Genomic DNA, 119,976 nt, shown 5'->3' with positions numbered 1-119,976 from the left:
GCCCAGTCTGCCCAGTGCAGACTGGGAGAATCTGGGGCTGCAGCACAGCAGGGGCAGGTGGCACGTGGCAGCAGGGGACAGCGAAGGACAGGAGCCACCAAAGAGACTCCAGGCACAGGTGGGTGTGATTTGGGTTCCAGAGAAATGGGTCGTTCCCGAGCTCTGCTACAGATGTGAAAAATTCAGGTCCAAAACTTAGACCTCACTTGTTTTTTCAGCCTATTTCTGAGTCTTTACTTTTAAACAAAATATTCTATATATTAAGTAGTATAATGTATTAAATGCAGATTAAACATGTAAAGCTATGAAAGTGTGTTATTCATATTAAATACTTGTTTAATAGTTTTCTTATTCCTGCTTTCCATTAAGCAGTTTAATGTGAAATAAGGAATTGATCTCTGACTCTTACTAGGTGCTCTGTTTTTGGGGGGACTCTCACCAAAGCTTTCCTCTTGCAGTCTCTGCAGATTAGGGCGTTTATCATAACAAGGTGAATTTTGGTGACCAGAAGCTCCTACGAAGCCGCTTTTGCCTTCACCAATCGTTGAAGAGGGAAGGGGGAAGGTGAGCGGAGGCTTCAGTGAAGGAAAAGTGAATAAAAGGACAGAGCTGGAAAACCCCGCAGCAGCGGGAGGCGCAGCGAGGCTCCGGAGCCGCCAGAGGGCACCGAGGAACCGCAGCGCCGCAGCTGGGCACAGCTGGATGGGGCGGGCACAGCTGGATGGGGCGGGCACAGCTGGATGGGATGGGCACAGCTGGATTAGGATGGGCACAATGGCAAAGTGGGGGTGATGGCCCTGCCCGGGGGCACAGCTGGAGCCTGAGCACAGCTGCTCTGCCTGTGGCACATCTGGCAGCTGTGGGGCATCTGAGGTCCACACAGGTGAGGGTGCAGCATCCCCAGCACAGCTGCAGCACATCTGGCTGGCAGCAGAGCTGCCCAGTGGCAGCGGGTGCAGCCGTCCCTGTGCACAGCTGGTGTCACACCCAGCGGACTTCTGGTGGCCCAGGGGACCTCCGGGGGCTCCCAAATCTGCTGCAGCTGCCCCAGGCGTGGCTTCTGCTCCTGTGCGGGCACGGGCGGGCTCGGGGCTCTGCCCCTGGGAGCCGGGCAGGAGCCTGAGCCTCCTTAAGGTCCTCCTGGCCTCCCCGACCCCTGCCAGAAGCTGTCGCCCAGCCGGGCAGGCACAGGACAGGGATTCTGTTTGTCTTCGCCATGGTCTTGGACGTGAGGCTCAGTCCTGGCTCCTCACCGGGATCCCTCTGGAGTTTCCCAGTCCCTGTTTCCCAGGAGGGAGCAGCCCCCCTGCAGGAATGACTCCCAGCCTTTGTGTTTTGACAAATGACCTGGGACACTGACCCCAGGGCTGTTTGCTGGGCTGGGCATTAGCTCAGAGTCAGGAGCTGCCTCCCGGGGGGCTCTCCTGGATCCCCTGCCCAGGAGGCCTGGTCTGTAATTGCATTCCAGGGAAAACAGACATCTCCTGATTCATTTAATATGTGCCATGTTGCATTTAGATATGTAACAGAGGCCCCATTACCTTAAAAGTCCTGCTGTTATCAAGTACTGACTTAATTACAGTTTTATCTAAAAATAGATCAAGTTAGCTTGACAGAATCCATTTGTCCTCCTCCCTGCAGCTCCTCTCCATCACGGCCAGCAGCAATCCCCTGGCACAGCCTTGTCCCAGGAGCTGCTGAGATCCCGGAGCACGTTTGCTGTTCTCTTGTCACAAAGTCTTCCAAACTTGCCCAACACAGAATCACAGACTCGTGGAATGGTTTGGAGTGGAAGAAACCTTAAAGCCCAACTGGTTCCAGCCATGGCAGGGACACCTCCCACTGTCCCAGGCTGCCCCAAGCCCTGTCCAGCCTGGCCTTGGGCACTGCCAGGGATGCAGGGGCAGCCCCAGCTGCTCTGGGCACCCTGTGCCACTAACATATAAACACAAATATATAAATATATATACACATTTATAAATACCTAAACACAGAGAGCCCAGCAGGCTGCTCAGGCTCAGGTTATCCAGCTCTGGCTGCTTTTATCCTCTCTGGCCTTGGCAGCTGCTGCCACCCAGGGAATTCCCGTGGGCAGGACGAGGGGCATCGCCCGTGCCCCCTTGCCATCGCTGCTGTCGTTCCCAGCTCCCACCCAGGGTGAGGCCTGCAGCCAGCACCTGCTGCTCAGCATCACCTTCCTCTTTCCTCTGACTGCTGTGTGGCTTCCACAGCTTTTGTAGCTGCCCCACTGCCCTGCAAGCCAAGCCAAGGCAGCTTTGTTCCCAGCTGGGAGCGAAGGGCTCGGGGCCGTGCCTGTCACCAGCCGTGGTGGCTCTGCAGGAAAGGTGGCAAAGTCCTGTCTGTGAACACCCCTCAGGGCTGTCCCAGCTGCTCCCTGTGCTGTGCTGGCTGCTCTCTGGCTCTCGTTTTGTTTCCCAAGTGCTTGGCAGCGGGCACAGACCTTTCTCTGCCCGTTTTGGCCCGAGCAGGATGAGGCAGTTCCCCGGCGGTGCTGCTGCCAGGTCCAGAGCTGGCTGGACCCAGGATGGACGGACCTGGGGGATCCCAGTGCTCCCGGCGAGCCCCTGGGGATGTTCCTTACGTTCCTTTGCCTCAGGAGGTTTTTGCTCCCTCGCTGGGTGGGGAGGGCAGCCCAGGACCCCGGCGTGGGGCTCACTCAGGAATGTCAGCCCGCTCACTGCAGCGCTGGATTTTCTGATCCGAGCCCACGAGAAAAGCAGAACTGGGGTTACTGTGTCTGAGGGCCGCTCCAGGACATACCTCACTGCCCAAAATCTCCAGGAATTCCTGCTTCTGTCTTTGTCAGCGCAGCTACTTGTGCAGGCAGCGTCAAGCCGGGGCTGGGCACACAAAGCGAGGTCGGTATGAGCCGTTCCCCTGGAGCAGAGGCACCGGAGCGGCACAAAGGAATCTCTGTCCGTGCCCTGCCCGGGCATCCCGCAGTTAACCCAGAAACGCAGCTTGGCCGGCTCCTGCCTGGGCTGAGCGCGGGGCTGAGCGTGGGGCTGAGCGGAGGGAAGGTGCCAGGACCCGGCCGTGCCACCACTGGAGGGGCACTGCCCATCCTCATCCCCCTCCTCGGGGGGGATGTCCCACGCCTGAGTGCTGCCGCCCTCACAGCCAGTCTGAGGGCACCGGGGGCTTGCTGGGGCTGTGCCACCCCCGCTGCTCCCGGGGGCTGGCACAGGGACACACGGACAGGCTGGAACAGGGACACACAGACAGGTTGGCACAGGGACACACGGACAGGCTGGCACAGGGACACACGGACAGGCTGGCACAGAGACACACGGACAGGTTGTCACAGGGACACATGGACAGGCTGGCACAGCTCCCGGCTCTTGTTTTTTCTTCCTATAATCATTACCATTAAAAGCACCAATCTGGTTTCTGGTTTCTCCTCCCTTTTCTTGTAAATCAGCCGGGCTCCTGGTCCCCTTCCTGCTCCTCCGGGGATTCCCCCGCTGCTGCCGGCCCCTGGGGACCCCCAGGGCACCTCCACCTGCCACCCTTCCCTGCTCCCTGGCACTCAGAGCAGGGCACAAATGATGGGCAGAGAAGCAGCGTGGGGTGACAGCAGTGACACTGGGGGGATGCAGTGACACTGGGGGGGTGCAGTGACACCAGAGGGGTGCAGTGACACCGGGGTGCTGTGGGGTCAGGCAGGGGAACCAGGACCGGCTCCTTGAGCCCCAGCCCCAGGAACAAACCCTTTGTCCGGGCTTCCGGGCACGGCCGGGATAGTTAGTGGGGATTTCCACAGGAATTTCGAGAAGCTGTTTGAAGATATTTTTAAGCAGGAAAGGCAGCGGCCTTGCCTAATCATCTAATCATGACAATTAAAACAATTTGCGTTGAAGCTAACAGGAGGGAGCTGCTGTAAGGTGGCCCATGTGTAGGGCTGGGCTCCGAGTGCTGGGAGAGGAAAATCTCCATCCAGATCTCGGCAGCAGAGGCAGAAACAGAGGGAGCAGCGAGGGCTGGGCTGCTGAGCAGCACCGGGAGGAAATGATTATTTACACAGGGACAGGCAGCGCTGCATCCCCGTTCGGGTCGTAGCGGGGCTCACGCACAGCACACATCTCTGGAGCCCCTCCAAAAAGGAAACTGGAGTTTGGTTTGGGAACTTCTGGTTCTGATTCCTGGAAACACAGCTTCAGCTCAATTTCACAGTGGTTTGTGACATTTTTCCAGTGGTTATACAAATGCTGGGAAAACATTCCTCTCCTTGGAATTGTCTTGTGATAATATAAGCCCGCTTCGGTGGCTGGAGGTTTCATATGGCTTCACACCCCTCCAGCCTCCATCTGCCTGCAGATCCTGCCTCCTCAGGCACAGGAATCCTCAGGGGTGGCTTGTCCTTGAAACGTTTTACGGTGCAGGTGCTGAGGCCCTGGCACAGGTGCCCAGAGCTGGGGCTGCCCTGGATCTGTGGCAGTGCCCAGGCCAGGCTGGGCACTGGGGCTGGAGCAGCTGGGGCAGTGGAGGTGTCCCTGCCATGGCAGGGGTGGGATGGGATGTCCCTGAACCCCTTTGGGGTCTCTGGGTCCCTCTGCACAGGCGCTGCTGGGACAGGGAGCAGCTCAGGGGGTCAGTGCTGGTGGGACCCAGCGTGGAGTGGGCTACGAACGCTGCTGCTCTGGCCACCCCCAGCTTTTGGGGGGCTTTACAGAGCCCCAGAGCCCTGGTGGCTGCTGGAATCCTCCCTGGAGGAGCTGGGACTTGGCTCCAGCTCCCGCGAGGCCACAGGAGCTGCCATGGGACGTGTGGGTGGCCAAAGCTGTCCTGCCCTGCCTTTGGGCTTGGTGCACCTCTGGGTGCTGCCTGCTGCTGCCCCATCTCCCAGGGACACGGGTGGGTTTTTCTGGAGCAGGATGAGGCTCTCTTACCCCCCCCAGCTCCCTGGGGTCCTGCTCCTCTGCCTGGTGCTCCCTATCCTCCCCACAGCCCCTGGTCACACCTGTGGAATGTTCATCCACACTGCATTTCCAGGCCCAAGCTGCCCTGTAGGACATGGAGAGAAGCTGATTTTTATGTTTGGAGAGGAAATGAGTGGCAGCTGCTTGGCTGGGCCCTAGAGGGGATTCTGTATTTCTCTCAAAAAGGAGAGTAAGAATAGGCAGACTGTTTAGCCTCTCCTGACAATGGAACTTTGTCATCTTTATAATTAACTCTGTTATTTAAATACTTCTTCCATGGATATCATTGACAATTTCATAGCCCCTGGTTCCTTTACTTTTCCATTTCAGCTTCCTGCACTGCAGTGACTCCCAAGGGCGTGACTAATTTCACTTTTCCATTTAATTGAGAGCTTGTTTCTGACTTTGTGTTTAACTGTAGCTTGGCCAGCTGCTCAATGCCTTGTCACTGCCCAAAATGCACCTGTCAGGCCTTTTCTTTTCCTCCCAGGGAATTTAGAGAACATCTATGACCAGCTCTTTCTTCAAAACCATTTCCATCACAGTGAGGTGTTTTGGGTTTCCTGTATTGTGTGCCGTGTGTCCACCTCCCCCCTTAAGGAATTCACCCAAATAATCCTGAGCTTGAAACTCTTGGTACTTACGTGTCACTTCTATTTTGCTGTCACTGAGCATGTCCCTGAGGGCCTGTGGTGATGTTTCCTTTGCCACTTCTCTGGCAGTTACAGGGAGTGGATTCCCTTCTTCCCCTCTTGCTAAATACCCAGCACCCTGCTCTCCTTGTGCCAGCAGTGTCTGGATGGAGAAGGACCTCGTGAAGCTGGTGGGCAGTGAAAATCAGGGATGAAGGCAAAGATGGTGCTGGAAGCACACCCTCCTCTCAGGGTGAGCTGTAACCTGGCCCAGAAGCAAGGGGACAGTGATCTTCAGCACCACTGACCCTGCTTTGCCTGGAAGGTGAGTACAAATACAAATACACACGTGAGAACAGTGGAGTTGTGGCTGTCCCGTCCCTGGAAGTGTTCAAGGCCAGGCTGGACAGGGCTTGGAGCAGCCTGGTCCTGTGGAAGGTTGTCCCTGCCGTGGCTGGAGCTGGGTGATTCAGAAGGTCCCCTCCAACCCACGCTGTTCTATGAAGTTCCTTTGTGTCTGCTCAACCCTTAGCATCCTGTTCAAGGTGCTCAGTGCCTGCAGCCACAGCAGCTCCCTGCCCCAGCAGTGTCCCAGCCCCATCCCTGTGCCTGAGCACCGTCCCCCCTGCAGGAGCTGTGCCCTTGCAGCCTTCCTGGGCTGCAAACCCGCCCGTGGTCACCCAGAGCGGTGCTAATGCAGAGCTCTGTTCGTGCCACACGTGTGCACAGCCCTGGTAACATTTGCAGTGGGAATGCTGCTCCAGGGGACACAGAGAGGGGTCATTGTGGCTCGGGTCCAACGGGATTTGTGCTGCTGGGCAACTGAGCCTCTGCAATCCCCCACTCAGGCACTGCTCTTTAAAAGAACGTTTCTGCTTTGTGACTTGTTCTGTGTCCCATTCCTGGCCAGAACAGGGTGAGCACAGACACCAGCATGGCAATTCTAAAAGCTGCTTCAACAGAAGGCTCTCAGGGTGCCTTTGATCATGGGTCATCAATGCCACCCCTGAATTATGGGGACAAAGCAGACATTGAGGCTGGCAGCCAGGCTCCAGCACCCTGAGGATCATCCTGGAAACAAAAGTCAAACTTGACATCAGGCTGGGAGAAGCCAGAGGGGCTTGTGAGTATCCCTGTGCTCTGAGGAGGACCCTGCTCCGGGGTTCTTTCAGGCAGGGTTGGGGGTGCACATTCGGACAGGAGGAGGGAGGTTTGCAGCTGAACAGGTGTTGGAGCAGAGTTTAAATCTTAATGAAGTAGCAAAAATGTAAATAAGCTGCCCCTGAAATTGGGGAAGACAAGCAGCACTCTGGGGAATTGTGCCAAAAATTGGGCAAAGTGCCACCCACGCAGTGTGACAGGAGCTCACGGGTCAGGGGTACACACACCTGCCCAGGGTCTCAGCTGAAGAGTTTTCTTCTGTTTTTAGCAAGGAACCAAAGGAAATGAAACTTCCCCAGCGGCTAAAAGCACAGATGCCTCTCTCCAGCCCGAGGAGTGCCCCTGCACAGGAGCTGGGTCCTGCTCTACCTGCTCTGGCACCAGGGAGGTGAGAGGGGTGCCTCTCCTCCCCACAGCCAGCTCCCCTCGGGGGCACGGCCTGGGGCTTCACCCTGCACATTCCTGCTCTCCCTGGTGCTCCAGGTGCCCGGGAGGCACATGCCAGGCTGGGCAGAGGTGGCACAGCGAGGACCTGGGCACGTCCAGGCAGGTGAGTGAGGCAGAGCACGAGGTGAAGCCAATTAGCTCAAACAGATGAGAGGCTCAGCTGTGGTTACAGACACGTGCTCCTGCAGGGGAGAGGAACTCATGGCCCAAGGCATGAGCACGGCATTCCCTTCATCCCTGAGCTTTCACTGCCCACCAGCTTCACCAGGGCCTCCAGGCACCGCTGGCACGAGGTTCTGCAGAGCAGGGTGCTGGGTATTTGGCAAGAGAGGGGAAGAAGAGCTGGATGTGGAGATGGCTGTGGCACCGCAGGCTGACTCACAGGAGATGGCACTGATATTTCCATTCAAGGGGAAACCAGTTCCAAAACCAGTTCCAAACCTGTGGTGTCTGGGGAGACTTGGCAGCACAAGTGGTAATGATGAGTACTGCAAAAAATCATGGGAGGTTAATGAGCATGAGCTGGGAGCTGAAGAGGGGTTGGGAGCACAGACCCCAGCCTGGTTTGCTTTTCATTTTGGGGGGATCTGTCCCCCCGCAGAGGCTCAGCTGTGTCACTGCTGTTCCCGTCTCCTGTCTCGTCTTGTCTCGCCCACCCCTGCAAATCCGCCTGAGGGCCAGGAGGAATGACTCCAAGGAGAAAAGTGAGTTGAAAGGAAAAAAAGGAATTGAGTAGGTGGAAATTCATGTGTGACTGTGAGAGGTGCAACGCAGTAAGGAAAAGTACAGCTCCGCTCTGAAATAAATAGATCTGGAATCATGTTCTACGAGAGCTCGTGAGTGCCGGGTGGAGGGAGCACTGTCACGCTGAAGTGGCACCAAGGCTGGTTGCTGCAGTCACATGGAGAGGTTTCAAACAAGAATATACCCCCAGCACTTTTCAGGAGAGCACGGGAGGAGGGGAAGCCCTTGGTGTCTACCCTGGAGTTGTATTCATAGCCAAGGAAAGGTCCAAGGTCAAGGATCAGGTCTCTTGGAGGGCTGTCAGTACAACAGGTCAATGTTGCCCTTTGCTTTACAACGGGGAACTCAAGGGGATTCCTTATGATGCTCTAATGTATTATCTGGAGCAGGGCTGTTTTATTTTTGCCATATACAATGCCTCATCTGTGTCTAGCCCAATAAAAGAGTCCTGGGAGCAAGGAAGACGTGAGTGTGATATACAGCCCCATAATAAATAGACCTTGAACATTGCTGCCCGAGGGCAATTCCAAGAAACCTCTGGAGTAGCTCCTGCATTCTGGCAGTCAGCACGCCTGCTGCTGTCTCCTGGGGTTCAATGAAGTGCATTAGTGCCCAAGCTGTGGGATCTGGAGCAGGGGGTGGCTTTGCACTGTTCCTGCCCCTGTAACGTGGGTTCTGCCTGGTTTTTGCAGGTGGGTGTCACAGTGAGCCCATGGGCACTCTATTTCCCCTTCCCCATTCCCTGTGACTCTGATCAGATCACCCTGGACCCTCCTTCCTGCCCCAACGGGAGAGCCAGGGAAGCCCACCCTGCCCAAAGTCTGTACAGACCCCCGACAATTCCTGTTCGTTCTCTTTTGCCCCGCTCTCCCCTTGGACACCACAGAATAAAGAGAGCTGAACTGACATATATTGGGGTAAGAGCCTCTTTTGGAGATCTTTGCCATCTCCTGATATTCCTCCCCTCCCAGCCTCAGACCTCTGTGCCAGCTGATATTCAGGGGTCGGTGCGAGGGGGGAAGGCCGGGTGGGAGCGCTGCTGGAGCGGGGCAGCAGCCGGGGGACCCCCGGACAGCCAGGGCTGCGGGGCTCAGCTCGGAGCCAGCCCCTCCGCGGGCTCCATCGCCCCGAGCGGCCCAGGCGGAGCCGGGAGCTGCACGGGGCCGGGGCTGCCTCCTCCCCTCCCGCTCCTGCTGTCGCCGCAGCTTTGCCGCTGCCGAGCCCGGCCGCAGGAAGCCTGCCCGGGGCAGAAGGGGCTCCCTGCGCCGCGGTGCCGGTGGCTGTGTCACACGCAGCGACAGCGGCGGCGAGGATGCGCTGCCGGGTGGAGGCGGGAGGATGCTGCGCTCAGATGAGGGAGCTGATCCAGCGGAGAGCTCACTCTGGAAAGAATTGCTGTTTTTCAAACAAACCGGTTGAATCCAGCTGGTTGCGTGACCCACCCAGAGATAACGCTGGGGAGAGCAGCTGGGGCTGGGCTGGTGCAGGCACAGAACCCCACCCTGGTTTGGGCTGGAAAGGGCCTCAAAGATCTCCCAGGTCTCGGTGGGACACCTTCCACTGTCCCAGGTTGCTCCAAGTCCCAGGAGCTCCAAGACCCTGTGCCAGGGCCTCAGCACCCTCGCAGGGAAGGATTTCCTCCCAGTATCCCATCTAAGCCTGCCCTCTGGCCGGCTCTCCCTTCCTTCCACAGCCCCCACCCCTGCACCAGCAGTTAATTGATCCAGGGTCACACAATCTAGGTAGAAACGGCTCTTTTAAAAATGTATTTTAATGCTGGAGTAGTTTTCTGCAGATGTTCCCTGAGTGAGTGAGCTGTGGGATGTGGGCTGGTGGGTGAGGGAGAATGTGCTAATGTGTGGTCAAGGCCGGCTCGGGTGGGAGTGAGGGATTAGGGCAGCCACAGCTTTCCTCTGTGGGGAGGATGAGTGAGCACAGCCCTGCAGAGGCTGGCAGGAGGGTGGCTGTGGCCAGTGGGACGAGCTCTCAGTGGCCAGGCTTGTGTCCAGTGCTGCTGGATCCCCACACGGTGTCCAGCTGACCTGGCTCACTTGGGGGTGAGACAACCCAGCTGCTTGAAACAATAAATCAAAGCAGGCAAATATGGCAGGGATTACAGAGGGATGCAAACTGTTGTCATCCACAGGCAGGATGATGTGGAAGTCTGGGCCGTTTGTTTGCTTATTTTTCCTTTCAGTGATAAACGTTCTCAGGAATGTGGTGGGATTCTTGTGGTGTCCTGTGCAGGGCCATGAGCTGGGCTTGATGATCGCTGTTGGTCCCTTCCAACTCAGGGTATTCTGTGATATTCTTTTGCAGCTTGGATGCACAATCACAGGGAAATGGGGCTGGGAGAGGTCCATGGCTGTTCCTCACCAGTCCTGCTGCTCTGCTCTGCTCTGCTCTCCCAATTGGAGCTCAAACATGAGTGTCTCCTGATGAATGCAGCCAGGAGAAGGGGAGAAGATTCCTCACTGCCTGCCTGAGGCCTCAGTTCCTGTGGTGCTTCATGTGTAGCAGAGCTTTGTAAGGCCTTGATTCTGTCCTCATCAGAAAATGACAGTCTAGGCATCATCATTTTCTGTGATTCTGGAAAAGAGCTGAAAAAAAAATCAATTTCAAGCCCCAGATATTTGCATCCTCTAAGGCAGTGTCCTATAAATCTAGTTACAGGCTCTTCTCTATTAACAGTAAGTGCTGGAACGCTTTTAAATATGAACAATGGTGATGGAGAAGGATAAAACCAAAATAGTGCTCCTGTGGCTTTGTGCAGCGTAGAATTAGGGAGCATAATCCAAATAATAACATCTCATGCTTTTATGGGGCTGTGTGCATATGGCGTAAATGACAGCTCATTAAACTTTATATCCTGCCTACAAGATAAGCATGCAATTAGTATTACATCCTTTTTTATAATTAGGAGGCCTCATCCAAAAAAATGTGGCTCACAGACCATATTTGAAGGCGGTGACTCAGCCTGAATTAGGCTGCGGTGTGAGGATGGAGAGAATCGTGCTTTAGAGGGCTGAAAAAACAGAGACAAAAGGTCGAGCTGGTGTCAGGCTCCTGTGCCCACACCCACGCTCTGCAGAACGCCGGTGGGTGAAGTTTCGGAGGCCGGGCGGGGCTGGAGCCCGCGCTGCAGGCGGAGCTGGGTGCAGGACCGCGCTCCATCCTCCCGCGGCCGGCCGGAGCGCTGGCCCGGGCCCCGGCGGCGCTCACGGCTGAGCTGACAGGAATGTTCGCTGTGCCTTCCCCGGCGGGCCGGCTGGGCGGGCAAACCGGGCAACCGCGGCCCCTCGGGGATCTCCGCCAGCGTGGCCGGTGCTCAAGCCCGGGGCACGGCGGCCACCGCCGGCCCGTCCCTGCGGCCGCCGCGGGGCTCGGGGCGCTTCGCTGCCGGCCGGGCCGGGGCTTCTGCCGTGAAACAACAGCAGGATGCGAACAGAAATAAGCACAGGGAAAAGTGCCAGACGTGGGAGCCGTGCTGCTGTGCTTGTGCCGGGTTTATTGTGTGGGTATGCCCGGCCGGCGGGGCAGGCGCTGCTGGTGTGTCCCGGCGTCCCGGCGGCAGGCGCACCGGTGTGTCCCGGTGTCCCGGCATCAGCCGCACCGGTGCAGCCCGGTGTCCCGGCATCAGGCGCACCGGTGTGTCCCGGTGTCCCGGCATCAGCCGCACCGGTGTGTCCCGGTGTCCCGGCATCAGCCGCACCGGTGTGTCCCGGCATCAGGTGCTGCCGGTGTGTCCCGGTGTCCCGGCATCAGCCGCACCGGTGTGTCCCGGCATCAGGTGCTGCCGGTGTGTCCCGGTGTCCCGCGGAGGAGCGGCTGCTCGGTGCGGCTGCGCTTTGCTCCGGGAGCTCCCGGCCGGGGGAAGGAGGTGACGAGGAAAGGAAGGAGCAGGAATTTGGCTGCTGCGCCCGGGCCAAACCCCCGGCGTGCTCCCGAAGGAAGCGGGCTGTGGGGAGAAGCACCGGGGCTGTGTGCGCGGCGACAGCCATCGTCTGGGGGGACAACTGGTGACGGCCATCATATGTGGAGGGAAGTGTGACAGCCATCGTCCCTGGGATGATGCTTTTGGGGACACGGCGCTGGGCCAGCGCCCCACCGCCCTTCCCTGCTAGGGAATGGAATCAGGAGATTACGGGTTCATTCTCTCAGACCACACCACTAAGCCCGGGCAGTAATCTCCAGCACAGATGTGCGATGGTGGGAGCAGAAACGTGCGAGCCGCCACCCGGCCGGGCCGGAGCGGTGCTCCCGCAGGCCGGGCGCGGATTTCCCCGCAGCGGGGGCGGGCCGGACAGCAGCGGGGCAGGAGCGGGGCAGGGCCGGGCCGGGGCAGGACCGGGGCAGGGCCGGAGCGGGGCAGGGCCGGGGCAGGGCCGGAGCGGGGCAGGGCCGACCCCGCCCCGGGCGGAGGCGGCTCCGCAGCGGCGGCGCCGGCCCAGGTGCGGGAGCGGCGGGCAGGGCACGGCTCCGCCCCGCCCCCGCAGCTGATTGGCCGAGCGGGAAAAGTGGGCGGGGAAAAGCGGTGCCGGAGCGCGCCTATTGGCTGGTGGCGGGGGGGCGTGGCGAGGGCGGGCCCGGCCCGGGCGGGGCCCCAGCGCGGCCGCAGCGGCTCCGCCCCCGCGCGGCTCCGCTCCCGCCGCTCCGCCCGGCCGCGCTCCGGCCGCGCTCCGGCCCCGCTCCCGGCTCGGCTCGGCCCGGCCCGGCCCGGCCCGGCCCGGCACCGCGCTCCCGCCGCCCGCCCGCACCCCCAGCTGCGCGCCTCGCCCTAAAAGCCCTTCCGTTTTGCGTTTCCTCCGGATTTTTGCGTGCTTTCCCCGCCGTGCCGGGCAGCATGGGGCTGCCGGCGCTGGAGTTCAGCGAGTGCTGCCTGGACAGCCCGCAGTTCCGGGAGCGGCTGCGCTCGCACGAGGCCGAGCTGGACAAGACCAACAAGTTCATCAAGGAGCTCATCAAGGACGGGAAGTCGCTCGTCGCCGCCCTCAAGAGTAAGTGCGGGGCTGGGGGCGGCCCTGCGGGACCCCGCGCCCCCCGCCCGCCGAGCCGCGCCCGCCCCGCCACGGGGGCTGCTCCATCCGGGCCCCCCGGTGTGCCGTGCTGTGGCCGGGCCGCGGGGCCGTGCCGGTTCCGGCTCCGGCGGGATGTGCTCCGGGATGTGCCTGGCCGTGCTCCGCGGGGACACGCGCGGTCCCGCTTCTGGACCCCCGGCACACGCGCGGGCCTTGTCCTGCTCCATCCCGGCACGTGTGGCCCGTCAGGGTGGGTCCATCGGGGCGTGCGGGGTTCCGGTCCTGCTCCGTCGGGATGTGCGTGGCCGTGGTCCACTGGGATGTGGGTGGTTCTGGTCCTCGCCCGCCAGGTCCCGGTCCGTGAGCCTCGGGGGTCGCATCCTTTGGCAGCGGTTTTCTGGGGTGGTGGGTTGGTGCCTGCCCACCCCGCTCCCCGCTCCGGTTGTCCTCTGTCCCGGCTCCGCTCGGGGTGGGCGATGCCCGGAGCCCCCCGTGCCTCTGCCCGGGCTGACCCCTCCAGTTTCTTCCTCTCCGTCTCCATGGGGAAGCGGGGGTGGCTGCAAAGCTGCAAGCCAGTGAGGTTTGGGTGGGAGGGGGATGCAGCCATGCAGGCTGTGGCTCCGGGCATGGGGAGACCCTCACCTGTGGCTGGCAGCGTCCCGGTGTTCCGTGATGCCCGGGCTGGGCTGGCTCCTGTCCCCACAGCTGGGCTGGAGACACCTCTGCATGGCTACCTGCTGCCAGTATCTTGGGGAGCTGTGCTGGGTGAGCTGCGCCCCAAGCTTTGGAGATGTTGTTTCTGCTGTTCCCTCACGGGGTCATTGGGGTTTTCTTGTGTTTAAGTTTCTTTGGCCCACACCACAGGGCATTTCCCCATCCAGGGGAGTGCCTGTACCCAGCATGCTGGCAGCACACATGGTCACCAGTCTGTGCCATGGGCTGACAGGGGCACATCACAAACAGGTGCCATGGAGCCCCTGCAGCATCACCTGCTGTGAACCAGCCTGGCCAGGGTCACTGTGGGGGCTGGGGGACAGCGAGGTCTCCCCAGGGTGCACGGCAGGTGATGCTCCATCCATTCCCACCACCCTGTCCATTCCCAGAAGGGCTGATTCCTGCTCCCTCCCCTTCTCACACCGAGCCCCATGGGTGTAGTTCCTCTGTGCTGAAGTAGCAGCTGGTAACATCTGGGTTACAGGGACTCCCATTGTACCAGTTCTTGGCATTTGGGGTCAAAAGAATCTCAAACCCGACAGCTGTGGGTGCATTTATGGCTCTGCAGGTCTGAGCTGTGTCCTGCTGTGGAGCAATTGCTGAAGGCAGCAGTGCCAGGCCCTGCCTGTAGCATTCATTTTACCCCAGAACAAATCCTACAGCGCTGCTCTTCACGGAAAATACATTTTGGGAGTGAGCTGGTGAGTCCTCAGGTGTGTGTGGGCTTGGTCAGTTAGCTTGTGGCAGGTGCTGGCTGAGGTGAGCAGCCAGCCCTGGGCAGGCTGTGTGAGGTGTTTTGGGGTGTGCTGTGAGCCCCTGTGGGCTCAGGGCTGCTGTGCCCCGGCCGTGCCGCACGCCCAGCGCTGGGCAGGAAGAACGCTCGCTGGCCTCTGCAGATAAGGATGTTTTTATGGCTGAATTGTTTTGGAGCTCCTATTGAATGTGTTCCTGGATTAGCCCTTAATTCCTGCACAGGGCTGGGGGGAGTTCAGTGGTGCAGGGACGGGAATAACGCTGATTCTGCTGCAGGGTAAATCGGTGCCCAGGCGCCAGCCCTGCCTGCCCTGCCGCCACCTCCCCGGCACGTGTGGCACCGGGGTGGCCCCAGGGCTCTCTGGGGCAGGGTTTGGGCCATGTGGGGCAGGGCACTGCCCGGCAGGCTGGGCAGGGGTGTCCCCTCCCTGGCTGGGATGCTTGGCCCTCTGTGCATCCTTCTCCTGCTGTACGAGTGACCTCAGGGGCTGTGGGGCTGCTTCAGGCTGTGCTTCCTCTGACTGATCCGGTGCTGGGTGGGATCTGGGCTGGCTCGTCCCACCTGTGTCACCCTCAGTGTGTGACAGGTCTGATGTGCTGTATGAGTCCCTGCAGACCATTCCAGTGTCCAGCAGCAGGGATGGAAATGCTCCAGGGGTGGGGAGCTGCTGTGCTGCCTGTTGCTGGTTGTGTCACAGGGGCTGGGATGTCACCCCCGTGAGCCAGTGCACCTCTGGGGGACATTCCTGACTCACCAGAAGCTTGCTTTTCTTAGCCAGCTTTTATTTTTCAGTGGTGTTTCCATGTGGTTTTGGTTTGTCTCCATGGCTGGGCATGGTGGCCTTATCTCACTGCCATTGTCTCCGTGCTGCTCCTCAGCTGTTGTGACTGTGGAGCTGGGCAGGCCTGGGGGCAGCAGACCCCTGCCCCAGCACATGAGGGGTTCTGGGGGTGCCCTTGGGCAGCGTGACTGCCTGCAGCCAGAGTTCTGTGAAGTCTTGGCAATATCCTCCCTCGTTTTCCTTCCTCTTGCCTTTTCTGCTGAACATTTCACATCCTCTTTGCACGAGGGCAGGCGTGGGGAGAACGTGTAGCTCTGTGCAATTGCTGAGGGGCCGTGGGGCTGGGGAGGAGGGGAGGAAGATGAAGAGGGAGGAAGAGGAAAAGCCCTCTGCAGAGCTGGGCAGGAGCAGCAGCACGGGCACGCAGGGATGGTGAGACTGGAGTAAGGACATGGAACAAAGTCTCTGCCAGGCTTTGCTGAAAAGGCTGCTCTGCCCTGCTTTTGTCCTCAGTGTAGGTACAGAGAGAAATAGGAATGATTCACCGCACTTTCTCCTTCCCTTAGAAGAAAGAATAAATTCAGAAGGTTGAAAATGATCCTCGTTTGCTGAAGGGCTGGTCTTGTTAAATGTCCTCAGATGCCAAGGGCATCTCTGGAGTGTGTGTGTCTGTGTGTACATAAATGCTGTTGGATCTTTTTCCCCCAGTGAGTTTCTGTGCCTGTTTCCATTGTCTCCCTTTGCTGCTTGGCTGGTATTCAGTGACCTGGTTTTCAGCAAAACGTGTCCCTCTTCCTCCCTGATCCACCATCCATAAATTATTCAGAAAGTTTTGCAGATGCAGAGACTTCAAGTGTGACATAAATAATGAACTCAAAGCCTGGATGCCGTGAAACTCGTTCTCCAGCACAGGAGCTGTGGTGACCATCAGGACCAGGGATGCTGAAGGATTTTATCCCTTTGCCTGTCCCTGTGTGAGGGCCAGGCAGGGAGCCAGTGGCTCATCCCTGTGCTGGCATCACCTCCAGCCCCTGTGCTGGCACAGAGGGAGAGCTGGAGCCCAGGGTGGTGATGTGGAGATGCCCACAGTGTGTTTTGGGAAACAAACAGCACACCTAAGGAGAGAGGATGTGGGCGTGCAGGGGCTGCCAGCCATCACCTCCCCCTGCTGTAGCACAGGGCTGAGCCTGGCACCTTCCTCCTCCTCCTCCTCCTCCTCCTCCTCCTCCTCCTCCTCCTCCTCCTCCTCCTCCTCCCTGTGTCCTCCTCCTGTGCTGCCAGGCGCCGTGTCCCATGGCCATGGGGCTGTTGTCCCCTTCAGCCACTGGGTGCAGCCTGGTGCCCTGCCACGTTTCTGCTGCTTTGTTTTCCTTCTTCCAGCTCCCAGGCACTAATTTGAAGCCACCAAACCCGTCCACGCCCCGGCTGCTGCCATGCTCCCACGGCACAAACTGCAATTTGTGTGGTGGGGCTGGGCTGGGCTGGGGGAGGCTCTGGGAGCCCCCTCCCCACGGGGGCACACAGGCTGGGCCCCGCTGGGGCTGTGCCATGGCTGGGCTCCCACGGGAGCGGTGGAGGTGCCCATGCCCAGGAGGCACAGCTGGTTTGGTGTTTTGGATCACTTTTCCTTGTGCTGGTTTCTTGGCCGGGTCACACAGAGCTGCGGCTGGCAGTGAGGAGGGACAGGACCCAGGGGGTGATGCTGGGCTGGACCTGGATCCTGCAGTGCCTGGGAACTCCTCTGGTCATGCCAGCCTTCCGGGGCACACGCTGTGGCACTGTCCCTCATGCCAGCTCTGCCCCCACCGGCGTGTCCCCACTGGCTGTGGGGAGCAGCTGGGGGTTGCCCCTGCTCCCAGCTGAGGTTTGCTGGCACAGAGGGGTGGTCTCCCTTCTGTCTGTGCCTGCAGGGTGTGATTTTAATGAGTTGCCCCCTGGGCTGACCCCTGTGTGCCTGGCCACCATGGGGAATGCCAGCAGGGCTTTTGCTGCAGCTCTGGGGTGTTTCCTGGGACCTGCTCCGAGGCTGCTGGGCAGCTCAGAATGTGAAACGGGCTGGTGGGGTGGCTCCTGGTGGTGCTCCAGGCTCGGGGATGTGCTTGCACATGGGTTCTGCTCCTCAGGTCTGCAGTTTCCTGGTGAAACCAAGCCTTTATGAGACGTCTGTGCCTGTGGCAGTGCCTGTCCTGGCTGGAGCTGCCACTGGATCTGCCACAGACTGGAAGCGAAAGTGAAACTTTTGCGCAGTGTTTACTTAATTCCCTTTTCACACAAGCCAGGCTTGGGCAGGTGATGAAGAAACGCGACGGGGATTGCCCACTTTGCCACTTTGTCATTGCCTGTGCCATCCTGCTCCCCACGGCCCCTGGTTCAGCTCTCTTGGTCCCTGGGAGTGGGTCAGGCCCTGGCTCTGCTGGGCCAAGGGCAGGTAGAGCCCAGGCTGCTGTGCACTCCAGGTGCCCTCGTGTGCCTCTGCAGGGAGAAAACCCTTGGGTGTGCTGGAGCATGATCCAGTCTGGGGCTGCTGTGTAACCTGAGGTGACAGGTCCTTGTGCCACAGGTGTCTGGTGCTGGGGAGAAGGAATCCAAAGCCCATCTTACGTTATTTTCATCCTTCCTGCTCTTCTGATCCCTGAAGAAAGCAGTCACAGCCCAAACCTTCTCCCCAGCTTTGCACAGAGGGATCAAGGATCAGGGGTTTAGGTCTGGCCTTTCCAGGAGCAGCCCCTGTTTGTGCAGGTGGGAACCTGAGTGCTCAGAGCTGTGCCCCTGCCCAGCAGAGCGCTGGGCTTTGCAGGCTCCAGCTGGGAGGAGCAGGAGCGTGGTGCTCGCTGGAGGGTGCAGGAGCAGCCCCTGCCAGGCCGGGTTGCTGTGACCGCTGGCACTGGGCTCTGCTGGCGCTGTGCCCTGGCATGGTGCTGGGCTGGGCTGGGGCAGCCCAGGTGAGGCACACCTGGTGACACACCCGGGTGACACCTGGTGACACGAGGGTGCCATCGCTGCCTTGGTGCAGGGGCGATTTCCTGGAGCACCCGTGCGTTTCCCAAGGAGCTCATTCCATGCTTGGATGGGCAGGGGAGGTCCCTGCCTGCCCCCCCAGCAGGGCTGGGGCACGGCCAGGCCTGCCTGGGCTCTCCCTCTGCCTTGCAAACCACAGGGAAAGCACGTGCCTTGGGGTTTGGCTGGTAAAATGATTTACTTTGGTTTTTTCCTGCTTTGTTCACCCAGCCAAGGTGTAACGTGGCTCTCCTGTGCCAGGGTGCATTTACCCCTCTTCATTCCTGTAGGAAGCAGTTGGTGTAGGGAATACCTGGAGCTGTGGAGGAGGGACGTGGTTATGGCTCAGCCAGGGCTGCACCAGCGGAGCCAGAGGCACCAAGGACTTCTCTTCCTTTGCATGACCTGTGTGGCTTGTGCAGCCACATCTTTAATAACTCGTCTGGGAATTTATTCAAATGAGGGCTAGGACAGGTGAGAGTACCGTGCTTCAGTTTTAGCACAAGTTGATCCTCCTCTTCCTCCCCAGTGGAAATTAGCAGCAGGACTTACTCCTGCTTGGGGGATCTCTTTGTGGTGGTGGCTCTGCACTGTGAGCCCTGGAGGGGCTGTCCTGCCAGCAGGGCTGGCTCGGGGGGCTGCACACACATCCCAGCTGGCTCTGCCCGAGTGCCAGAGGGGCTCACCCCATGTGGGTGCTGCAGTGGCTCCCGTGTGCCCTGCCGTGGCTGTGATCCCTGCAGGACGATCCTCACACCCAGGAATGTTCCAGCAGCCCCAGACAACATTCACCCATCTCCCAGGGGGATCCCACCCCAGCCAGGACCCCACAGTGCCGGCAGGTTTGGGCACTGATGGTGGGGCCAGGCAGGGCGGGGTGGGCTCTGGGAGGCACTGGGTGGGTGCTGTGAGACCCAGGGCTGGGCTGGAGCTGGGTGTGCCTGGGGGCAGCATGGCAGGGAGCCCCGAGAGCACCGGGGTTTGGGTGGGCAGGGGAGCCCGTGCTCATGGTGGCATCTTTTACTCTGCTGACAGAGGCTGGTTAGCAGGGCTGGGAGATGGCTGTCATTGGGAGCATGCCCCAGGGCACCTCTGGGCATGTGTCCTGATATTCTGTCCCCCTGGGATGGGGACAGAACCCTGAGGAGCCACGGGGCCTGTGCTGAACACGTGTCCCATGCCAGGTTAAACCCAGCCTTTTGGGCTGGCAGGGCAGGGCCTGGGATAAAGGGCAGCTCTGAGAGGCAGGGGCTGGCACTGCCCGAGCTGCTGGAGACTGAGGGTGCACAGCTCTGTCCAGGGAGTGGCTCTGGGCAGGGGGCTTGGGGAGGGATGTGGAGGGCCAGATTGGATGTCCCCTCCAGCACTGGCAGTCACCCACAAGCTGTGTCCTGCTCGTGCTTCCAGCATGGAGCAGATTTGCCTGATTTGGGGCAGGAGGCTGTTTTCACAAGGCTGCAGATGTGCTGGCACAGCTTGAATCATCTGTCTCCATTTGTTTCTGCAGTGCTGCCAGACCGAGAGCTGTGTGGCATCATCTTGGAGTGTGTGTGGCATCACCTGAGGTGTGTGTGGCATCATTTTGGAGTGTGTGTGGCATCACCTTGCAGCGTGTGTGGCATCACCTGTGTGCCCCGGCCACGGGCTGGGAGCGGTGGGCTCTTTAGGTTTCCCTGTCAGGTTTCCCGTGTCTTGCCTGGCCTTGCTGTGGCAGCTGGCAGTGACGTCGGGGATCTGTGAGGAAATGCCGTTCCCATGGTTGCTGCGGGAGGGTGGGAGGCGGCGGTGCCCGCGTGTCCCCGTGCTCTCTGCAGGTTGGCACGCCCGGCGCTCCTCCGGCTGATTCAGTACCGGGGATGGCGTGGGGCAAGTCCTCGCTGCCTGCCAGACCCCTCCCCGGCTGGCAGAGGGGGGCCACCAACCCCTTTGCACCCTAAAACCCCGGTGTGCTTCTCCCTGCACGCCAGGAGCCACGCCAGCATCCCTGACAAAGCAGGGCAGGGCTGCTCGGGGCTTGGCATTCCTGCACCACGACAGAGGGGCTTCGGTGCCCATGCCGTGTGCGGGGGCAGCAGCAGTGCCAGCGTGGCCGAGCCAGCCCTGCCCACACTGGGGTTCTGGTTTGGGGTGTTCTGGGCCCCTCCTGCAGCAGGCTGGGGGACGTGGGGGACAGGTTGGGGGACATGGGGAACAGGTTGGGGGACATGGAGGACAGGCTGGGGGACAGTGGGGTCAGGCTGGGGTACAGTGGGGGACATGGAGGACAGGCTGGGGGACATGGGGGGGGATATGGGGGCGACAGGCTGGGGGACATGGGGGACATGGAGGACAGGCTGGGGGACATGGGGGGGATATGGGGGGGACAGGCTGGGGGACAGTGGGGGACAGGCTGGGGGACATGGGGGACAGGCTGGGGGACAGTGGGGTCAGGCTGGGGGACATGGAGGACAGGCTGGGGGACATGGGGGAGATATGGGAGGGACAGGCTGGGGGACAGTGGGGGACATGGCGGGGACAGGCTGGGGGACATGGAGGACAGGCTGGGGGACATGGGGGACAGGCTGGGGGACATGGGGGGGGATATGGGGGGGACAGTGGGGGACAGGCTAGGGGACAGGCTGGGGGACATGGAGGACAGGCTGGGGGACATGGGGGGGGGACAGTGGGGACAAGCTGTGCCAGGCATCCCTCGCTGGGCTCGGGTTCCTTCATCCCCCTTTCCCTGTGATGAGTAGCTGTAGCGTGACCGTGGTGGGTGGGAGGGGAGGCAGAGCGAGGGGGAGCTCTGGAAACCTGCACAGCTTGTTCAGCCCTGCTGTGAATCATCCCCCTCCTCCTCCCCCGGGCACGCCAGCGGCTGTCACTGTCACCCTGTCACCGATGTTTGCCCAGTTTTCCTGGGACAGGGATGTTTTCCTGTGACAGGGGCTTTTTTCCAGTTTTCCTGGGACAGGGATGTTTTCCTGGGACAGAGATGTTTTCCTGGGTCAGGGATTTTTTCCTGGGGCAGGGATGTGTTTTCCCAGTTTTCCTGGAACAGGGATGTTTCCCAGTTTTCCTGGCACGCCCCCCACACCAAAGGTGCTCCCACCCGCTCCGTGTGAGCGCTGGTGGCCCTGGGCCCGTGGGCTCCTGCCCAGGGTGGATCCTTAGGGCATCACCCCGGCTGTTAATGGCAAGGATGTCTCCAGCGAGGCTTGCAGGAGCTGGGCAGGGCTCCTCTGCCCTGGCTCCCCGGGGTGCAGGGTGTGCTGGCACGCCGTGGGCACCGAGGGCAGGGCATGTCTGTGCCGTGATGCCAGGCGGGTTCCCAGCCGGAGCCGTGGGAAGCTCAGCAGCCCCCGGACCATCTGGGCCTGGCACGTGGAGCAGCGGGCACGGCTGGGGGCTGCCTGCTCACCCTTCCCTGCTCTCTGCACCTTGCAGCAGCCTGGCACGGTGGAAGGTGGTCCTGCCCATGGCAGGGATGGAATGAGATGAGCTTTGAGGTCCCTTCCAGCCCAAACCAGTCTGGGATTCCATGATCCACAGCAAGGGAGGTGTGAAGGGCTCTCTGGGCCGAGTGACCTGTAAAAAGAGCTGGTGTTGCCTTTCCTAGCACTGCCTGCTCCGCTGTCCCTGTGCTGGTTTTTTATTCCTTTTCTCGCTGAAGCAGCGCCTGTCCAGAGCGATGCCCTGGTTGAGTGCTGGTTGCTAAGCAATGTTTTACAAAAATCCCAGCCATTGCAGAGCAGAGCTGGGTGTCTCTCCCTCGAATTCTAGGGGAAAGCCCGGGTTCAAGGCACTGATTTCTTCCTGGAAAGGTGGTCAGGTACTGGCACAGGCTAGCCAGGGCAGTGGTGGAGTCACCATCCTGCAGGGGTTTTACAGATGACGACAGTGGTGATTGTTGGCTTTGGCAGTGCAGGGGGAGCAGCAGGATGTGAGAATCTCAGAGGGCTTTTCCCACCTCAGCTGTTCCATGGTTCTGTGCTGCACCTTGGGCTGTGCATCCCTGTCCTCACCCTGCGTGCCTCCCTGTGCTCCGCTGGAGGTTTTAATTTATATTTCTCTTTTCCTGCCGAAGCAGGAAAAATTGACTCACTTGCCACTGATGTTCCTGCAAGCACAGTGGGATTTTTCCTGTTCTTACAGCCGAGGTGGAGGAGCACCGGCGACAAAAGGATTTCCGCAGGCTCCTTGGGAGGAGAAGGAAGGAGGTTGTGCAGGACAGCTTCTGGAGGGGCTGGGAGCTGAGCCCAGCTTGGCTGTGGGCAAGAGCTGCTGCCTCTGGGATGAAGACAGGGCAGGGGGGACAGGGGGCACTGCCCTGTGCCATGGCCTGGCTGGGATGTGCCAGGGAGGCCTCCTGTCCTTCCTGCCTGCAGGGACAGAGCCTTGGTCCCCTCCCCACCTGGGGCATGGGGGTCTCTGGGCCCCCTGGGGACCCCAATGCTTTGGTGCCAGTCCCTTGAGAAATCCAGCGGGCTCCCTGTGGCCCACCTATTAGCTAATTAGGTTTAATAACTAACTAATCCAGAAGCTGGGGCGTGCCTGAGGCAATCTGCTCTGCCTGGCAGGGTCTGGCAGGGATTCTGCCACAGCCCCCCTGCCAGACCTCCTTCTGCTCCACTAATGGGCATTGCCTGGGTCAGGAGCAAATTTCTTCTGGATTAGTGTCCTCTAAATCGATTAGCTGTCTCGGGCAGGGCATTCTGTCCTAATGAAATGTGATTCCCGGCTCCAGTCGATGAAATATTGTGGTAACAAGGGTAAAGTCATCTCCAGCCTTCCTGTGGGTCGTGCCAAGGTTTGGAGAGGAATCACAGAAATACACGATGACTGAGGATGGAAATGACCTCCAAGATTATCAAGTCCAACCTGTGACCCATCACTGTCTTGTCAAGCAGCCCAGAGCACAGAGTGCCACGTCCAGTCCTTCCTTAGACACCTCCAGGCATGGGGGCTCCACCACCTCCCTGGGCAGCCCCTTCCCATGCCTGACCATTCTTCCCAGGAAGAAATTTCTCCTGATGCCCAGCCTGAACCTCTCCTGGCTCTTGGAGGAGAAGCTACAATTAGAGTGGTGTCGTGCTGACAGGGACTGACCTGCACTCCCCAGTGAGGGAACTGGGGCAACGTGGAGCTGTGAGTAACACACTTCCATCCTGCCCTCAGAGGCACTTTACTCACGGGTGTAAGGCTGGAGGCATTTACATGACCTGCCTGGGGCAGTGGCAGTGGGGCAGCGTGCAGGTGGAGGGGAAAGGTGGTATTGTAAATGCTGGTTTTGGGAACAGCAGTCAGGGACTGGGGTGTGAGGGCTGGGCACTCGGTGCAGTGGGACAGCTGTGCTCAGCAGCTCTGACATCTCTCTCCGAGCCAGCACTGTGCCCAAATCCCTGGCCTGCTTGGGCCACAGGGATTTTCACTGCTGCTTCCTCACATTGTGTGCCCATGGAAATGCCAGCTGGGGCAGTAATTTTCCATTTCATTACCACGTTCCTGGTGTTTTCCAGGCACTTAAGCTGTTGCCCGTGTTTGCTGTTTGGATGCATCCCCCCTCAGTGTTGGAGTGGTGGATATTTACGTTTGATTTTATTCGGAGGCCGTGCCTGCTCCCCCTGAGCTCCTGCGACGCCTGGCTCCCTGCCTGGCAGCCTGTGCTGCAGGTTGGGACGGGCCGGGGGGTTTTGCCATAAAACAACACCAGGATGTGAACAAAAATAAGCACAGGGAAAAGTGCCAGACGTGGGAGCTGGGTGGGGAAGTGGAGAAATGCAGTTTTATTTTCTTGTGCTGCTAAGGGCACGAAAGGCTCCGTGTCCAGCGCAGGAGACCAGGGATGGCATCTGGGGGTGCTGCCCTGTGCCGGGGGGCAGGGGGGCTGTGCCCCTCAGGAGCTGCAGGCACTGATGGTCTGGGGGCTCTGGGGTGTTGTGTGTTTGTGCAGAGCCCCCTGGGAGGGGTCACCAAGGGCTCTGCTGATCCCCTGTGCTGGTTCCCTGCACTGTGATGCTCAGCCTGGAAGCTGCCTGCCAGGGTGGTGGTACCTGGCTTCGGGCCCCTTATCTGCCAGGGCCATCCTGGGGTGTGTAGTGGGTGCCAGGGCTGCAGGAGGGCTCTGGCAGGCCTGTGCTTCTCTGAGCCCCACTGCTCCATGCTGGCAGGGAGGACTGGTGTTGGGCTGTGCCTCCCTGCAGCTGCAGACATCTGTCTGCTCAGGCTCTCCAGGAATGGGGAGCCTCTCCGGGGGTGGTTTACATCATTCCTGGGTTTTGTTTCCTGTGAGTCCTGGCTGCAGGCAGGGCAGGCTCTGCTGCCTGGCACCTGTGGCTCCAGCTGCCATCGCTGCCCTTCGTCCCGCCCGGCATCAGCACCTCTGCCCGCTCTGCCCACGGTGGTCTCCGAGTCAGGAGCTGCTGCAGCTCGTTAAAATAACCTGATTAATGCAGAGCAGGGGCAGGGCCAGGCTGTGCTGGGCACAAGACAGAGCGCTTCACTTTGGAGAGGTTCCTGCAGAAAAGTGCTGCTTGGGCAAGTGGAGAGCATCCTCCAGGCTTTCCATGCGGGACAGGTGGGAGTCTCCCAAGCCCTCCTTTCCTGGTGGGGTGGGGAGGTCGTGGCTTGATGGTTCACATGCCCAGTGCTGAAGTCCCTCAGGTGGGAGCCTTGGTGAGGGGCACTTCATTAACTGTGTCAGGGACACTTCATCAGCTGCATCGTTAACCCATCGCTGCTGCCTGGACCAGCTTCTCTCCTGCCAGTGTCACAGCCCTGGTGCCACTCTGAGGGGGGAAAGGCAGAGCTGTTTGCATGAGCTGGGCTCCTGCAGTGTCTCAGCCACTGTGAGACAGAGATCTGACTCACCAAAGTGGCTTTGTTGCAGTTGACTTGATGGGCAAGCAGCTAAGAGAAGCTGAATGGGAAGGATGGAGAGAGGCTGCGAGAGCTTTGCCTCTGTGGCAAAGCAGGCCCAGCACTGGGCTCAGGGCTCCAGAGCCTCAGGAAGTCCAGGGCTGATTCATGCTGGAGAGCTGGGACAGAAGGGCAAGGGTTCCAGCTGACCATCAACTCCCTCAAACCAGGGGAAAACAGGAGAGTGGCTACAGCAGAGGGAGTTGAAGGAAGTGGCTTCTTGCCTTGGTGCTGCTGCAGCCCTGGCCCTGCTGCAGGGTGTCACACTGGCCATGCAGGACTGGCCCTGATGGTCCTTCTGGCTTCATTTCCCTTGGATCTCCAGCACCTTCCATCAGGAATCTGGGGAAGCTTTGCAGAAACGTCCTGGCCTGGCAAAGCTCCCAAGATAACTCCAAGCATTATTGATTTGGGGGAGGCAGGATGACGTGGCCGGGGTGCTGGGCTGGTGGGCAGTGGGGGATAATTTTAGCTGTGCAGCCAGGCAGTCCTTCCAAGGGATAACTTTGTTTTTCACGAAGCGCAGAACCTTTATCTCCTAAACTACGCTGGCAATATTTGAGGTCTTCAGCGTGTTGCTGGGGTCTGATCTGCTGTGTGAGCCTGGTCAATGGTGCCATTCAGCACACAAAGGGTCCTGTGTCCCTGTGGCCAGCGCCGCCGTGCGGAGCCAGGCTGGGTGTGGGGTCGGGCAGACGGGGATGCCTCGGCTGGCAGCAGTGCCCAGCGCTGCCCTGGCTGCTGAGCCAGGCTGGGGCACTCCTGCACCTGCCCTCCTCGGGCATCTCGGGCAGGGCTGCAGGTTTTAGCACATCTGAGCAGTTTTGGGGTTTCTGCTTGAAGCACAACGTGTGTTTGTAAACTTCCCGTGGCAAAAGTGAAGTGCTGGGGTTTGGCCTGGCTGGGTGTGCTGCTGAGACAAGGCTCGGCTGGAGGCTGTGTGTGTGGAAAAGGCACCAAAATGGGGTCTGGGGGCTGTGGGGCCGCGTCAGCGATGCTCTCCGTGCCTTGGGGTCCTGCCTGGGGTGGCTGCAGGGACTGTGCAGTCACCTGTGCCCGTGGCCCTGCTCCTTGGGGCACTTTGCTGTCCCTGGCACCCTCTAACCTCCATCTGCAGCGTGTGCCAAGCCGTGGCAGCCTCTCCACGGGCTGTTGTGCAGAACAGAATGGCAGAAGCTGTGCTGGAGGTGGGGTGGGCTCTGCCCATCTGGTTTTATATACTTGCTTATGATGATTCAGAGGGGGAACCTGCCAGCAGCTGCTGTCCCATCCTAAATCACTGATTAACTCCAACCACCTGGTGGAGAGGCTGTTTAATAAACAAATCAGTGCTAATTCGGTGTGGAAGTGACTCTGGGGCTGGGCCAGGCAGTGTCTCATGGAGCAGGGCTTTGCTGACCTTGCTGGGAAGAGCAGAGAGGGGATTTGAGCCTTCTGGAGCAAATGAAGTGTTTGTGACGCTGCCCTGGAGCTTGGTGTTGACCCCAGAGCTGCCAGGGCTAGGGCTGGGTGGGTGAAGCTCCAGGCTGGCAGCTGCAGGAGCTGCTTTCAGGCATGAGGTTCTTGTTGCTGGGTTCCTGCAGGAGCTGCTTTTGGGCATGAGGTTCTTGTTGCTGGGTTCCTGCAGGAGCTGTGGGGCCAGGATGGACGAGTGTCCTGTGCAGGGCACCCCGTGCACCCATGGGCCAGGCCCAGCTGGCATCCCCAGCTCTGACCTTTCCCAGAGCTCTCCCGGGTGCCCCTGAGCTGCAGGAGTGCTGTGTGAGCCCAGGAGGGTGCTGTGCTGGCTGTGGGGACAGACACCATGCTGCTGCTCCCTTGGCAGGCCGTGATCCCGCTGCTGATGGGAGCAGCTCCTCCCTGGGCTCCCCGTCCTGGCTGGCCCCTGCCCGGGGAGCTGTGGGGCTGTGGAGGTGCTGCCCCAGTGCCCAGGGGCTGTGTCCTGTTCCCTGCAGCCAGGTGAGGGCTGTGGCTGGGTGTGGGGATCCAGAGCTTCCCTCTGGCTGCCCTGGGACCCTGGCAGGGGTCAGGAACCCCCTGGACAGAGCCCCCAGAGACACTGCCTGTGATCTCTGGCCGTGGAAAAGAGTTTTCAATCTTACAGGATGAATTACCAGCTCTGAGGGTTTGAGATCAGTAATAATTAAGTGTGGCACGGGTGCAAAAGTAAAATTTTAAGTTTCTAGATAAGGGGCCCAAAGGGGACAAGATGGAGGAAATTGGGTGTGCCTTGTCCTTTTTCTCCTTCTTCCTGCCCTCCATGTCTCACTGTGGTGTTGGCATTTTTCTGTTGGTTCAGGCTGGGGACACACTGTCCAACGTAGGTGACAGATATTGGCACGTTCTTGTAAATCCAGCCCAGGGAGTTTTTGGTATTTAATGTTTGTCACATCCCACTGAGGGCAGAGCCCCACACGCTGCCCTGCAGGACAGAGCTGGGCAGGGCAGCAGAACATGTGAGAGATAAACAGAATAAACAACCTGGAAACCAGCACAGACCAATTATGGCTTCTGCTTTGGCAGAGGGGCTGACAGACAGAGACTTTTACAATCTCAGGATCATCAATAGCTCAGATTCTGACAGGTGGTGACACCCCAGGCCTGCCCTGCCTGGGGCAGAGGGGCTGGGCGCTGGCACTGTCCTCCTGTCCCTCTGGGGGTTTGCAGGGACAGACAGCCTGTCCTGCTGCTCTGTGCTGCGGGGGAAGGAAGGGGCAGGAGTCTCAGTTCCTGTTGTCCACTTGAACAGTAAATACAGGCTGTTAAGCAGTTTTCTTTGCAGGAAGTGTAGAAATCCTGCTCCGTGTGAGCCCAGAGCCAGGAGCAGCAGCATCCTCTGCTCCCCCTCTGTGGGGATTAACCCTTCACAGCCAGACTCAGCAGCAGGATTGTCTATAACCTGAACCAGCCATCCTGCTGCTTCTGCCCCTGTCCTGGGTCCAGCTGAGCCAGAGCTTTCTGCTCCTCCCAGCCAGTGCAGCAGACTGGCTGCAGAGTCAGCTCTGGGGAGAGCCCCACCTGAGCCAGCAGTGTCACTTTGCCCTGGCTGACCTGATCTTTCCAGCACAGGACCAGGCAGGGGGGGACATTTGTCTTCCTCACATCTCAGTTTGATGTGTTGTGGTTCTCCTCAGTGTCCTACCCGTTGTTTTTGGGGTGCTGATTGCAGACCTGGCTGAGTGGGGTCACCCCACAGTGCCCAGGGTGCTGCACTCAGGGAGGAGGGGTGGGAAATCAGGACACAATCCTCCTAAAAATGGCTTTTTCCAGTACTTCCAAATTCCTTTGGAAGAGGTTTTTAATGTCAGAAGCAACCACTTCAGTCTCCTTATAGTAACAGCAACCACTTCCCAGAAAGATTAAACTCTGAGTAGCTGAGGAGGAGGAGGGGGACACAGGGAGCACGAGGTACTCCCTTGCTGCTGATCCCTTGCAGGATTCCTGGGGCTGGAGCAGGTCCCTTCAGCCAGGTTTGGGGGAGCCCTGGAGCTGGAGGTGTGGGGCTGGGGTGGAATTCAGCCAGAATTGCCCAGCTCCTGGGCTGCAGGGGGAGGGAGGTGGGGTGAGCCCTGGGCTGGCTGTGGGGGAGCAGAGGGGTTGTTGAGGCTGCTTCCAGGAAAAGCTGCTGCCCTCTGACCTGCTGGGAGCTGTCCCCCTTCCTGCTGCTCCTGAGGATGCACTGGATGGGGAGAATGCATCACTTTTAAAAGGGCATTTTTTAACATCCTTGGTGGCTGCAGCTGTGCAGGTGGACTTGGGTCTGCCAGTTTTCTATCAAGGGGACTTTCCTGAAGGGATTATCTCATCCTCACCAGTCCAGATGGGAAGAGGGAGCCATGGGAGGTGAGGATGATGATGATGACCTGCAGCCCCAGCTGGTTGTGTTGCTCAGGCAGAAGCATTTTTTCTGGCTTTTTTTGTGGTGGCTTTCCCTGATGCTGTGGTTGACTGATCAAGCCAGCAGAGAAGTTGGAAGGAAAACCTGCCAGCCCCTGGTGCAGCCCTGGTGCACTCCTGTGCAGTGTCTGGGTGGTTTTGCTCCTGTGTGAGAGGAAGCAGCAGATTCTGTTGAGCCTTTGCAGGATTTGGGGTTTGCTTGTCCACAGCTCTGGGGAAGAAGAACCCTCAGGAGCTGAGGCTCATCCAGGGGCTGCCATGTTCTCCCTGAGCCTTCCTGCTTCCACTGCAGGGGTGTTGTCCCAAAATGTAGTTGAGGGGTCTCAGGAAGAGGGGAAGCTGGGGTGGCAGTGGCTTGGGGAGGACAGTGGGGCCCCACAGGGTGGGCATGGGTGTCCCTCTCTCATTCCCTGGCCAATCCTGCTGCTAATTTTATCCTTTATCACTCCAGGAGTTATCTCCCTCTCCCCCTGCCTCTCCCTTGCCTATTTATAAGCACTGTGGGCCATTGCTGCCAGTGCTGCTCTGGCTCGTGCCTGCTCCCAGAGCCCTGCCCTGCCCCTCGCTCTCAGGTGCAGGAGAGGGTGGCCCTGGAGAGGGTGGCCCTGGCCCAGGCTGGGCAGCTCAGTTCCCCCAGGTGTTCATCCCTGTGCTGCAGCAGCCTCCAGCTCTGGGGTGCAGCGGTGGAGGGCACGAGGGGTGTCACATCAGGCCTGGTTCAGGTGGGGACGTGGCACATGGAAGGTGGCCAAGGGCTCGGGAGGGGGCTGGGGGAGAGGAGATGGCTCCTTAGATCATTAACAGCATCTTTGTGGTTATTCCAGGCCAGGCAGGAGGGACTGGGTGAAGGTCCCCGAGCCCTGGGGCTGCTCCAACAAGCTCTGGTGAGGGAAGGAGGCTGCTCTGCTGCTGACACCAGCATGGGCATGGAAGGGAGCAGGGACAGCTGCACAGCACTGTGCCAGTGCCCTTTGCTCAGCCCTGTGCTGAGCTGGGACAAACCCTCCCACCCTCCCGAGTCCCTCTTCTCAACCCTGCCCAGTAGCACCTGGGAATTTTCCTTAAAATACATTTCTTGCTTCTGTAGGTGCCAGTGGAGACTCCTGGCAGCTGCAGGCATGGGAAGGGTGTAAAAGCCATGCTCGTTCCATCCTCCAGGGAGCAAAGTGCAAATCCTGTTATGTGTGAACCTTCTCCTTGAAGAAGCCCCCTCTGTACTTTTCCACTGGAAAGCTCCCAGGATTTCCCTCTCCCTGCCTTGGCTGGGTGGTTTCCTGTTGCCTTAGGAAGCAGTTGTGTGCAGGCAGCCGGGACTGAACTGGGCAGGATTAACCCCAGGGCTGTCAGCAGCGATACTGGGACAACGGCTCTGATGCTTGGAGAGAGTTGCCAACTCCCTTATCCCACGGGGAAAGCAAAACACTTGGACTCTGGTGTGGTTATCTCTTGGCTCTTGGTGTCTGAGAGGAGGAAACGGCCTTTGCGTGCACACACATTTTCCACCCGTGCTGGGAAAGGGAAAAACCCATGGAATTTTGGGCTTTGAGTGAAGAAAGGCACGGGGAGCGAACACCGAGTTCCTCACACCGGCAGTGCTGCAGCCACGCGGGGCCCGTGGTGGCCTCACGGTGCCCAGCACTGTCTGTGTGTGCCAGGTTAAAAGGCTGCCTGGAAAAGCCAATCCTGGATCCACTCAGGTCACTGCGAGTAAGAACTTAATAGGATCCAGATCTCAGAGGGAATCTGCAGCTCGGGAAGCAATGCAGCTCCCCGCGGGACAGCAGCATGGCAGAGGTGCCATCTCTTGGGGGGCAGTGTCACTGTGGGCCACCATTTGCTGCTGCCCCGTGGCTCTGGGTCTGAGCTCTGGGGTGGCTCTTTTGGTATTTTGGAGTTTCGTCTCCTGCAGGGTATTGTGGGGGTGCTGCCGGGGACCCCACAGAGCCCTGTCCCTGGGGTGGGTGCAGAAGGGCAGCGCTCTGGGGCTTGCCTGGTGGCAGGGGTGCCTCTGTGGGTGTTTCCTGGCTGGGATGTGTCTCTGCCTGCTCCCTGCTGTAGGGACACTTCCCCACGGGTGTTCCCTGCTCCTGCTCTCACAGACCTGTCGGCCGCCAAGCGCAAGTTCGCCGATTCCCTCAACGAGTTCAAATTCCGCTGCATCGGCGACGCCGAGACCGACGACGAGATCTGCATAGGTGAGTGCTGCTGCTCCTGCAGCCACTGCCTGAGCAGGGCAGGCAGGGAAACTCAACCAGGACACCCAGGGAATTTCTCTGCCTTCCTCAGGGAATCACTTGTTGCTTCTTGGCCTAAATCTGTGCTGCCTGCCAGATAGGAAAGAGAGGAGATTGCCCATATCTGAAACCACCTCAGTTAGCTGCATGTTTTGCACTGGAGAGGAGCATCTGGAGGTGCTTGTGGCTGGATAACCTGCAAGGGGCTGTGCTCTGAAGCAGAGGAGCAGCAGTGTCACACAGAATCCTGTGCTTGAGGGAATCAGCGCTGCCGAGCCTGGCAAGGCTCTCTGAACTGAGCCTGGCTCTGCCACAGAGCTTCTCCTGGCACAGGGCAGTGGTTTCAGCCTCTTCCCTCCCTCATGCTGCTCCTGCCCCAGCTGAACTTCTAGAGCTTACTGTGCACATCGTCTGGAGCCAGGAGAGCAAAGAAGCTTTAGCCCTGATTTAACTGTGCTTGTTTATTTGTGCCCAGTCTCTCAGCAGAAATAGCTCCTCATCCAGGTCTCCCTGGTGCTGTGCCCATGCTGGGGAGCTGCCCCTCGTGTGCTGGGCATGGCTGGAGGCCAGTGCTGTGCTCCGGGGCTGGTTGATGACTGGCTGTGGGCAGGGCAGGGTTGAGCTGAGGATGTTGCTGTCTGGAGGAGGAAGCCTGGCCCTGGGGATGCTCTGCTGCCAGCTGTAGGCGTCAGGAACCTTTCTAGGGAGAGAGCAAAGATAATAAAAACCCAAACCTCCCCACGCAAAACACAGGCAGAACCCCTGAGTGCAGCCTCTTTCTGTAAAAACTGGGTGTTCAATGCTGACTGTGTCCTTTCCAGCCAAGTCTCTGCAGGAGTTTGCCACGGTGCTGCGGAACCTGGAAGACGAGCGGATGCGCATGGTACGGCCCCAGCTGTCCTGAGCAGGGGATGGTGGCACCTGGGGCACCGTGGTGACAGCGACTGCCAGCCCCAGTGCTCCTTCCCTCACCTGGCATGAAGCTGCAGGGGAGGGCAGAGGAGGGAGAGGGTGGCTTGGTGGGAAGCACTGAAAAGCATCAGGAACAGAGTGCTGCTGTTGGAGAGTGGGGCAGGGGGCTCACGGGTGTGCAGACATGGAGGGGTGAAGCCTGGGGGGGGTCTGGGGGCTGTTGGGGGTGGTTTCCATGGAAAAGGCTGTGGAGCAGCACAGGTGAGCCATGCCTGTCTTTGCCCCCAGATCGAGAACGCCAGCGAGGTGTTGATCACGCCGCTGGAGAAGTTCCGCAAGGAGCAGATCGGGGCTGCCAAGGTAACCCAGCCACTGCCCCCCGAGCTGGCCAGGAGCTGGCACACTGCAGGATGGGCTCGGGCATGGGAGGGGGCTGTGTGCTGCTGTGGGATGGACACGGGGCGATCCAGCTCCTGGGAAGTGCCTCAGTAGTGTTCCAAGTTCACCCACAGCCGAAGGGCAAAAAGCTGCATGCCAGCTGAAGTGAACTTTTTTCCTTACTCCAAGGAAGAATTAGGATTTTCTTGGAGGGGCTCACATTTTCCTGAGTCCCTGCACTGCCCACACCAAGGCATCGCTGGGGGCTGACAGGAACTCGGGTGCTTCAGGCAGGGCAGGGGAGCGCCGGTGAGGCTGAGGGTGGCTGGGAGACAGCCTGGCCCCCCCTCTTGCTTTCCTGCCTTTGTTCTGAAATGAAAGCCACTGTCTGTGGCTCCTCTGTTGTTATAACAACCTGCTGCTGCCTGCAGGCAGCTCGTGCCAGCGCTGGGCATGGCAGTGGTGCCCAGCCCGGCCCCGTGCAGCTGAAAACAAACCACAGAGAGGAATCCTGCAGCAGGCACCTGCTGGCATGGGTTGGGTCCTGGCATCTTGGGGTGGCCAGGCTGGCACAGGGGTGCAAAGGAAAGTGAAGTTGGCATCCTTAATGCTGCTGCCACAAACAGCTTGAGGTGCTGTGTCCTTGTCCCCCGTGACACGGAGGAGAAGCTGTTGCAAGGGGTAGCAGGGGTGGGATGTGGATTTGTGACCATGTTCTGCTTACAAAGCACTTTCCTTGCTCTGTGGTTTTTGGATCTGGATGTTTTACCAAGCACTGGGCCCCAGGAATAGAGGAGGGGTTCCCTCCAGCCTTGGGTTTTGGCAGCACAAGCTGCCTTCCTGTAGCTGCCTGATGCTGGCAGATAAAAGCAGCCTCACCTGCTTCCAGCTGCTGCCCCCAGGTCCTGTCTCGTGTTGGCTCCCACCTGGGACTGCCATCCTGCCCGCTGCCATGGGGATGCTGTCACAGCTGCTCTGGGACCGTCGTGTTCAGTGTCACACTTTTTGTCCTGTTTTGTAGGATGCCAAAAAGAAATACGACAAGGAGACTGAGAAATACTGTGGTGTCCTAGAAAAACACTTGAACTTGTCTTCCAAGAAGAAAGAATCCCAGCTTCAGGAGGTGAGAGCAAGCTCAGTTTCCATGTCTGGCTGGGAGCATGGAGAGCTTTTTGAATGCCTCACACCGCTTTTAACAATGGTTCTCCTGGCTGTAAACTCATTTTTTCCCCTCACACTGGCTGCGGGTGCTGGGTTTTCCCCTTTTCCTGTAATGAAAGGATATGGAGCCTTCTTGGTGAGTAAATCAGAGAGATCCCAAAATGGATAGCAATCAAAAAGGAGAGAGGTTTATAATTAAAGAGTGTAACAGAAAGAAACTGGTTCTGCTGCAGGCTTCCCATGTGCCAGCACAAATCATGGATGTCTAGTCTCCTGTGCAAGTGGCTGCTCTGCTTTGTGCTCCAGGGGAGAAGGGATCAGGCTTAAACTCTTTAAGAGCCATCAGTGATTCAGGACGTGGTTAGCTATGGTGACAAGTGCTCCTGCTGGATGAGTATGCCGAGTTTTCAATCACTTCTTTCAAGTCTGGAATTCCTTGTGCTGGCTCAGAGCTGGGCTGGTCCTGCAGGATGTGTGTCCATGCCCTTGGGCATGGTGCTGGTGTGCTGCTGATTCCTTACTGGGGGCACTGGTGGGCTCCTGTACCCAGTGGTGGGACTGTGCCCAGCAGAGCTGGGGACTTGAGGGCAGAAATACCTGGGGCACAGGTGATCATCTTCCAGCAAATCAGGGCTGAGGAGGGCTCAGGATCTGGGCAGGTGTGCCTGCAAGCCAGCCTTGTCCTTGGGGTTTGTAAATGACTTCCCATGTGGAAGCACCCACGTGTTCCAGGGAATGGTGGCTTTGAAATTACCTCTGAGCCCTCGGCTTAGTTTGTGTTTGAGGTGCTGATATGGGGCATGGGAGTGGAAGGAATTCTGGCTGTGGAGGGAAGGATCCACTCGTGGCTGTCAGAGGTGTGGTCCTGTGCCCTGGACAGAGCATGGCCTGTGGGGCTGCCTGGAGATGCCCTACGGGGTCCAGGAGGGATGCAGAGTGGGATGTGTGCAGGATCCTGTGTGGGATCCTGTGCAGGATGTGCTTGGGATGCAGTGTGGGATTCTGTACAGGATTCTGCTGGGGATGTGTGTGGGATTCTGTTTGGGATTTGGTTCGGGATGTGTGAGGGATTCTCTTCGGGATTCAGTCCGGGATGTGTTTAGGATGCAGCACGGGATTCTGTTTGAGATTCAGTCCAGGATGTGTGCAGGATTCTGTTTTGGATTCTGTTTGGGATTCTGTTTGGAATTCAGTCAGGGATGTGTGTGGAACGCAGTGTGGGATTCTGTTCAGGATTCAGTTTGGGATGTGTTTGTGATTCAGTCCGGGATTCAGTCGGGATGCAGTCGGGCTGTGTTTGGGATGCAGTCGGGCTGTGTTTGGGATGCAGTCGGGCTGTGTTTGGGATGCAGTCGGGCTGTGTTTGGGATGCAGTCGGGATGTGTTTGGGATGCAGTCGGGATGTGTTTGGGATGCAGTCGGGATGTGTTTGGGATTCAGTCAGGATGTGTTTGGGATGCAATCCGGGAAGCAGTCGGGATGCAGTCGGGATGTGTTCGGGATGCAATCTGGGATGCAGTTGGGATGCAATCTGGGATGCAGTTGGGATGTTTGGGATACAGTCGGGATGCTGGCGCCGCGCAGCTGCACTGGAGCAGCGCTGGAGCTGCACCGGAGCGGCCCTGGAGCAGCGCTGGCTGCTGGTGCCATCTGCCGGCATCGCAGCCGCCCCGCCCCGCCTGCCGCTGCTGCCGTGGGCAGGAGGAGCCCGCAGCCCGCTGGAAGCAGCTCCCAGTTCGGGGCTGGGTCCCGTTCCCACCGAGGGAGGGGTTACCTTAGACAGAGGATTCCGTGTGTGAAATGTGGCTGTGGCATCCCTGGCGAGGGTCAGTGCTTTCCAGAAAAGGGAGAGTTGCCTTTTCTTGTCAAGTTCACCGTGATTTCCATTTTTCTCACCTCTACTGCATGTTTCCTACCCAGCTGTTGGGGAGGTGAGAACATGAGCCAGCACACGCATTTTTCTCAGCGGAAGGAAGAGCTTGCTCAGGTGGATCAGGTTGATGTTTATTGCTGTGCCATCTGTCCAGCTGGGACTGGGGCTGGAGCTGGGTTTGCTCTGCCTGGGGGCGTTCCCATCAGAGCCAGGTGTGCTCTGGTCATTCCTGAGCTCTGTTTCCTCTCCAACCCCTCTGCAGGCAGACAGCCAGGTGGACCTGGTTCGGCAGCACTTCTACGAGGTCTCCCTGGAATATGTCTTCAAGGTGCAGGAGGTGCAGGAGAGGAAGATGTTTGAGTTTGTGGAACCTGTAAGTGAGCTCTCAGCCTGCACAAAACTGGGGTGGTGTGGTGAAACAGAGTCATGGGGAGCCCTGGCAGTGCAGGGGGTCCAGCCTCACCCCACAGCCCCTCTCACAGAGGGCCCACCAGGGAGCCCCTCCACCCTGGGGGGCTGCAGGGCCCCCTCCCCTCAGCTCTGGTGGCTCTGGGTGCAGCTCTGGGTCTCTACTGACCATCTCCATTTGCTTTTTCCCAATGCAGCTGCTGGCCTTTCTGCAGGGGTTGTTCACGTTCTACCACCATGGCTACGAGCTGGCAAAGGACTTCAGTGATTTCAAGACAGAGCTGACAATCAGCATCCAGAATGTGAGTGTGCCCAGAGTGTCCCTGTGCCCTGTGTATTGTAATCACAGAATCCCAGACTGGTTTGGGTTGGAAAGGACCTTAAAACTCATCTCATTCCACCCCTGCCAAGGCAGGGACACCTTCCACTGTCCCAGGCTGCTCCAAGACCTGTCCAACCTGGCCCTGGACACCACCAGGGATCCAGGGGCAGCCACAGCTGCTCTGTGCCAGGGCCTGCCCACCCTCTCAGGGAAGAATCTTTTCCTGATATCCAATCCAAATCTCTCCACTTTTAGTTTAAATCAATTTCCCTTGTCCTATCGCTATTGACCCATGTCAAAAATCACTCTTCCTCTTTTTGTAAGACCCCTTAAAGTTCTGGAAGGTCTTTCCAATTGTTGTAGTATTTTTGCTTTAGCTTAAGTTCAGGCCCAGGAAGCAGACCTGCCCTGTGGCTGCCCCTGGGCTCCCCAGTCCCATTTCCCACAGGGCTGTAGGGACCCAGCCCCACCCCGTGTGCTGCAGAGAAGACATTCCTGTTTTAATTTGCAGACAAGAAATCGCTTTGAAGGAACCAGGTCAGAGGTTGAAGCTTTGATGAAGAAGATGAAGGAGAATCCCCACGAGCACAAAAACATCAGCCCTTACACCATGGAGGGGTATCTCTACGTGCAGGAGAAGCGTAGGTGTTGGGCTGGGGAACGGGGGGTGGCAGCCTGGGGCAGGGGTTTGCCAGGACGGGCACGAAGGCAGATTCAGCAGATGCAGGAAGACAGGGATTGGCCCATGTTCAGTGGGAATGTGGCAGCCAGGGAGAATCACTGCCAGTGCCCCATGAAGGTCTGTTAGGTACAGCAGTCTGGCATGTGAAAGGGTGGTTAAACACAGAGGGTTCTGATGGGAGGGCATTGAAACTGTTCTGGGCATGAACCCTGTGTTTGCTCTGCAGGTCACTTTGGCACTTCCTGGGTGAAGCATTACTGCACCTACCAGAGGGAATCGAAGCGCATCACCATGGTGCCCTTCGACCAGAAGTCGGGGGGAAAAGGGGTGAGTGAGGGCTGGGAGCAGCAAGAAAATGGGTGAATGACTGCTGGGAGCAGGAGGAAAAGGGGTGAGTGAGTGCTGGGAGCAGCAGGGAATGGGGTGAGTGAGTGCTGGCTGGCAGCAGGACTGTGTCCTGCCAGGGAGCACGTGGCACTGCTGGCTGCAGGCTCTCCTGTGGATCAAACTGTGTCACCTTTTTGGCAAGGTGACACAAAGGCAGTGAAGTGGGTCACATGCATTCCAGGTTGAGTGGCTGCCCCACGGGGAATGAACTTGGCACCTGGTTTGAGAAAGAAAAGACAGGAAACCCCCAGAGCCCACAGATCTTTGCCAGCCACGTGCACCCACCACCCTCCAGCTCCATGGGTGCCTGCTCCCCAGTCCCTCGTTCCTGCTCCAAGGCACAGACAAGAGAAGCTGTTCATCATTTTGCTCCATCTCCAATGCCTGTGACTTGTCCAAGGCCAGGTTGGATGGGGCTTGGAGCAGCCTGGTTGAGTGGAAGTGTCCTTGCCCATGGCAGAGTGGAACAAGATGAGCTCTAAGTGCCCTTTGTACCCAAACCACTCTGTGAGTCTCTGATGATCCTATGACTCCAGTGAAGTTGTTTTGTTTTGGACAGGGCCACAGGAGAGCCTGGAGCTCCCCTTGGGGGTGTGAAGAGCAGGGGGAGCAGTGGATGTGGGTGTGGGGAGCCAGCACATGCTGTGCCCCCGTGCTCCCAGGGCTGGCTTTGCTGCTCTGTACAGCAGGAACAATAGAGCCCTCCACAGTTCCCAGCTGGGACAGTTTGCAAACACAACCCCCTTGCTGGGGAGTGCCTGGGGCAGCTGGACAGGCTCCCACACGGCTTCCTGCTGGCATGGGGAGCCAGCTGTGGGCAGGGAAGCTTCTAAAATTAATTTCCTCTTGCCTTGGAGCATCTTCATTATAGCTCAGCATTAACATATCCCAGCCCTGTAATCATCAGTGCCTGTACTGTGTTTTGTCTGCTCCCTTCCCATTTCAGGGCTCTCCCAGCAGCCAGGGCTGTGGGAGCTGCTGGCAGACCTGAGCCCCTCTGCAGGGCCAGGCTGGAGCCCCTCTCCTGTGCTTGCACTTGTGCCTGGCACCACCCTGGCAGGAGATGCTGGGGTGCTGGGGCAGCTCTGGCTGGGCTCCAGGGCTGTCAGTGGTGACCACCATGGACATCTGAGCTTGGAGCAGCCCGGGGACCTGGGGCTGCACTGCTGGGAGCTCTGGGATCTGGCTGCAGCAGGTGCTGAGGAGCTGCATGAGGACACCCATCACTCCTGGGTCACAGGTGGCATCAGCCCAGTGACCTTGGGCTGTGGCCAGAGCTGGGTTTGGAGCAGGGGAATTCCCTGGATTCTGGACAGGGAGCTGGGCAGAGTGGCAGCAGCCTTGTGCTGGCTGGGGGGCACCAGGGGCAGCCCACTGCCAGACCCAGGGACAAGCCCTGCAGGAGCTCTTCTGGGTCTGTGCTGGATCCCTTCGCTGGGACAGGAGAGTTCTTGGTGGGTCAGAAACCACGGGAGCCCATGAGAACAGTCAGGTTAGGCTTTTTTGGGGGCAGGCTCAGAGTCCCAACAGAAGAGCATCTCCAGCAGTGCCTGCAACGTGGGCAATGAGCAGGAGGGGCTGGGAGCCAGAGCGCAGCAGGAAAACTGCTGCCAGCAGCTGGGATGGGTAGGATTGAGTGCTGGGGAGCCTTTTGGTTGTCAGGAGCTGAATGGTGGTGGCAGTGGGGAGGAGTTGATGGATAAGAAGCAGGGAGTCGCCCTCCCTGGGGGGATTTAATGGACGTGTACTTGTGGCACGTGAGGACATGGATTAGTGGTGGGCTTGGCTGTTCTGGGCAACTTTCTGACTCTGTGATCTTTGAGGTCTTTTCCAATCTAAGTGCTTCTAAATATGTTTCCTGGAAAAATGGTGATGTCAGGGAACAGGGTGGTCAGCCAAGGTGTCATCAGGAACAGCACAGAGAGCCCAGAAAAGTGTCTGTCTCCAGGAACTCCTTCAGAATTCATTTTCTCTTAAGTCATCAGTGGAATTTCACAGTTGCAGGGGAAGTGTCTGTGCTGGCAGGGGCTGAGGCAGGATTCCCTCCAGCAGAGGACAGCAGTGCTCACAGATCCTGCTGGATCTCAGGCCTCTGGAAACCCAGTACAGCTTGGATTCAGAGAGGCATTCTCGGGGTGGGAGAATGGTTTTGTCATTGATTTGTTATATAATAAACAATTTTAGACGTGTTTGCTCCTGTTAAGAGTCCTCGTGTGCACAGTGCTGCCAAAAACACAGCGTGGAGTGCAAACTGCCAGCAGGTCTAGGGAGTGTTGTTCAGCAATGGAAAATAAAGCTGATTTTGCCCAAAAGTTGTGCTCCAGCAGTACCTGCCCACATGAAGAATGTGTGGTGCTTTATGCACATATTGAATTGTGGGCATCCTGAAGGGAAGGCTCCTCATGAAAGATTTTGGACTAAATAAGAGTAAAAAAGACAAGTCTCCTGTCAGAGATATAAATAGATGTTTTTAGCAGGGTGATGTTGCCAGATCCCCCCAGGTTTGAACCTGCTCATTGACAGGGCTGTGGCTGTTGGTTGTTCTCAGCCCCAGCTGTGATTTTGTCTCTTCTCAGGGGGAGGACGAAGCTGTCACCCTGAAATCCTGCACGCGGCGGAAAACAGACTCCATTGAGAAGAGGTTCTGCTTTGATGTGGAGGCTGTGGATCGGTGAGTGCTGCAGGAAGCTCCTGGGGCTGTGCTGCCCGTGTGGAGGGAAGGGCAGTGCTCTGCCCTGGGCTTTGGGACAGTTCTGTGCAGTTTTCTCTCCCTTAGTCACACCCCCTGTGAGTGGAAAGCATTAGTCCAGGAATCACACCTTGCCCAGCCAGGTGCTCTCTGTGTCTAGAGTCAGTGCTTTGGCTTACAGGTCTTCCTGACTCAAGTCTCCCTGACTTGAAAGGTGTTTTAGCACTTCTGCAGCCTCTGGCCACACAAGGCTGAGTGGTTGCCAGCCTGGAAAAGGCTCTCTGTGGCTCTTCTGGGAGGGATGTGCTGCCTCTTTCCAGCACTGGCGATGTGTTGAAATAATGTCAGCTTTCTGCTGGACTGGCTGTTGCTGGCTCATCGTGGATGGGTGATAATTGACTCTGGCTCGTGCCTCCAGGCACTTTCACTCCTTTTTCCTGAAGGAGGAAAACACTTCTGCTGTGGCTTATCGCACAGCAGCTGGACCTGAGGTATGTGTGGATTCAATCTCTGGCACCCAGGAGTGAGAGCTGTTACCTATCAGCTAGCATCATGCTTGGCTTACACACACAAACAGGAAAGCCAGGCTGGTGTTGCTATTCCAGGAGGAATTAGTCACCGCCTCGGGTCTCCCTCGCTGCAGAAGTTCACATGGTTCACAAAAGTTCCCTGCAAAGGCACTCAGTGTGTCCTCCCATGTGCAGGAATTCCCTGGAAGTCTCAGAAAAATCCAAGTTCATTAAAATCTGGGTGTTGAATAATGCTGGAATGACCCCTGGTGCCTCTCCCTGTCCAGCTTTCAGTGCCAGCCCGTGGCAGGGAGGGGTGGGGGTGATGGAGCTCTGCCTGTGTTGGCTGAAGGAGGAGATAACCTGGGGGGCTGCCTCCCACTCTCTGGAGCTCTGCTTTTCTCCAGAAAACTGCAGGATTTCTGCTGACACAGGAATTTTTTTTTTTTTTGCTCTGCCCTGAAGATATTTTTTTATAATGTGAAAATCAAACGAAAAAGTTGGAGAAGGAGAATGGAGTCACAATAATTTTCTTCAGTGTGTTCAGAGGCAGCTGAAGCTTCCCTTGATGTTTGGAGCCTGCCAGGCATGGGATCAGGAGCTGCTCCAGAAATCTGCATGCTCCATGTAAATCATGGCAGTGGAGTAGCACAGGAAGGGAAACCTGAGGAATTTCTCCTTTCATGTTCACATTCCTGCTGCAGGGATTTGCCTGAGAGAGCAGGAGAGGAGACACACCTGAAGGAAAAGGCTGTTTTTTCCCAATTCACAGGCAGCTCTGCATTGTCTTGGTATCAGAATTTGTCATTAGATGTCTAAAATACTGGATATTCCCAAGATAAACTTAAGAGGAAGAGGAAACAAGTTTAGCCACAGCTGAAAGAGGCTGTGGTGTGCCCAGCCTGTCTCCCTCTTCCTGGGGGAGAGGTGGGCACCAGCAGGTCCCGCTGTCGGTGGCAGGGTGTGCTGGAGATCAGCTCCACCCTGCCAGCTCCCAGCTCTCAGACAGCCTGGAGGTGGCAGCCTCGGCTGCAGCTTCAGACCCTGCACAGAAACGGGTTTTTGGCAGCCTTGCATTTGGGGAGCTCACACAACACAGGCTGCGGGGCTGCAGCTCAGCAAAGCACCCTAAATAGCACCAGCCCAGAGCTGTTCCTTCTTAGGTGGGAAAAAAAAAAAAAAAAAGATTTTTCCTCCTGTAAAGTGATTCAGCACAACCAAGCTGAAAATCTGGAGCCTGATCTGTTAGTACAGCATTGCCTCCTTGTCACAGAATCCCAGAATAGTTTCTGTTGGACCTTAAAGCTCTCATTCCACCCCCTGCCATGGGCAGGGACACCTTCCACCAGACCAGGTTGCTCCAGCCCCCATCCAACCTGGCCTTGGCATTTACAAATAGCTCTCATGTTCAGTGTAGCAAGTTAGAAGTATTGTATTGTGTTGTTACAGCAGAATTAACCCCAGAATGGTGTTCTAGGGTCTGGCTGAGACACATCCCCTGTGTGATGGATACTGTGTTTTACTGTTAATGCTCTTTTTTCATTAACTAAACTTGTTTGTAGTCTCTGCACATTAAATCAGGTTTGTAAACAAGGAAAACAGGGATGTCAGCCAGTGTCCTATAAAATGTGCCTGAGGAGAAGGAGTATCTCATTTGACTGATGACAACGGCTTTGTCATTTAGGATAATGTAGGTCATTGCTCTGGGCCAGAAGCAAACTGCTTCTGAGTGCCAGCTGGCTTTTAGGGGAGCAGGAGCTTTTCAAAGGCAGGGTTTGGCCTCTTGGTGTGTCACCAGAGCAGTGAGCTCTGCAGGTACCACTGCTGCCCTCGACTCTGCCTGGGTGCCCCGGAGTGACTGGCACCACACCTGGACACAGGGGAATCTCAGAGTCACTGAGGTGGGAAAACACCCCCAACACCATCGAGTCCAAGCTGTGCCTTATCCCCACCTTGGCCCCAGTCCAGAGTCCTTCCTGGGACACCTCCAGGGATGGGCAATCCAAACCTCCCTGGGCAGCCCCTTCCAATGCCCGACCACCCTTTCCATACAGAAATTCTTCCTGAAAGAACCGGTGCAGTGGCTGCGTGGCTGGCATGGGGGTAGCAGGGCTGCCAGGTGCCTGCCAAGTGCTGTCCTGAGCAGATGGTTTTCCCCAGGAGGGCTGCTGGCCTTGCTCTGGGGATGCAGCTGACAGATGCAGGGCTCTGGCAGTGGCAGGAGCTGTGCCCTGCCCCCTGTGCCAGGTGCCCCCAGCCCTGCGCAGTGCAGCCTGTCCCTGTTCCTCTGCCGGTGTCACCTTTCCAGCGACCTTTACAGCAAAGCCTGGGGCTGTCGCAGGGGGGTGAGGGATGGGTTGTCACAGTGAGGGATGAGGCTCCTTCCCCTTGGTGGCCACGGGAGCCACGGAGGCCCCGAGCCTGCGGGATGTGCTGGTGGCTGTTGTGCTGGTGGCTGTTGTACTGGTGGCTGTGCTGGTGGTGGCAGTGCTGGTGGCTGTTGTGCTGGTGGCTGTTGTGCTGGTGGTTGTTGTGCTGGTGGTGGCAGTGCTGGTGGCTGTTGTGCTGGTGGTGGCAGTGCTGGTGGCTGTTGTGCTGCTGGTGGCAGTGCTGGTGGTCGTGCTGCTGGTGGCAGTGCTGGCAGTGCTCTGAGCTCTGCGTGGGCACCCAGACTTTGTGAGTTCAGGGGCAGTTTCCCCCTAATTCCATCTCTGCTCCCCAGCATTCTGGGGCCACGTCTGGCTGCTGGTGCCTGGCCCATGGCCGTGGGGTCCTGCCAGGGCTGCACTGCTCTGCTCAGGACTGGGAAGATCTCTGTGCACTCAGCCCCTGTTATTAATGCACTCTTGTGCCTTTTCATCAGCAGTTTAGATTGTCTCGCTGTGATAAGCTGCTACAGCAGTTGGAAGTTCTTATCTCTTTCTATTGCTTTCCTTATTTGTTTGTTTTCCTGGAAGAAGGAAAAGCTATCGCAGTTTCTCATTTTCTCAGTGTGCTTAGTCACAGCTCCTTAAGGCTAGGCCATTTGTCACAAAAGCTGAGATATTGAGAAAATTCAAATTTCCTGTGTGGTCTCATATGGAAAAATCTTCCATTTTTAGATTATACCATATTGAAAATATTCTTTCTTATTAAGTGCTTGCCATGTTCTGCTCTGGTCTCACCCTCCTACACTCACTCCGTTTAGAAATGGATTTCTTCTGATCCCAAAATATCCCTTCCCCTCCTCATGTCCCAGAAAAAGGCAAAGGGGTTTGGTGCCCGCAGGTGGAAACTTGGAATGCAGCACCTAGGAGTGAATCAGCAGGTCCTGGATCTCCACAACAGCTCAGGTTGCAGGAGGGTGTCCTGCTGCCCTGGTGGCACAGCTGGGGTGGGCTGGCTCCAGGTGCATCCTGCGTGTTGGGAGGAGCTGGGAGCTGCCCCACACCAAAATCTGTGCTTGCTCTGTGTTATCCTTATAAAGAATTATCTGTTTAAGCGACCCCCAGTAGTTGGGGTCATTTGTTGGGTGAGGGGGACAGATGTGTGTTGCTAATCTTTTGGGAAAGGACGTCAGAGCGGGGTTTTTGAGAGGATTCAGAGCAGGGTTTTTGGGAGAACATCAGAGCAGGGTTTTTGGAGAATGTCAGAGTGGGGTTTTTGAGAAGATTCAGAGCAGGGTTTTTGGGAGAACATTAGAGTGGGGTTTTTGAAAGAATTCAGAGCAGGGTTTTTAAAGGATGTCAGAGCAGGGTTTTTGGGAGAACATCAGAGCAGGGTTTTGAAAGGATGTTAGAGCGAGGTTTTTGAAAGGATTCAGAGCAGGGTTTTTAAAGGATGTCAGAGCAGGGTGTTTGGGAGAACATCAGAGCGGGGTTTTTGAAAGGATGTCAGAGCAGGGTTTTTGAAAGGATTCAGAGCAGGGTTTTTGAAAGGATTCAGAGCAGGGTTTTTGCCATGGCTGTGGAAGGAGGTGGTCCTGAGGAGGCTCCATGGGGATGGTGCTGTTGGCAGGCAGTGTTTCAGCAGGAGGCTGATCCAGTGCCAGCCATCCGACCTGGCTGTGAGCACATGGAGCCCCGTGGGCACCGGCCACATCCATAATGAATGAGGCGTAATGTGTGGGTGCATTTTAAATTTATCACGGCCAGGAAGATGGTTCTGCTCAGGAAAGTGATGCAATGGGTGCCCTGGCAAATAAACACCGGGGGAGGAAAAGCAGGGCTATTTGCAATGGAAATTGGGTTTGATTCAGTTTCACAGCCCCTCCCCTCGTGCTGTTAAAGGAGTTTGGCTTTGAAGTGAAGCCCGAGGAGTGGTTATCTGCTCAGAGGCAGAACAAACATTTTGCTGTTATCACCTCTTTGCCCTGTGCTGAGGGAAGCTGGCACTCCAGATACCAGCGCTGCCACTCTGGGACCGTGCTCTGCTGGGAGTCCAGTGCCCAGCATACCATGAATGGAGGGTTTAAATGTCTGTTCTAATGCCTTGGCTGAAGGGACAGAAATCCCAGTATTTCCTTTCCTGTGTGTCCCTAGCTGAGCTAGAGCCCTTCCAGGGCTTTCTGACCGAGGTGTCTCTGCCTTTAGCAGCAGCTTGGCTTAAAGTCAGACCTGAGCCCTGGCTAAAGTGGCCACTGCAGCTCACCAGGTACCAGGGACTGCTCTTGAGTCACTTTGTACCTGCACAACAAGGAGCTTTGTGCAGTGTTTTGAACATATTTGCTGTTGGATTGTGGAGCGCTTTCCCTCTCAGATGGGGTGATGGTTAAGTGGTTTCCTCTTCCCTCTGAAGTGAGTAAACTTCCAAACCACTAAGCTGGTGAGTATTGACTGACTCACCAATGGGATTAGCAGAGATCAAGCACATTATGTCTGGGTTTTGGACCTGGGCACAGCTTCCACTGGTGGGACAGTGCTGAGCTGCCGTGTGTGTGCTGAAAGCTGGGCTGTTGGATGGGGAGTGGAGCTGGGGAGAAGGGTTAATCCTCCGTTCCTGGCCTGTGCGTGCCACGGAGCAGCAGCAGAGGGGCCAAGCCCACCTCTTGAGAGCCCCTGTTAAAGTTTAATTTTCTTACAGGCTCTTATCAAGGACCAAAGGCCATCTGCAGAGTGTTGGCGCAGCTCACGTTTTCCAGCTGAATCACCCTTGGGAAGTTCAAGTTAGAAATCACTCCTGTGCCCAGGCTTTATCAGGTTTTGGGGGCTGAGTACTGCACAGAGCCTACGTGCTCAGTGCAACACTCTGCAGGTGGCTGGAGGTTTAATCCCCTTCCCTTCCCTCCCTGCTGGTGCTGTGCCCTTCCAGAGCCCCCGCTCTGCTGGGCTGGGAGGAGCAGCACAGAGGCTCTCAGCTGTCACAGTCAGGGTGTGAAACCCCTCAGCAGAGAGCACAGCAGCCCCCCTGCGTGTCCCCGTTGCCAGGGAATCTGCTGCGCTGCTGTGTCTGGGAGCAGCGGGGCCAGAGGCACGGACAGCTCTCTGTGTCTGCTGAGCCCGGGGGCAGGCTGGGGGACGTGCCCACCCCGTGGGGCTGCACATCCAGCCCCAGGGCACAGGGCTGGGCAGAGCAGGCTGTGTGTGCTGGGATCCAGGCTGCAGGACGGGCTGGGATGGCAGATGGAAATCCTGGCAGCTCCCAGCCAAGCGTGGCGCAGTGAGATGCCAGCCCTGGTGTGGGATACAGCTCCCACCCTCCGTGTCCCCACACCCCCCACCCCTCCAAACACTCTGTCTTGTCAAATCCATCCTCTCCCTACTGCTCACGCCCAGCAGGGCAGGTAACAGGGGTTTGACTCCTGGCATGGAAAGGTGGTCCAAGGGTGGATGCAGTGTCCACTGAGGAGCCCGGAGTGGCGTTGGCCCTTGGGCCAGGGTGGTGCCACTGCTGTCCCCCACTCCTGTGCTGTGTGTGCAGCACCCAGGCCTGTCCTTTCCCCTTCTCATTAGAGTAAATGAGCAGCCCCAGGGCTGTGTGTTGGAGGCTGGATTGACAGGGCAGCTCAGGGCACAGGGCTGTGGTGTGTGTGACAGTGCTGGGGGCAGGAGCAGCACCCTGGGCACCCTGGGTCTCCTGCACTGCTCCCCGTGAGGCTGCTGGAGGGGGACAGCATTGTGTCACTGCCACTGCGGTGTCTTACAGCAGGGTAAGGACAGGAGCTGGGCACTGGCACAGCCATGAGGGCATGGATGTCTTGGGGATGAAATGCTTTGCACAGCAGAAGGTCTCTGCGAGCCTGGTGCTTGGGGTGCTGCTGAGACACGGGGGGCTGGGTTGTGTGAGGCTCCTGCTTGCTTGGTTACCTTCCTTGCTTACCTTCCTTGCCTTCTGCCATTGCTTGGATGTGCTCAACCCAGCGCAGGTGAGCTGGCTGGCCAAGGGCCAGAGGAGGAATTTGGCACCCAGCTCTTGCACAAAACCACGGGAAAGGTGTGTTGGTTGTTGGAGATCCTGGTCAGGGCCTGCAGGGATCTCCATGGCTTTTGTCCTCCTTGTGCTGAGGCTTGGCTAGGAAGGAGCTTGTCCTCCTTGCCTCTTCCTCTGACAAATTCATCTTTCACTGACGGCGTCCCCTTTCTGTTGGCAGGCCCGGTGTCATCACCATGCAGGCGCTGTCGGAGGAGGACCGGCGGCTGTGGATGGAGGCGATGGACGGCCGGGAGCCGGTGAGCAGGAGCTTTGGGCAGGAATTTGGGGCAGAAAGCAGAGGAAATGGGGGCGAGCTCTCGGGAGCCCGGGGCATGGCGCTCGCTGTACGCAGCACGCGCCAGCCCTGAGGGAGCTGCATCCGTGGGGCAGCTCTGCCTCCTGCCAAGGGAGCAGTTTAATCCCTTGGTTAAATATTTGAGGTAATACTGTATCTCCCGTGCTTGGATTGCTTGGAGGTGCGGTGGAGAGGAGGAGGGTAGGCTCGGCCAGCACAAACATGCTGCTCTGCCGTGCTGAAAGGAAAACATGGCAAAAAGAGCAGTGGAAGAAAATACGTTGTGGATTTCCAGGGCTTTTGGAGTCCTGCGGCTCCTTGGCAGCCGTTTCTGGGTCTGGTAGAGAATTGTGCATTTCGTGTGAGCGGAGGAGTGTGGCCCCTGTTCCCCGTGTTTGCTCCTGCTGTGCCAAAGCCTTCCTCACCTCTGGAAGGGATTCTGGAGGTTTGCAGAAAACTCACTGCTGTTAGTTTTTATTTTGGAATGCACTTGCAGACCTCACTGCCAGCGTTGGCTGGTTGTGAGCGGGTCCCTCGGGGGTCACGGTGTGGCCCATCCCAGCTTCGTGTGGTGACTCTGCCGTGGCACTGCCAGGACAGTCTGTGGCCTCTGTGCCTGCTCGTGGCCAGCAGCGTTTTGGGCTATGAAAAGAAGCCGTGTGGAGAGCCAGAGCAGCCCGGGCTGTTCTGTGACAGCCCGTGTGGCTTTGGAGGGGCTGGAGCCGGGCTCTGGCAGTCGGAGCAGAGTCCGTGAAGGGAGCAGGGTGTCCCATCCCAGCACAGCCTGCTCCCACAGACTGGCCCTGCTTTGAGCAGATCCCCCCAGACCCATGGAAAGGTTCTTGTTTGTCAGGAAGAATGTTCACTGAAGCCAGGTGAGGGCTGGGCACACGAGGCTGTTCCGTGAGCGCTGGACTTGGTCCGGTGCTCGCTTTTGGAGCGTTCAGCAGCTGGGAGATCGGGAGGCTGCATGTGGGAGGTGCTGCCCTGCATTTCAGGGAAAGGATTGCGTGGTGGATTGCAGCCAGGTCCCAGCCTGGAGTCGTAGATCCATCAGGTAATTCAGGTAGGATGGGAGCTCAGGAGGTTTCTGGTCCAGCCTCCTGCTCAGAGCAGGTTGCTCGGGGTGTTGCTGGTCAGAGCTGAGAGCATCCGAGGGAGGAGAGGGCACAGCCTACCTGGGCTCCCGCCCAGCTGCCTCCCTGGCCTCCTGACCCCAAGGCTGAACCTCTCTCCTTTCAATTTACACCCGCCCAGAGAAGTGGGGCTGCCCCATCCCTGGTCCAGATCCGTGCTGAACAGGGTAGGACTGGATGAGATTTAAGGGCCTTTCCAATTTAAACCATTCCATGATTCTTTGGTTGTGTGACAGCCTCTGCTCCCTTTTTCTATCATATGTTGAGAAGGGGCCCTTGTTTGGGAGAGCCAGCCTGCTCCTCCACCCTTGGCTCTTGATCCCCAAGGTGCCTCTCCAGCTGTCTTGACCCCTCCTAAAGAAACCCCTGCTCGATTCTGGTGGCACTGTTTCTTCAGAAACAAAATGTGCATTGTTGCTCCTAATCTGAATGGAGTCTTTTGCTCCTCCAGCCTGCTCACCTGCCTCCACTGCTCACCAGCAGGCTGGGAGCTGCTGTGGCAGGGATGGCAAAGCCAGTCAGCTGCCATGGGAGCTGCAGGAAAGCTGCTGATGGTACCAGGCTGCAGCACAGGAGCACAGCCAGTCTGCAGAGGTGCAGATGCAAAGAGCTGTGCATACCAAAGGTTCCATGGAGCAACCAGGACAGGACTGCCTGGATTATCCTGTTCCAGAATCTGGTCATGAGAACTCCTTCAAAACCACACAGGTGGTGCTGCCTGTGTGCTGCTGTTCTCCCCTGTGTGCCCATCAGCTGAGGTGAGGGCAGCTGGCTCATCCAGCACGTCAGGGGCTGTGGCTCTTCATTAATGCAATACCTTGTGGCACTTAATTGCTAATGGCTTCCACTGCCCTTCCAGGTGCGGAGTGGGAGTGATGGGAATGCTGCCTGCATGGAAAGGGAGCCAAGAGAGACACTTTGCTGCTGAAGGTGGAGTGTGTTGACACACGAGGCAGCTCCTTGTCCTCAGTTATCCTCCTCCATCCATCAAAAGTACAGCTGTGGGCTGTTCTGTTTGGGTTCTTATCTTACAACACCAGGGTGCAGCGTGTTGTCTTCATGTTACCTATTCCGCAGGGATTTCCTTGAGCAAGAGATGAGGATTTAACCTTTGCACTCAGAAATATCCATCCTATGCTTTGACTGTATTTCTGTAACCAAAGAACCCTACAGAAAAGAATGTCTGGTTTTCCTTTGAGTTGACTGTAGAGTGGGGAAGGGTTGGCACGGTGGGGATGGTAATTCCATGTGCAAATTCAGGCTCTGGAGAGATTAGCGCGGACTGGAGTTTGTTTCTTAATTATAATGAAAAAAGTAAACCCAAATGTCAAATTACATCTTAGTGAGATTTAAACATAGAATGTGGCTGCATTAGCCAAGACATTTGTCACAACTTGAGAAGATTTACGCTGTGTCTCACAGTGAGAGCAGCCTCCAGACAGCCCTCATCACGCCGTTAACTCTTACCACTTGTTACTCATTTGGATAAAGCCCCCGTGTTGACTTTGGATTTTCTTCCATGTTGCAGAGGCTGGAAACAGGAGAAACTGCTAACTCCACGACGGAGCGGTGGTGTTTGGTTTTGTTAAGATACTCAGGATCAGTTTCTTATGGATTTTCTCCTCTGCTAACGCAGTTTGCAAATGTATGTGGTGGAGGCCAGAGCGATTCTGAAACTTCCTTGGAACCTGAGTCAGGAATAAAAGCTGTGTTGGCTGCTGGTGGCTGTGCTGGGCTGCGGGTTTGGGAGAGGCACAGATTAGGCTGTGTCTTGTGGCACAGAACAAGGTAGGCATTTAGGTAAGGTTGTGGTGGATGAGTGTGGATGAGGAGGAGGAGGTTCAGGGGCAGGGACAGGAGGAGAGGGAACGGCCTCAGGGCAGGCTCAGGGTGGACATCAGCAGGAATTTCTCCATGGAAAGGGGGTCAGGTGCTGGAACTGCCCAGGGAGGTTTGGATCCCCATCCCTGGGGTGTCCCAGGAAGGGCTGGAGGTGGCACTCGGTGCTCTGGGCTGGGGACCGGGTGGGGATGGGGCACAGGATGGACTCCATGGGCTGGGAGGGCTTTTGCCCCCGGCGGGGCCAGCCCGGAGCCGGACCCGGGGCCAGCCCCGAGCCGTGGCCGCTCCCCACTAGATGGCGAATGAGACCGGCCAGGCACGGCCCCTGTGCCCCGGGGTGGCACAGGAGCCCGGGGGTGGCACAACCTCCTGTCTTCCCCCTCTCTTTCCCCCTCTCTTTCCCCCTCTCTTTCCCCCTCTCTTTCCCCCTCTCTTTCCCCCTCTCTTTCCCCCTCTCTTTCCCCCTCTCTTTCCCCCTCTCTTTCCCCCTCTCTTTCCCCCTCTCTTTCCCCCTGGAGCTGCCCGTGCCCTGCTTCTGTGCCAGTGCTCCTGGTGGCACATCTGGAGGAGCTGCAGGACCACTGGCAGCCCTGCTGCTGGAGATGCCCCCCCGTGTTCGTGTGGCAGTGACAGCCGAGCCCAGCCCCACATTCCTGCCCAGCACACCTCTCACCTCCTCCTTGGATGTTGCTTCTGGGAATTCTTTCAGAAATGGTTTTTCATTTTCCTTGCCTAATTATACAAAATGGTGAGAGATTTATTTCCCAGTGGAAATGCTGTCTTTTGAACTCACTCCAGTGCTTTCAACCTCGGCATTCCTGTTATTTTGGCTCATTGAAAAAATAAATTCACATGAAGGACTTCAGTCCCAGCATGTCTGCAGGGGGGTGGACAGACACCCACTGCTCACCTTCCCAACTCCCTGTACTGCCCTGGGACTCAGTGGAGCTGCAGATCTGCTTTATCATGTGAATTCATTCCAGCTCAGTTGTCAGAGATGGTAGAAAAAGCCTCACCCAGAGCATCTTTGAGCGCAGACAGTGTCTGTGGCCTGAGCTCTCTCTGCACAGGGAGCCTGTGGGCGAGTGCTGGAGTGATCACCGTGTTCTCTGCTCTGCTCTCCCCAGGGTCTGCTCCGTGCCTGTGTCTTCCCTCACAGCCCTTTTCATGCTGAGCTTTGATTATGCTCTCAATCCCACAGACGTGTTTTTGTCAGCTTTCTGGAAAATATGGTTTTTTGTGTGCTCTGTCTTGCAGGTTTTCATGGCCTTCATCCTGCCTGGATTTGTTTGCTTATAGCAGATTTCTTTTGTTGTTCTCTATGACCTGAGTCATTCCTGTTGCTGCTTCTCCATCTCCCTGTCTCTCTCTTTAATGAACAGAACATATTTTTCCCCACTTTGCCCACTCCTAATGTCTAAGTTTCTATTGTTTGCTGCTTCTCTTTGTCTCTACTCTGCTCCCCAGCCCAGACAACCCAGTGAACTTTCCCTGAACTGGAGCTCAGTCTCCATGCTCTGGGGGCATCGGTGCCATCCCCAAGTGCGGGGAGCTGTGGTGATGGTGAGTCCCACTGGGACCAAAATTGGCCCAGGGGAGCCCCTGCTTGGCTTTTTTTTTTTTGCATCCCACAGCTCAAGATTATTGCCCCAAATTTTTTTTTCCTTTTTGGGGACAAGGTAGTAGCAGAGGATCCTCAGAGAAGCATGGTCTGTGTCATGTTCCATGTTAGTTCTGGGATCATGTGCTCTTGCCGCTGCTCCCTCATTCTCCCTCTCCTGTTTGGTAACCCTTTAAGCCTGTAATAGCAGTAACTTTACATGGAGTTTGTAAGCTTTTATTTTGCTTCTAAAGCACTTAAGCCAGTGAGGTCTTAAGCCTTGACTTCAGGCATTTATTCCTGGTTCCAGCAACTGCTGCTTCAGTGGCTGCCGGCTCGCCCAGCTGGAGTCACTGCGGCTGCCGGGGTTTGTCCTCTGCTTAAAGAGCTGTTGCAGAGAAAAATACTTAGAGATGCATTACAGATAATTTTAAAAAGAGAAAAGAGCCTTCTGGCTTGCTTTTACACACCTAAAAGTGCTGTCCCACCCAGTTTTGGCAAGTCTGCGACCCCTTGTTCCAGCTGTGTTGCCGGGGGTGTCCAGGAGCAGAGCAGCACTCCTGTCTCTGGTGTGAATGCCTCGCTGTTTCTGTAATGCATTCCTTGCTCTTCCTTGGGGCCTGTGCTGCAGAAATTGGCTACAGAGTTTGGCTTTGCCTGCTCACTGGGGTGGCTGTCCCAGGACACCAGCTGGGAGCCTTTGGGAGAGTTTTGCTCTCCCTCTGGGAGATGTTGCCTCTGCTGGGGAGCCGGTGGCAGCCACTTTTCTCCTTCTGTGTGATGCCACTGCTGATACCCCCGAGAGGAGCTCACAGGTCAGGGTTGGGGATGTCACTGTGGCTCCTGGTGCACAGGACATGGCACAACACACGTCTTCTGCGTGGGACAGCCACCAGCTCTGCTGCAGGTGTGTTCTTGGCTTGTGGGTGCAGGCTGGGGCTGAGTGTGGTGCTGAGGGGTGGGTTGGGTCTGCAGGGTGCCTGGGCAGTGGGGGATAATTGAACCTGGATTGCAGCACAGATGTGGAACAGGATGGAGCAGCTGCTTGCAGCAACTTGTTTGTGAGCCTGGGCCCAGAGAGGTGAACCAGCCTCAGGGCAGGGAGCAGGGTGCTTGCATCCAGAGATTTCATGTCATGGTTTGGTGGGAACTTGCTGTCCACCCTTCAGCCTCAGCCTCAGCTGGAGTGACAGACCAAAGAGAGCATACTCACTTTCCTTTCCTCTCTTTTTTACCTCTGCTTTGAGTAGTTTGAGCAGGCAATTCAACAAACATGTAGAAATTCATGGAATAGCTCCATGTTGGGAGAACAAATTTCCCTGCCAATTTAAATAGGCTATTAGAGTATTGTTTCCTACTTTAAATTAAAAATTAAAGTAAATGGTTCATGCTACAATGACTCGCAAAGCCAGCCTCTTCCATTATTTCCTCCTTTATTGGGTCTTACATTTGGTTTTTAGCAGTGATTTACTGTCCTGCTGCAGCCCCACCACCTTCCCTCCCCCAGGGGTTTTTCTTCTCCCAGCTGCAGCCCCAGAAGAAGGTCTTTGGACTCTGTTGTTCTGATAATTTTATTCCTGTGTTCACCCTTGGTTTGTCATTCCTGGCAGATCTGTGTGTGGAGCTGGGCTCTGGAGCATCAGGAGCAGGACTGGGATCTGGAGCAGGAGCAGGATTGGGATCAGGAGCAGGATTTGGGATTGGGAGCAGGATTTGGGATGAGGAGCAGGACCGGGATGAGGAGCAGGACCAGGATGAGGAGCAGGATTGGGATCCAGGAGCAGGATCAGGAGCAGGATCAGGAGCAGGCAGGCTGCAGGCTGAGGCCGTGGCAGGGTGGATGTGTCCCATGCCATCTCAACCAGTGCTTGCTGGATGGTGGAAATGGTGGTGGGGAGTGCTGGCACCCCTGGGCTGGGCTACAGGCAGGGCTGAGGGTTTCCCAGGGAGGTTTTGAGTGTTGTGGAATTTCAGGTCCTGTCTGGAGAGGGATAAACATTCTGCTGCAGTTTTGGAGAGGGACACCAAGAGCTTTTAAAGCCCCAATGGGCTGACTCCCAGGTCCAGGAAAGAACTTGTGCAGCATCCCAGGATTGGTGCACAAAACCTCTGCAGCCACCCTGGGCTTAGGGAAGTCTCTCTGGGAGAGGAGGGGTGGGACCGTGTCCCCTTTCTGCTGCTTTCCCCAGAGCCCCCACCTGTGCCCCGGTGCAGATGGGGGATTGAAAGGGGTCTCACCTCAGGGATGTCCCAGTCCTTAAAAAAGCTCCAGGCAGTGGTGATCAAGCCAGTCCTGGCACGAAGCCACCACTTGCTCGGAGCACCCAGGCAGTGTCAAACCTCTTTCACAGAGGAGGAGCGCCAGGCACGGCTGCATTACGGTTATTTTAAAAATAAAGATGACACTGCCATTTAAAATTAGGCTGGTTTTGATGTGTTGAGAGCCCGTGTTCGTCAGCAGACGTTGGGAGGAGGAAGGGTGTGTGTGCTGGCTGGGGCTGGCCGGGCTCCAGGCAGAGCTGCTGGAGGAGGATGTGCAAGTTGTTGCTCAAGCATCCTAGAAAACTTGGGGGAAGCTTAGAGCAGTAGAAGTTTTCACTTTTAATCAGTTATTTGAGTGATCCCAACATGTCTGCTTCGCTGGACCCGCTTAAAAATGCTGCTCTGGGAAACTTTAGGCGCTTTAGTTATTCCAGAAATGTATTTTGTTGGAGCAGTTGACCTTTAGCTGTGTTATTCCGAGGCTGCTGCATATCTGACTCCCCCCGCTCCCACGCACCCCCCAGAGTGGCTGCTGCTGCATTCCCTGTTCAGAGTGAGCCATGGGAAGCTGACAGTTTGACCCAGGTAATTTTTTCCCTCGTTCTGACCCAGGTGATTGTTTCCTTGGGTGACAAACACAGTTATATAACTGCGCTGAGCTAAGCAGCCCAGCTGGCTGGCGGGGAGCCCGGCTGGCCTTGGCTCCAGAGGCCCTTGGGAATGCCTGCACTTGTAATAAAATGTGGGCTTGTTTTTAATTAGAACCATCCTTTAGCTCGGCTCCGAGAGATGGAAGAGTAAGACCCATGTAGGTGGTTCTAAGCCCCCCCCAGATGCTTCAGTTTTGATAGATTTTTCTCTTCTGTCTTTTGATCAGGCCCAGGGTATAAGTTTGAAGCTGAAATTTATGTTGGAAGGAAGGAGCAGGAGAGAGAAAGGGGGACACCAGGTGGGAGATGACTCCAACTGTGATGAGCAGTAGGTTGGGAGGAAAGGAAGGAAGGAAGGAAGGAGCTGCCAGGGTCCCTGGCCACCCTCTTCCAAATGAACAGCTTCGTCTGCATGACATAAAGCAGCATTTCACAGTGGGTTTCTGCTGCCCTGCCAAGTTCTCCACTTGGGGAAGTAAGGCGTAATTTTCCCTCCCCTCCTGCTGCAGAGAGGTTTGCAGGGATGTGGGCTGGGAGAGATCATACTCCTATCTATATCCTTCTGGCTCTCAGAGCAGGGAAGGTTATTTCTAACCACAACACAGTGTAGTCTAGCTCTGAAAATCCTGCCTGTAGTACAGAAACCTGGCTCTCAGACAGAAATAGAACAGGGCTGATAAGGCAGAGCCAGAAACAAGGGCTGATTTCATCAAGGTTGCCAGGTGTCCTGCTTTTTAGCAAGGAAATGGGCTTTTTGTACATGAGCTTTGCTGGGTGCTGCTCCAGGGCTGTGTCCCGTGAAGCAGCTTTGCAGTGCCGAGCTCAGGGGCAGTCTGCAGGGTCCACCTCCCCCTTTTCTTCTTCCTTCTCTCCATTCTTCCTCTGACCCCTTCCCTGCTGCCGCAGGGACAGGATACAAGGTGCTCCCCTGCCCCTGTGGCATCTCTGGGGGATCTCTGGGTGCCAGAGCTCCAGCCCTGCTCTGGCCATCCCTGTGCCCGTGGAGGGCCCTGCAGGACAGGGTCAGGCACATCCCTGGTGTCCTGGTGAGGATGGCACCAAGGGAAAGACTCGTGGCTTGTGCTGCAGGGCAGTGGGGGTGTGGAGAGGGGCGTGGGGGATCCCCAGCGCTCCCTGCTCGGGGTGCTCAGGGTGCTGCAGGCACCCAGCAGCAGCTGAGTCAGTCAGGGTGGCCAGGCTCCAGCTGGAGCACTGCTCTTCAGCCCTTCTGCCCTTGTAAGAGGGTTGCAAAACGCTCGTGTGGAATGTCTGTGCTCCTCCTGCCATGGCTCCCCAGACTGTCCCAGCATGGCTGGGAAGCCACTTGGGCTACCAGGTCTGAGGGAAAATCATATCTATTTATGCCCGTTAGGCTTGTGCATCTCTGGAGCTGAAAGACTCATTCCTGGCTGTTTTGAGGATTTCTGAATATGAATCACAAGGAAATTGCATAACACTGCAGCATTTCCTCCCACTGCTCTGGACCTTGCAAACACCCGCTCCCCCAGGGAGGCCAGGGAACTCTGGCCCATTCTGAGAGTCCAAATGGAAAGTCTGCCTTGAAGGGAAGCACCAGTGCAAGGAGTGCAAGGTGGAATCTTCCACACCAGGGCATGAAATTAAATCCTCCTTTGATGGAGATCCCCCTCTCTGCACACCGGGCTGCTGGCCTCCTGGTCTCCAGTGCTTTCCTTAAATCCCTCTTCCCTCTGAGCAGCTGGACAATCCTTCCCTCTAGATTTTAGCCATCAGGCAGAATTTCATGCCAGTGCTGGAATTTGAAGGATTTTGGGAACTGTGCAGCCTCCAAGGGATGCAGCTTAGGTTGGGCCATTTTGGGTCCTAAACTTTAAAGGAAAGTGAATGAAACTTAAAATGAAGCAAGTGCCATAGGAAATCATAGCCCATGTCTTGTGGAGGTTAATGAGCATCATGAGCAACAGTGTGACCCCTGAAATGAGGAAATAAAAATGAAATTGCTCAACATCATCTTTTTGTAGTTCCCCTTCCAACCCTCATACTTCCTTTTCCTTTTCTTTTCCCACAGTCCCGTGTCAAAAAACCACTCACATACCCATCTGCTCTTTGCACATCCCATGTGCAATTTGTTTAGGATCAGGCTGGAAAACTGATGGGTTGAATTCCTCTTGATTTGATGGGTTGAATTCTTGGGTCAGGTTGTAAAAGTGATAGGTTGAATTCTTCTTGATTTGATGGGTTGAATTCTTGGGTCAGGTTGGAAAAGTGATGGGTTGAATTCTTCTTGATTTATCTGTGCACCAGCAGGAGGTGCATCAGATGATGAAGAGTGGCTGTAGGACTATTTTAGGCTCTGGATGGTGTCTGAGGGGTGTTTCAGGCTCTGGGTGGTGGCTCTTGGTGGCTGTAGGAGTATTTCCAGATGGTGTCTTTCAAAGGATTTCAGATCAGGAAAATCCACAGCCGATGTTTGCATGATGCACAGCTGCAGAGTCGGGTGTGTGGCAGTGGCAGGGCTGAACTCGGAGGGGGCAGGAGCAGGTGCAGCACCTGCATTGCTGCCTCTGCCTCTGCCCAGGCTTTGCTCCATGAGCAGTTTGGGACACGGATCCAGGAGCAAACACTGGGTGTGAGTGAGTGACTCCCAGCTCATCCCTGGGCTCCAGGGGAGCAGGGAGCTGCCTCCTGGGCTGTGTGCTCCTCTGCCACACCCTCGAACATCTTAGGGCTCTTAATCATCCCTATAAAACCATTTCCTCTGCAAAACATAGCATCTGTTTGGTGAAATGTCTCAGCAAAGGAAATAACTGGTTCTTTGATGAATTATCTTAAATATCAAGTTCATAATTGAGCATAATGCAAGTGTCAAAGTAGTCATGAGTTGTTACTGCTCTCATAAAATTCATCTTTCTGGATTACTTACAGATGCATCTTGGAATTTTTCAATAATAGCTTGTAAAGGCCTTCTTTAAGCTTCCAGACAGCAATTATCCTGCAGGAATGAAGCAGCAGTAGCTTCTGCTAAAAAAATTATACAATCTGGTTTTGTTCAGGATATTTGACCATCTACAGTAGGAGTTTGGCAAACTAAATACAAGCTACCAAGGTCTGTAAGTTTTTTACTATCTTAATATATATTTTTTCTATATACATCACTTCTGAAACTGCCTGGGAGGATATTTTGGCTCTGGAAATACAATCAAATGGGAATAATTAGTGAGAGTGATATGTTAAAGCATGGCAGTGCTGCAGGGCAGGGATTTGTCTCCACGTTAGTCACTAGTCCCAATCTGGGAGTTTTATAACCCAGCCTGTTCTCACACGTGTCCACGGGCCCTTCACCTCCCAGCAATGCTTCTTCCCTCTGATTTCCCACCCTTTCTCAGTGACTAATACTGGAAAGTGAAAGAAGTTTTTGATTGCATGAGAAGCTCTCTCCAGAGCGTGTTAAAAACAGGAAAAACAGTGTGTGGGCACCGAAATACACTCATTTAATGGTGTTTTATTGTCTGGCCTGGTGCTGGGCGATGCGTGTGTCTGCAGAGCTCCCACGAGCTGTGTGTTGGATGCTGTCACCCTGGGAGGTGGCACTGTGCTGTCCCTTCGTGCTCCCCTGGCCCAGAGCTGTGTGTGTGAAGCTGCCACAGCCAGCCTGGGCATGGGGATGCTGCAAATACATCTGAGAGAGAGGGTGAGGGCAGGGGGAAATCAAGTCCAGCACTTGGCAGTTGTGTGGAAGAGGGTTCAGAAGAGCTTTTCCAAGGTGTTCCCAGCCCATCTCTCCTGGGACAGAGGTGCTGCAGTCCTGGGCTCGGTGCCATGTGTGGGGAGTAGCAAGAACCTCTGTAAAATCCTGCACCCTTTCCCAGGGGGAGGTTGGTCCCTCACTGACTCACCTGTGTGTCAGGCTTAATCTTCAAATGCATCCTTCTGCTTTAAGCCCTGCCTGCTATCAGAGCTGTTTTGGAAAGAGTGGAATATCAACATCCCTGGGCAGGGTGACCTTTGCCAAGGCATGAGCTCAAGGGGCTGCCAGCAGAGCAGGGTGACCCTTGGGGCACTGGAGGAGCCTCACTCCTGGACCTCTTATACAGCAGCCCTTTCAACAAACTTGGAAACTTTCTCTGATCCAGAAAAATCTCCTTCTGAAAGATTTGAGGCAGTATGGGAAAAGCATTTCTTGGAAAAGGAAGGGATGTTACAGACCTGGGGCTTGGCTAAAGCCCTGCTGGTGTAGGGTTGTGTTAGGGGATTATCAGAGGCAATGGATAAAAGGTTTCTCCTCGATACCATGGGTGTAAGGTGGCAGTGTCTCTGTGTTTTATGGTTGCTGTTGATCTGTGTGAAACTTCCCTCTTGCTGTGTGCACACTTTGCAATTGATGGCAGAAGCATATTGGGTTTCCTTGTCTGCCCTTTTCCCTTGCTTTAAGAACAGTCTCTGGTGATAACAACCTCTGTTGTGGATCCACACTGCAAGAGCAAATGTGCAGGCAGAGGATCTCCCTGCAGCTGCTGTGCTGTGCCCTAGGAGCTGGAGTGGTTTAGGTTGGAAGGAGCTTAAAACTCATCCCATTGCACCCCTGCCATGGGCAGGGACACCTCCTGCTATGCCAGGGTGCTCCAGGCCTGATCCTTTGCTGTGTTTGGTGTCACCTGTGCGTGGGGGTGAGCCAGGGCACGGAGTCTGGGTGTGATCCCAAGGAAGAGCCATGTGTCTGCAAGCCTTGGAGCCCCCAGTCCCTGCAGTGAGCCCTCAGCAGAGGCTCTGGAGTTGGAGGGAGAAGTTCCTTGGGGAAGGCAGACTCCGTGCTGGGGCTGCAGGGCAGCACTGCTGTCAGGGGAGCCTGCGGGTGTTTTCCTTCCCTCTTTCCACTCATTTAATTTTCTTGATATAAACACTGTTCCTAGAGGAAAACTCACTTGCTGACTGCAGCTGGTTTTGCTGCTGAATCATCCCCTGCTTGCCAGATGTGCCTGATGGGTTTTCTCCTGCAAACAATCATCTCTGCTTGGTCTCCTGTTACGTAGCCTGGGGTTGGGAGAGGGAAGATGCTCCTTGGAGGGGTCAGGCCCTGCCCAAGCCCCAGTTTTGAGCTGCTCCATTGGATTTGTGCTTGCCCATTGGAGCTGGAGGAGCTGATCCAGGGTGTGCCCAGCAGGGCAGCTCAGGAGCGGCCGTGTCTGGGTGACCTCCAGGGAAGGGATCTGTTTGTGTGCCCTGCTGGTGGTCTGCCCTGTGGCACACAGCCTTGCTGGGTGCTTTTGGAAGGGGTGGCCATTGGGGCAGCCCGGGTGGGCAGCACGGTGAGCTCTGCTGTGCCAGCAGAGCCAAGCTTGGCTCTGACCCTCTGAGAGCATCACAGGCGGCTTCCAGCCTCGTCCTGCAGCTCCTGGGGCACATCCCCATGGCAGGACCCTGTGGGGAGCACAGAGCACCCCGGGCTCCCTGAGGGTGCCAGGGGCTGGGATGCCCGGAGCAGAGCCCTGCAACAGCCTCTGCCCTGCAGCCTCTGCCCTGCAGCCTCTCCCCCTGCAGCCTCTCCCTGCAACCTCTCCCCTGCAGCCTGTCCCTGCAACCTCTCCCCTGCAGCCTGTCCCTGCAACCTCTCCCCTGCAGCCTGTCCCTGCAGCCTCTGCCCTGGTTGCCATCCTCGCAGCCTCTGGAGGCTCGCCCTGCCCGCTGGCTGTTTTGGGAGGCAGCATGTGGTGCCAGCAGCTCCCTTTGCAGGGGCTCCCAGCCCCTCCCAGCAGCTTCAGCAGCCTCTTGTCCTGTCCATGGACACATCCAGGAGTGCTGGGATCTGTGTGTGCAACTGCAATCAATGCAAGTTAATGGCAATTGCAGTTAATGGCAGAAGCATATTGGGTTTCCTTGTCTGCCCTTTTCCCTTGCTTTAAGAGCAGTCTCTGGTGATAACAACCTCTGTTGTTTCATGGATCCACACTGCAAGAGCAAATGTGCAGGCAGAGGATCTCCCTGCAGCTGCTGTGCTGTGCCCTAGGAGCTGGAGTGGTTTAGGTTGGAAGGAGCTTAAAACTCATCCCATTGCACCCCTGCCATGGGCAGGGACACCTCCTGCTATGCCAGGGTGCTCCAGGCCTGATCCTTTGCTGTGTTTGGTGTCACCTGTGTGTGGGGGTGTGTTCCTGGGGCACTCTGAGCACTGGAGGATTATTTTAAACCATTTTACTCTGTTGAGCTGGAGAAATACAACCTGTCTGAGGGCTGATCTTCTTAACAGCTTCTGTTGGTATTATCCTGGGCTTTTAAAGTGCCCTCACATCATGATTAAAACCTTCTGCCAGTGTTTTCCCTTTTTATTGTGTTCACTGAAATGTCACTTTAATCTCCAGCAGCCAGTGGTGGTGTGCTGATGGGGGTGGCAGGAGGAGCATGGGTATTGGGAGGCTGGAGAGGCTTGGGATGGAGTCCTGGTGGTGGCTCTGCTGTGGGCAGTGCTGGATGCACTCGGTGCCTCATCCTGCTGCACTTCTGGTGCTCTCTCAGTTGATGCCATTTCTTTTCCTCTGCTGCTCTTTGCCTGACTCGCCTGCTCAGGCTGCACTGGAGGAGGTTGGCAGCTGCTCCCTGCCCCAGCTGCACCTACCAGAGGTTCCTGTAGTGCCCATTAGGGAATTGCCTGCTTTGCTCTGTGTGTGTCTCTCAGGAGAGGAGTCACAGAATCATGGAACAGTTTGGGTTGGAAGGGACCTTTAAAGATCATCCAGTCCAAGCCTACCTTCATTTTGTTTAGGAACCTCTAACTTCTGTTTTTACCTGGTCCATCCCATTTGCATTCTTTCATTTTAAGAGCTGTCCTGGTCAGCATTTTAACACAACTCCAGAGCTGGGCCAGCCCAGCATTTGTGTGCAGAAGGTCATGGTGGTGTTTGGGGACCTGGCTGCTGGGGGAGGTCCTGGCAGCACACATGCTGTGGTGACACCAGCTGTGCCAGCAGCCCCAGCCCAGCTGGAGCAGGGTCCTCACACGGCTCTCTGCTTGTGTTTTCCAGGTGTACAACTCCAACAAGGACAGCCAGAGCGAAGGCAGTGAGTATTTCTTCTCAGCTGGCCCTGAGAGGTGGCTGAGCTGCGGGAGGGGTCAGCAGGAGCTGCTGGTGACACTGGGCTGTGCTGGAGCTGGGGGGTGGCAGGGCTCAGTGTGGGCACCCCAGGGAGAGCTGAGTGTGGCACCCAGCAGCAACCAGGGGCAGAAACCTGCTGGTGGGACCTGGGGCTGTGGAGAGCAGTGCCAGGCAGTCCCTGCACCCCTCAGGGTGTGTCCCCTCCTGCCCCAGTGGCACTGCAGGGGTCTGGTGGCCTTTGGGACCTGCTCCTGAAGCTCAGCAGAGGGATCCGGTGACACCTGGGACCAAGCAGCTCTTCCTTCTGAGCCAGGATGTGCAGGGTGAATGTGTCTTTCCAAAGGGGAATTAGAGCATAAATATAGGAGTAAGGAGGACCTGCCCTGTCAAGATTGTCAACAAGAGCCCTTAAAAATAAAAATCTTATTGTTGTAGTTCAGGCAATCAAAGCCCTGGGTCAAGAAAGCACTTGTTTTTCTTCCTAGAGGAGCAGTTGCACCTGGTCCTGCCTCTTATGTCCTGTGTTTTAAAACCCTTAATTGAGCCATTTCCCAGTAGGTTGGATTTGCCATAATTGCAATACTCCAGCCCCAATCCCTTCCCTGCTTCCCTCAGAGCCAGCAGGCAGGGCCAGGCCCGGGTTGGTGTTCAGTGCTTGGTTCATTTTGGTGCTGCCTCAGACACGACATTTTCATCTGGAGCCCAAGCATTTTTCTCTCAGTAATTGGTATAATTTGCAGCTAATGTTCCTCACACCCATTTCAGCCCTTGCACAAAGCAGTCTTTTCCCCCTCTCTGCTCTCTCCTCTGTGGTTTGTCCTTCCCTTTGATGCTCCCTGGCATGGGCTGCACATCCATCTTTTCCTGCTGCTATCCCCTGGCTCCGAGCCTCCCAGGTGATCCAGCAGAGCCAGAGCTGTGCCTCAGCTGGGAAGGGCAGCACGGCCAGTGCCACGGGGCAGGAGCTCTGCTGGAACAGCTCCTCTGCTCTCTTCTTCCCAGAGGGCAGAAGGAGTCTGTGGGTGCAGAGCCCGGGGGTGGCTCAGCTGGGTGCTGCCTGGCCATGAGCTGTCAGTGCTTTGTGTTCCCTGCACACAGCCAGCTCTGTACCTGCTGCTTTGGCTCAGGATACCATTTTGATGGTCTCTGTTAAAAATGAGAATGGTCCTCCTTGTCTGTCCTTCCTGGTTCTGGGAGCAGCTTGGGACCCCTGGCCGGAGGTGTTTCCCAACCCTCTGCTTGGGCTGGGCTGCCACTGGTGTGGGCAGAGGGCTGACTGCTTCAGCCTCATGAAATCCCTGCTTCAGAGCTCTGCCTGCCTCCCCAGCCACTCTAAAATTGATCCAGCAGCTGGCTCTCAGCCAGCAGCCCTTGAGACAGGATCTTCCTTTAGGGACTTGCAGTGAGTGTGGGTGGAGGGGGTCCGGATGCAGCTCCTGGCCCTGGGACCCTCCATGCCTCTGCTTCCTCTCCCCGCACTTCTGGGAGGCTGGCAGTGCCCTCAGTGCTGTGGTGGCACTTTCAGAGCACTGAAATTCTGCAGTGTTCTGGCTTTTGTGTCCTGCTGTGTGGCCAGATGGCCGTGGGCCTGTGGGTGATTTGTCCTGGTGTGCTGCAGAGGGGCTGAGTGCTGTCACTGAACCACCAGAGCCAGGGGAATTCAGATGCTCCAATTTGCTAACCAGAAGGACTTGCCCTGCTCCATGGAAACAAATCCTCCAGGCCGTTTGTGCTTATTGCATGGAACAGCACAAAATTCCTCCTTTCCCTTCCTTGCCACCATTTCACTCTCCATCTTCCACGTCCACTCTTGAGTCCCTTTGGCTGCCCTGTCTACTGTGCCCTTGTCTGGGTGCTCTGGCCCTTCCCAGCAATCACACTCACGGAATCACAACATATTTTGGGTTGGAAGGGCTTTAAAGCTCCTCTCTTCCCCTCTCTGTCATGGCAGGGACACCTCCCACTGTCCCAGGCTGCTCCCAGCCCTGTCCAGCCTGGCCTTGGGCACTGCCAGGGATCCAGGGGCAGCCCCAGCTGCTCTGGGCACCCTGTGCCAGGGCTGCCCACCCTCAGTGTAAAAAACTTCTTCCATTTCTCTAACCTCATCTGACCCTCAATCTTCCTTTCCCAATCTTGGCAGCTCACTGGTAGTTAGAGCCCTGAAAACTCATTCCTGGTAAGACTTGAAAGCTCATTCCTCTGGTCTCTGCTTCATGATTTCCCCCCTCCCCTGTGGTTCTTCCTTCCAAAATGTCTTTGAAAGAGTTCAGACCAGGGATGGTTACATGGCACAGAACGTGTGGTGGGGAGGCAGAGGAGCTGCTTTGACCTTGCAGTGCCCTGACACACAGCTGGAGCCAGGCAGGCTGACAGAGCTGATTCAGCCCCCTGCCCCCTTCCCTTTACACTGATCTGTCACATCAGTGTAAAGGGAAGGAATTAATGGATTAAATAGAAATAATCTGCCAGGCAAAAATAGAAAGGGATGAGAGCAATTCAGTAGCACTTGGAATGTGATGCTGCTGAAGGTCAGATGAGCATGGGGGTGTGTGGGCAGCAGCTGCTGGCCAGGTGATGTGTGTCACCTGTGCTGATGTAAAATGTTTCTGGGTGGATCCCAGCCTGGGCAGGGCATCTCCTTGGACGCTGCTGCTGCTGGAGGAAGAGCCTGTGACACGTGTGGTGGCCTGGAGCTGAGCCTCATGCCCTGCCCTGAGGAGGGAGAGCCTCAAGGGAGGCTCTTCCCCATGGCCTTGGCCAGGCAGGGACAGTTCAGGTTGGAAATTTCTCCTCTGGAAGGGCTGTCCAGCCTTGGCACATCTGCCCAGGGCAGGGGCTCCCCATTCCTGGAGGGGGTTTACAGCCATGTGGCTGTGGCTCCTGGGGACAGGGGTTGGTGGTGGCCTTGGCCATGCTGGGGGAATGGTTAGACTTGATGGCCTTGGGGGGCTTTCCAAACCCAGATGATTCCATGGATTTGTCATCTGGGCAGCAGCAGACCCAGATCTGCCTCTGATCTGGACCATTGAATCATTTGGTAAATGACTGAGATAAAGAGCAGATGCTTTGAGAGGGGAAATCAAGCTTTTACAATGCTCATTAGAAGTGAAATTTAAGGATGTATAAAGGCACTTTGGATATTTAATCAGATATTATTTCTGGTTGTAACTACTACAGATAAATCCCCGACCTTTCCCAGTCCGGAGCCTGACAGTGAGTGGAGGAGAATCTGCTTAGGGGGATTATGCCAGGTCACTCCATCCAGAGGCACTGCTGGGTTCCCCCTCCTGCTGCTGCTGCAGGGAGCTGGGATCCAGCCCTGCCTGCCCGTGGGGCCAGGGTCCTGCAGGGTTATGGGTCATGGAATGGGTTGGGCTGGAAAGGACCTTAAAGATGCTCCAGTTCCACCCCTGCTGTGGGCAGGGACATCTCCCAGTATCCCAGGCTGCTCCAAGCCCTGTCCAACCTGACCTTGGGGGCCCAAACACGCAAGGGGCTCAGGGAAAACTGCTGCTTTGTGGGATGAGTTGGCACCTCCAGTGGGTGGCAGAGAGCCTGAAGCAGTGATGCAAACTGTCAGCCCCACACAGGGATACCCACAGGTCAGGGTCACAGTGCCAAGGCTGATCAGACCTGCTGAACTGGCTTTGCTGGAGCAAGAGGGTTTCCACACCATGGGTTTGAGCTCCTCAGGTACCCTTGTGTTTATCAGCGGCCTTGGAATGGCAGCTGTTGGGTGCCTGCTGCTGCTGGCACCTTGGGTTTGTGCTGCATCCACGCTGAGAGCCTTAAGGGTGCCCAGCAAAGGCTCTGCAGCTTCTGGGTTATTCTCACATCCTATGGCGTGTTGGGTTTGTGCTGCATCCATGCTGGGAGCAGTGAGGATTTCCAGCAAAGGCCCTGAACCTCCTGGTTATCCCCACTCCTGTGGCACGTTGGGTTTGTGCTGCATCCATGCTGGGAGCCCTGAGGTGCCCAGCAAAGGCCCTGAACCTCCTGGTTATCCCCACTCCTGTGGCACAGGCATCCTGCAGCTCGTGTGCTTGTGTTGGCTCGGCGCCCTGGCCCGCGTGCCCAGAAAAACAGAATGGAGCTGCTTTCCTTTGCACTGCTGTGGGTCCCTGTGCCTATCATCAGACAAAGCCCACCCCCAGCAGAGGATTAGGAAGAGGCTGTGAGCTGGCAGCTGCCCATGGATGGGGCACGGGAGCAGGGGAGTGCAGAGGAGGGATGCTGCACGTGCCTTGCAGAGGGCACTGCCAGCCTGGGCTCTGCTCCCTGCCCTGCCCTGAACGAGCTGTGTCTGTCACATCACAGCATTCCCTGGGCTCTGGGGGCCTTGCCCACCCTTCCCTGAGGGGTTCCTGCGCTGTGGAAGGTTTCCCAAACCTTTCTGTAGGGAGGAACTAATTTTCCATAGCAAGTGGCTGGCTGTGGGCGGTGTTTTCCAGGCAGTGGTGGAAAACTCTCTGTGGGATGAATTCTTCCAGCAGGTGTTGGGATCCCTGTATTAGCAACTCCTTGAACCTAGGAATGAGAACCTGCATTGGCACAGGTGAATTGAGTTGTACATCCCATTAACTCTCATGTTTTAGCTCTCACTCTTGGACAGAGGCAAGGCACCTCATGTGCCATTCTCAGGGATTTGTTGTGTCCAAATCTACAATTTCATTTCTTTCCAAGCAACCCACCATCAACTTTCCAGACAAATTGGGTTATGTCACCTTGATCCTAAATTAATTTGTGTCCATCTGCACTGGTAGATGCCTGGCAGAGCCCAGGGCAGGCCTGGTTCAGAGGCATGTGGAGGCTGGAATGATGGTCAGTGCCTGTGTTTGCCAGGGTTATGCTGGTACAAACTGCTGTTCTTGTCTTTTTCTGCCCTCATTTATCTCCTGTGGGCAGCGGTGCGTTGCTGGGATGGCAGGGATTCAGGAGGAGCCTGGTGCTCCCTGTGAGCCTGCCCTGCCAGCTGCTCACCCTGCTCTCTGCCCTTCCCCTGCAGCTGCCCAGCTGGACAGCATCGGCTTCAGCATCATCAAGAAGTGCATCCACGCCGTGGAAACAAGAGGTAGGGCAGCCTCAGGCTGGGCTTGCTGTGGGGCAGCTGTTGGCAGGGGAGCAATTGCTCTCCTGCCCTTTTCATGGACAGAATGATTCATGAGCCCTTGCAGCCACATCAGACAAACCCAGAACGTGCTGGGGCCGATGCTGGAAGCGTTTGCCCCACGGCTGGGCCAGCGGGACTCACAGACACAGGGCAGAGATAGCAATAACAGCCTGGCTGTGCAGAGGGGTGTTCACTTCAGCATCCTTCCTGCAGGAATGCTGCCCAGCACGTCCTCTCGTGTGGGATTCTGTCCCCAAAACCTCTTGTGAGTCTCCTCGTATCCAGGTGGGATTGTCCCAGCCCCGCAGGGGGAGGTCAGATGCAAAAGGCTCAGACCTCAACCTGAAAAACTCGACACAGCAAAATATTTCCCCAGATTATCCTGGTTCAGTGCAGATGCTGCATGGGGCTGCCATGGCTGTGGGAAGGAGGAAAAGTGTCCTCAGATCCTTATTCCTGAGCTAACTGGGGGTAACACTTCTAATGAAAGGATAGTGAAAACCTTGATATCAACCCCAAATTTTACCATCTTTTGTGGCTTTGTATTTGATAGGTGAGAAGGTTTCATTGTGACCTTGTGCTAACAAGTCCCTTGTCCTTCCTAGGGATCAATGAGCAGGGGCTCTACCGGATTGTCGGGGTGAACTCCAGAGTTCAGAAGCTGCTGAGTATATTGATGGGTGAGTGTCTGGAATTTTGGTAAAGGCAAGTGGCCTGTGCTGCTTTGAGCCTGGCCAAGCAGGAGCAGAGGCTCTTGTGGGGGTCCCTAATGGTGGTGACTGTGCCCTTAGGACCTGGTCGAGGCCAGGCAGTCCTGGGCACCGTGGGCAGCTCTGAAGGTAGGGCTCGTGCAGGACTGGCTTCACCAGGTCCTGCTGCAGTCACTGCTGTCCTGCTCACACATGCTCTGAGTTCTGGCAGCCTACCCAAATGCAAACCAAAATCTTCAAAGAAATAGTGAAAGCTTTGGCTTTTCATCTCCTACCTGCCCCCCTTGTTCCCAGCACCCTTTGAAATGATTTTCTCCTGGATGTTGCATGCTGCCCCTGGCTGTTCTTGCTTTCCCCATGGACTTTCTTGTGCCTATTTATCTCAGTCTTGCCCAGTTTTCCAGCATGTGTTTCCCTCATGGCTGAGGCATTGGATCCTGCAGTTCTGGATGCTCCAAGCTGCTGAGTCTTGGCACAGCAGAGGTTTGTTCTGGCTGTGGGGAAAGAACCATTTCAGCCCTGACCTCACAGGCAGCATTTCAGTCCCTCAGCTGCAGCCCTGGACCAGTCTGTCCATCTGTCCAGACATGCCTGAGACACAACAGTGGAAGAGAGAACAGAGCTGGGCTGGAGCAGGGCAGCTGCCCTTGGCCAGTTCTGTGTGAGGCTGCTCAGACTTGGCAAAAGCACAGATGGAAGGGCTGTAGGAATAGGGAAACAAATGCTTACATATTTGCTAGTGCCCTATTGAATGTGTTTGTTCCTCCTTGGGGCAAATGCCTGGCATTTCTGGTCATCTTCTTCCCCTTCACTTACTATTTCCCTTTTCTACATGATTTCCTTTTCCTCGTCCTCACAAAACTCCAGTGCTCCTTTCTCTGTATATTTCTTCTTGCAGAAGGTTTTTATCTGTTGTGTTTCAACATCTTTTCCTTCTCCTTTTCCAATTCCTCTTTCTTTCCTCACACTAAGGTGTTCAGTGAGCAAAGCCCATGGTGGCTGTTCCAGCTGTCAGTGTTAAACTGTGGAAATAGATAATCCAGGTGATTGCAGTAGAAGGGCAGGGCCCAAATCTGGGTGCAGGGAACCTCTTTGCTGTGGCATTTGGAAAGTTCACTGCAGTCATGAGAGCTGGTGATGGTGCTGTTATTAGAGAGGTTTGGCACAGGCTGGGGCTCTGAAGGTGCCCTGCAGTCCCAGGGCTGTCCTGTGGCACACACACGGTGGGCACGGGGACAGCACCGGTCCAAGAGCACTGCTGATAGAAACAGGCTGGCCTGGTGCCCCGGAGCAGGTCCTGGCAGGTCCTGGCAGGTCCTGGCAGGTCCTTGGGTGATGCTCATCACACATCCTGCAGGTGGCAGGGCCATGGACCTCGCTCTGTCACAGAGCTGTCAGTGCTGGTGTCAGTCCCCAGGCTGTGACAGATGGCAGAACTGGCCTGGGTGAAGAGCTCTGCAGAGCTGCGAGGGATTCAGTTTTGGACCCCATCCAGCATCCATTATCTCCTCAGCCTCTGAAGCCACTCAGCTGTCGCCCTGGTGGCTCATAAGGAGGTGATAAATCGCTGCTGCTTTTCCTTTGTCCTGGTGTGTCCTCCTTGGTTGGTGGTGCTGGAGGCCCTGCTGGAGGCCAGTCGGGGCTGGCAGTGGGACCCCTCTTGGAATCCCCCAGGTGTCGACCTTGGGGTGCTTTGCAAACCCGTGGCTCCATAGTTTCTCAAACTGTGGGGGATTAAATCCCCATTGGCCCCGTGTTTGGGCTGTGTGTGCAGTCAGTGTCACACAGAAACGTGTCCCTTGTCAAACCCCATCTGTTCTCGCTGCCCTCGGGCTCCCTGTGAATGGAGGAGCCAAGCTGTGCTTCCACTGTCAGCTTCCCCTTATATTTAGAAATGAATGTGGGCAGCGGTACTGCTTCACATGCAGTTGAAATGGCAAAAAGATCGAGTTTCCCTGAGCTGCTGTCAGTGGCTGTGCCTTGGGCAGGGTGTCCTGCAGGAGGTTTCTGTGGTGGCCCCAGGGCACTGCCCCTGCCCTGGGTTGGGTTTCAGGGCAGATCCTGTCGGGGTCTGCTCTGGAGTGAAGCAGTGAGGGGTGCTCCCAGGGCTGCTGGGGGGCAGATCATCTCCCCAGCATTCACTGGTACCATGTGCCACCAAAATGAGGGCAAAACCCAACAAATAACCAAACTTTCATCACTGGGGGCTCCCACGGGAGGGTTCATTGTGGGGCCCCAGCAGGTCTGAACTCTGCAGAAGATGAGTTACAGCATCTGATCTGCTCTTGCTCCTTTGCCACGTGGGCCATAAGGGCTGGGAGTGGGGCTCCTTGCAGCCCCTCACTGCTGGGCTGTGGCATCCCTGAGGCAGTTTTGGAAGTCTCTCCATGACAATCACACTGGGGTGATGAGCTGCTTCCCCTCACCCTGGAGAAATTTAGAAATCTGTGAGGGACGTCAGATCAGGGATTGGCAGCAGGAAGCAGCTGCAGGGTTCATGCTGGCTGGGCTGTGGGTGCTTTTGCAGCCCCTGGCCCAGCTCCTGTGGAAGGCTGTCCTTGTGGGAGGCAGGGCTGGCACGGCCCCGCTGCCTGGGGAGACAGATGCTGCAGCTGCAGCCCAGGCACAGCTTCTTGCAGACTCATGAATTTGAAGGTCAAGGGGAGCTGATTAACTGCTCTGAGCCTTTTCATGGGACTGACTGTGGAATTTCACCTCCTGTTCCATGATCCTGCCTAGAAGCTGCTGGGGGAGCCTTTGCAAAGACATGCTCTGAAGCTGTTTGTTCTACTTTTCTTAAAAAGCTTTTTGTAAAAAAATAAAAAAAGATGGAACTTCTGGGTTTTTTTTTGGGTTTTTTTTTTTTCATTTTTTTTTACTGTGCCAAACTTATTTGACTCCTTATCTTAGAATTCTCTCCTTGTAAAGGCAGTGCTGTAGGAAGTTTCCCGGGCAGTGAGTCAGGAGGATGGAGGTCATTTGTGTGATTGCTGAGACACGCGTGATCTTTGTGTGAATATGCATTTCTTATGTATTTACTTTTCCAAGCGCCTCTTGATATTTCTTTAAATTAAAATAAACCCTTTGCCCCGAAGGGAAAGCTGAACTCTATTCACAGCATTCTTTTAAGTAGGTTAAAAATTGCCCAATGCTTACATGGGGCTTTAAAATTCAAAAGTACATTATTTGTGTCTGTGAAGAGGTAAAAAACCCCTGAGCTGATCCCGTGGGAGCAGATGGTGTTGGCAGCTGTGGCTGTGTCCCCCTGGGCCCTGGGGACAGTGGGAGCCCTGGCACCCAGGGACACTTGGCACTGGTGGGACCCACACCAGGGACCCCCACGGGGGCTTCCCTGGGGCTCTGCTGGGAGCAGGATCCTGGCTGAGCTTCCAGGTGGAGTTAGCAAAGACCATTCACTGGTGGGGCAGCATGCAGGCAGGAGAGATGGGCACACGGGGCACTTCCATGCCAGGCTTTCCATGGCCTTGGTTTGGTGCTCCTGGCCTGGATTTGATGTTCCTGGCCTGGGTTTGATGTTCCTGGCCTAGGTTTGGTGCTCCTGGCCTGGGTTTGGTGCTCCTGGCCTGGGTTTGGTGCTCCCGGCCTGGGTTTGGTGCTCCCGGCCTGGGTTTGGTGTTCCTGGACTTGGTTTGGTGCTCCTGGACTTGGTTTGGTGCTCCTGGCCTGGGTTTGGTGCTCCTGGCCTGGGTTTGATGTTCCTGGCCTGGGTTTGGTGTTCCTGGCCTTGGCTGGGTGCTCCTGGACTTGGTTTGGTGCTCCTGGCCTGGGTTTGGTGTTCCTGGCCTGGGTTTGATGTTCCTGGCCTGGGTTTGGTGCTCCTGGACTTGGTTTGGTGCTCCTGGCCTGGGTTTGGTGCTCCTGGACTTGGTTTGGTGCTCCTGGCCTGGGTTTGGTGTTCCTGGACTTGGTTTGGTGCTCCTGGCCTGGGTTTGGGGTTCCTGGCCCCAGCTCAGAGCTGTCACCATCTGGGTCTCAGTGGTGTGCCTGAGCCCACTTCCCAGTGGTCTGGTGGTGGCTGTGCAGTGTGCAGGTGGCTGTGCAGGTGGCTGCAGGTCCTGTGCAGGTGGCTGTGCAGTGTGCAGGTCCCTGTGCAGTGTGCAGGTGGCTGTGCAGGTGGCTGCAGGTCCTGTGCAGGTTGGGCAGGTGGCTGTGGGATGACGATGCCCTTGTGGGGAGGGGGGTCCCTGTGTCCTGTGTCTGTGCCTGGCTGTCCCTGCTGTCACTGAGCACCCCGGGCTGCTGTGCCTGGTGTCCTGGCTCGCTCCAAGCCACACTGCCCTGTCCTTGCTCGGGATGGAGGATTCCCTTTTCTTTCTCATCCCATGCCAGTGAGTTTGGCCTGTTCTCCACCCCTGCAGATATGTCCTGAGCTGGGAATAGCAAATAAAATGGGGTGTGATGGTCTCCCCACACAGCTGAGCTGGCACGAGCTGGAATTGTCTTCAGTTTCCTTCAGTGACTGCTTTTTTGTCTAATTCCATAGATCCCAAGACTGCCACGGAGACAGACACAGAGATCTGTGCAGAGTGGGAGATCAAGACCATTACCAGTGCACTGAAAACATATCTGAGGTAAGGAGAAAAAGCTTGCCTGGCTTCAGGAGGGGTTTGGTGCTGGCCTGGGATTTTACTGCCTGTTATTGCAGACCCTTAACAACAGCACTTTTATAGAAACAGAGCAGAAACTGCTGTTGGGTAATTTATCCTGGCTTTTTCCTGGCTTCCCAGTATGTTTGAGTAGGATCTGGGGAACACACTCAGCTCTGACAGATGCACGTATTATACAGACACGATTTTAGTAGCTCATTCTTGCATCCCCTGCCTTGATTTAAGCTTTCCCCTGAGCTTTTCCCAGTGGACTTCCACCTTCTGAGCATGTGGCAGAAGGGCAGGGCAGTGCTGTGTAAGGGCAGGGGCTGAAGAGCTTTACCAGACCTGGTGCTGAGCTTTATTGTAGCTCTGATTTCTGGGTGTCAGGCAAGCCAGTATCATCCTGGGGATCTTCCCAACACGACTGGGTGTTGGCAGGCAGCAGCATCTCATTATCCACAGCGTGCTCCTACCTGTCGTGACCACAGCTCCTTGCTCTCAGTGACTCTTGTGTGCTGGGCTGTGTTTGAGAGAGTGAGGGAGCACAAGAGAGAGCCTAAATCCAATTAGGGTGATATGTGTAATTAGCCTGGTGGCTCTCAGCCTAGAAAATCACAGAATTTTGCATGATTGGCAACCTTTGCTCCGGAGTCTGAACTGTTGGCTAATCAAAGAGGAATGTGGGCAGCACCAGTGTGTCCCTCTGAAGGGATGCAGCAGTGGGAGGGGACAGTGGGAATGGGGATTGGGAAAGTTTTACAGCTAGGCTTGTTTATCTTTTTAATTTATTTTCAAACTTACTTGTAAATCACGAGATCAGTAATGCACTGAAGCTGTGTTACTGAAGGAATGCTAAAATTAAAGATTAATTTAGTGGTGAATAAATCAAAGGTCCTTGCATAGATCTTACTCCTTCTGATGGGGGGAATTAATTAGAGTTGGTGTTGCTTAATTCTGCCCTTTTCAAAATGGAGCTGAGTTTACTGTAGGGGCAAAGCTTTCTTACTGTGGATTGTGTTCCTCAGATGTGTTTTGTGCCTGTTTTCCTTTTTATCTTCCAGAATGCTCCCGGGGCCCCTCATGATGTACCAGTTTCAAAGGAGCTTCATCAAAGCAGCGAGTGAGTTTGTTGGAGTTGATGGCCCCGCTCCCGGAGAGGACGGCAGGGGCTGTGATCCCCCTGCCCTGCTGCCTCCCCAGCACTCCCCTTGCCCTGGAGCTGTGTCCTGGCCAGCAGGGCAAGGCTGCAGCTGGGGCAGGGTGACCAGAGGAGGAGGGAGCTGGCAGGGACCATGGGCTGCTGGGGAGCTGCACACTGTTTGAGGGGCTCACGGCTGCTTCAGGTGTCTGGGCCGTGTTTCCTTCACTGCCCAGGGGAAGGGCTTTGCTGGGAGCAGGGGATTTTCTGGTGCAGCCTGTGGATATGGGAGTGGGATGTCAGGGGGGCCCCGTGGCCCACGGCCGTGGCAGTGCTGGGCTCCTCCAGCAGCTCCCACTTAGCACCAGGGACCCAAGCAGGCTGTGGGGCACCAGGTGCTCCAGCCTGGCCTGCCCTGGGCACACTGAGCATGGGGCTGTGCCCGTATTGCCACCCTTGGAATCGCTCTGGTGGCAGCCAGCCCTGCCCTGCTCACCGTGCTGCTCACGTGGATCTGCAGAGCCTGGCTGTGGGATGGAGCAGCTCCCTGGGATGTCTGTCAGGGACAGTGTTAGGCCTCTTCCCATAACAGCCCCTAATGTGGAGATAAATCTGCTCTTGCCCATGCAGAGCTGGAGAATCAGGAGTCCAGGGTGTCGGAGATCCACAGCCTCGTTCATCGGCTCCCGGAGAAAAACAGGCAGATGCTGCACTTGCTCATGAACCATTTGGCAAAGTAGGTTTATGACTGATGTGTTTTTCTCTCCTTTTTCCATTTCCTCTGAAAGTTAATAGTGGTGGAAAAGTTTCCCTGTGTGTGTGTGGTGTTGAGTCATTTCTGGTTGGCAGCTGGAAGCGGCGTGTGAGCGAAGCGAGGCCGAGAGAGCGAGTGGGGAGGGAGGGGGGATGAGGGATGAGGGGCAGGAGCTTCCCAGCTTCCCAGCCAGCCCCAGCCCCCAGCAGCACCAGGAGCCCCCTCACTCCTGGGAACCTTGTGTGTTGCTTTTGATGCCCTGGAATGGGTTTAGCTACCCAGGCTGTCCAGGAGGCAGAGTGCAGGTGCAGCTCCTCACGTTGTTTCAGAGCAAACCTGCCACTGAAGGACTAAAATTCATTTCTTTGCGCAACAAATGACTGCTCTGGGGCGTATTTTCTGCCTTTATGCACCCTGATGAATCAATATTTTTGTGTTACCTTGAAACTTTGCAAGGGCGAAGGAATGGGATAATTTTTTTTCTTTTGGTCGTAGAGCTGACCTGTAATTTCCCATCTTCTTCCTGCTCCTGCAGGTTCCCATGGAAACCTTTGATTAGTGTTTTAGACGTGAAAGCATCATCAGGTGTTTGTGGCAGCCTCAAGGCTGCAGGGTTGGACCTGCCCTTGCTGTTTGCAGGAGCAGCAGGGCTGAGGCAGGACTGGGAAACTTGGGGATGGCTCAGTCGGGATAACTGCTTAGGAGGAGATCTGGAGAGTCCAAGTTATCTGTTTAAATGAAAAAATAACAAATGGTACTTGAAACAGGCTTAAACACAGCTCCAGATACTTTCTTGTCTCCTGGACTTGTGTCTGCTCCATGGGGTCCCTGGCAAGGCTGTTAGAAACCGAATTGCTGGTTTAGGCGTTGGTTTCAAACCTTCTGCATTTACAGCCTGAAGCCAAGGCCCCGTGGTTCCAGGTGCACCCATCAGCCAGATGGGATTGCCCAGAGGAACTCTGGCTGCCCCTGGATCCCTGGAAGTGTCTGAGGCCAGCTTGGACAGGGCTTGGAGTACCCTGGGATAGTGGGAGGTGTCCCTGTCCATGGCAAGGAGTGGAACTGGGTGAGATTTAAGGTCCCTTCCCACCCAAAGTGTTCTGGGATTCTGTGATTTGCTGTGTGCAGGGAATCTGTAACTGCTTCAGTGTTTTCCATCTGAAGGAAAAACCTGGTGATGGGGTAGAGATGTGGAGTCAGGTTTACAGTGGGGTTTGTGCTGCTTCAGTGGGGAAGCAATTCAAACAAAACAATCTGTGTGTGGTGGTGTGTGCTATTTTGGGAAGAGAAACAGCTCATAGTGTTATTTAATAGGAAAAAAATTATCTCAGAGAAGGGCCGGAAGCTGAGGAGTGAGAGCCTGCAGAGCTCTCCAGCCTTGGTGCCATTCCTGGGGGATCCTAGGCTGCAGAGGCACAGCCAGCCCAGGGATGGGCTCACAGCATCCCCTGGGGCTGGTCCTGCAGCCCCTGCCCTGATCCAGGAGCAGAGCCCTGATCCAGGAGCAGAGCCCTGATCCAGGAGCCGTGCCCTGATCCAGGAGCAGAGCCCTGATCCAGGAGCAGAGCCCTGATCCAGGAGCCGTGCCCTGATCCAGGAGCAAAGCCCTGATCCAGGGGCAGTGCCTGATCCAGGAGCAGAGCCCTGATCCAGGAGCATTCCTCTGATCAGGAGCATTGCCCTGATCCAGGAGCATTGCCCTGATCCAGGAGCATTCCCCTGATCCAGGAGCATTCCTCTGATCAGGAGCAGTGCCCTGATCCAGGAGCAGAGCCCTGATCCAGGAGCAGAGCCCTGATCCAGGAGCATTGCCCTGATCCAGGAGCAGAGCCCTGATCCAGGAGCATTCCCCTGATCCAGGAATGCCCATGGGGCAGCCAGGCCTTGTGTCCATTACTCTCTCAAAGAGCTGCTGGAGGCTGCAGTGCCATTGAGCCCGATTAAAGACAAGAATGGAGAGAAACCTTCACATCTGCAGCAGATGTTTGGAGGGGGGGGCCGAGGTGCAGCAGGGAGGGCCTGGCTGCCCCAGGGATGCTCCAGACGGGTGGGACGGGCTGGCTCTGCTCTGCTGAGAGCAGGACAGCCAGCAGGGCACCCACAGCCAACAGGGGCAAAGCCAAGGGCCTCTGTCTGCCCCTGCCAAGCTGGGCTGCACTGCTTGCAGGGCTTTGTCTCATCTGGTTCTGTCTGGGCTTTTTATTTTAAGTAACATATGAATAATCAAGATTTGCATGCTTATCAGATGAGCTAAAAAAATATTTCTCACAGTCTTGCTGTGGAGAGTTCTGACACTAAAACCAGAACTTAGGCTGAGTCGGTCAAGTAAAGAAAGAGCCTGTCTTGGGTGGTTTCTGACTTCTGTTTTTGGGGTGTACGTGCTCTGCTGCACTGATGAGGGATGTGCAGCTCCTCATGTGAGGAAGCTGCAGTTTTTATTAACGGTTATTAACAGGTTTTTTAAATTATTAACAGTTTTTATAAAACTGGCAAGAAAGCTGAAATGTTCAAAAACAGCAATTCTTAACCCCAGTATCAGACAGGATAAGTGCCTTGGAGGTGGCTCAGCAATGCCCTTCCCCTTGTGCTGGGTCCCATGGCAGAACTGGGGTGCAGCGAGAGGGGCCACAGAGGAGGGAGAGGACAAATCTCAGGAGCAGGCACAGACAGGGCAGAGGGTGAGGAGCAATTTGATAGAAAACTATTTTGATTTCTGCCTCTTACTGCATCTCCAAGCCCATTTGTGCTGCCTTCTGCCTCATGTCCGCATGCCCAGGCAGTTGTTCACTGTGGCCCAGAGAGCAGGAGCTGTCCCATTCCTGCTCCTTTTAGCCTTCCAGCCTGGACCAGTCTGGGATTCTGTGATTAAACCAATTTGTTTTAATGCCAAATAAGTCAAAGCGAGACAAGGTGCCTGTGGTGTTGCCAGGCTGGTGGTTGCTGTGCCAGGACTGCAGCTGGAGTGGAGCTGGTTGCAGAAAATTGCCATTTTTGTTAGTGGAGCTGCAATATCATCCCTCTCTCCTTCTTCTTTTGTAATGTACTTTCTCACCCAGGAGTCAATGCTGTGGAGGTGCAGAGCAGGGGGATTTCACTCTGATTATATTTCAAGCATTTAGGGGAATTATTTTTCATGCGTGGCCATAATTTGACACCTGAGCTTTGCTTTGTTCTTGTGGCAGGCAGTGCAGGTTCTCCAGCACAGATGGTGCCAGGCTCGTACCCCTTCTGTGGGTTGGCATCGCTGCCGCTGCCCCACGCAGCCCCTGATCCACGCACCCACTGCTCTGTGCCAGGGTCAGGCCCGCGGAGGAGGCTGCAGCCGAGCTGAGCCTGCGTGTATTTAGCAGAATTAATTATCTCTAATCACTCCCAGCTGTGGCCTGGCCAACACCGGCTGGTTCCCTTTGGTTTTGCTGTGGCAGTGTTCTCTAGTTTACTGTTTTCACCGAGATGACAGCGATTGTTATCTCCTGCACAGATCGTTTGCTGTTTATCAGGGCGCTGCTTTCCACGGCTCTGCAGGGCAGCTGCTGATGGGGATCCACAAAACCCTGGCTGTTGCAGGGGCCAGACACGGAGCCTGGCGCGTTCCGGAGGGCTCGCTGCTCAACCAGGGGTTGCTGGCAAAGGAGAAGAAGAAATTCCTCCAGGTCTTCTGCCTAAAAATACAGCCAGGGCTCGTTCTGGCTCCGCGCCGCGCCCGGGCTGCGCTGCCCTGCAGAGCCCCACGGGAGCTGCTCCGGAGCTCTCCACGGAGCCTCTGTGCCCAGCAGCTCCAGGGTACCCCACGGGGCACCTGTGCAGGGCCAGGGGTGGCAGCTCCCCCAGGAACGTGCTTTTCCGTGGGTTGTTTTGCCGGTTTCCCCCGAAGGTGCAGCCGGCGAGGAGGCTGACGCCTCTTGGCACAGCAGGTCTGATTTCATCCCCGTGGCAGCTGTTTATGCTGCTGTCTGGTAACTATTCATTTGCTTGATTTATGTATTGCTTCCAGTAAGTCATTCTTGTCCAGGACGTTCTGGAAATTTCCACTAGCCACTGAGGCCTCTGAGATGCCCCTCTCTCGTGTGCTGCTCGCCTGATTTGGCTGCCAGAAGCAAACGGGGAGCTGTCTGTGAGCCGGTGTGGCTGGGCAAGGCAGTGATCCTCCTTGCTGCCTTTGGAGCAGTGCCTTCCTTTGGGAATGCCATTTTTATGGCCAGTGCCTGTTTCTGCTCCTTTTGGGTCACAGCAGTGCTGGATCCAGGCAAAGCCCTGGAGTTCAAGTGACCCAAAGGATCTGGGTGCTCGTATGGGTGGTAAAAGGGAGGTGACATGGAAGGAGACTCTCTGTAGGTACATGTTGCCCTGCAGAACAGGGAGAATCCTGCCTGGGGCTTGGCTGTCCTGGGTCAGGTTCATGCTGTGCTCTTTTACCCATTTTCCTTTTTCTCCAGTTGGAATGAGTTGGGCTTTAAGGTCCCTTCCAACCCAACCCATTCTGTTGTTCGATGATTCTGTGATTTGTGCTCTGGAGCTGGCGGTACCAGAGCCTTGTGGGGATCAGCAGCACCTTTGGTTTCCCCTTTGCTCTGCTCTCCCTCAGGTGTTTTGGTGGAGGAGCTGGTGATGCTTCTGCAGAGGCGAGACAGCCCTGCAGGACTCCGTGCCTGCCCTTGCCAGCTCTGCCTCCCTCTCACTCCTCTGCTTTTGTTTTTAATATGAGATTCTGCAGAATTACAAACCACCACAAAAAGCCCTGTAGGTGTTCGCTGGGTTTTTTTTGGGCTTGGCTTCCTGTAATGTGTAAATTAGCAAAAGGTTTTGTTCTGCTTCTGCAAATGAACTTTTAACCCCCTCTGTCTGGATTGTCCCTGGAGCAGCTGTGTGGGTGCTGGTAGCTTTTCCTTCCATGCTTTTCTAAAACTCTTTATATTTCATGCATGCTCTCCAGTTTTTAGCTGGAGGGGAACGTGCCCCAGAGCCTGCATTCCCTTGTTAGGTTCTTTTGCACCCACATTGTGCACAAGACTCGAGTCTGGAGATAGGATAATGGTGTCTTGAACTAAAGCTGGCATCACCAACCTGGCATGATGATTCAGCAGCTCTTAACAGAGCACCTGCTGGGTTTGCTGTGGAGTTTCTGTGGTTGAACATCTCTGCTGAGCTCCTCCTGATCTCCAGGAGCAGCACCAGGTATTTTGCATTTCTCAAGTGTGAATTCTTGTGGGCTTGTGTCTGCACTTGGTGTTGTTGGGTAGAGGTTGTTGATAGCACATAATTTTTTAATTGTTTATCACAGTGAAACTGAAACTGGAATTGAGAGTCAGCAAAAGATTTCCAATAACTGATTGAAGTCTCCCTAGTGGTGTCTGCACTGTTCCCGCAGACAGAGTGGGATGGAGATGTCTTCATGAGCACATCCCTTGATGAACAGACCCAGCACTGAACCAAACTCAGATAGGGAGATTTTAGTCAGTCTTTCAGCAGAAGAAAGGAGACTGGAAATCACCATTGCCAAGATAACTTTAAGCTGCAGTTTTTGCCAGGGTGTTTGAGTGATCCCTGGCCTGCAGAACCGCAGAAAGGTTGGGACTGGGAGGGACATTTAAAGGCCATCTTGTTCCAACTCATGTGTGTGCCAGGGGGCTCAGAACTGAGGGAGTGAGGGTTGTTTCCAGTCATTGAGCAAAACCTTGTCCCACTGGCGAAGGCGAGAGAAGCATTTTCCCTGCTGCTGTTCACATCGTTAATTCTGGAAGCTGCTTATTCCTGTATTCCCTTTCTTTCAACGCTGTCTTCTAGGAATTCAGTATTTTGGAGGGATGAGCTCCAACCTTGCATTTGTGACGTGAATGAGCTCCAAAATACCTCTAAGGGGAAGAAAAAGGTGAATCCCCCTCTGTTGCACTTCCCTGTGGCTGCTGCGCTCGTGTGAAGGTGCAGGTGTGCAGCGGGCACCTCCTGCACGTGGCCCTGTGACCTGGCTCCGGCCTGGAAGGGTTCCCTGTGGGGATGTGGGAGCTGCACTTGCTCTCCCCGGTGCTGTGGCTGCCGTTCTCTCTGGGAGCCGTTTGCTTTGGCTGTTTGCCATGCAGCAGGTTGCAGACTCCGGCACGGCGCTTGCTGTGCCTGCAGATCTTTCAAAGGGTTCCTTGTTAACCCAGACCTGCTGTGTCGGGCTCTCCTTGCCCTGCTGCCCGTGGGGTTTGTTGTTGCAGTGTGGCAGCACCAGTGAGCTCTGGTTTTGGAGCAGAACCTGCCCGTGCAGCAGGGCTTTGCCGAGGCTCTGGAGCTGGCACTGGGGTGCCAGTCGCACAGTTTGCAGCCTTGGCAGGCCCTGTTCCAGCCCCATCCCCAGGGCTGTTTGAGTGTGAGGCCCCTTTGCTGGCTTTGTTTGTGCAGGTGGAAGCCTTGGTGACATTTCACATCAGCTCTGGCCGTGCCTGTGGTTTTCACCAGGGTGGCAGTGGAAACCTTCAGTGCTGCCATGCCAGGCACAGGGAATTGCCAGCCCGCTGCCACTCAGCCCTGGGCTGAGAGCTGGTGAGCAGGGCTGGGGTCACTCTGAGATCCCCCCTCAAGCTCAGCTTGCCCAAAGCTGCAGAGGATGCCTTTGGAAACCCCTCTGGCTCAGTCTGGGAAGCCTGAGCTGCAGCAGCATTGAGCTCCCTGCGTGTTTCCCTGCAAGTCACAGCACGTTTGGTATTTGCGCTGATCTGGCTCACTGATATTGAACCTCACATTTGGCCTTGGTGTCTTCTCAGTGCAACATGAGCCCTTTTTTTTTCCCTGGGAGTGAACCCAAGCATCCAGCTGTGGCCAGATCCACCCAGGAGAAAAAGAGAGTCTTGTTGGAGCAAGTCAGAGCGCCCGGAATCAGTGCAGGCACAGGTTTGGTCCCAGCTGAGCAGGGAACCCGAGAGCAGCAAGGGTTTTGCATTCAGCAAGTTTCCTCGTGTCTTCACTGGGAGGATTTGTCATTCCCTGGTGATCTGTCCTCCTTCTGGATCCACTGGCCTCTGTGTGCATTCCTGGGGCTTGGCTCTCCTCTCTGGAGCAGTGGGGCTGGGGGAGCTGCGGAGCTCTGAGCCCACGGCCTGGCTGCAGACAGCGGGCTTTGTCCACATTCCCCACCTTCCCAATTCCCACGGTGTGCCTGGGTGAGTCTGGTTTGTTCCTGCTGCTCTGGACTCCTCTGGCCCTTGCAGAGCGCCCTGCATCCAGAGCAGCCTGAGGAAGGCAGGCATGTCCAGAGCCTGGATGAACAGGCAGGATGAAGGGATGCTGGTGCAGCACGGGAGTGTGGCGTTTCTGTGCATGTGTAGTGCAGCTTGGGAATCATGCAACCTTTAAAGCTGGAAAAACCCACTGAGATCATCATCTCCAGCCATTCCCCAGCACTGCCAAGGCCACCACTAGCCCATGTCCCAGGTGCCACATCCACATGGCTTTTGAAGCAGAGCTGGTTGTGCTCCCTGCTTCTCCAGGGCTGTCTGCCAGCAGCCACTGCACACCAGTGTCCCTGTCAACTCCTCCCATGCACATGTGCCTTTTAGGAAGGATTTAGGAATGTGGGATTGACTGATCTAGCTGCCTGGCACACCAGTGGGTGCTGCTGCAGCTGGAATTGCATCAGTGGTTTCACCAGCCCTGTGCTGGGTGCCAGTCACAACATTCCTGCTGCGTTCCCAGCCATCAGACACATTCCCCAGGCTGGGAAACCCACCATGGCTTTGAGTGAGAAGTGAGTCATCCCCAGGGAGCTGCAGGGCTGCCATCTCTGGGGGCACGGCTCCACCAGCCCCTTGGAGAGCAGGGAAGGTGGCTGGTGGCCAGCCCAGCCTCTCTTCCCTCTCCACCTCTGCGCTCATCAGCCACTGCCCAGTTCAGCTCAGGAATGAGTTCAATGCACCCAGGAACATTTCCCAGAACTCATTCAACTGTATCCCACAGTGATCGACAGTAACAAGTGACAGAACAAGAGGAGATTCAGATGGGATATTAGGGAAAATTCCTTCCTTGAAAGGGTTCTCCAGCCCCATCACAGGCTGCCCAGGGGAGTGGTGGAGTCATCATTGCTGGAGGGATTTAAATCTGTGTAGACGTGGCACCTGAGGATTTTGCTTAGTGGTGGCCTTGGCAGTGCTGGGGAACAGCTGGCTCGAGGGTCCTGGAGGGTTTTCCCACCTAAATGATTCCAAGATTCTTTGCACATACTTTTGTGGGAACAAGGCTGGTGGCTCTGGTGCCACAGGTACCTCTCCACCCACTGTGCTGCCTCTACTCCCTCTGCTTTTTACCTTCCCTGGATGTTCAGACTCAAAGGTGTTTAATTTCTGTCAGACTACCCAGAGCAGCCTAAATACTTTTGGGAATGCTGGCCTCTGTGTGGTTGGCTTTTCCTGTTAAACAGAAGCTCTACAGGTGGTGGCAGACAGGATGGATTTTTACCTGTAGCAAGAGGAATGAGCTGCATTATTTTCTATCCTATGAGGATTTGCTAGGCCAGCCACAACAAGCACTTTGATTGCAAATGTTTGTCCCAGGCATGGAAATGGAAACACTCCAGACTTCCCTTTTGTTCCCTTCAGATGGTTGTTTGCTCAGTGATTTTGTTCTGAATCAGGGAAGATATTTGAACTAATAATGGTGCTTTTGGCTGGCATTCAGATACATGCATTCTATATATAAAATATGTGTTTATATATAAAAGAAACACGCAGTAGTTTATACATATGTATAAATACATATATAAAATACATGTAGGAAGTAATTCCAGACATGGGAGGCAGGAGTTCTGTGGGAGCAGAGCCAGGAGCCCCTGTGGCACCCACTGGAGCTCCGACCACACTGGAATATTTACTGTTCCCTGCTTCCCCTGCACTGAACCTTGGCGACCAATTACCCTGTATTAAATTGTGTTTGGTCATGGCAGTGATTATACAGTATCCAGGCAACCTGGACATAATCTAATTTAACACCCAACACGGATTTGCCCCGCTGCTGTTCTCCTTTGTTTTGCTGGAAGGGAGTGAGAAGTGAGCAGGGACACCCTGGGGATGGCCCAGGGCACGGCAGGGCTCGGTGCCAGTGCCACCAGCTGGGTGCTGCCAGTGTCCAGCACGCTGCTGGGGCAGCACCGAGTGGCTCAGGGGTTGATGGAGCTGCTGATGGTGAGGCAGTGCTGAGCACAGAGCTTCCCCTGGCCAGGGGCTCTGCCTGTCCCACAGCCCCAGGCTGATCCCCCCTGATCCCCGTGGGAAGCACCGTGTGCTGCCAGGAGAAGGACCAGCCCGGAGTCCCCAGGCCACTGACACCTGGCCCGCTGTGAGCAGCAGTGAATGGAAGGGGTTCTGCACATTCCTCCATTAGCTGTTGCTTTCTCCTTGCTGGAAGTGCCTCCTGTGAGGTGGGGAGCAGAAAAAGGAGCCATAGAAATGAATGGTAGTGCAGTTCTCTCAGAGTGCATCAAGGGCCGGAAAGAAACAGCAGGTTAAAAGGAAAATACAGAGAATGCTTGGAAAACTTCTAAAGAGCAGCTCAGGAATGGCACTGACAGTCCCTGCCGAGCAGCCCCGGCATTAAGCCCACTTTGGGCTGAGCACACCCATCTTTAGAAACTGCGGCGTTATTTCCTAGTACAAAGGATGATGAAGAGCTGTAATTTAGAGTGAATTATCCTGTGGGTAATGGATGGGGAATTTGAAGGATGTGAAAGGTGAATCATGTTTTGGAGCACGGCTGTGGTGACCTGGTACAGGGATGGCTATTGCTGGAAAAGTACCCGGGGTGCAGAGCAGGAGTTGGTGCGGCCCCGAGGTTTGTTCCAGAAAGGAGGAGATTGCACAGCTGCAGAAGAGCTTCAGAGGCAAGGCAGAGTCCCTGGGGAGGGGTGGGCAGCACCCTGTGGGTGGGTGGGCAGGCCCTGGGCAGGCCCGTGGCTGCTGCTGTGGGACACGTCCTGCCTGGCAAGCCATTAATAGCCCAGTCTGAAATAATTGCCAGGACCACGCTCAGCTGCCTCCCTGTAATGAGCTGATGACAGTGCAATTTATTAGAGTGATGTAGGACATGGTAACGGTAATGAGAAATGGAGGCACCTAATTTTGCGCGACTTAGATCAATTCGGTTGTTTTTTTATAAATGAACATTGTTTTACTAACCACAGAAGATCATTAAAATTATTATTTTATTAATGCTTTTGAAAGCCATTTGGACTGCAGCTGCGTTTTTCCATATCCAATTAAGAGCATGCAAATGTGTGTCTGAAATGCAATTTTGCAGTGCAAAAATGGGATTTGTGAGCGATGTGGGTTTGAATCCCCATATAAGTATTATTTAGTATATATTGTTTCTTATCAGACTTGTTCTGCCTTTCTTACTGCTCCATGAGGTTGTGACTCCCTAAGGAGAGTTTATTTCCCCTCCCAGCTCGTCAGTGCTGGCATGGCCATGAGCAGCATGGTGAGCTCTTGGCTGTGGTGAGGATGAGGATGGGGATGGGGAGAAGCTCTGTGCCTGCCCAGGGGTGGGGTGGCCAGCCTGGCTGGCTGTCACCCCTGGTGAGGCTGTCACCCTTTGGTGAGGCTGTCACCCCTGGTGAGGCTGTCACCCTTTGGTGAGGCTGTCACCCCTGGTGAGGCTGTCACACCTGGTGAGGCTGTCACACCTGGTGAGGCTGTCACCCTTTGGTGAGGCTGTCACCCCTGGTGAGGCTGTCACACCTGGTGAGGCTGTCACCTCTGGTGAGGCTGTCACACCTGGTGAGGCTGTCACCTCTGTGGCAGAGCCCTCCTGCCCAGGCGTTTACTGCCACCAGGGATTCCTGCAGGCTGTGATGGAATATTCAGAGCTTCCTGGCAGTGGGGGAGTTATGGTAGCAGGGACGTCCCACCAGCTCCCGAGGGCTTTGGCCAGGACCTCCCCACTCACTCTGAGCCTGGATCCCAAGCACAGGCTCAGCGAGGGGACAGCTCTGCCTGGTCCCCGGGGTGGAATGTGAGGCTTCTTGCCCAGGCAGTGAGGAGGGCTGATGTTGCTGCTGGGGGAGCTAAGCCAGCAGCCCTGAGCCCCCCTTGTGATGAGGCCCCTGTCTGCTGCCGGAGGAGCTGTGTGTAGGGATGAGTTCTTTGCTGGCTCAGGTGAGATTTGGATGGAAGAGGATGGAAGAACCTTTTCTGTTTAGCCAGCCTGGACTTGCAGTGTGCTGGAATATGCCGACCTTGCACACGAATGTCTTGACCCCAAGATCAATGGTGGAAACTCAGTAAATTTTCTGGTCAGTCCAGCATGTGAGTCTGCTGCATTTGTCCAGGGAAACAGGAGAGAAAGTGAAAGAAAAGACACTAAAACTCCCTCAGGCTACAACTGTGTGAGCACACAGCCTGAAGCCACCACATTTCCTGGCTGAAGAGGTCAGGAGCAAACCACAGGAAAGACTCCTGGGGCCACAGGGCTGCAGTGCAGGTCACGGGCACACAGGTGTCCCTGTGTCCCAGCAGTGCCAGGGGGCACACAGGTGAGGAGTCTGTGTGTCCCAGCAGTGCCAGGGGGCACAGTGAGCTCCATCCTTCCTGGAGAGCCGAGCACCTGCAGCCCAGCGTGGCGAGGGGCACCTGCCTGTGCCCTGTTGCTGTGTGCCCTCGGGGTGAAGCAGAGCAGAGGAGTGCCCCATCAGGGCTGCTCTGTGCCTCTAGGGCCAGGTGCCAGCTGGAGCTGCTCCAGGGAGACCCCTCAAACACCATAAGGCAGGTGCCACATCCTCAGCATGAGCTGCTTCACTTTGCTGAGCTGGTCTGTGCCCTCTCGTAAGCTGAAAGAGATGGAGGGGGTGAGGAGGAAGGCTTGGGTGTCCTTGGGTGCCCATCTTGGGGGGCCCCTGTGCTATGGAGAAGGGAACCCCTGGGGATCTGGGGGCAAAGCCCCATCCTGGCCTCCCAGCCAGCCTGGATGGGGCTGACCTCTGCTGCTGGAATGGCTGGGAAGGAATTGGCCTTTGGAACATATGAGGTCACTCACTGAGCTGGAGAGCAGCATGTGTCAGAGGTCCAACGATTTGTTTTCAGAAGGGTTTTAAGCATTAATGATTCAAGATGTTTTCCTGGGAGTGGTTTGCAGCATGAGGCTCAGTGGCTGGCGTGGGGTTGAGGTTTTAGGGGATTAGTCAATTGATGGAGGCTGAAAGGTCCCCAGGAACACAACAGTTAAATTTGTACTTTTCCACATGGCTGAGCCTTCAAGGAGCTCACCAGGAGCGTGAAAAATGTAAACAGCCTTGTAAGCCTTGTGCCAGCCACGAGGCAGGGAAGGCAGGGAGGGGGTTCCCTGTGGATTAGTTCCATCACCTACTTCATTTTCTTTCTCTTTTTTCCCCAGAGTTGCAGATAATCACAAGCAGAACCTGATGACTGTTGCTAATCTGGGTGTGGTGTTTGGGCCGACGCTGCTTCGACCTCAAGAGGAAACAGTGGCTGCCATTATGGACATCAAATTCCAGAACATTGTGATTGAAATTTTAATAGAGAACCACGAGAAGGTAATGGCTTCACTTGCTTCTTTCATGTCAGTGGTTTATGGAAAGGAACTGGTCTCTCTTTGCCCATGGCAGCCCCTCTCCCAGCCCCCCTCTCCCCATGTGGCAGCACGGTGGGGCTGTGCTGGGGAGGGGGCAGCTGGCACCTCGTTCTTGGGCTGTGGTTGTGTAACCAGTGCTGCTGGTGGCCAGCCTTGTTTATGGCCATCCCCGTGTGAGTCAGCACGGCCGTGTCTCCATCACAGAGATTCCCTTTCTCCCCCCTTCCCGCTGGTTAATGGGACTTTGTCCTTGGTGTGGAGAGAGGAGTGCTAAAGCAAACCAGTGAGATGCACACCTCAGCTGGCTCCTGCTTTGCTGACTAAATCCAGGTTTACCAAAGTACTGGCTTTATCCACAGTGTTGATCTGAATCCTGCTGTGTTTGTTGGCCACAGATGCTGGGGTCTGTCAGTGGAGCAGTGGTGGCTCGGTGGGGCTGAGGTCCTGGCCATCCCTCCATGGCTGCATGTGCTAAAAATTGCCATTTTCTTCTAAATGCAGCCAGTTCCCTGATTATGATCTTTTGTTAGTCTGGTTTGGATTGGAAAGGAGCAATGGATTTGTGCATTTGGGCAGCGAAGGCAGAAGTAGAAACCAGCTTGTCCTGGCTGGGGTGCCATCGTGGCTCTAAGTCCACATCCAGTTCTGTCTTGGGCAGAGAGCTGTGCCAACATGTGCTTTTCCTGTTGGGAAACCTGGCCATGCCAGTTGTCTGTCTGGCAGTGGCAGGGAGCAGGAAAGACACTGAGGAATGGTTTAATGGACTCCCAGCAATGGAGAGAGACTTTGAGAGAGCTGGTCTGGAGGGGTCACTGCCCTTCTCTGAGCCTGTGGGGTCTAGAAAAGGAGCAGTACATAACCAAACATCAGCAACCAGCGAGTCTGCTGCCCTTTGGGTTCGTGCAGTTTTCAGATTTCATCCCCTTGAGAAAAATGCGATTACTCAGTTTTCTGACAGCTGTAGCTGGAAGTTGCAAAGACTTTCCCAAGCTGGTCTGCAGCCGTGGGAGCGTGGGCGCCGGGGTCACGCACTGGGGGCACAGGGGGGACACTGCTGGTCTCTCTGGGCTGCTCAGCATCACCTGCACCCCCAAAACCTCACAGTGTGCCAGAGGGTTCTTCACAGCTTGCAGTGTGCATCCTGGGTGAAAAAACAGGAGTGCACACAGGGTGGGAACGTGGGATTTAGGAATCTGTCCCCAAAATGTCGCCCTGCCGAGTGCACGTCTTCCTCAGAGGCTGCGCTGCGGCGCGGTGCAGCCCAGGCAGGTGGGCAGCCGTCCCGTTCCACGGGGTGATGCCAAAGAACAGCTTGTTTATTGTTTTTAACAGATATTTAACACGGTGCCAGAGGCTCCGGCGTCGAACTCGCAGCTGCTGTTATCGCGCAAGAAGAGCGCGGAGGCGAAGCCGCCCTCGTGCAGCGAGCGGCCGCTGACGCTCTTCCACACGGCCCAGCCCAGCGAGAAGCGTGAGTGCCCCGCCAGCCCTGCAGCTCTGCCAGCGTGCCTGGGGACTGGCACTGCCATGCTGTTCCCATGTCATTGCCGTGCCATTGCCGTGCCATTCCCGTGCCGTTCCCGTGCCATTGCCGTGCCATTGCCGTGCCATTGCCGTGCCATTGCCGTGCCATTGCCGTGCTGTTCCCGTGCCGTTCCCATGCTGTTCCCGTGCCATTCCCTTGCCGTTCCCATGCCATTCCCGTGCGGTTTTCTGCTGCCAGAGGAAGGGATGATTCCACAGCGGGGTCAGGCTTCGGTTTCCTCCGTTGCGGCGTTGGTGGGGATGGAATCTCTCCTGGCATCCGAGCCCTCAGCCGGGGCTCGACGGGAGGCTGCCTTAGCACGGGATGAAGTGTCGCTGTCCCCTCCCCACCTGACGGGCCCCTGCTGTCCCCATCTCATGTTGCTGGGCCCGTCATCGCTCCATCAGCTGCGGGGACGCGGGTGCCACACCTGTGGCCAGGGCGGCCACCGGGGCAGCCCTTTTGGGATGCCCGCGGGCACTTCGCCTTTTACAGACAGGAAAACTCGGCCAGGAGCTTCGGCATTTTCCTGAGGATTATGTACCACGGCAGTTTCAAAATGCTGGGGCTCATCTTTCCATTTCTGTCACTAATTGATGCTCCAGATATTCGGGTGAAAGAGCCAAGGCCCCAGCCCTGCTCGCGGGGTGGCAGAAATGTGTCTGCTCAGGCTGTTGTTTCATGTTACAGAGTAAAGCCAATTCCCAGCTCTCTGGTTCTTCTGCCCACGTGCTCCTGGAGCCAGCCAGCTGCACACAGGGGCTCTCCCACTTTGGTAAAAAAGCAGGAGAGGCTCCTGGTGAGCAGGGCAAGCACAAGTGGAGCAGGGAGCGGGGAGGGCTGGGGATAGCCAGCTCCCCAGGGTGCACAGAGGGCTTGCTGTGGACTTTGCTGACTCTCAAAACACGTGGGTTTGTCTGATTAAGTTACTGTTAACTACCAGGCACTCTCCTTTCGGAGGCTGTCAGAAAGATCCGCGTGGGTTTGAGGAAGCAGTGGTGGCCCCAGAGCGTGCTCTGGAAATGGTGTGGGACGACTCTCGGTGAAGCCTCAAATATCAAACGCTGCTTTTGAAAACTTTCAGTCCCAGTAATTTATTTGCTGCTAACTAAGCAGTGGCTTGCCAGCCTCCAGGCTCTCTGGGCTCCGTGTGCCATCCTCCCCGTGCCTGGCAGAGGAGCTGAGCTCATTTCTTTATTTCTGCATTTATTTATTCCCATGTGAAGCAACATTTTCTTGGTGTTCCTCCTGACAGTCTATAACCTCCTGTGTCTTTGGGAAGCCACTACTGTTTTATTTGCCTTCCATGCTGCACATCACGAGAAATATGTGAGGTTTCCTTTCTTCTTCTTTTCTTCTTCCTTTCCTTTCTTACTGGTCTGGAGACAGACCAAGCCTCTGAAGTCAGGGTGAAGCACAAGGGCTTAGGCAGCAGCTCAAGCCCAGTTGAGCACCACAAAAATTGAAAGTTGAAATTGAAGCTAGAAATGTTCTAAATGGGAGCAGGGTGCACATTTTTGAAGACTGGGAGCAGTCTGACATAAAAAGAAGTGGAGTGGGAAGGTGGATTTTCCATCACTTGAAGTCTGTTCACTGAAGTCTAATATCTTTCCAATGTTTTCTAGCATTCATGATACCAAGCTGTGCCAAGTCAAAAATTATAATGTTCAACACATAGGGAGCAGATTAGATAATTCTGATTAATCTGTGATTATAGTGATTATTTTGTTGTTAAACATTTACATTTTTATCCACATCTGACCCAGGGAGCAGCTCTTGTGACACAAGTGTCACCACCACAGCAAACACCATTTTGTTCCTTATCAGTTCTTCTGCCATCCCCTCTCTGGTCCCTGGGGTCACTGTCACCAAAGTGCCCTGGATCACTTATCAGGGTTCCTGGGGACAAAGGCTCTGGTGAGGCTCCAGTGGCTCTGCCTGCCTGACTTCCCACTAGAGATAGGAAGTTTGTGTGAGGGGTGAAAGGCTCTTTTCTCTGCGTGCTGGAAATGCTCTTGAGCTGATGGGCAGCTCTGCTCTTGTAGCTGTAAGACCAAATCAAATCTTCCAGTGAAGAATCCTTCACATGAGCTTTCAAAAACATGAAGCAAAGTACAGTTTCAGCCTTTTAAATAGGAGGAAATAAAACAAAGCAGGAGTTTCAGATTCTGCCATTCATCTCCTTTCCCCCTGAGCTGAGGCATTTCCAGTTCTGTGGCTGAGGGACTCCAGCTTGCTCTTGGATGTGCTGCTGTGGAGATTAGAGGGACAATCCACGCTGAGCTGCCAGGCTTAGGGAGCTTATTCCCAGCCTCCAGCCTTGGGCAGAAGATGTTTGCAGATAAAGCTGGTGTCAGTCCACACTCCAGGGGCTCAGGTCAGCTCCTCAGGGCCTTGGGGCTGGCAGGCTCAGCACAGGCAGTCCCTGGACTTGGACAGCTCTGTACAGGTGGCCTCTCATGGGCTGCCTGAAACTTGCTCTGGCAGATGCAAAACCAGAGGGATTTGGGGTTTTTAGGTACTTAGCTTAATTTCTTTATTTCTTCATCTGCTGGCTATCTGCCTGTCAGTATTTGTGGAGGTCAGTACTCTGTTTTTCTTCACTTTTCCCTCTTTGTCTTCTGCATGGATCATCTTTTTCATCCCAAGGTGCTGGTGCCCTGAGGGTTGAACTTTCACAGAGCTGGGGACAAAGGAATGTCCATGCTGCTTGTTCCCATGGTGGCTCATTGCAGATGAAGATTAATGAAATCCAGTCTCAGGAGCACGCTGACGTGTATCAGCATCACAATGCTTGGCTCATCTCTGGAAGATAAGCTCAACCTGAGCTAAACCCTGTCCTGCTGCCCTGCAGGTGCTGATTCTGTCCAGGTTCCTGGGAAATGCAGCAGTTCCAGAGCAGGAGCAGGACAAGGAGCCTTGGACTCTGCTCTGGGCATCCGCAGTCCTTTGGCTGATGTGGCATTTCCCTTTGGAGTGGTGGCAGAGCTGCACCAGCACCCCGAGACAACGCTCCTGCCAGGCTGTTTTACAGGAGTTCCCTTCTGCTGTGTGCTCAGGATTAACCTTGCACACAGCCCAGGAGTTCCTCTGGCACTCTTTTACCCCCATTTATATGTGCACAGGATACAAATTAATATTGCACATTCTCCTCACTCAAAAAGAGGTGGAATTTAAAGGGATTGAGAGCAAGGATTCCTTGTCACTACATGCTTTTGGGTTGTAATTTGACCATGTTATTGTGCACTGGAAAAATAATTTTGGAAAGACATATCCTTGCAGTAGGACTCCATATTCTCCAGCTGGTGCCTGTCTTTCAGGGAAGCAGCATCCCAGAAGCAGCAGCTCTCTGCCCAGGGCTGCTTTTGTGCCATCAGCGTTGCTAATTGCTTCTCACAACCGCAATTAGTGCTCCAATGGCAAAGGCATCTCCTGGAAATGAGTTAACGGATTTTGGGTGGCCTGGCAGAGCTGAGGAGGGGGCCTGTGCTGTGGTGGCTCTTTGAGATGCACAGTGATGTCAGTGCTCACTGCTGGAGTTACACAAACAATGGGGAGAGCTCTCAGCAGACGTGAAGGAGGGAAATGAGGATTTGAGAAGCCCTGGACTGTCAGCAGAGCAGGGGCAGCACTCCCCCAGCTCTGGGCCATGCCCAGCACATCCCGTTCCTGATCAGATCCAAAGGCAAACTTCTGCTCCACTGCTGCAGAGCTGAGCCAAAACGGAGCAGAGACCCATCCTTTTCTCCCTTCAGAACTGACTAGGCAAGAGAAACAGTAGCTGGTGTCAAATACGAGGCTGAAGCAACTTTAACTGGGTGATCTGCCCTGTTCCTGGTCTAAGGTGTTGTCCTACTCTGTCCCTTGGGAGCTGATTTCAGTCACACAAATCCATTCCTGTACATAGCTTGCATTTCAATTTCTTTCAGGTTGTGGCATTTTGGAATATTTTACATTCCTTCAGGCATGTAAAATATTAACACCATAAGAGAAGTGTGTCTTTTCCTACTAAAAATGGCGTTCATTTAAATGTATCTGCATCTGAAACCCAAAAGAGCCAAAGAGTACATGGTATTTCTTGTGGTTTAATGTATGATGTGTCTGTAACTAGCTGAGCTCTGGGGAGATGTCCCTGTTTGCACTGGCACAGGGTTTCCTGGGAATGCTTGATGCCTTCACAGCCATTCGCTCTTCACTTTGTCTGCAGTGGCAGCTGATGATTCTTGGCTTTGGTGTTTTTTAGAGGAGAACAGGAACAGCATCATCAACTCCAGCCTGGAATCCGTGGTCTCTTCAAATGTAAACAGCTTCCTCAACTCCAACAGCGCTCCCCAGCCCAGCCTGAACTCCAGTGATCTTGAACTAGAAGTAATTAAGCCCAACAGGCCAAATTCCCTGTAAGTACAATGGTAATTAGTGTTTTATAGACTCTCCATCTTTAATCCTTAACCAGAATTGTTTCTTATTCTCAACCTCAGCAGCCTGCTGAAGAATACAATTTAACGTTTTAATTTTTAATGGGCACCAAACGTTTGCCTCCATTTTTAACTCGGTCTAAGCAGTGGAATCAGTTACTGTGGGTTACATCTGCCATGGGTTCCAGCTCTGATGCCCACGTGGGATATTTTTGAGCAGAACTCCCCAGTGCTGCCGGCCCATCTGGTGATAACTCTGACACACACAAAGGACTTTTCTTCTGACTTCAATCCTGTGACTGTTGTCAGTACAGTTGATCTCCGTCCAAATCTATGCCGTTGCTTCTGCTATTGCTTCCTTCATCTGGAAAGTTCAAGGGAAAACATGGTGACCTTAGCAATGCCTCCCTGGGGACGGCCGGGTTATTTCTGAAGGCCCTGAGCTTGCCGCAGCGGAACCCTCGCGCTGGCGGCTCCGCCGGGGGAATTTCCTTCCTGCCAGGCCAGCCCCGCCGCATTTTCCCACAGAAGCTCCCCTCCCCTCGTGAGGATCTGCTCAGATCTCCAGGAGATGAAACCCATTCCCCCAGAGCTCCCGGCATGCCCTGTGCAACCCCTGGATGGGCGGCAGAGACATTGTCCTTGTCACCTCTCCCAGAGCACGGACACTGTCCTTGTCACCTCTCCCAGAGTAGGGACACCATCCTTGTCACCCCTCTGAGTGCAGTACACTGTCCTTGCCACCTCTCCCAGAGCAGGACACCGTCCTTGCCACCTCTTCCAGAGCAGGGGCACTGTCCTTGTCACCCCTCCCAGAGCAGGACACCATCTTTATCACCTTTCCCAGATCAGGGACACCATCCTTGCCACCCCTCCCGTGGCCCCAGACCCTCCCAGTCCCCACCCATCCGAAGCAGCCCCCATGCCCTGGGAGCAGCTGGGTGCCAGTGGAGCTGGGCATGGCCAGTGCTGGGACAGGTGCTGTGGCCATGGTGAGCTGTTGCCTTGGCTGGGCTGGGTTTGGGGTTTGAGGTGCAGCTCTCACTCCGGCGTTTGGGATGGCTCCAGGCCCTGCCGGGCTCTCCCAGGCAGGAAGGTAAGTGTGGAACAGACCCAGGCTTCATCCAGCTTCACCATCTGCTGTGCTTCCATCATCCTCCTCGTGCCACTAACCGCTGAGCTGCAGCAGCCCCGCAGCAGCCTCTCCTCGCTGTGCCCAGGAGCAGGGTTGGGATGCCCAACCCAGCCCAGGAGAGCCGTGGGGAAAGGACACACCACCCAAAGGTAGGACACCTCCAAATCAAGGCTGTGCTGTACATATGGAGTAAAGATGCTTCTCTCTCTTGTGCCTGGGTTAAGCTGTGGTGTCAGTCACATCCCATTCCCCATCAGGATGGCTTTAGTTTGAGCTTCAAGGGGCAAAAACGTGGTGTGTCTTATCACAGGATGAGGTATGTGAGCCTGGGTCTTGCTGGGACCGTACAAGGATTTGTTGCCAAATTCACAGTTTTTCGGATTCCAAGAGTTGTCTCTTCCTAAGGATTTCTTTCTTAGCGGAAGTTGCAGAGGCATTCAGCAGAATAACTCAGTGGAAGCTGTGTGAGGCTCTGGGGAGCGGAGGCACCGTGCTGTTCCTGAGGGATTAGGTGAGCAGGCTGGCACTGAACCAGGTGCTTGTGCCAGTTAGAGCCTTTGTTCTGTGAGGTGAGACAGGGCTGGGCAGGACAGCACTGGCAGCTCGTGCCTCTGACAGTGCTGGTGGCAGTTGGTGCTTTTCCACAAGTCGTGCACATGCAGGATCACGCAGGGTTTTGGTCTATGTTGAGCTTAAGTTTGAAATATGGATCCTAAGGGGGCTAGTACCACAGGCTGAGTATTCTCTGTGACCCCAAATATTTAAATCAATTGTTTTTTTAATCCAATCTTCCAATGAGAAATGAAGCAGTTGACTGGATTTTATTCTAAGTGTGTGTGGCACACTCCTGCTTGTCCAGGAGTGTTTTTGAGAGCCCTGTGGGGTTCTGCCCTCGGTGGGCCGGGTTTGCAGTGGTGAGGATGAGGAGGGTGAGGAGGGCTGCCAGCAGTGGGTCTGTCCCCAGCCCTGCCCCGTGGCTGCAGGCTGGGCTGGGGCAGGGTGTGAATGGTGCCAGTGTCCGGCGGCTCCGTCCCGCTGCTCCGCGGGGCTGCCCAAATAATGTCTCCATAAAGACACTTCTGTTTGCCCAGGCAGCTGAGAAATGTGGGCTTTGCAGGCAGCCTCGGGCAGCCACGCACTCTGCCCCGGGCTGGGGCAGCTGCTGCTGCTGTGCCGGGGTTCTGGAGCTCCCCTGGAATTACCTGCCCACAGTTAGGATCCGTGGTCGTGGCAGGGGCTGGAGGTGCCTTGGGGTTTGTGCTCTGTCAAACACTGCCAGATGCTCTGCTGGTCCTGTGACACCTGTGCCTGGGCTCTGCTTCAGGACTTTGGGGATTTTCTTGTGTTCCCCACAATTTCCTGTAATTTTTAGCCAGGAGCTGCTCAGTAGGGGCTGGCTCCTGGCAGTCCCCACGAGCCCATTGGGAGCCTGTACTCACCCAAACTGGGAAGCTGCAGGGAAAGGAGCTGGGTCATTCTGATGTTCTTTATTCCTACGAGCAGTCCTCCTGATATTCCTGTGGAAATAACTCCTGTGGATTTCAGCAGGAGTCTCTTTGGAGTGCACATATTGAGTCCTGCAGGCCTGGGGCGTTTCTTGTGTCCCATTTGTGGCTGTGAGACCGATGTGTCCAAGGTGGCCTTTAAATGTGCCAGCTGCAAATTGTGAGCACCATCTGTGAAATGAGAGATGTTTGTTTGAGCTTCTGTTTACAAAAGCCCTTGGCTCCCTGCTAAATGCTCGTGTATCCCCCAGGTCTGCTCTGCCAGGAGCTGTGCCAGTTCCTAAATCCCCCTCGTGAGCGAGTGTCGCTCCTTCCCAGCTGCTGCAGCAGTGGCTGTGCTGGGGCTGGGGTCCCTCCACCTCGGTGCAGGTCCCCCTGTCCCCCTCCCCAGGGAAACTGGCTCCTTCTGACGTGCTTTCCCTGCAGCACAGTCCAGAGTCTCCAATCCAGAGGGAAATTGTTTTGCTGCTGGGCTCAGGTTTTTCCTTCCCAGCCACCAGTCGGGCTTTTACGATGGGAATGCATTTATTTATTAGTGCTGGGTTTATTTTTATGGAAAAACTGCTCTGGGCAGGAGTTGTACTGGGTGAGTCAGCGGGGCTGCTGTCCCATGCCAGGAGCTGTCATTGCGGCTGCGGCCGCCCGGGCACCGGGGCCACCCGGCCATGGGCAGGGATGGTGTCCAAAGCAGTGCTGCCTTTCTGTGTCCCAGCAGCTTTCTGTGTCCTGGTGGGTGTTTTTATCCTGCCCCTGCAGAAAGCATCTTCCTTAGAAAACAGCCAGGCATGAAGCAGAAAGCGCTGTGCTTCTAGCAGAGATGTGTCCTTTGGCTGAGGCAGGGGGAGGACAAGGCTTCATACTGCTAGGGGAGGGTTGGATGGGCTATTGGGGAGGAATTGTTCCCTGGGAGGGTGGGGAGGATCTGGCACAGCGTGCCCAGAGCAGCTGTGGCTGCCTCATTGCTGAGAATTTCCAAGGCCAGGCTGGACAGGGCTTGGAGTGACCTGGGACAGTGGAAGCTGTCCCTGCCATGGCAGGGGTGGCACTGGGTGGTTCCAGCCAAGGAGATAGAACCAGTTTAACATCCTTCCTGTGTTCATCCCTGCCTCCGGGCCTGCCAGTGCTGCCAGTGCTGGTGCCCATCCTCAGCCTCAGGCCCGGGGCACTGGTAGATGGGGCCATGGGCCAGGCTGAGCCCCCACACTGCCAACCCTAGCCCAGGCTGATGCTGTCCCTCCTTCACCCCAGGGACTTGGCATTTAGAGAAATAATAACCTCGGGAAACTCAGATTTAGTCAGTACATGTCTATTTGCATTTAATTTCATTTTCTGACTGACCAAGTATGGCTATTTCTTGCCCTCTGTGGGTATGGAAAGAAATGAGGAGCAGATCTAAGGTCTAGTGGTCATGAAAAAATAACCCAGTTGCTCCAAGGAAGAGTGGTTATTCCCACATAAATAAATCTTCATTAAGCATCCCAGTTAAAATTGAACATTTCTCTTTCCATGCCTGAAAACGAGAAATTTCAACTATTACTGTCTCCATCAAGGACTTCCCCAAGTGGCTGGGAGGGAGCTGTGGGGCAGGGGGGCAGGGGACAGCACACCAGAGCCGTGGGGCTGGGTGCTCCGTTCCTGTGCTCTGCTCTGGAGGCTCTCACCATCCCAAATCCAAGTGCAGCATCCCAGAGTCATGGACCACACACTGCTTTGGCCTGGAATGGTCTTCAGGCTCCTCCATCCCATGGGCAGGACACCTTCCACTGTCCCAGGCTGCTGTAAGTCCTGTCCAGCCCGGCCTTGGACACTGCCAGGGATCCAGGGGCAATGGATCAAACAGGAGAGGGTAGGATTTCTTTGGAAAATGGTCTCGTAAGAATGCAGGTAACTTTGACAATTATCAGCTGGGACGTGAAAGCAAAAGCTCCTGGGGAGCTGGGCAGAGCTGCAGGAGAGACCAGGCTGTGCCTGCCCATCTGCCCTCATCAGAGGGGCTGTGGTGAGCCAGAAACGAGCCCTTGGCCTGCCTGACCTCCAGTTCCTGTCCCTGTGCTCCCAGGCCCTTGTTCTGCTGAGCTTTCAGGCCTCTCTGCTCGGTGGCTCCTGTTGTTTATATTCCTGAAGAATAATGGCAATTAGAGGTGCAGAGGCGCAGGAGCCGGTCCCACCCTCATCCTGCCTTCCCAGCAGCCACTTTGGGAATGTCCCTCTGAAATGGCATCTCCGGGACTTCTGTTTAAGAAATTGGCTCATAAATCAAGTGCTCCTGTCCCTGAGGAACCTGGATTCTCACCCGCTCTCCTCCCGCCCTGATACTCAGCCCCACTTTAATTTGGAAAAGGGCCAGGAAAATGCACTGGTGCTTTGTTCTGCTGTGTGCCACTATAAAAACAGTGACTTGTGCTGAGAGGGGTCTAAATCAGCAGGAATTTCTCCATGGAAAGGGGGGTCAGGCACTGGAGCTGCCCAGGGAGATTTGGAGTGTCCAAGGAAGGGCTGGAGGTGGCACTGAATGCTCTGGGCTGGGGACAGGGTGGGGATCTGGCACAGAATGGACTTGATGCTCTTGGAGGTCATTTGCAGCCTAAATGACTCTGGGACTCGGTGTGTTCCTCCTGGTGGGAGAGCTGGTGCCCAGAGGGGTGCCAGGGGGTGGTGCTGGCAGGGATGGGGCTGCCAGCCTGCTCCAAGGCTCCTGTCCTCACTGTGCCCTCAGGCCCTGATGGTTCTCAGTGTAGCAGAGACGTTTCTATTGCACTGTTTCATTTGCTGCTGCTCTGTGCAGGTGAAATTGCAAAGCAATCCCTGCAGGGGCTCTGCCATGGCTGGGAGCTGCCTGCTGCACTTGGGGTGGGGAACGTGGAGCTGCGAGGAAATAGGAACTTGATTAATTGCGAGGCTTTGGGCAAAACAAAGCTGTTTCTTCTTCCTTCCACTGCATTGTGGCCGCCTGGCCGGGAGCCACCGTGGCTCTGGAGCAAGCCAAGAGCTGGGAGAGGCGTGCTGGGGCCAGCAGAGCAGGGCTGGGCTCCCTGGGGACCCTCCTGTGCTGCTGTGTCCCCTGCTCCTTCCCTGGGGGATTTGGGCACCCGTGGGTGACTGCAGCTGGAAACTGGGGCTGGGGGAAGTGGGTCCCTCCTTCTGCTCCCCGCAGCCACTCAAAGCTCAGCCCAGACCCCAGAACCCTGCTCTTCTGCCTAATCTGGGTTTGGACCGCCGAGGCCAGCCCCGAGGGGCGGATCTTCGGGCTGCCAAACAATAAATGGCATTTTTGGGGGATTAGGTAAAATCTTGTGATCAGAGCAGCTCCAGAGCAGCCTTCTCTGAATTGCTCTTTAAGAGGAGCAGACCAGTTCCCAGCTGTGGTGCTGGGCTGGGACAGGGGGTTTTGCACCCAGTATCTGTGCTTCCAGCAGGGTGGGGTGGCTGGAGCTGTGCAGGAGGTGCCCGGGTGGCCCCAGCCCTGGTCCCCAGCCCAGGCTTTTGCTGCTTCAAGTGCTGCCTTCCAGGCAGGGTCAGGGTGCTCAGTTGTCTTACCTCCCCTCGATACCTCCTCCTGTGGCTGCTCAGGGTTTGCATCTTCTGTGCCTCAGGCCAGGGTTGGTTTGTGCTCAGGAGGAGCAGAGATTGCTGCCAGGCTAGAACTGAACCCGCCTATCTGCCAGTCCTCTTACTTGAGAAAAGCTCCTAAAATTCCCAGTCTGCTGTTTGGCTGATTCCAGATGACATAATATTCAAACTATCTTGTGACTTATTTATGGTTTTTTTGTTTTTTTTTTTTTGGTGCAGACTGTTGTGAGGGTGTCTGTGTGTTTGTTTCTTTTAGAGCAGTTTTAGCTTGGGAGTCCTAGATCATGCCTGTGGTGAGAAAGCTCCATAAACCAGAGTGATTCAGGGCTCTGGCAAATGTCCTTAAACCTGGCTCGTGGAAAACACAAGCAGCAAACTCAGTAGACTCCACAGATAAATATACTTGAGGCTTAGTTGCTGATGGCCATATAATCTTTAAATTTATATCTCTATATATACACATGTATATGTACAGATTCCATACAGAAGGTTGAACTTTATCATCTTGGAGATCTTTTCCAACCTTAATGATTCTTTGGATTCCTTCCCTTGTTGTGCTTACATAATCCAGAAATGAAATAATTTCTGAGCATCTTGCATGAGGCATTTTGAGATGTGGGGAGAGGAGCGATGCTTGTGGGCCTCGGGAGCAGGAGGGAGGGCAGAGGGAGGCAGTGGATTTCCATTTGAGCTGGGATGTTTCAGGCTGTTTGGGCAAGAGGAGCCCCCAGCAGTGGGATCCTGCCTGCCCCAGCACCTCGGTGTGCTGCTCTGGGCTCGCAGGGGGAAAAGGTGGGATGTGTTTTCCTGCTGGGTGGGCTCCCCACGGGCCCTGGGGTTTGGCACACCAGCTGTGCAAAGCTTCAGCTCCTTCACTGTTCACTCAGCACTCGGTCTAGAAACTTTCCACAAATTGAACTTGAAAGTGAAGCCAAATATTCCCATAAAACGAGTCTCCAGCCCTGTGGCCAGCCCCACCTGACCCAGTGGTCACATAGCAAAACACTTTCTCCCACCTCATCCATTCAAACAGAGGGAATTTGTCAGGCTGAGAGCCCTCTGCTAAGGGGAGCAGCATTCCTGACAGGAATGAGTTGGGGTGGCTCTGAATCCTCTGCCTTGCCCTGGCCATGGGCTGCTCTGCGTCTGGTGGCACAGGGGTGTGTGAGTGGCTGCAGATGGACAGACAGATGGACAGACAGATGGATGGCCTCTTCAGAGTCTCTGCACTCCAGGCCACCCCGCAGCTCCCACCACCCACAGCTTTTCCCAGTGCTGCCCCTCAGGAGACTCCTCAGATGTTTCTGCCTTTGAAGAGCCCTGTTCTATTTGGGGGATGCTCTGGGAACATCTAAGGGTGCTTCTCACAAGCTGAATTAATTTAGATTTCCTTGCAAGAGTTCTAAAAATGCTCCTTAAACTTCAGCAGCACATGATGTTTGAGAGGAGCTTTATGGAAAGCCTTGGAAAAAAAAAAGAGATCTTGCACTGCATTGCTTTCCTAATTCCTGTAATTAGTGTGGAGATCGCTGCATAGCAGCATCTTCTTCAAAGAAACTGCCTCAGACAAATATTGGCTAAGAAATTTTACTTTTAAATGGAGCAGGATTTGAAATCCATCCCAGCCACCGTGGGGGGAAGGATGCAGGAATCACAGATGCTCCACCAAAGCCTTCCTGGGGGCAGTCACAGGCACTCTGTGTGCTGAGCTGCTGTGTGGAGCTCAGGATCATCATCCTGCTGGCCAGGCCTCCCTTTTGCCCTTTCTCCTCCCCTGCTTGCCCTCCCCACTTTGATTTTGGGGTCCCAGCCTGCTCAGCCCCCTGGCCCAGCTCCACTGCCAGCCCCTCTGCTCAGTCAGCGTCTGAGTTTCCTTTGGGCAGAATGTCGAGTGTGAGCCCAGCCAGAGCTTTCACTGAGCCTGCTGAAAGCAGAGTGATGGTACATTAGGTCTTCCTGCCACCTATAAACGTCACCTCAGGTGAAATACAGCAGAGAAACAGCCAAGTGCATTCTTTGGTTCCTCTTTTTGCAGGGAGATCAGATTCAAAGCCAGGGACGTGGCCCAGACTCCCTTGTGAAAGTTCTGACAGCTCTGGGAGTGTTTCTGGGGCAGTGCTGGGCTCAGGCCACACCACGCAGCGCTGGCAGTGCTGAGAGCATCCCAGAGCTGCAGCTGCCAGCGCTGGAAGGAGCTGGGCTGGCACCGGGGCGTGAGCAGGGCTCAGATGGGGACCACCCCATTTCCCAGCAAAGAGCTGACAGTTCCCCAAAGGGAGCGAGGGGAGCGGGGCTGCTGCTCACAAAGACACCGCGTCTCCTCTGAAAGGAGATCCTTGTGCTTAATTAATCTCCTCAATCAGCTGGAGCTGTCAGGCCTGTCCTTTCCCCTCACCTGGGGGTAACCGGACACTGGTGACAGGGCAGTGCTAAGCTGGGACATTGTCACAGCACCAGGGCTGTCACCAGCGCCCTGCCTGTCCCCACGCGCTGGCACCGTGCCCCGGGCAGCGAGGGATCCTCGGGAAGGTGTCCTGGCTGGGCACTGGGAAGGGAACTGCTGGGACAGAGCAGCACTGAGCCATCTTTTGGTGTTGGCTGCACCAGCTCTTGTTAAAACACGAGGGCCAGCAGCTGTGTCAGCTGTGGGGCAGAGGAAAATCCCTCTGGGCTGAGCTGAGGGAAGGGAGAGGCAGAGGGAAGGGAGGCCAGCCTGGGAATGGCTCCTGCCCCAGACAGCACCCAGGGCTCATGCTGGAGACCCTGGGGAGCCCGAGGAGCAGGGCAGGTTCATGCCCTTCTTTTGCCACAAACGTGCTCTGGGGCTGGAGCCCCCTGCTCCGCAGCCAGGCTGGGAGGGCTGGGGGTGCTCACCTGGGGAAGGGCTCAGAGCCCCTGCCAGGGCCTGAAGGAGAGTTGGAGAAAGACTTTGGACAAAGTGAGTGACAGTGGGAATGGCTTCCCACTGCCAGAGGGCAGGAGTCGATGGGATATTGGGAAAAAATCCCTCCCTGGGAGGGTGCAAGGCCCTGGCACAGGGTGGCCAGAGCAGCTGGATCCCTGGCAGTGCCCAGGGCCAGGCTGGACAGGGTCTTGGAGCAGCCTGGGACAGTGGGAGGTGTCCCTGCCATGGCAGGGTGGCACTGGCTGGGCTTTAAGGTCCCTTCCAGCCCCTGCTCGAGCAGGAGGTTGGGTTTGAAGTGCTGGGTGGACAGCACAGCAGTGGGTGCAGCACAGGGAGATTTGGGAAAGCACACGGAATAAGAAGTGGAAAAATAGCCAGCCAGAGAAAAGTCAATTGAATTTGTTAATTTGTGCTGTATTTGATTACTGGGAAGGCTTCTCCGAGGCTACATGTCCAGCTTGATGGCAGAGAGAGAAATTGAGGCTGGGCCAGTGAAGTGGGAGGGTTGTGGTGCTCACACCTCCCAGCTGTGCGACTGCAGGAGGAGAGGTTTGCTGGTTAGAGCTGCTGAAGCAAAAATGTGATTACAAAGTTTGGTAGTTTTAAGTGAAAAAAAAAGATGGAAAAAGAAAGAACAGAACTAACATGGCGTTTCTTTTGATAAATATGATGGAGTTGGATTGTTTCAGCGTTGTGGTTTGCAGTGAAATGCTCTGATCAGCTCTGGAAACTGGTGTTTGCAGAATGCTGCAGAGCAAAGCAGCACAAGGCCAGATGGACAACACGAAATCAGGGAAACCAAGAAAATGCAGGAAATTATTATGCAGTGGCTTTACTCGTCCATTGTTCTTAAATCTCCTTCTCAGGCCCAAGAAATCCCCATTGTTTTTCCCACTGCGTGTGCTCTCCGTGGGCAGCGCTGGCTCCTCGTGCTGCAGGGAGGAGATTTACACACTGAAAAATGAGAGTTTGAGCCCGTGGTGCTAATGAGGCTCAAAGGAACTGTCTTTGTTTTCTGTTAGGATCTGAGCCTGGAAGTGGCCTCCTATCAAGTTATGTGGGGAATATTCCTTAGCCAGGAATTAATTTTTTTTTTACAGTGGAGAATAACTGTTCTGGTCTTTTCCAGAAACAGCTTAAAAAGTGAAAGGAGCCTCTCTCCCTTTGGAGAGCTGACAGTGCCAGCTCCTGGGGAGTGGCTGCTGCCCTCCCGAAATCCGTGCCCTCCTTTGGGGGTGGCAGAGCACTTTTCCCCCCTGGGAGTGCGTGGGGCAGAGCAGGGGCTCCCCATTGCCTGCCTTGGGCCATCCGGGCATCCCTGGAGGCTCCTGCAGCTCTGCCAGCCAGAGGAGGGCTTGGCCTGGGCAAATAAGAGCCAAATGCCCTCACTTGGCACCCAAAGCCAGCTCCCAGGGCGCTGGGGCAGCACGGGGCGGGTGCTGCAGGGCTGGACCCGCCGGAGCTTGGGCAGGGGTCAGGGCTGTCCTCCCCTGGGGCAGGTGATGGGGGCTGGCAGCAGGGGCAGCATCATCTGTGTCCCCCAGCTCCCCTGCAGCCCCAAAAGGAGGTCACCCTGCCCCAGCACGCAGCTCAGGTTTAGCTGCTCGTGGCTGGCAGAGCCAGCTGGGGCTGCCCGGGGCACAGGATGTGTTTAGCTCAAATATTTGTTCCTCTCTAACCCCCCGCAGCTGAGCTGGGAGCTGTGATCCCACAGGGACTTTAATTTCCTTCGTTTTTCAAGGATCCCATATGGTTGTTGGGGTGGCAGATGGGAGAGTTTTCTTTTCAGGGGGATGTAAGATAGCAGTGCATTGAATGCCAGAGAGGAGTGAGATTTCTGGAGGGCTGTTGAGTTCTGCTTAATTGCAAACAGAATTTGTTGGTGACTAATGCACCCAGCCTTGCAGCATTATCTCATGTTAGAAGCTGTGGCACGATGGAGAAGCCATGACTAAGACACTGGCTCCTGATTTACCAACACTTCCCTCCTAAACTGCTGCTTTGGCTCCCTGCTGCCACATTACAACTTTTCTATTAATAATTAAGAGCTTTAACACCGTTTGAAAGCACTTGGTTCGACATAAAACCCTCCAGCCTGATTTGGAGTCTGCTGAGAGCTTTTTGGGCAGAGAGGAAGAGGGAGGGAGGTTTTGATGGAGCAGAAAATGCAGCTGCTGAGCAAAAGGTGGAGTGAGACACTGGGAAGAAATCCTTCCCTGGGAGGGTGGGAGGCCCTGGCACAGGTGCCCAGAGCAGCTGGGGCTGCCCCTGGATCCCCCTGGCAGTGCCCAAAGCTAGGCTGGACACGGGTTTGGAGCAGCCTGGGACAGTGGGAGGTGGGGGTGGCACTGGGTGGGCTTTGAGGTCCCCTCCAGGCCATTCTGTGACTGTGTCCTGTCCAGGCTGGTTGGTGTGGAGCCGTGGCTGCCTCCATTCCCTACCCTGCCCCATCTCCCCCTGCCTGTCCCAGTGCTGGGGCCGTGTGAGAGCAGTCACTGGTGGGTCTGTAGCTCGCTGGTGATGCTGGTGATTCTCTGTTTCAAGCAAGTTGTGCAGCTGTCACTGAAATGCTGTTCCCTGTGAAGATGCCCGATGTGCCATCACCTGGAGCTCGCCTGGCAGGAGGGCACCTGTGCTGGCAGCAGGCTGCTCCTGCAGCTTCCTCCCTGCAGCGCTTCTCATGCTGAGAACTCTGCCACTGCTGACCCTGCTTGCTCCCAGCACTAGCAGCAGCTCTGAATTCTGTGCCTGTCACCTCCCTCTGCCCCATGGAGCACCGTCCGTCTGCGCCTGGAAATGGGAATGTGGGACAGCAGCTCCAGCGTCCTCCCCACTGCCAGAACTCATCCTGGGCTCTTCTTACGCAAGTGGAAAAGCTTTTGGATGGTTTGTGAAATGACTAAAGCAGGGAGATATTCCCACACATGGGAAATCAGCCAAGCAGCAAAGTGACAAGACAAACCCATGTGCTGGGTGTCATCAGGATTACAGAGGGACACATCCGTGTTGTTGGAAAGAAGACTCTGAAATCTGTGCTGATGGAGATTGGGGAGCTGGTAAATGGAGAAGTGGGGAAGGTCTGTACTGAAGAATTTGAGATTTTTTGGACCAGTTTGGTAAAGTGATGCTGACCACAGACCATTCTAGCTGTTTATTTCTTTCAATTTCTTTAAATTTTTCCACCGAAATGAGCATGCAGCAACATTACTTCTGAGAGAGTAACACTGCAGAGAATTTAGCATCATTTTTCTTGCATTAAAGTACCAAGCACAGGAAGAACCCTGCCAGACTGAGCCCAGGAGCTGGTTCTGGTCTGGAGTGGTTCTGCCAGTGCCCAGGAGCTCCCTAGAGCCCATCCATCTCTCCAAGCTTTGCTAGGACCTGCTGCACTGCTTGAGCTCCATCAGCTTCTCAAACCCAGGCTGCCTTCCATTTCATTTAGGCAACAGAGCCATGGCTGCTGCTGAGCTGCAGTCTTGTCCTTGTTTCAGCAGAGCTGAAGTGCTCTGGCATTACATAAAGCTGTAATTTTCTTTTTCCTTGTTACCTTTGAGAAGAACCTTATGTTCTGCAGCTTTGTTCTATAGGAATAGAGCAGGGAGCAAAGGGCTGGGTGGTCCTTGATGTATTTTACTGCAGTCAGGTACTGATCATGTCAGAAGGGGAATATTGTTGTTTATTCTTGAGGTGATTCATGAAAGGGCTGGAATGGCTCTGCCCGTCCATAGCTGGGAGATGTTCTGTGGCAGAAATAGCCCCGAGTTCCACAAAAATAAACAAGATGTAAACATGTTTGAAGTGGAGCCGATGTCCTCTCGGCCAGGAGATGAAAGCAGCAGAAGTTGTCTGGAGACCTGCTGAGAGGGCTCTGAGAGCTGCACATGCCCGGGGGCCTGAGCCGGGCGCGGAGCGCCGGAGGCAGCCCGGGCGAGGAGGAGGAATGAAAGAGCCAGGGTACGAGAAGGGATCACAAGAGAATTATTTTAGTTCCAGCAACTCCAGCAAAGTCTTGAGACAAGAGTTACTGCTTTTTTTCACGTCTTTGGGCAGCAAACTAAACACCTGCATGGGAAAGGTGGCGTGTACGGCCAGCACAGGAAGCAGGGAGGAGGATTTAGCTCCTAAGTTCATTTCCAAGTACTGTGTTTGCTGGAAGAGTGGGATTGCCAGGGGGACACATGGAATGGAAGTGCAGGTGGCCCTGCAGGTGCTGTGGCACAGTGCCCTCCGTGCCCTGCCCGTGCCCAGCAGTGCTGGGATCACAGCCTCTGCTTCCGAGGCGCAGTAGGAGCAGCAGGAAGGGCAGCAGCCTCAGGATGCCTTGGGCTACTCATGGAGTTCCCCCAGCTGCTTCTGCTGGGGAAAGGTCCAATCTCACCTTGGAAGACTAATGTGAGGCATTGCTTTGTTTCCTGTTCTGATGGTTTTGGTTCTTAGCCGTTTTCTCTGTTTTGTTTCCACTGTGCACCCAACAGGAAGAGCCCCTCGCAAAGCTCTCCCGAGTAAGAAGAAGGAAAAAAACATCCAGCTGACATTTGCTGCCTGCAGGCAGCAGCCAGAACTTCCCCCCAGCCTCTCACCATCTCTGCTCTTTTTGTGAGAAGCAAAGGATCCTACAAGAAAACTGCTTTCCAAAACGCCAGAGACCTCGGGATAGCCCATTCCCTCACGTGCACTGACACCTCCAGCCAGGCAGGACTTGGGTCTGGCAGTCACATAAGCTCAGGAAGGTGAAACTGAAGCAGCAGCTTGAAAATAAATACCTGTATTTCATGGGAGGGAGGTGAACCCTTCACACCCATCATACCCCAGGGTCTGTCGGTGCTGGGCAGCAGCTCAGGTGAGTCCTGAGCTATCCATGGCTTCTTCTTGAGGAAATGTTCTGGAAGGACTTGCAGAGCAGCTCAGTCACCGTAGGACCATGTTCATCTCCTCTGTGAGCACCTGGTGGGCACGGGGTGCTCTGCACACCCAGTGCACACACTGGCATTAGCCAGCCACTCTCTCCGTGGGCTTGCTGGGCACCGAGTGCTTTCTGTGACACCAAGGATCCAAAGACACCAAAATCCTGCTCCAAATTAGTGGCAACTTCTTAGGCAGAGGCTGGCTAAGTGTTGGTTTTCTCGGGCTTTTTCCCTGATTCCTCTGAGTTCCTGCTGGTTGCATTCCCCGCTGTCAGGAGCGGAGCGGGCGTGCTTGTGCAGCAATGGCAGCAGCTTGGGGAGAAATGAGAGCTGCATTCTTTTGCCATGATTTCATCTCAAAAAGTGCAGCAGCAATTTCTGGTCCTGGAGCCCTGTGTCGTTGGATTTTCCTTCCTTTGTGCAGTGGAGAGGACCAGGGTTGGTGGCAGACACGGTGGCCATCCCATGCTGGCACACCGGTGCCATGTCCCAGTGGCCACCATCCCATCATTGGCACACCAGTGCCATGTCCCAGTGGCCATCCCATCATTGGCACACCAGTGCCATGTCCCAGTGGCCATCCCATGCTGGCACACCAGTGCCACGGCCTCTTGCACCTCCAGCCTGCTGCCCACAGGCACAGTGCTGGGTATTTGTGGCCACTCTCAGCAGGACAGCTGAGGTTCTCAGCCACATTTTGGTCAGCAGCTCATCACACCTCCAAGTCCCACCTTGGCCAGGCTCCTCTTGAAGGGAATTGCTAGGCCATCTCTTGGAAGAACTCGTGCTTAAAGGGTTAATTTTGGCAGTTTGGGATGACTTGGTGACCTTGGTAGCACCTCCAGTTTGGGGGTGGGGATAGATGGAGTATCTGGTAAGTACCAATGGCTGTCAGGTTTGGTTAAGACTAAGGAAAACTCGTTTTTCAAAAGATAGTTTTGGTGGTAGAAATGCCAAATGATTGTTTTTAAATAGTGATGATTATTAGCAGAACATTTTAAGGATCTCATTGATAGCCTGCCTGACAGCATTCCCTGTTTCCAGCCTCTGGTGAAGCCATGCTGCCCTCACTGCTGTATCCATTTCTATGTGTGTGTAATCTTCTGACATAATAAAGGTGTTGCCTGTAATTTCAGAGGGAATTAATCAGTGTCTGTTGAATCCAGTGACACAGCTTCTGCAAGGAGTCAAGCCAAGAGTTTGGCCTTAAGAGATGGTCCAATTTCCAAGGGGAAACCATCCATGTCATAAATATCCCCCCGTGGTGGCAGCCAGAGGACACTGGGGAAGGTTAAACGTTGGTCTGAACTCCTGCAGGGCTGAGGTTCTCCACAGGTTCTGGAGCCACTGTTCCCTGAATCCCTTCCCTGTGCCCCAGGAGGCCCCAGCTGAGGGATAAGGACATCCTGGGGGTAGTGCCCTGTCCCCACCTCATCACAGACCTGTGATCAGAGGCACTGTCCCTCTCTCAGAGAGAAAACACAAGTCATGATGCTTTTACAAAACTTCTTGTTTTTACAGAGGCATTTGCAGTGTGGAGAGACATTTCTGGTGTTTTATCAGGGATGGAGTTTCTAATCTGAATTGGATAGGGAATACCAATGAGTGCTAAGCAGAGAAGCAGTAAATTAATCAAACTGGTATTTTAGTACAATAATTACTTTTTGGTGAACTTGAGAATTGAACAGTTTGGAAGGACCCAAAAACTTCCATGTGCAGTTACCAGTTCAGTAACTTGGTTCAGCTCCATTTGACAGCTCTGGCTTCAGGAATCAACACAAGGGGAAAAAGGGATGTGAAACATGGGAAACAAAATAATGACATTTTTATATCCTGGATGTATGAGCACCACAAGTGGCAGACCGAGGGGGTGGAGGCTGCGCAGGGGCACCATTAACATCCAGAAACAGCAGCACTATTTCTGGGAGCTCTGGGGGAAGCACGAGGCAGGTAAGTGGCCGTGCTGCAGCACAGACCCTCGGCACACGGGCCGGGTGTGACAGCGGGGCAGTGGGGCGGGGGTTGACTGGAAGATCCAGCTCTTGTTGTCCAGACAAATGCAGACCCAGCCTTGAAACACTCCCCAAGGTCTTGGCACTTCATTTTGTAGCTGTGTCTCACGCTGGGAATATTCCCAAGGCGCTCGCTGTCGTCGGCTGTCGTCTCTGTGCCTCTGGGTTGCTGTTTGTTGCTGTGGTTGCACGTTGATAAGGTCTCTGGTTATGTCTTGCAGCCCTCAGAATCCAAGCCCAACGTCACCCCTGTCACCGTCCTGGCCCATGTTCTCTGCGCCATCAAGTCCTATGCCCACCTCCTCTACGTCCAGCGACTCATCCCCCATCAGGTCTGTTGCACAACTCGCTTGGCTTTTTGTTGCTTTTGCTGCTTCTGTTGAATTTCCCTGGTTTCCTCCACTTCACTTCCCTTTCCCTTGGCATCCTGCTCGAGCCCTCCCAAGTCTGCACTCAGCAAGAGGGGAGCTTCCCAGCCCTGCTGCCCCAGGAGAGCCCCCTGGAACCCCCCGAGCCCCGGCTGGAGCCCGCAGCCCCCGGGAGCCGTGCTGGGTGTCACTGCCGGGCTCAGCTCAGCTCAGCGCTGCGCTGGCTTTGCTCTGCTCTGCAGCAGGTAAGAAGTGCACTGCGAGGAGTAAAGAGCCCTTGGAAAGCTCTGCCACCCCGGGTTTCTGGCCGTGCCTCGTCTGGGATCTCAGGAGGGTGACGGGTGTGGGGTGGCACAGGCTGCTCTGTGCCCAGGCTAAAGGTCCTTGGGCATGGCTGGGGCAAACCCTTCCTGGAAGCTGCAGAGGAGCCAGCGCAGGATTCCCAGCCAGTCCCGGAGCAGAGGGTCAGGCTGAGCTGTGTGCCACCCCCCTGGGGTCTCCCTGTGCCCTGGGGTGCCTGGCACTGCCTGGGGTCCCGTGCCCTTGGCACCAGCGCTGCCATCGTGCCCTGAGTGCCCCGTGAGCCTGAAAATTCCTTTTGGTTTGCACCTGGTGGTCTCAAGCACTCCACGTGAGCGGTGGCTCCCCGGCAGTGAAGGACCCTCTGCAGTGGGAGGATTGTTTGCCCATCCTGGTTTTTAAGTGTTAGGGAGCTGCTCGTGTCAGGCAGCTGGAATTTGGAGAAGAGAGATTTCCATTTTGGGGCTCTCTTTGCAGCAAAGCCAAAACCATCCCCAGCTCCTGGGTTTGGAGTTTGGTGTGAAGGGGAGCTGCTCTTGCCGTGAAGCCTTGCTGCTTCCCTGGGCTCATCCAAGGAGCTCAAGGGAACTTCAAGTCCTTGGAAAGGTAAAAATTGATAAAACCACTGATCTGAGAATGGTGACACCTTGTTCCCCACCCCAGCAGCTCCTGGGGGCACTTCATGGCTTCCCTTGGCCGTGCCACAGCTGAGCAGCAGTGCTGGATGTGTCCAGCTGCTCGAGTGGCCAGGGCCTGGCACTGGCACTGGCACTGGCACTGCAGCCTGGCAGTACCCCAGCTTTCCACCAGCCCTGCTCCAGCCCCAAGCTGGGAAGGATGGGTGGGGATTCCAGGTGCAGGGACTGCTCTGTGTGCCTGTGCTGTGCCTGAGGAGCCCTGAGGTCCCTCATTTTCCACTCTCTGCCAGCAGTTTGCTCCATTCCAGCCTCTCCCTGCTCCAATTCCCTCCCCTGCAGCGTGGGCACGCTGACACTTCCAGCAAAATCTAATGGCTTTGAAATCTTTCTTGCCTTCAGGTACAGGCTCTAAAGAAGTGCAGCAAATTCTTCATGGACCTGCTTGCCTTTCTGCTTTGAAATAATCTTCCCTAAATGCTAATTCTTCCTTGTGAAATTCTCCTTGTGGTTGCAGCTGCCCTTGGATGGGTTTGGCAGAGCGGGGCCGGTGGCAGTGGGTCACTGCCAGCGCTTGCTGCCACCTTTGCTCTGTGCCAGCCTCTGGTCAGCGATGGCTCCTGAGACACAGAACATTGCAGCTCCAGCCTCGAGCTGTTGTGGAGACCCCTGGGTTGGGCTGGGCACCAGTGTGGGCTGCAGTCCAGGCGGTGCCAGCTGGGATTTGGGATTTGCACGGGGGTGAAAAGTGGCTCAGCCTCACTGATGTGTCCCTCGCTCCCGGCAGCGTAGCCGAGGAGCCCGGCAGAGCCGCAGCCCCAGGGGATGCACAGCGCCGTGAGGGCGGTGCTGTGGGGTGCTGTGGGGTGCTGTGGGGTGCTGTGGGGTGCTGTGGGGTGGCTCTGTGCCCACTCGTGCCCTCTCTTGCAGCTCCCCGCTGCGCAAGGCCCGCGCGCTCTACGCCTGCAAAGCCGAGCACGACTCCGAGCTCTCCTTCACGGCCGGCACTGTGTTCGACAACGGTGAGTGCTGGGCTCCTCCAGGGCATGGCCAGCCGTGCTCCTGGCGTGTCCTGGGGGCTGCCCACCCTCTGCCCACCCTCTGCCCACCCCGGGGGCTCCACAACCCTCCCGTGGCTCCAGACCCCTCCCTAAGCTCAAGGGAGACCCTGGTGAGCTGTGCCAGCCCCGGTGTTTGCCATACCCAGAGCTCTTCTTTGAAGGGGAGAGTCGATTCTGGCAGCACCAGAAACACTCTGGGTGGTGCTGTGATGTTGTGTGCAGGGGATGGGAAGGCCAGCTGTGCTTTTTCCCTCTGGATGTGAGCGCTGGAGCAAGGTGGGCTTTGCTCTCAGCCCACGCCAGTGAACACAGATTTGGTGTTTCCTGCACAAGAGTTTGTGCCCCATGGAACTGAGCAGCTCTGGCTTAATCCCAGTGTAACGAAAAGACTTCTTACTGCTTTCCAAGTCATTCTTGGCTTTTAAATGTTAAGCATTGTCATTTGGGAAGCTGCTACCACATGCACTGTTTTTGCCCTGGGATATAGAGGCGAATACAGCAGAAAGGGGAGGAGAATGAATACATGCGAATTAAAGACAATCCTTCTCCGAAGCAGCTCCATAGTCATCTTGTAAATAAACATGGTCTCCCCTCTGAGGGCCTGTGGGAATCGGAGCAGCTAGGAGGGGAACAAGTTTGAATTAAATACATTATGTTTGCTGATAAAAATCAATGGATTATTCAAGGGAAAAAGTACACAGTGTGTTCCAGTCACTCAGCAGCACAGCCGGGGCTCACGTTGGCTGCAGGACCTGAGTGGAACCAGCCTGGCTTGGTGGGAGTCTTGCTATGATCAAGGAACTTTCCAAACCCCAGTGAGGGCAAAGGGGTCTTGGCAATACTTGGAGCCAGGTTCCAGTTTGACTCTGGGCCTCTGTGAGCAGCAGCTTGATCCAGCTGGGGCTTGGGGCTGCTGCTGCCCACAGGGAGCAGCACCCACGTCTGAGAGCTCCAGTTCCTCTGGGCACGGAGTGAGGCAGTGAGGCCAGAGCTGCAGAGTCACAGGAGCCCCGGGAGCTGCAGGGGCTCTGGAACACCATTACAGAGGGAGGGGGGATATTCCTCTGCCTGCAGGCGTAACCCTGGCCTGGCTCCTGCAGAATCAGCAAATTTTTGGGAGTTGATTGAATAAAGAAAGGCTTTTGAGGACTGATCAGGTTTCTGGTTGCACACAATCAGGTTGCAGGGTTTGCTTTCCCACTGGGATTGTTTCCTAATGCAATTTCCCTCCCAGCCTGGGCCCAGGGCAAGCTGGGATGTGCATAGTTCAACCATGGCATGGAGTTAACCACAATTCTCTCCAACTTCCAAGAGACCTTAGCTCAAATCAAGAGAAGTTGTGAGCCCCTGTTTTTATCCCAAATGCTCCACTTCCCTCAGCCCAGCAGCCCCAGGCAGTATTGAGCCTGCAGCTGACTTGGTGAGGGAGAGGCTGAGGAGTCCCATGGGGATCAGGCAGGGACAGAACACTTCAGCTGCCTGAGCCCCTGGTGTGTTCACAGAACCAGGGAATGGTTTGGCTCAGAAGGGGCCTTGAAGATCATCTTTAACTCCGTTGGTTCCCTTTCTTCAAAATGAGCACAGGTTAAAGTCTCACCTGCCCTTGCCCTGTCTCTGCAGTGCACCCGTCGCAGGAGCCCGGCTGGCTGGAAGGGACCCTCAACGGCAAGACAGGACTGATCCCCGAGAACTACGTGGAGTTCCTATAACTGTGGGGGCACAGAGCTGCTGCTGAGTGTTCCATGGTATCCATGGCGAGTCCTGCAGGCCCTGTGCCCTCTGCCACCGCGTGAGCGGGGTGAGGACACCCCTGTGCCCGCTGCTGGATGTTTGTGTGGGTCGGACGTCGCCTCCTGTCCTGCTCCACAGGGGAGCGGTCCTGGGGAGATGGAGAGACACCCCAGCCCCGGGTGGGCGTGCTTCCAGCCCACATCCCAGCTGTGGAAAACCAGCCAAGGGACAGCCACGTGCCCCGAGGGGCCGAGCTGAAGACTGGGAATGGCCGGAGCCACTGGAGCCCTGGGCCCCCACGGAGCAGGGTCCCACCAAGGAGGAGTCCTGTGCTCCCAGAGCCTTCCCCGTGCTTCCCTGGTGCCCCAAGCACAGCTCTGGGTGCTGCCAGGGAGCACCCCGAGCTCTGGGGCAGGGGAAGGGCTGAGCAGGCAGCCCTGGCCGTGTCCCCTCCCTGTGCCACGGCAGCACCGGCTCTTGCGGGCGAGAGCGAGCCCCGGGTGGGCTCTGCAGGGCTGGCAGGGCTCAGCAGACACCTGCAGAGAGGATGTTTTGGACCAAACCTCTCAAACTCTTCTTTTTTATTTTCAGGATTTTGATTTTGTGGGGTAACCCTCAGTCTGTGCGAGGTGGGCAGCCCGTGCTGCAGCCCCTGACAAGCCCCAGTCCTGCTGTTTGGCTGTTTGGTACCTCCCCTCCCCAGTCCCACTGTACAGACACATCCTTGCTCCCACCAGCGCCCAGGCTGCTGATGTGCCCTGCTGGAGCTGCCTCTGTCTCTCTCCAGCGTTGCTTTTCAGGCCTCCCCTTGCTTGCAGCCTCGTCCGTGCCAAGTCTGTGCAGTGCTGGTTGTGCCAGGTGAATTATTTCCATCCTTGTGGGGCGTTTGCTGTCGCTGTGGCCGAGGTGGGGCTGTGGAGAGCCAGGGAGCAGCTCCAGGGAGGAGCCCCTGGGCTGCCCCAGCCCGGCTCCTGCCTCCATGGACACTCCACGAGGGCTCGGCAGGGCGAGCGTGCAAACCCTGCTCGTTCCAGGTCCTTTGGAAGGGAGGGAGGGAGGGAGAAGGAGGCCTGTCTGACTGCAGAGCCGGGATTTTGGGAGCTGGAATCATATTTTATAAAAAGAAAGTCTCAACCCCCAGGCCGTGGCGCTGGGGATGGATGTCGTGGCTTTTTTGTAAGTTTTAAAGACTTTGAGTGGCTGAATTGCTCTATGTGTCACTTTTTATTTTTGAAAGGATTAATGTATAAATAGAGTATCTTAAAATATTATGAGGAAAAGATCTATATTTGATATTTTTAGAAGAAATGTAAGGAGAGAAGCAAAGGACACTTGAAGCCAGTCACCGAGAGGCTCCAAAGCCCTCGACCCCCAGCCTGGAGCTGCTGCTTCCTTCACTCCGTGGTGCCCCTTTGAGAGAAGGGAGCTGAAATTTCAGCCCTTTTCACGTTTTTGTCCACAGTAATTAAACTTCCTGGGCTTTTGTCTTGGGGAAAAAAAAGAGGAAAAAGGCAATCATGATTTCCTGCTTTCCAGGGTGGGTGGCACAGCTCATTCCCATGGGATCACACCCTCTCTGTAGCATTTGGGGAACACTCTGGGCCCCTCACGTGGCTGGAGTGGTTTGGGCAGGGGTGAGGTCCCCAAAGTGCCTCGTGGTCTCTGCTCTGAGGTGTTGGATGAAGAAGGCGAGAGGTTTGTAGGGATAAAATCCGGTGTTTCCCTAGCTGGTTCATCTCCATCTTTGCATTCTGTAGCCAGCTTTTGTGCTATTTCTTGGCTTTCCCGAAGCCGAGGATGAGGCCAGGCTTTATCCAGCCCTGGCATCAGCCGGGGCTGGGCTGTATCCAGCCTTGGCTTAGGATGAGGCCGGCCTTTATCCAGCCCCGGCGTCGCTCCGTGGCTGGGGCTGCTGCTGGGACCTGGGGCTGCCTGGGGCGGGTGTGTGAGAGCCCCTCCCTGGGGCAGGGAGAGGGATGGGGAGGGCTGATGGAAAGGGTTTTAAAAACCCGTAATACTTCATCTGTCAGCACTGTGTTTGTGTTTGTTCCTGTGCCGACCGCTCCCTCCTGCCCTCCCGGCTGCTGCTGGGGCAGAGCGGGAGCTGGGCACGAATGGGAGCTGCAAACCTGCCAAGAGCCCTGCACAAGGCATTCTCTGGGGACAGGGAATTATTTAGGGACCTGCTTAGCCATGCTGTGTGAGCAGCAGCACCGCGCTGCTCCCGCCGTGTCCCCACAAAACCTTTCCATGCAGGGTCCCCCTGGGCTCCTTGGATACTCCAGTTACTCTGAGAGCAGAGTAAATTCCTTTCCAGAGGCACTTGGGAGCTTTTGGATGTGCTACCTAGAGAGTTTCTGGGAACAAAAGTCCCACACACATGTATTTACGAGATGTCTCCTGGAGGAAAGGAAATCAAACTGAGGCAGAAGTTATTGCTCTTACAGGAGAGCCAGTGGAATATTTTTTTTAAATTAAAATTTTCCAAAAAGAAAAACTTGTCTGGAACGCTTACTAAATGTTCCCATTTTGGGCCAGCTTTAATACTGTAGTAAACATTGGTTTATTCCAAGAGAAATTAAAGGTAGGAAATATTTTTTTAAACCAGCCTGACACAGCATTTGATGCTTAATATTAAAGTAATCAATTAAAATGAAACAAAAGCTGGGTGGTGACACTGGCAGTGGGCAGAGCCTCTCCCGTGGCCCCTGGTCAGTCACAGAGAGGGTGCAATGATGGGTGCTGGAAGTGACATCAGAAGAGTCTCTGGGTGCAGCCCTGCCATGTTTCATGTGGATGGCTGATGTTCCATGAACACTCTGTGAGTTTGGTCTGGGTTTGGTGGCAGTTGCATTAATTGGGGTGGGATGGGTTTGGTGTTGGGCTGGATTTTGTGTTGGTGTTGCTTTGGTGTTGGGATGGGCTGGGTTTGGTGTTGGGTTTGGGCTGGGATTGATGTTGGGCTGGGTTTGGTGTTGGGTTTGGGCTGGGTTTGGTGTTGGGTTGGGTTTGGTTTTGGGCTGGGTTTGGGTTTGAGTTTGGGCTGGGTTTGGTGTTGGGTTTGGGCTGGGAATGGGTTGGGTTGCTGGATTAGTTGGGCTGGGTTTGGTGTTGGGCTGGGTTTGGTGTTGGGTTGGGTTTGGTGTTGGGCTGGGTTTAGGCTGGGATTGATGTTGGGCTGGGTTTGGTGTTGGGTTTGGGCTGGGTTTGGTGTTGGGCTGGGTTTGGTGTTGGGTTTGGGCTGGGTTTGGTGTTGGGTTGGGTTTGGTGTTGGGCTGGGTTTGGGTTTGAGTTTGGGCTGGGTTTGGTGTTGGGTTTGGGCTGGGAATGGGTTGGGTTGCTGGATTAGTTGGGCTGGGTTTGGTGTTGGGCTGGGTTTGGTGTTGGGTTGGGTTTGGTGTTGGGCTGGGTTTGGTGTTGGGCTGGGTTTAGGCTGGGATTGATGTTGGGCTGGGTTTGGTGTTGGGTTTGGGCTGGGAATGGGTTGGGTTGCTGGATTAATTGGGCTGGATTTGGTGTTGGATTGTGGCTGGATTGGGTTGGGTTGGGTTGGGTTGGGTTTGCAGTGGGACTGGGGTTGGTTTGGGTGCTTAAGGCCATCTCCTCCTGTCCTGTCCCTGGCTGCCTGGAGAAGAGGCCCCAGCCCTGGTTCAGCTGTGGAGCACAGGGATGGATCAGGGCACCTGCACAGAGCCTGAGGGTGGAGAGACATGTTAGTGAGTGCGTGGTGGTTTAATACTCCTAACGAACCAGAAACCTCAAAGCAATTATAATCCGTACATTTGGGCTAATTCAGATTTTTAGCTTTTGGGAAATAACGATTAAAAGCCAAGGTTTTTAAAGAAATAGCTGTTTAAAGCTCTGTTCTCTGGCTGAGGAGCTGATTGTTTGCAGGTCATTTAGCACGATGCTGACGGCTCACAAGGTAGCACCTACCTATTACTTATTGAAAATCCTCCCTTCTGCTAATGAAGCTTATTCTGCTTCTAAACCTCAGACAAAAGGGTCTGCAAAATCACACCTGGGCTCTAAACTCACTGACGCACGCAGGAAGGGGGGAAAGTCTGCAGGAGCCGGGTGCCCTGGAGACCAGCCTGGCTTGGATTAGGTGGGGATGGCAGGCAGGGGCCCGAGCTGGGCCAGTGTGGAGTTGGAGCAGTCCCATCTCCAGAGGGGCATTTCCGTGTCCCTGCTGTGCCCCCGTCCCTCTGGGACCCCCCCACAGCCCCCATCGCTCCCCATCAGCTGCTCCCCCAGGATCCAGCTCACCCCAGCAATCAGACAATTCCATACCTGCAGAGCCTTTGCTCACAGCCACCTGTGGGTGTAGAGCAGAGCAGGAGGGACAAGGGATGGGAGAGCTCCGGGATGAGCCCCAGAGGGGCTGGAATGTGCCTGGCAGTGCAGGATCCACTGGGGTGAGCATCGCCCTGGCACAGGGGCTGGAAAGGACTGAAATCCCAGCCAGTGCCACCCTGCCATGGCAGGGACACCTTCCACTGTCCCAGGCTGCTCCAAGAACTGCCCAGCCTGGCCTTGGGCACTGCTCTGGGTGCCTCAGCCAGCCCTGGTGACACCTCGGTGTCACCACGCCAGGACAGTGCCACCTCCGCTGGCCCCATGGATGAGGACGGCGATGGGGCAGCCCCGTCTGCCCCGTGCCCAGCTGCCCTCCCTTTCCCACCTCCCAGAGATCCTGGAGATGCCTTGTTCCTTTTTAAATCTTATTAATTTTGCTGCAGCCGTTATCATAAATATTTTCTGAGTCTGGGAGATGCACTTGCTGCTTTTCCCTCTGTTTTGCTGCTGGTTATTTTTTTCCAAGTTGGTGTTTGGCTGGGCTATTTGTTCAGCCACTGCAGTTGCTGTTTTTGCCCAGTTTTTGTTGGGTTTTGCTGCCCTGTGTGGTACCCAGAGCGCTGCAGCCCCAGCCCGAGCAGAACCAATGACTCTGTGCCATCCCCATCGTGCTGCTGTTTATTATTTATTTCCCCAGCAACGGGGATATATTTAGCCCGGCAGCTTTGAGCTGTTTCAGCCCCATTATGCTCAGCAAACCCAGCAGCGAGCGGTGACCCAGGGGCAGCAGGAGCCCCCCGGGACCCCAGCAGGGACCCCCGAGCTGCCCCTGCCCCGGGCAGGGCTGCGGGAGGGGAGGCTGTGAGAGCCACATCCCTCGGGTTCCCTTGGACTTGCCAAGGGTTGGGCTGGGCTGGGCGGATTTTTAGAAATTATTTTTAGTAATTGCAGTGTTTGAGCCTCGCAGGCCAGCGCTGTGTTTGTTTGGGGTAGGAACACGTGTGGCTCAGCTGCAGCCAGCTGGAGGAACTCTGCCTGCCAGCCAAAAAGGGTAAAAAGGGAAAGGGCAGGGGAGAAATGAGGAATTAAAAATGCTGGGGTTTAATTCTGGATTTGTTCTTGCAGGAGCCCGGATAGGCGTGTGCTGGGACCAAGGCAGGGCCCAGGGTGACGGGATGGCAGGGACAGCCCCCCTGAGCCGTGTCACTGCCTGTCCCCCGTGTCCCCTCTCAGCTCCCCAGGGATGCAGCTCCCCATGTCCTGTCCCTGGAGATTATCTCCCCCCTGCTCTGCTCCCTGGGGACACGTCCCTGAGCCCCCAGCCCAGCCCTGGCACACCAGGTCACCTCCCTCAGCAGAAAGTGTCACCCATCTCCTGCAGCAGGAGCACAGTTAGTGCCCACGTCTGATCTGCCTCAGCAGTTTTGCCCCAGCCTTTCCTTTTTATGTGGTTTGATCTCAAATCAACAGATCCTGTAATTAGAAGGATTCCACTTGTTATTTTTTAACCTAAGGTTCCCTGTTGTGACCTCAGAGAATATCCTTCATTACGCTCTGGAGCCGTGCCAGGCCTGTGATGGATTGGGTAAGGCTTTTACTGCCACCAGCTCTCCTCCAGGCTGGATTTTATCTGCCACCAGCTCTCCTCCAGGTTGGATTTTATCTGCCACCAGCCCTCCTCCAGGCTGGATTTTATCAGCTGGCCCATGGGCATTGGTGAACTCCCTTCTGATGCTTCCTCTCCATGCCGCTCCTCCAGCCAGACTTTGACAAGTTCCATATTTACACTTTTTTATTTTGAAATGTCCATGTACTATATATAATATAAAATGCATTTTCAGGCTCACCAATAATTGAAGTTGTTGGTAACCCTGGTAAGGAAATGCACCAAACTTGCAGGACCCTGGCAGGAGCTTGGCACTGAGAGCATCTGGGAGCCCCTTTGGGATAAGCAGAATAAACAGCCAAGGAGTCTTTTATTCTGCAAAACCCCAGAATTTGTGCCTGACACGGAACAGCTCCGTGTGCCCAGAGCTCGACACGAGCTCACGCTGCCGAGGGGACACAAGGGACAAACCAGCCCACTGGGGACCCTCCCGGGGGCAAACACCAACTCGAAAGCTCAACTCTTAAATGTCAGAACTGTAAAAATGGCATTTGATGGCATCTTCTCCTAACCAGTCTGAAATGCCATCATTTTACTGGGATCATGTGAACACAGCAGAAGTCATGAATTGCAGTCACATGCTGGGCTTCACCCAAATTTCCTGGAAGATGAGGCTGGAGCCCAAGAAAGCAAAACCAGCAGAACAAGGTGGTGGGTGAGGGAGGGCAGCACCCCAGGGCCACGGAGCACAGGAGGGTGCAGAGGGAAGGGGCAGGAATCCTGCAGGGATCAGATCCTGGGCCGCAGATGCTTCTGCTATCCATGCTTTTGGAAATGGAGCGGGACAAAGGGGATTTTGGGTGGAATGTGACCCATTGAGGACTCGATGCACTGACCATGAGGCTGGAGCCCATGAGGCACCAAGCAGGTTTTATCTGAGTGTCTGGTGGCTCTCCTTACAGCATCTTTCATAACTGTGCCTGAATAAACGTTGTTATCATAAATCCCATCCTTGCCTTGCCTCTGACCCCCATCTGCAGCCGTCCAGCTTGGGAATTACCGAAGGGAAATTTATGTAAGCTTTGTTTTAATTGCAAACAATTCAAAGAAATAATTCCCTGCTGGGAACTCGGCCTTTTCTGTTGCAGTTAAATGAGATTTTATTACAGCAGGCCTCGCTCTGTGGCTCGGGGGAAGGCTGAGCTGTGCTGGGGGAAAACCACGCGGTTTGAGGGGTTGGAAACATCGAAAACTCCAACATGGCAGGGAAGGAGCATCTTCTGCTCCAGGGCTGAGACTTTCTGAACACAAGCACAGCATCTTCACAGGCAGAGAGGCTCCTTCCAGCC

At 55.5% G+C, this 119,976-nt stretch overlaps 1 protein-coding gene across 2 annotated transcripts; it reads left to right on the top strand.

Moving 5' to 3' along the window:
- The first annotated feature begins 12,635 nt into the window (after positions 1-12,635).
- On the top strand, positions 12,636-112,700 carry ARHGAP26 (Rho GTPase activating protein 26). Of its 2 annotated transcripts, XM_021541283.3 has the most exons (23): positions 12,636-12,921; positions 31,082-31,177; positions 32,038-32,099; positions 32,417-32,488; positions 33,528-33,629; positions 35,803-35,913; positions 36,146-36,250; positions 36,782-36,911; positions 37,179-37,279; positions 39,916-40,010; positions 47,106-47,184; positions 61,708-61,744; positions 66,785-66,850; positions 67,495-67,569; positions 72,104-72,191; positions 73,271-73,329; positions 73,978-74,083; positions 86,459-86,618; positions 87,989-88,127; positions 92,425-92,578; positions 108,849-108,959; positions 110,861-110,952; positions 112,612-112,700. In XM_021541283.3, exons 1-23 carry the CDS (start codon positions 12,768-12,770, stop codon positions 112,698-112,700), a joined length of 2,283 nt encoding a protein of 760 aa, XP_021396958.2. In that variant the 5' UTR covers positions 12,636-12,767. The 2 variants fall into 2 exon arrangements, with proteins under 2 accessions (XP_021396958.2, XP_077642764.1); XM_077786638.1 differs by lacking the exon at positions 108,849-108,959.
- The last annotated feature ends 7,276 nt before the right edge of the window (positions 112,701-119,976 follow it).

Source organism: Lonchura striata, chromosome 15 (genome assembly GCF_046129695.1).
Source record: "Lonchura striata isolate bLonStr1 chromosome 15, bLonStr1.mat, whole genome shotgun sequence".
Classification (NCBI taxonomy): Eukaryota; Metazoa; Chordata; class Aves; order Passeriformes; family Estrildidae; genus Lonchura; species Lonchura striata.
Note: the sequence above shows the minus strand (reverse complement) of the source record. Positions and strands in the feature narration are given on the sequence as shown.

Excerpts from the sequence above, each read along its gene's own strand:
- ARHGAP26 (XM_021541283.3), top strand. The coding sequence starts at position 12,768 with ATGGGGCTGCCGGCGCTGGAGTTCAGCGAGTGCTGCCTGGACAGCCCG. Across the intron at positions 31,178-32,037 it reads CGACGACGAGATCTGCATAG|CCAAGTCTCTGCAGGAGTTT; the intron begins GTGAGTGCTGCT and ends TGTCCTTTCCAG. Across the intron at positions 33,630-35,802 it reads AAGAATCCCAGCTTCAGGAG|GCAGACAGCCAGGTGGACCT; the intron begins GTGAGAGCAAGC and ends ACCCCTCTGCAG.